This window comes from Dasypus novemcinctus, chromosome 23 (genome assembly GCF_030445035.2).
Source record: "Dasypus novemcinctus isolate mDasNov1 chromosome 23, mDasNov1.1.hap2, whole genome shotgun sequence".
Classification (NCBI taxonomy): Eukaryota; Metazoa; Chordata; class Mammalia; order Cingulata; family Dasypodidae; genus Dasypus; species Dasypus novemcinctus.
Genome location: NC_080695.1, coordinates 1,814,458 through 1,955,171, shown reverse-complemented (window position 1 = coordinate 1,955,171; position 140,714 = coordinate 1,814,458). Strand labels below are relative to the sequence as shown.

Sequence of the window (140,714 nt, the reverse complement as noted above, 5' to 3'; positions counted from 1 at the left end):
TGTAAGGAGAGCCACCCAGCGCACAAAAAGTGCAGCCTTCCCAGGGATGGCACCACACACAAGGAGAGCTGATGCAGCAAGATGATGCAACAAAAAGAGACACAGATTCCAGGTGCCACTGACAAGAATACAGGCACACACAAAAGAACACACAGTGAATGGACACAGATAGCAGACAACTGGAGGGGGGAAGGGGAGAGAAATTAATTAAAAACAAGCAAACATTGGAATCATATAATAGCAGATTTAAGGAGGCAGAAGGATTGGTGAGCTAAAAAAGAATGGAAAAAATTAAACAAGGTCTCAGGGAACTAAATGACAGCCAGAGATGTGCAAACATACATGTCATGGGTGTCCCAAAGGAGAAGAGAAGGGAAAAGGGGCAGAAGGAGTATTTGAAGAAACAATGGTAGAAAATTTCCCAACCCTATTGAAGGACATAGATATCCATGTCCAAGAAGCACAACGTACTCCCATCCGAAAAAATTCTAATAGACCAACTCTGAGAATGTCAAGTGCCAAAGACAGAGAAAACTCTGAGAACGGCAAGAGAAAAGCAATGCATAACATATAAGGGATATCCAGTAAGATTAAGTGCTGATTTCTCACCAGAAACCATGGAGGCAAGAAGACAGTGGTCTGATATATTGAAGACACTACGAGAGAAAAACTTCCAGCCAAGAATTTTATATCCAGCAAGACTGTCTTTCAAAAATGAGGGCAAGATTAGAATATTCACAGATAAACAGAAACTGAGAGAATTTCTAAGTAAGAGACCAGAATTTCAGGAAATACTAAAGGGTATGCTAGAGCCTGAAAAGAAGAGACAGGAGAGAGAGGCCTGGAAGAGAGTCTAGAAATGAAGATTATATCAATAAAAGTAACTTAAAGTATCAAAAGAGTGGTGAAAATAAAATATGACAGATAAAACTCAAGTAGTCAGGAATAAACTTAACCAATGATGTTGTTGGGAGCGATAAAAAGAATGTATGTCGAACTCAGCAAGAATCAGTAGCACGGCTGCCAGAGAAGAGCCAACCCTCTCAATTAAGCAAACTATAATTAGCTCCTCACAATATGTCAGGTCCCACAACATGGCAGAATCCAAATCTGCCCTGTCACTTCCTTATTCTTCTTCCCCTTCAGGCCTTTGTTCTCCGTCTTCCCGCCACTGCCCAGATTGACAAGGCAGTGGGCAGGCGCTAGGCAGGTAAACTGAAACCCACCCTATACATCAGTAGTGATCATAGCCAATCCCTAACTTCCACCCCGCCTATTACCCCTCCCCTTCCCAAGAGTATATATCCTTTGTTCCCCTCAATAAAATTTGCAGCTTGATCCTCACCCTGTCTCGCTGTCATTCCTCTCGTCTCCTGTCTCATCATTCTCCTCCACGCAAGCCACGAGCCCCAGTTCGCAGCCCCGCTGGCCGGGGCATTCACACGATGTAAAGCACTTGTATTCAGAAAACTGCAACCCAATGTTAAAAGTAATCAAAAAAGTCCTAACTAACTGGAAGAACACACCATGCTCATGGGTTGGAAGACTAAATATCATTAAGATGTCAGTTCTCCTCAAATTGATATACAGATTTAATGCAACCCTGATAAAAATTCCACCAGCATTTAAAAAATTCAAAAACACAATTATCAAATTTATTTGGAAGGGCAAGGGGTCCTGAATAGCCAGAAACATCATAAAAGGAAAAGCGAACCTTCATCTCTGAACTTTAAATCATACTACCAAGCTATAGTGGTAAAAACAGCATGACACTGGCATAAAGACAGATACATAGACCAATGGAACCAAATTGATGGCTCAGAAACAGACCAGCACAGGTATGGTCAAGTGATTGTTGACTAGCCTGTCAAACGCACACAGCTCAGGCAGAACAGTCCATTCAGCAAAATGGTGCTGCAAGAACTGGATATCTAAAGGAGAGAGGACCTCTATCTCACACCTTATCCAAAAATTAACTCAAAATAGATCAAAAACCTAAAAATAAAAGCAAGAACCATAAAACTTCTAGAAGAAATTGTAGGGAAATATCTTCAAGACCTGGTGGTAGGTGGTGGATTCTTAATGGAGATAAGAGAAGGACTGAATGGACTACTGATGTTTAATGTATGTAGAAGTTTTAATTAACTTTACTGTAAAAGTATGGAAATGTATAGAATGGATGGTAAAAATAGTATATAGCTAGTGTATAAATAGGGATGTGGCTGAAAATGGTAGTCTAGGAATGTAAATTCCAATTTACAGAATGCTAGAGAATAATCTAGGAACTAAATAGCACAGTGAACCAAGATGTGGTTGATGGTACAGATGCAAGACTGTCCTTTGTGAGTTAGAGCAAATGTACATCACTACTGCAGGGTGTTGGGAACGCATGGGAAAAAATACAACTGGAATGATCTATGGATTGTGGTTAGCAGTTATAATATAATATTCTTGCATCTATGCCAAAGATATACTGTGTTGATAATGGGGCAGTATGGAAAATGTGAGCCAAATGTATACTATGGACATGGTAACAATCAGATGATATTATCTGTATCAAATGTTCCTCCACAATGTGGTGTGTTGATAGAGGAGTGTTGCTTGGGAATTCTGCATATGTACAGTATTGTTTTATAATTTTACAACTTCTGTCATAAAAATATATATATTAAAAAAAAATAATAAGGTGTGTTGGGGGAAAAAAACACCAAATGTAAGATAAGGACTATCATTAGTAGTAAGATTTTGACAATATTCTTTTGTAATTTGTAACAAATATCTCATGACAATGCAAGGTGTTGGTGGAGGGTTGATGTATGGGACCCCTGTATGATGTTGTGCATGTTTGCTTTGTAAGTTTACAACTTTTACTATACACTTAAATTGTTTATGTGTGTTCATATATAAATGATATAAAGATAATAATAATAGGGAGGGTTGGGGGAAAATACTTTGGTTAGTAGTAATATTTTGACACTGCTTTTTAATCATTAGTTAAAAAGGTTTGACAACAGTGTAAGGTGTTGGTGATAGGGTGAGTTATTTATTTATTTATTTGTTTATTTAATTTATTTATTATTTCTCCCCCCCCCCCCCCATTGTCTGCTCTCTGTGTCCATTCACTGTGTGTTCTTCTGTGTCTGCTTGTATTCTTGTCAGCAGCACTGGGAATCTGTGTCTCCTTTTGTTGCGTCATCTTGCTGCATCAGCTCTCCGTGTGTGCAGCGCCACTCCTGGGCAGGCTGCGCTTTTTTCCACGTGGGGCGGCTCTCCTTACAGATTGCACTCCTTGCGCGTACGCGGGGGACACCCTGCTGGCACGGCACTCCTTTGCACACATCAGCACTGCGCATGGGCCAGCTCACCACACAGGTCAGGAAGCCTTGGGTTTGAACCCTGGATTTCCCCTGTGGTAGGTGGATGCTCTCTCCATTGAGCCAAATTCACTTCCCAAGGGTGAGTTATAAGAGTCCTATATGATGTTATATATGTTTGTTTTATAAGTTCACAACTATTACTATGCACTTACTGTTTATGTATGTTTGTGTGTGGGTGATGTATTTCAATAAATTTTAAAAAATTAAAAAATTTATGGGGTATTGCCATAGTGGGTGGAGATCTACACAATAACAGAAAGAACATAAAATTCCCATCCTGGGGAGTTAAGGTACATTTTCTAATGGGACAGCAAGAATCCCCCAAATACAGGGGCAGCACCTAGAGAAAGAGGACAGATCATTGTGCAAATCTTTGATATTGATGACTGGGCTTATGAACCTTTTCTTGTGAAATTGAACCTTAGCTTAGTATTATATGTTGCCTAAGCATTACCTCCTGAGGGCCTCCTTGTTGCTCAAATGTGGCCTCTCTCCAAGCCAAACTCAGCATATAAACGCACAGCCTCCCTCCTAGGGTGGGACAGGACTCTTGGGTATAAGCCTCCTTGACACCAAGGGATTACTACCAAGAACCAAGTAGCAGTGCACCTGCAAAAAGACCTGGACTGTAAGGTGGAAATGGTAGATACAAATGAGATTTTATGTCTAAGAGAAGTCAGAGAGTTGGGAGGTCATTCCAGAGGTTATGCTTATGCATGTCTCAGCAGGAGCTCATTACATGCCCAGCAAATATTGCCTCACCTAGCAGAGCTCCTGGGGCCCTAGAGACACCCCGGCAGGAAAGGCAGGGCAGACAGCGCAGGAGCTGGGCGCCCTGCAGGCGGGCCTTTCCTTGGAACTTACGCTCCCCAGTGTGACAGCTGGACTCACTCGTGGCTTCCCTGCACGTGGTTCTTCTGCCTCTTCTACTTGAATCCATTGTTAGTAATGTAAGTTATGAGTGTATGTCCAAGAGACTTAAACCTTTGGTCCATGCATGTGACAGTTGGGCTCTGAACCTCAGCAGAGTTGCAACACCCGCTCTCCAGTACTTTGGACTCACCCTGGACAACAAAAAAGGTGGTGATGGTGGACAACACCCATCCTAAGGAACAGAGAGAGTATCTGCAACTGCAAGCAAGAGGCTTCCATCCATCTGCCCCATGGGATCCAAGCCCTCTCTCAGTTACAGGCAGGGTGGGCATCACCATCCCCAAATCCTCAAGATTTGGGAATGAACAATGGAATAAAGCAGATTCACTATTAAAACAAAACAAACAAACAAAAAAAACAAGCCAGTATGGCTGCTGGAAGACCCTCCCCGAGACGCTGGCATTTAGAACAAAGACGTCCTCGGAAGCCAGGAGAAGCCCGGGTGTTCCCCGAGGACCTTATCACTGGGCCCTGCCAGGGGATCGATGGGGGGAGGGTAATCAATCAAAACAGCAGCAGCTGGAACCCCTCCTCTGCCTTTAGCAAAGGCGTGGAATAATTAACAGTTCAAAAGCAGGCGCCAGGCCTGAATTCGCGCTCTCTGGCCTTTGGGCCCCTGTTCCTGCCCTCTGCGCCCTGCTCTCACCGTTTTCCTCTGCCACGTGGCCACGCAAGTAAAACCTGGGCATTTGTAATCGACAGTGGGGGATTGCAGTCTGTGAATCAGCCTGCTCTATCACTTTCAGCCCCTTCCTCTTCACCTGGGAACCATGGTCTATTGTTTTCTCCCATTTCTCATCCCTCCATGCCTGAATAAATTCCTGGCCTAACTCACCCAATGTGCTCTTGAAATTCATTTCTGTAGCATAGCCAAGAACCTAGACAAAATCCAGTAAGAATTCCACCCAGCTAGGAAGTCTGAGGCGCTCGACCCTGTAAGCAAAGTGGCTAATGGGGACTCGAACCACTGGGGTGCGTGCCCCTTGCCTATGGCCAAACTGGCACAGCGCAAGGAGTGAGGACAGCACTCTGGACCCCGCCAGCTTTACCAGGGGCTCCAGCACCTACAGTGCTCTTTAACTAATGTGGGCTGACATGCACATATCCTTTCAACTTGCTGCACCCCAGGAGGAAAGATTCCACCGCACCTGGACGGAGGCACAAGGTCGTGCCCATGGACGGCTGCCCCGTGGACGAGCCTGTATGCAGCGCGGGCAGCAGCAGCTCCCACACAGACCCCAGGTGGAGCTGTCGAAGGGGACAGGCAGAGACGAGGGCCAGGGCCGCACGGCCGCGCGGTCCCTCAGGGTGAGGAGGTGAGTGACCACGGGTCGGTCAGGTGCACTCAGGGGTGTGGAGGTGAGTGACCACGGGTCGGTCAGGTGCGCTCAGGGGTGAGGAGGTGAGTGACCACGGGTCAGTCAGGTGCAATCAGGGGTAAGGAGGAGGGTGACCACGGGTCGGTCAGGTGCGCTCAGGGGTGTGGAGGTGAGTGACCACGGGTCAGTCAGGTGCGCTCAGGGGTGAGGAGGAGGGTGACCACGGGTCAGTCAGGTGCGCTCGGGGGTGAGGAGGTGAGTGACCACGGGTCAGTCAGGTGCGCTCAGGGGTGAGGAGGAGGGTGACCACGGGTCGGTCAGGTGCGCTCAGGGGTGAGGAGGTGAGTCACCACGGGTCAGTCAGGTGCGCTCAGGGGTGAGGAGGAGGGTGACCACGGGTCGGTCAGGTGCGCTCAGGGGCGAGGAGGTGAGTGACCACGGGTCGGTCAGGTGCGCTCAGGGGCGTGGAGGTGAGTGACCACGGGTCGGTCAGGTGCGCTCAGGGGTGTGGAGGTGAGTGACCACGGGTCGGTCAGGTGCGCTCAGGGGTGTGGAGGTGAGTGACCACGGGTCGGTCAGGTGCGCTCAGGGGCGTGGAGGTGAGTGACCACGGGTCGGTCAGGTGCACTCAGGGGCGTGGAGGTGAGTGACCACGGGTCAGTCAGGTGCGCTCAGGGGTGTGGAGGTGAGTGACCACGGGTCAGTCAGGTGCGCTCGGGTGAGGAGGTCAGTCAGGTGCGCTCAGGGGTGTGGTGGTGAGTGACCACGGGTCGGTCAGGTGCGCTCAGGGGTGTGGAGGTGAGTGACCACGGGTCGGTCAGGTGCACTCAGGGGTGTGGAGGTGAGTGACCACGGGTCGGTCAGGTGCACTCAGGGGTGAGGAGGTGAGTGACCACGGGTCGGTCAGGTGCGCTCAGGGGTGTGGAGGTGAGTGACCACGGGTCGGTCAGGTGCACTCAGGGGTGTGGAGGTGAGTGACCACGGGTCGGTCAGGTGCGCTCAGGGGTGAGGAGGTGAGTGACCACGGGTTGGTCAGGTGCGCTCAGGGGTGTGGTGGTGGGTGACCACGGGTCGGTCAGGTGCGCTCAGGGGTGTGGAGGTGAGTGACCACGGGTCGGTCAGGTGCACTCAGGGGTGTGGAGGTGAGTGACCACGGGTCGGTCAGGTGCGCTCAGGGGTGTGGTGTTGGGTGACCACGGGTCGGTCAGGTGCATTCAGTGGTGTGGAGATGAGTGACTACGGGGTCAGCCAGGTGCACTCAGGGGCGTGGAGGTGAGTGACCACAGGTCGGTCAGGTGCGCTCGGGTGAGGAGGTGAGTGACCACGGGTCAGTCAGGTGCACGCAGGGGCGAGGAGGTGAGTGACCACGGGTCGGTCAGGTGCGCTCAGGGGCGTGGAGGTGAGTGACCACGGGTCGGTCAGGTGCGCTCAGGGGTGAGGAGGTGAGTGACCACGGGTCGGTCAGGTGCGCTCAGGGGTGAGGAGGTGAGTGACCACGGGTCGGTCAGGTGCGCTCAGGGGTGTGGAGGTCAGTCAGGTGCGCTCAGGGGTGTGGTGGTGGGTGACCACGGGTCGGTCAGGTGCATTCAGTGGTGTGGAGATGAGTGACTACGGGGTCAGTCAGGTGCACTCAGGGGCGTGGAGGTGAGTGACCACGGGTCGGTCAGGTGCGCTCAGGGGTGAGGAGGAGGGTGACCACGGGTCGGTCAGGTGCGCTCGGGTGAGGAGGTGAGTGACCACGGGTCAGTCAGGTGCGCTCGGGTGAGGAGGTCAGTCAGGTGCGCTCAGGGGTGTGGTGGTGAGTGACCACGGGTCGGTCAGGTGCGCTCGGGTGAGGAGGTCAGTCAGGTGCACTCAGGGGTGTGGAGGTGAGTGACCACGGGTCGGTCAGGTGCGCTCAGGGGTGTGGAGGTGAGTGACCACGGGTCGGTCAGGTGCGCTCAGGGGTGTGGTGGTGAGTGACCACGGGTCGGTCAGGTGCGCTCAGGGGTGTGGAGGTGAGTGACCACGGGTCGGTCAGGTGCGCTCAGGGGTGTGGAGGTGAGTGACCACGGGTCGGTCAGGTGCGCTCAGGGGTGTGGAGGTGAGTGACCACGGGTCGGTCAGGTGCGCTCAGGGGTGAGGAGGTGAGTGACCACGGGTCGGTCAGGTGCGCTCAGGGGTGTGGAGGTCAGTCAGGTGCGCTCAGGGGTGTGGTGGTGGGTGACCACGGGTCGGTCAGGTGCATTCAGTGGTGTGGAGATGAGTGACTACGGGGTCAGTCAGGTGCACTCAGGGGCGTGGAGGTGAGTGACCACGGGTCGGTCAGGTGTGTTCAGTGCAGCCAATAGACCCTGAGGTCTGAGAGGTGGAGGACTGAGGGCCGAGGCCCAGTGCGGGTCCCTGGACGGCTCCGTGACCACAGCCAGGAGGAGCCTCGGTGACCCCTGACGTGGCAGGTTTGACTGTTCATTTCTCAATTGACCGGGGAGCTGCGTGCCTGGCCTACCTGCCCTCCCGGCCTCTTTCTCCTCAGTCGTGCCCCGTGGCAGGAGCTGATGGAAGTCACGGTCTAGGCCGTTTATCGAGCCCCGCGCCTTGGACGAGGAAGCCTCCTCGTGCGCCATCCTTCCTGGTTATTCCAGAAGGCCTGGGCCTTTATGGCGATGAGGCCTTCCCCATTCCCCGGGGGCTAGCGTTCGGCTGGTGGACCCCCGCCTGGGCCCCCAGGTGTATAATGCCTTGGAAACGAGAGCTGGTAGGCCTGGGTTTGAAACCATCAGTCTGGCTGCAGTGTTGGTATCAGACCTGGGGACCCCACTAAGTGAAATTTTCTAAGAAATAGCCGACCGAACAAATCCCTCGGTATGGGATAGGGGAGATGCCCCACATCCGAATTCCCGCAGCGCCCATGGCTTATGGCACTAACCAGCCCTGCCCTCAGAGAAAGCAGGGTTCTCCTAGGGAGAAGTTTTCAAGGCCTCCAGCCAGGTTAAAAGGTTCTTGCAGAACGGCCTCCCATTCCCTGCCAGGGTCCTTTCGACACGCCCGCGCCTCCCGTGAAAAGCGCAGCGACCCTTACCGCCGGCTCAGGACCTAAGGACAGGCTGTAGCTCCGTCTTTGCCGTGCATCCAGGCATGCCCAACCCTGAGGCTCTGCTAAACTGGGTCCCAGAAACCACGGCTTGGTTTACCGTTCTGCCTTGAAGGCCGCCTCGTTCTGCATTCCTCTCCCCTCGGCCTCCCGGTTCCTTTTTGCCTCTGAATGGCAGCAGGACAGCTTTGAACCTCCAGTCCAGCTCCCGTGGGCCGCATAGCCACGGGGCTTCCTAACAGCCCCCACACTGGGGGTTGCCTCAGCTCAGGCCGGGGCTGACCTCCCCTGGCCTCAGAGTGCCCTCCTACAACGTGTGGATGCTCCGTTGCTTTCTAGCCGAACAAAGGAAATTTCTGATGCCAATGCCATTTTAGTCCTAATTTCCTGGCCGATGGGGGCTACAGAGTGTTGGCATCCAAGGCACAGCTCTCCTGGCAGAGAGTCTCCTATCTAGGGTTTCTTTTCACCCCAGGGGAAAGGGCTCTCTCCCAGGAAGAGCGCAAACCACCACTAGTTCTCCTCGGCCCCAGACAAGGACACAGCCGGGGACTTCCGAGGGATGGCAGGTTCCTGTGGACGGGGACCCCAGGCCGGGGAGGTAGTCCAGCCCTGGGCAGTGCTACGCAGGGGCCGACTGCTGCCCCTTAGGACAGGGACAGCCCGGGACGCTGCGGTCGTGCCTTAAGCGGGCCTCATTACCCCCAGCCTCGGGAATTCCTCCCCCACAAGCCTTTCCTTCCATAAGTAACTGAGAGGCAGGGGGTGGCTCTGGGAGGGTTAGTCCAGACACTGGGCGAGATTCTCGACCAGTAGCTTATTTCCCCAAACCCCGGGATAACAGCGCAGGGACGGCCACCTTGCCTGGGAGCCGCGCGGGCCACTGACTTTTTTTAAATTTCTTTCTCTCCCCTCCCACCCCCCGCCCCCAGATGTCTGCTCTCTGTGTCCTTTCATTGTGTATTCTTCTGTGTCTGCCTGTATTCTTGTCAGCGGCACAGGAATCTGTGTCTCTTTTTGTTGCGTCATCCTGCTGTGCCACTCCTGGGCACGCTGCTCTTTTGTCGTGCTGGGCGGCTCTCCTTACGGGGTGCGCTCCTTGCACGTGGGGCTCCCCTGCGGGCGGGACACCCCTGCATGGCACGGCACTCCTTGTGCGCATCAGCACTGCACATGGGCCAGCTCATCACATGGGTCAGGAGACCCGGGGTTTGAACCCTGGACCTCCCATGTGGTAAGCGGACCCCCTATCCGTCGTGCCAAATCCGCTTCCCAGCTACAGATTTTCTGCTTGGGAAAGCCACCAAATTAACTTGGGGGCAACCTTCCGCCGTCTTCACCCCCACCGGTAAAGGACGAGCTTGCGGCAGGGGCCACCGATGGCTCCCAGGTAGCCGGTTAGTTAAATCCAGGCTCAATTGCCAGGGACCCCTGAGGTGCGGCTACGGAGTCAGGCCCCCAGCGCTGCGCCCTGCTCCCCCGGGGGACCCCGCGGCCCCTCCTCCGCTCCGGCCTTGACCGCTCAGCGGCCGAGCCTCGGGCCAAGCCCGCGGCGAGGGGCTCGCGGGGTGGCTCTGGCGGGGAGGGCGCCGAAGGGCAGGCTCCGCGGTGCGCTCGGTTCAGAACGCCAGGAGCCCGAGCGCTTCCCCGGGCCGGCCCAGGCGCACAGCCGAGGGCCCCTAGCGGCCCAGGGCTGGCGGCGGGGAGGAGCGTTCCGTCCTCGGGGGGCTCGCGGGCGCACAGCGGCAGGAGACCCCGGGCCCCGACGCCGCCCAGGCGGGAGCCTCCAGGACGTGAAGACCTGGCCGAGGCCTCGCGAGAGGAGGGCGCAGGAAAGGCGACCCCTGAGAACTGACAGGCGGGGCGGCCAATCAGAGCAGCCGCCAGCCGCGGCCCCGCCCACTGGGCGGGTGCAGTGAGCAAGCGGCCCTCCCAGCCGGAGGGCGCGCTCTGCCCGGAGGAGGCGAGCTGCACCTGGGGGCGTGACTCCGTCCTTGTCTCCCACTCCTCGGTGACCTGCTGGCCTCCCCCGTGGCGCGTTCTGAGTCTTTTTTTTTCTTCATTATTATTTTTAAATGATACATTCAAAAAATATAAGAGGTCCCCATATACCCCCCACCCGCCTCACCCCCTCCTCCCACATCAACAACCTCTTTCATCATTATGGCACGGGCATTGAACTTGGTGAGTACATTTTGGAGCACGGCTGCACCGCATGGATAGTGGTTTACATTGTAGTCCGCACTCTCCCCAGTCCACCCAGTGGGCCTTGGGAGGACATAGAATGTCCTGCATCTGTCCCTGCAGCACCACCCAGGACAGCTCCAAGTCCTGAAAATGCCCCACATCTCACCTCTTCTTCCCTCTCCCTGCCCTCAGCAGCTACCGTGGCCACTTCCTCCACATCAGTGCTACACTTTCTTCCATTACTGAAGACCCTGGAGGAGCCCATCGTCCCCGACTGCCCGACTTCAGTAGCAGTTATGATTGCCAGGGCGGCGAGGACAGACCCTGCTCCAGCCAGGGGGGCGCCCCGCACACGCAGCAGCTGGAGCCGCCTCGCAAGCACCGGTCTCCCGCCCGGCCCTTGTCCCAGCACCTGTCCAGCTACCTGAGGCTCCAGGTGGTACCCAGGACGAGTGGACCAAAGCGGGGAGCCTAGGGTTCACCCCGGAAGCTGCCCAGCTCATAAGGAAGCTCGCGTCTACCTGCTGGGAGCGGTGGCCGGGAAGCCCCTTCCCCGACCCCACCAAGCCTCTCCTCTAGGGAGGGGCCCCTGACCAGCTTAGCTCAATGGGTCTTTGAGGGCCTGGAAAAACCATCAAGGAGGGCACCAGGAGTTGCTCCTCAGGTACAAGTAATGACCCAAACAACAGGAGGCTTAAACGGCCTCCCCCCTAATCCCCCTGTTCAGCTGCGGGGATCATACCTGGGGGGCTGGCAGGTAGGCTCCACCCACATGCCATCCTGCCAGGGCTAGGAGTACCTCTTAGTACTGGTAGATACTTTTGCTGATGGGTGGAAGTGTTTCCCACCAAAAGAGAAATGGCAAATGAGGGCTTTGGCTAAAAGGACTCATCCCCAGGCTCGGGTGGCCTGAATCCCTCCTGAGTGACAGTGGGCCAGCTTTGACTAGCAAAATAGCCCAAGGTCTATTGGCTGCCCTCAGAATTAAATACCATCTTTTTTTTTTTCCATTTATTTCTCTCCCCTTCCCCCCCGCCCCCAGTTGTCTTCTTTCTGTGTCCATTCCCTGTGTGTTCTTCGGTGACCACTTCTATCCTCATCAGTGGCACCAGAAATCTGCTTTCTTTTTTGTTGTGTCATCTTGCTATGTCAGCTCTCCGTGTGTGTGGTGCCATTCCTGGGCAGGCTGCACTTTCTTTTGCCCTGGGTGGCTTTCCTTACGGGGTGCACTCCTTGCATGTGGGGCTCCCCTATGTGGGGGACACCCCTGCGTGGCAGGGCACTCCTTACACGCATCAGGATTGCACATGGGCCAGCTCCACACGGGTCAAGGAGACCCGGGGTTTGAACTGCGGTCCTGCCATGTGGTAGGCAGACGCCCTAACCACTGGGCCAAGTCCACTTCCCTAAATACCATCTTCACAGCTCCTGGAGGCCCTGGTCCTCAGGGAAAGCAGAAAGAGCCAACCACATTCTGAAATAAATTCTGGCAAAACTTTGCCAGGAAACCTCACCTTGGGGCACCAACCTGCTTTGCTGAGGCTGTGCATACCCCAAAGACCCACTGCAGCTTCGCCCCATTGAGATGGTCTATGGGCAACCTTTCCTCACCCAGGACCTCACCAAATATTTTATCAACCTGGGAAAAATTCAAGTTATCCAGGAGCTTGGGAACAAAATCTTCCCTAGCCCCAGCTGTGAGTTACCTTTACCTAAATTAAAAACCTGGCAGAAAAACAGGCCTCACTCCCAAGGAGAGCCAAAATGGAAGTGAACTTACCCTGTGGCTCTGCTCACTCCCACAGCTGTTAAAGGAATCGCCAGCTGGGTACACTTATCCCGAGTGAAGCCAGCTGTCCAAGGAGGTGCCAGCTCACCAGAAGCACCTGATGAGACATTCGAGTGCCAGCCATCAGACGGCCTGAAATGTCTCTTCAAGAGACAACGTTAAGCAGTGTCTTTGTCAGAACCAGTACATAACTCGTACATAACTCCAGCCCAGTGAAGCTTCATGTAGTCTACTGCATCATCCTATGACTGGGGGGACGCTGACCTGACCCAGGACCCATCAGCGCTGCAGGGTCACCAGCACCAGAGACCTTCTCAAGGCTCCGTGGCCGAGGGGAGGACGAGGAAGGGACTGGAACACTGCCCAGTGCTGTTGGGGACACCCAGCTAGCTCTTGAGACTCTACTTCTAAGCACAACTTATGCCGACCAAAACACCCCACCAAAGATGCCGCGGCGTGTCGTAGCGTGACCCCTAGGCCTGGGGGAGAACCTAGTCTTGTCTGGGACACCCAGAGAAGCATCCTCTTTCGTGACCCAGGGCGCAGCAGGTGTTTGTCAGTACTGCCTGCCAGCAGGCTAACCGGGGAGCTGGGAACCATGAGTTCCCAACAGGGCTCCAGCTCACCAATAGCCCATCTCACGTTTGCTGCAACTTTAAACTATCAAGATGGGATTTTCTCTCTTTGAGAAGGCAAGGCCTACCTCTCCTTGCCTCCCCTTTGGCCCGCTTATTCTCACCAGCATATGTCACCTCTTCTACCTACTATGGTCCTGAAAACATCACTGTCTCATTTCCTGTAATTTCTCACCATACAACTAAAAGGGCAGTGCCTCTCCTCATCCCCCTCCTAGCTGTTCCAGGCATAACCACTGCTGTGGGAACTGGGGTTGGCAGTTTATTCCAAACCCAGCAGGTCTACCATGACCTCTCCCTGGAGCTAACCAATAGCATAGAAGAAACTAGCTGCTCCCTAGAAGCCCTTGGAGAGCAAACAGACTCCTTGCCACTGTGGTGCTGCAAAATCGCAGGGCCCTAAACATGCTAACATCAGACCGGGAGGAACCTGCCTGGTCCTCAAGGAGGAATGCTGTTTTTGTGTAAATCGCTCTGGAACAGTCCTGGACGGCACTGGAAACCTACGAGACGAAGCCCACCAACTTCGGGAGGATGCAGTTTCTGGAGGCACCTGGCACCCTCATGCTCATGGTCCAGTATGTCATGGCTGGCACCATTTTTGGGCCCGCTTTCCACCATTTTCTTTATCCTTTTAGTAGGACCATGTAGCTTAAAAATTCTAAGTTTATTTCTTCCAGAATCCATGCCTTCCAGAACAAGGTAATGGTCATGCAGGGGTTTCATCCAGTTCCAGCCACAGTGCCAGACCTCAGCCTCCACCTCAAAAGAAGAGCCAGAGGGTTCACTCCCTGGCAGGCAGGGCCTACTGCCCTAACCGGCCACACAAGAACGGCCATTGCCCTTCAGCTCGCCCTTAAGAATACGGGTGTAAACTCGGGGGATGGTGAGGCAGGCTGGTGGAGGGCAAGGGGGAAAACAGCTATAGCCTGGCAGAAGACATGGCCATGAGACCCCACCGGAAGCCCCCTGAGGGAAGGTTGCTATGCAGAACAGATCTCAAAGACCCCCAGACCCTGGGACCTTCCGGGGGCAAGGGGAAGCCCCATGCATTAATCAGCCAAAGGGGTCCTGATGCAAAACACCAGAAATCTGCTGGGCATTGTAAAGGGATTTATTTAGGGTAGGCATTTACAGATACCAGGCCACAAAGCATAAGTTACTTCCCTCACCAAAGTCCATTTTCACGTGATGGAGCAAGATGGTTGCTGACGTCTGCGAGGGCTCAGGCCTCCTGGTTCCTCTGGGCTCAGCTCCTGTTTCCTCCACAAGGCCAGCTGTAGACTGTTAGGCAGACAGCTCTGTCTCTCTCCTCCCCACCGCCCCCGGGCTCTAGCTTAAGACTTTAGCATCAGAAACCCGCAACTCTGTCCTTTGCCATGCCTTTTATCTGTGAATGCCCTCCCACCCAGGGGCGGGGACTCAGTGCCCTAATGACATGGTCCAATTAAAGCCCTAATCATAACTCAGTCGGGCCCAGGTTCAGATCAGATTACAAACAATCCAGTATCTATTTTTGGGATTCATAACCATATCAAACTGCTACACTCCACCCTCTGAATTCCAAAAAGAGATTACAATATTTTAAAAAACCTTAAATCAGTAACTACGCAAGTACTAAATCATATCACAATCAATTTAAAGAAATACAGGTTGTCTTGGGGCAAAGTCCTGTCTGCTATAGACCTATGAAACTTTACAAAACAATTAATCTGTTTCCAATACACAATTTGACAGACATAGGATAAACATTTTCATTACAATAAGTAGAAATTGGGAGGGAAACATGAGTCATGGGTCCTCTACAGGTCAGTAAACCTGCAGGGCATCCTCCATTTGATTTTTTTTTTTAAGATTTATTTATTTATTTATCCCCCCCCCAGTTGTCTGTTCTCTGTGTCTATTTGCTGCGTCTTCTTTGTCCTCTTCCATTGTTGTCAGTGGCACAGGAATCCGTTTCTCTTTCTTGTGTCATCTTGTTGTGTCAGTTCTCTGTGCTGCACCATTCCTGGGCAGGCTGCACTTTCTTTCGCGCTGGGCAGCTCTCCTTATGGGGTGCACTCCTTGTGAATAGGGCTCCCTTATGCGGGGGACACCCCTGCATGGCACAGCACTCCTTGCGTGCATCTACACTGCACATGGGCCAGCTCCACATGGGTCAAGGAGGCCCGGGGTTTGAACTGCGGACCTCCCATGTGGTAGACGGACGCCCTAACCACTGGGCCAGGTCTGCTGCCCCTCCATTCAATTTTAAAGTCTGAGAGTCATTCTTAAGATGATGGTTTCTTCTCCTTGGGGCCATATGGGGACCCATCCTTTCCACATGCTTGCCCAATGGCCACTTTCTTGGTTCCACCCTCATCAAGCACCTGGGTGCTGACCAAGCTCCAGACCTCACCCTCCAAGAGTGTTGGGGTGATTGCCACACCCTACCCAATCTTTGGGTTAGAGTCTTAACCCCCCTAGTGCAGTGATGTGAAGACAACATTCCCCCTAACCTTTGGCATACGGGCTCAACCCTCTCAGAGCAACAAGCTGACCACCTGGCCTTCCCTAACCTTTGGGGGACAGGTCCACCCCTCTCAGACCTGGGGGTGCTGACCTTAACCACCCTAATACTTAGGGAATGTGCTCCACCCTCTCTGTACCCTGAGGTGGCAAAACTCTCCCAGAACATCTGATGGGAACATCTACCCTCTTCAACTGCTAGGGAAAACTTACCGCCTATGGATACATGGGTGGGGTCCCTCTCTTGGCCCAAGATGTTGTCCTAATTCCAGATCTCAGCTTCCATGGTTTTCCTCTTAAAGCTGTTTCTCCTTCAATCTCTCCTTTCCATGTCCCTTTTATTCCAGGTTGACAGTGGTTTTGTTCATACAGCTCTCTCAAAAAGTCTGTAGGTTTAGCATGAAAAAAGCAAGGGTAGGGAAACGGACTTGGCCCAGTGGTTAGGGCGTCCGTCTACCACATGGGAGGTCTGCGGTTCAAACCCCATGCCTCCTTGACCCGTGTGTAGGTGGCCCATGCACAGTGCTGATGTGAGCAAGGAGTGCCGTGCCACGCAGGGGTGTCCCCCGCGTAGGGGAGCCCCATGCTCAAGGAGTGTGCCCCGTAAGGAGAGTCGCCCAGCGCGAAAGAAAGTGCAGCCTGCCCAGGAATGGCGCTGCCCACATGGAGAGCTGACACAGTAAGATGACGCAACAAAAAGAAACACAGATTCCCGTGCTGCTGACAACAACAGAAGCGGACAAAGAAACAAGACGCAGCAAATAAGACACAGAGAACAGACAAGCGGGGCGGGGGGCGGGGGGAGAGAAATAAATAAATCTTTAAAGAAAAAAAAAGCAAGCTAAGGTACAAGCCATCAGACAGTAAGACTTTCCACAAGTCTTTCCTAGACAACTGCATCTTCAATCTTTTTTTTAAAGATTTATTTATTTATTTCTCTCTCCTTCCCTCCCCCATCCCAGTTGTCTGTTCTCTGTGTCTATTTGCTGCGTCTTCTTTGTCCACTTCTGTTGTCAGCAGCACGGGAATCTGTGTTTCTTTTTGTTGCATCATCTTGTATTGTCAGCTCTCTGTGTGGGCGGCACCATTCCTGGGCAGGCTGCACTTTCTTTCACGCTGGGCAGTTCTCCTTCCAGGGCGCACTCCTTGTGCGTGGGGCTCCCCCGCATGGGGACACCCCTGTGTGGCAGGGCACTCCTTGCGTGCATCAGCACTGCGCATGGGCCAGTTCCACATGGGTCAAGGAGGCCTGGGGTTTGACCTGTGGACCTCGCATGTGGTAGATGGATGCCCTAACCACTGGGCCAAGTCTGCCACCCATGCATCTTCAATCTTGATTTACCAGTTCCAAGTTTAGTTAAGTCCTCCAATGGGGCACTTTCATCTGGGAGATTGATTTCCAGAGGCTTGGGATTTCCAGAATCAGTTTCTGTTTTCTTGGTGCCCAACAGTTCAGTCCTCAGCATATCTTTGTCATCTAGCATTTTGCTATAAACTGCAAGCAGAAGCCAAGCTGCATTCTCTGGGTTTACTTTGGAAAGTTCTTCAGCTAAATACCCAGGCTCATCATTTTCAAATTTTGCCTTCCATACAACATGAGGCATTAATCATGCTAAATTCTCTGCAACTTTAAAACACAGATCGCCTTTCCTCCAGTTTCCAATAATAGTTTCATCATTTACTTCTAAGACATCATAAAAAGTCTCTTTGGCATCCATATCACTATCAACAGTCTCTTCAAAGCACCGTAGGTCTTTTCTTCCAAGCATCTCACAATTCCTCCAAAAAATATCCCTTACCCATTTATAAAACCATTCTAGCATTTCAGTAATTGCAAAAGTACTTCCCCACTCCTCAGTACCAAATTCTGTATTAATCAGCCAAAGGGGTGCTGATGCAAAACACCAGAAATCTGCTGAACGTTATAAAGGGTATTTATTTGGGATTTTTTCTATTTTTGGAATTCATAATCATGTCAAACTGCTACACTCCGGATAACTCCAAACAGGCCTCCCATTGGCCCAGGACACCTCCAAGCAAAACGCCTCCTCGTTGGTCCTCTGAGAGCCAATAGGTGGGGCTGGAAGGCAACCAATCAGGACAGCAGGCAGCTGGGGCCCCGCCCCAACATTAGGAAAGGGGAGGAGCCAAGGACGGCTTTAGGGAAGGCAGCCCCCGCGACCACGTCCCGGGGGTGCTTGTCTCTTCTCATTTCTCCATGGACTCTTCTTACTGGCCTCATTAAACTGGCCGCACGGCCAAGAGCCTAGAGGAGCCAGCCTCTTCCGCCTGCTCTGGGAAGAGCCTGGCCAAGAGGCCGGAGCAGCTGGACCTGCCGTCCTTCCCTCCGGGATCCCCTTATCCAGGGCAGGGGCTCTTTGGTGGCCCCTGCACCTTCCTCGCCCGGGACCCCATCATAGGTCTGTCAGGGGGTTCCTGCTGCTGCTTCCACAGTGGAGTTGAGAAACACCCCCTTGTCCCCCATCGATCGCCAGGACTGTAAGGGCCTCCCCAGACAGGGCGGTAGCCCCTGGCCATCTGCCCCCACAGGTCCTGCACATGCCTGCACTGGATCCTAGACTCGGGGCTCCCTCGAGCACCCACGACCCAGAGGGCCTGCTAGGCTCATTTCCTACCACCTCCCCTGGCCAAAGGACCTGCTGCCCAACACTGATGTGGGCTCACAGCATCACCCCACTTCTGGCATTTCCTCCCTACCCCCCATTAGTTTACACAAATTACATCCAGATACAAAAAAATAAAATAACTGACAGAAGTGCTATCACACATAGGTACGGGGTGGGGGAGAGCAGAGAATGTTGTAAATAGTGCTTGGAAAATGGCTCATTCCTGTGAGAAGAGTGAAGCCGCAGCTCTACCTTGCATCACATAAGGAAAACAAAAACAGAAACAAACCTCCAAATGGACTAAAGCCCTTCTGATGAAAGGGAAAGCTAAAAATACAGGTGGGTGTATTTGGGACTTTGAGTATGGTTTATCTTTTTGTGGTTTTCGTTAACTTTGTAGTCCTCTCTTTTATCTATTCATTTTCATTTAAAAGTGCTTAATTACGAAATCGTGAAAGCTCTAAAGCCTTGACAGTAACAAAAGGAACCCTCCTGTACTCACCACCCAGGTTTAACAGATGTCAACACTTTGTCATTTGTTTCCAATCTCTGCCTTTTAGGAAACAAAACCTTACAGGTCCAGCTAGCCTTTCTGCTCCTTGACATGTGCACGTTCTGGAATTTTTGCCACCAGCGATGTCATTAACTACGTATTTGAAACTTAGCAAAATGGTATCACACTGACCTGACTTCTCTTTAGTGGTGGAAGGGCGAAGCTTTAATGGACTTGTAGTCATCCTTCTTTTCTTCTATGACATAGGATTTTTATGCCTCGTGGTGGTTTGATGCTGGAGGGACCCAGAAGGTCACGTCCTTAGAGCTCATCCATTCCTGGGGGTGTGACCCTACTGTAGGGGACCTTTTGGTTAGGTCACTTCAGGGGGGCGTGGTCTTAATCCTCTTACTGGAGTCCTTTATTGAGGGATGAAGACACAGAGAGAGAGAGAAGACCCAGGAGCTCCCAGAGGAACCCTCAAAAGCTGAGAGAGAGACCCAGGAGAGGGAAGAGCTGAAATCAACAGAACCTGGGAGAGAGAGCACCCCGGAAGGAGCCGCTCGAATGAAAGCAACAGCGCCTGGATGCGCAGGCAGGAGGCAGATGCCACCCGGGGCCCCGCCATGGTGTCGGGGCCCAGGATCACCGGCAGCAGCATCTTTGCGGAGAGAGCATCACCTGATGCCTTGATGTGGACATTTTTCTCAGCCTCAGAACTGTAAGCTTTTAATTTAACAAATCCCCATCGTAAAAGCCAGCCCGTTTCTGGTATATTGCCTTGGCATCCTTTATCAAACTAAAACATTCCTGTTTGAGAAATGTTCCTGCTCTGAATATAAAGATATTTTCCACTGTCTTCTAAGAGATCTAAAGTTTTGCTCTTCACATTTGTGTCTTTGAGTCCTCTGTGTACAGTGTGAGTTAGTGACCTAAGTGCGAGGTTTCCCCTTTCCTTCTGATTAGCAGCACTCCCTTTTCTACATCTCTCACTTGGGGAGGAGTCTCTTAAACAAGACCCCCAAAAGACAAGCAACAGGGTACAAAGGATGGAGCCGACTACTCAAAATAGAAGATTACAGCGAAACGGAGGACCCCCGCCAGCAAAGTTCATGGAGAGGTCATAGGAGGGAGGAGGTATTTGCAACATCTAAGACTGGCTGATGAGGGATTTAAAAATTTTATTTACTTTTTTAAAAGAAGCTTTAGATGACATAAATGTTATATAAAAAATATAAGGGGGAAGCAGCTTGGCCCAGTGGATAGGGCATCTGTCTACCACATGGGAGGTCCGCGGTTCAAACCCCGGGCCTCCTTGACCCGTGTGCAGCTGGCCCATGTGCAGTGCTGATGCACGCAAGGAGTGCCCTGCCACGCAGGGGTGTCCTCGCATAGGGGAGCCCCACACGCAAGGAGTGCACCCCGTAAAGAGAGCCGCTCAGCGCAAAAGGAAGTGCAGCCTCCCCAGGGATGGCACCACACACGGAGAGCTGACACAACAAAGATGATGCAACAAAAAGAAACACAGATTCCCGGTGCTGCTGATAAGGATATAAGTGGTCACAAAAGAACACACAGTGAATGGACACAGAGAGCAGACAACCTGGGGGGGTGGGGAAGGGGAGAGAAATAAATAAAAAAAAAATAAAAAAAAAACACATAAGGGATTCTCATATACCCCACCCCTCCCACTCCCTCCCCACTTTCCCATATTAACATCTTCCATAAGTGTCATTCGTTACAATTGATGAACACATATTGAAGCGTTGCTACTAACCGTGGGCTATAGTTTACATTATAGTTTACACTCTGCCCTGCACAGTTTTATAGGTTATGACAAAATGTATAATGGCCTGTATCTGTCATTGCAATGTCATGCAGGACAATTCCAATGACCTGAAAATGCCCCTGTTCACACCTATTCTTCCCTCTCCTCAGAACTTCTGGTGGCCATTGCCTTTATATCGATGATAAAAGTTCTTCCATTGCTAGAATAACATTAAGTCTCTAATGGACTAACAATAAGTCTACTCTAGCCCATGGTTCATTCCCCAGTCTTGAGGCTTTTGGGATGGTGATGCGCACTCTAATTCTAGCTGAGAAGGGGCTGAGAGCCCATGGGGCAGAGGGATAGAACTATCTTGCTTGCAGTTAGATACTCTTTGTTCCTTGGTCTTGCAGTTTGATATTGTTTATGAATTCCAAAAATAGACATTGGATTATGTTTGTGAACTCGTCTGTTCCTTCGGGCATATTAGATTGGATTGAATTCAGAGGTTTCACTTTTAATTGATTAAATAATGATCAAGGCTTTGATTGGGCCATTCAGTAGGACGCTGAGTCCCTGCCTCCTTGGTGGAAAGGAACTCATAGAGAAAAATGACATGGCAGAAGAGAAAGTTAGAGTTTTGATTTGGAGCCTGGGAAGTAAGCACACTGAGAAGCAGATATGTGAGGAAAGAAAGAATCCCCTTCGACATGCGCCAGGAAGAGAGACGAGCCATTTGCCTCACAGTTTACAACCGGCCTTGTGGAGAGAGCGGAGCAGCTGAGCCCAGAGAGAAATAAGCCCTGGGAGAGAGAAAAGACTTGTCTCAGCCTGTGGCTGAGATTGGGAAAAGTCAGGCCCACAGACCCCTGGGGGGGGGGACTGAACCTGCACAGGGTTGCCCGCCATATTTGTCAACACGTGGCAACAGAGTTTGGGTGAGAAAGTACCTCTTACGGTACCTTGACTTGGACTCTTTAGGGCCTTGTGAGTGTAAGCTTCTACCCCAGATAAATACCCTTTATAAACACCAGCCAGTTTCTGGTATTTGGCATCAGCAGCCCTTTGGCTGACTCAGACCCTTGGGATGGACATTATCCGTCATCATCTTCTTGGTAGTTGTCCTGGGTGAGTTCAGTGAACTGGAGAGGAGGTATTGCAACTCTGCTGCAATTCAGGCTCCATTGGCACATGAGTGGACCAAAGATTCACGTCTCTGGGACACATATTTACCAACTAAAATGTGAAATACAGGTTCAAATAAAAGGGGCAGAAGAGCCTTGTATAGGGAAACTATAAATGGGTCTAACTCTGTTACACTGGGGAGCACAAATTCCAAAGTGAGGCCCACTGACAGGGTGTGGAATTCCTGAGCTTATCCGCCCTGCCCTGCTTATAGTGTCTAGATGTCTCTAGAGCCCTCAGGAGCCTCACTGTTTGAGGCACTGTTTACTGTGGCGGTCAGTGAGATCCTGCTGAGACATGCATAGGCTAAGTTTCAATTGTCACAAGAAAAGGTTCATAAGTACAGTCATCAGTATCAAGGGCCAGAGTAATGGTCTATCTTCCTTCTCGAGGCACTGCCCCTGTACTGAGGGATTCTTCCATCGTATTAGAGAATGTAGCAGGGCTCCCCAGGACGGGAATGCAGTATTCTTTGGTTATTGTGTGGGTTGCCACCAACTGAGACTTGAATACATTGTATGCCTGAGAGGCGTGCCCCAGGTGCACCCCTCCCCACACATTGGTGAGGGATTTTATCTAAAGAGAAAGTCGGAGCACCCAAGAGAAGATCAAGCAGGGGATGCAATTGGACAGTGTGCAAAGGGGGAATCCCAGCTGGCTCATAAACATGGAAAGAAACGCTAGCCACACTAGTATCAAGATAAGTGTGAATAAAACAATGATGAGAGGTCATTTCGTTTTCATTGGCAGAGCAAAAATGGTGTGAAATCATATATAAGGAATGCTATAATTTTGATGTATTTCCTCCCAGTTTTAAAAATAAATATGCATTTAAAAATAAAGACTTGTGGCGGAATTGAGCCTTGCCTGTGACCCTCACCCTCTCCTGGACACATGCTGTTTTTTTAGGAGGTACCTTGTACTTGGGAGGCAGGCACTCAACCACCGAGCCACACCCACTCTCCCCCGTGCTGTTGTGGTTCTCCCCTCTGCTGTCTGCTGGGGGATCTCACCGAGGCAGCGGAGCTGCCCTACCTGGGAGAGACGAGCCGCCCTGAGGCTCTGTCCCCGCGGCCTCTGCCCTGGCCAGAACCTGGCGAGTGGCCTTGTCTCCTCCTCCCCACCCTTCCCCCCAGGTCAAAGGTCACCCAGCAAAAAGGGATGAGGATGTTCGCCTACTAGGATGTTCCAAAGGAAGGGTCTTTCCAAAACACCTTTCACGGGGAAAGGCTCACAGAGGTCGCTTTCCACACAGAGCCACCCAGGCCCTCGAGCCAGCAGCGTGGGCCGCCCACGTGCGGGAGGGGCTGTGTCTCAGCGGCCGCTGCTCCCCCTCCACTGGCTGTCCACGCCTGGGTCGATAAGGGTGGACAACGACCCTCGACTGCAAGCCCCTCGGGCCGACGCCCAGGCGGGAGCGCGACCTCTGGAAGGGGCCCAAGAGGGAGGTGCTCACGCTGCTTTCTCGTGGGACACGCAGTCAGCCGAGCCAGAGGCACTTGTCCTCTTCCGTGGGCTGGCAGGTGCGGGCCGGCCTGCCCTGGACCGGGCGGCGGGCTCGCCCGCCCCATGCCAGTGGCCCTGCTCACAGGGTGCTCATCAGTCCAGCTCGGGTGCCTGCCAGGCTGGAGGCACTTGTCCTGTGGATGCAGCAGCATCTCTTAAAGAAAACCAGGCGATGATTTGTGGGGGAGTGAGGGCTCACTCCCTGTCCTCGCCCAGGGCCACTTGCACAAAATCTGGTGCATTGTGCCCTGGGATTTTTAAATTTTATTTAGAAATTTCTTGGGATTTAAATATATATATATATATAAAATTATTTATTTTTAATTGTTGTGAAATATACATAACATAAAAATCTTCTTAACCAGTTTTTTTTTTTTGGGTGGATTTTATTTTTATTTTTTCATTTTATTTTTATTGCTTGTACTTGTTTAAATTAAAGTTAATAGATTACAAGGAATGTTACATTAAAAAACAAGAAAAAAACAAAAAAACATAAGAGGTTCCCAGATAACCCACTCCCCACCCCCCACCACATCATTTTTGTAAATTATACATTTTTGAAGATATATATATCACGAAAAATATTACATTAAAAAATATAAGAGGTTCCTGTATACACCCACTCCTTTACCAGTTTAAGTGGACAAAAAGTCTTTGGCATTCAGTACATTGACAACATTGTGTAACTTTCACCACTACTCCCAGATCAGTTTCATCATCCCAAACCAAAAACTCATTCTCATTTAGCAGTAACCCCGTCACCCCCATCCCACTGCTATGCTTCCTGTCTCTACGAATTTGCAGATTCCAAGTGTTTCATATAAAAGAAATCATACACTATTTGTCCCTTTGTGCCTGGTTTATTTCACTCAACGCTACCATGTACTGGCACCTCGCTTCTTTTGCCATGAATATTCTGCAGTGTGGATAGATCACATTGTGTTTGGCTGATGGTATGCACGGGGAGTTTTGTCTTGAGATGAAACACTTGGAAGCAGAGCAAGCTTCATTTTCCCTTGGTTCTTGCCAAAGCCGCTTATGAAACCATATCTGGTGCTGATGCCTGCAGCAAAAAAATACTAGTTCACACTTCCCCTGATAAATTACGTTACACACTAAACTTAGCTCCTGGCCAGCTCACCTGCTCCCAACTAGCACGTCTGCAGTCTCAGCTGGCCAAGCGGGTCAAAGAGCCTGCGTGGCTTGCCTGTCTCCACCGGGGACGGCGACATCTCGAGAAACAGATGTCACTTGTCAATGACAATGCTTGCAGCTTGGCTGCAGACAGGCGAGAGTAACACTGACATCACATATTAAAAAACCCTTGTCATAGGTTAAGAAAAAAGGTCTCATGGCCTCACCACGAGTTGCGTGGGTTACTAGCGAGACCGACGGCATTTTCGGGGCAGTTCCCCGTGGGGGAAGGTGACGGAGGGGGGTCAGGCCTGCCTCGGCAGACCCCTCGGCCTCCCCGTGCTGCCGGCAGGGCAGGGCCCCCGGCGCCCACGGCCGGCGGCGGGGCGGGCCAGCGCGTCCGCACCCGCAGCCCCCACGCTGGGGCTACGTGTAGCACTCCCCTGGGGAACTGCTGCCTTCTTACTGGGATTTGGTCCTTTTGTTCTTTGTTTCTCAGCCCCTTTGGGTCACGTGCACATTTTGGGTCGCCCCCTGCCCCTCGGGGGAGCCTATCCGCGGCTGTGCGGGTCGCCGTGAGCCGTCGTGGGCCTACGTGGGCAGCCAGCTCCACCGTCTGGCGCAAGCCGCCGACGACATCACGCCCGCGATACAGCCCCCGCGCGGGGCAGCGCGACACACACGGCCACCCAGCACCCCGCAGAACTGCCGCAGCGCAGCGGCGCGCCTCCAGCGCCCGCCTTTATAGCGGCCGGAGCGGGGCGGGGCCGAGCGACGCAGCAACGTGCCGACGTCACGCCCGGCGGCGGGGGCGGTGCCAGGACAGCGGCGGCGGCGTCCCTCGTCTCCTCAGGCTCCGCATCCTCCTCCCGCGCCTCAGCCGCTTGGTCTCCCGGGCCCGCATCCGCCTCAGACCCCGGCTCCCCCGGCCCCGCATTCTCCCTGCTCCGGCGGCCCCCTCGGCCCCTCGGCCCCGCATCCTCCCGGCTTCCCCGGCCCCTCGGGCCCGCATCCTCCCGGCTCCCCGGGCCCCTCGGGCCCGCATCCTCCCGGCTTCCCCGGCCCCTCGGGCCCGCATCCTCCCGGCTCCCCGGGCCCCTCGGTCCCGCGTCCTCCCGGCGCCCGCGGCCCCTCGGGCCCGCATCCTCCCGGCTTCCCCGGCCCCTCGGGTCCGCGTCCTCCCGGCTCCCCGGGCCCCTCGGGCCCGCGTCCTCCCGGCGCCCGCGGCCCCCCGGCCCCCCGGCCCCGCCGCCATGGGCACGCGCCCGCCGCGCCGCCGGGGCGAGGGCAGCTGAGGCGGCGCTACTATGGGCGAGCGCGGAGCAGGGCCCGAGCAGCCCGAGCAGCCCGGGCGCCCCGCGCGCCCCCGCCCGCCGCCCCCGCGGGGATGCCCGCGCCCGCCGCCGTGCCCTGAGCGCTTTGTCCGCGCGCCGCCGTTCGCCTCGCCATGAAGACGGAGCCGGCGCGGCCCGAGGAGGCCCCGGGGCCCCCCTGCGCCCCGGGCCCCGCGGACGGCGGGCGGGGGCGGGCCGCCGGGGACACCTGCCGCGGGGGGGGCCGCGCCGAGGCCCCGCGCGAGGGCGTCGCTGCCCGCCCCTCGGGCCCGGCCCCCGAGCCCGGCCCGCCGCCCGCGGAGCCCGCGGAGCCCGGCCGGGGCTGGTCCCGGGCCGCGGGGCCGGACGGTTGCGCGCCGCTCGGCGAGGAGGAGCTCGGCGGCGGCCACCGGGCGGGGGCCGGGGTCGCCCTCCTCCCCCGCTTCATGGACCCGTCGTCGGGCGAGCTGGCCCTGGAGCAGCCCTCGGGCTGCGGCCCGACCCCCGCCGCCCCGGGCGAGCCCGCCGGCTGCGAGGAGGAGGCCCCGCGCCTCCGCGCCGTCTTCGACGCCCTGGACAGCGACGGGGACGGCTTCGTCCGCATCGAGGACTTCGTCCAGTTCGCCACCGTCTACGGGGCCGAGCAGGTAACCCCGGGGGGCTCCGGGCTCTGCACACCCTCGCGTCCCTGCCTCGAGGGCCGCGCCCCGGGGGGGCCTCGCCTGTCCTCTCGGCTCGCCTCTGCCCGCCGCAGCCTGAGCGTCTCGGAAGCCCAGGCCCCCCGCCCCCCGAGAACGAGGTTCCGCCTCAGGGAGCCCCCGGCCGCGCGAGCGGGGAGCCCTCGGCGGTCCAGGGCCGGCTTGGCCCAAGGGGTCCTTCAGCGAGGAGCCCGGGGCCCCGCGCGGCTGGCGTGTGCCCCCCCGAGGCCGGCCGGCCGTCCTGGCTCGGGAGACGGAGCGCCTGGGGAAGGCGGCTGGAGTTTCACGTTCTCACTGACGAACTTGGTGCGGAAGAGCAGGGGGCGCGTGTCCGAGCCCCCGGGAACAGCGCGGGGCGGCAGCAGCGGGGCCGTGGGCAGGGCTCGAGCCCTTCCGGAAGGCCAGGTGAAGACAGGCAGGGCTGTGCTCTCCTGCTAACCTGGGGGTCACAGGCAAGGTTACCAGTGTTCACTTTTAAATTCTAGATCTGTAGGCAATCCCTGACGTGCTGAGAGGAGACTTTTCCACACGCAGACCTTTAAGCGGGTGTGGAGGTACGTGTGCGTGTTTGAGCCAAGATGGTCCTTAGGAAAAGGTAAAATGGACACGCTGCTCTTTAAGGCGTCAACCATCACAGCCTTCGCGAGGAATCCGTGTGCTCGCAGAGTACTTCCTGTAGCAGTCGGGGCTCCAGGCCCGGTCCCGGCGGCCTGAGCCTGGTCCTCGTGTCTGCGGAGTGACTGGAAGATGTTGCTCAGGAAGGCCCTCCTTCCTCTTAGTCTGGTGGATGAAGAGATGTGCCACCACCAGTTTCCTGTACGTCTTTAATGGATTGTGGTTCCTAGCGTGGCTCCTTCCAGGCTTTTCCTTCTTGCCTTTGGTCCCAAGAACATCTTGGGTATCCTTGGGTGTTGTTTGCTCATGTGATTTTATCTCTTTCTCTCCAAACATATCCTCTTGCTTAATTAAACCCATCAAAGGTTTTGGGCAAGTCCTAAGTCTGCTAGAGCCCTGTGCCTTTATTTTTTCATGGTGTCATTCCCACAGTTGTCTGAGGTGTTAAGCCCAGTCCTAGAACAAGGACTAGAACTACGTCTTTTCACGCTTAATCCTTCTTAGATGGTTTCTGCTTGTATTTATGTGGTGGCTCAAAAATATCCCTACAAAGCCTTTTTTATTGACTTCCATAAAATTCTTTTAATTTGAGAAGCATTTCTTGTCATATCTTTCCTTTTTGATCACATTGGGAAAAACTTTGGGTTACTGTTTGGGACTGAGTTTTCTTGTGATCACAAAGCAGAAATTAGTGGAATTCTTTGCTTCTCTACCCTGACAGCGCCTGGTGGAATCTGAAGTTGAGGGGTGCGGCCTGGATAACTCAGGGTGTGCGTGAAGGTGGAAGAGGGAAGGGGGTCTCTTGTGGCCTTCTCCCCTTGTCCTTTCTCCTGGATTGCTCAGGAAGGAGGGAGGTTGGAAGTACTGTCATGTCTGGACTTGGGCTGGATTCCTGGGACGGTGGTAGATAACTCTTGTTTTCTTTGAGCTTGTCTAGGTTGCTATTTTGGAGCTGATAATTTATAGGGTGGCAAAAGTTGATTTTTGTGTCTATTTAAGTTTGCTTGTATTGTGACTCAGACTTGTTCTTTTCTAGGCTCATGTCAGAATACACCTTAAAGGAGCAAAGAGAAATATTCTCTTGAAATAGTTTAGAGAAAAATGAAGAATTCTACCTCATCATGATGATTTTTTAAAAAAGATTTATATATCTTCCCTCCCATGTCTCTGTCTGTTTTACTCGTTTTTTCTTTTTTTCCCCTCGAATTGTATGCTCTTTGTTTTTTCTTCAGGAGACACTGGGAACTGAACCTGGGACCTCCCATGTGGGAGGTGGATGCTTAACTGCTTGAGCCACATCTGCTTCTATCATGATATAACTTTTAAATGAAAATTCTTAATCATACCCAAGAGTAGAGAGAATAGTTAAATGAACCCCTGCAACCATCACTCAGCTTCAGTTATTTTCAGCAGTCTTGTTTCATTTTGTCTAAACCACTCCCTACCTCTAGGTTATTTTTGAAGCAGATTCCTGACTGTATATCATTTCATCCATAAATATTTCAGTATATAGCTTCCAAAGATAAGGATTCTTTTTTAAACATGACTCATGATTTTTCAAACTAAATCAGGGCAATAAAGATCATAGGTTTTTTTTCTTTTAAAGATTTATTTTATTTATTGATTCCCCCCCCACCCCTTGCCACTTGCTTGCTATCTGCTCTCTATGTCCATCCGTTGTGCGTTCTTCTGTGTCTGCGTGTCTCCCTTTGTTGTGTCATCTTGCTGTGCCAGCTCTCCGCGGGCATGGGCCGTCAGCTCTCCACGGAGCGGGCCAGCTTGCCTTCACCAGGAGGCCCTGGAATGTGAATCCACGGCCTCCCAAGTGGTAGACAGGAGCCCAGTTGATCTGAGTTACATCCGCTTCCCTAGACCATAGGTTTTTGTACTTTTTGTACTTGAGATTTCAAGACACTGAGCACATGAGTCCCTTAGGCCAGTTCGGTCACATTACTGCCCTTCATAGTACCAACTAGATGTTTTGATGATTGTCAAAGTTTCAGAGGTGGCACGTTCAGCACCTTTTACGTAATCTGTTTATGAAGGTAGCATTTAAATTATTTAAATGGAGTATCTGAATTTTTAATGGAATCAGCTCCCATTCATAATACAAATGGTTCTTGTGTCCCTCTTTCTTTAGCAATGTCATGGTATGTTTGGATTTCATTACATCATCTGGTGATAGATCAGGTGTGGTGCAATATAATGCGTGTTAGAAGGAGTTGGAAGGTGAAAGGAGAAAGAAAAGGACTATTGTGGAATTATTGGCTGTATCTTCTTTTTTTTTTTTCTGAGGCATTACCAGGGATTGAATCTGGGCCCTGGTATGTAGGAGGCGGTGCTCAGCCACTGAGCTACATTCAGTCCTTTGGCTGAATCTTCTTGAAGGAAGAATTTATGGTTAGGTACATCAAGGCATTAGGTGTGAAGTTGGGATAGGTTATTTTTAAGGCCTGACCATCTCTGGAGATACTTCATTGACATGACCCCTTCATACTGGGAGGACTGAGGTTTTGTAGGCACTGCCAGTGGATTAGAAAGCAGAAATGGTAAAACAAATTGTGAGAGTGTCAAGAGAAAGGATTGGTTTCTTTTTGTTTTATTTTTTAAAGGAATTAATCCTAATCTTAAAGATTGCCCTCACAGTCACTTAAGCATTTGCATTTTAATAGGCGCTTTGGTTCTTTTCAGATACCCTCTACTTTGGAGCCTGTGATGCCCTTCAGTAACCTTGGTAGGAGCCGCTGGTCCTGTTTGGCGCTTGTAGAGTGGCTGCTCAAGTTAGTGTTGTGCTCAGGAGGTCTCCCTTTTCTTTCCTGCACCTCATCTGGTGGGCAGGTGGAAGTCCCTAGGGACGTTTGACTGTACCTTCTAGTTGTACTGTCCTTCCCGGTCTCTGTCCTTGGTCTAGAACAGGGGGTCTTAACAAGGGGTCTGTGAGCTTGGATTGAAATTCAAAAAAACATTATTCTTGTGGGGATATGTTGCTGTGGGTGTGATATTTATTAAGTAATACACAGTATATTATAGACTTAGTAAGGGGTTTATGGTTTCCAACTGACTGGCAAATGGGTCTGTGGAACAAAAAAAGTTGAGAACCCCTGGTCCAGAATTTGTGTGTGTGTGTATGTGTGTGTATGTGTGAGAGAGAGCACGTGCTGGTATTTGTGTTGTGTGTGTTTACCTCTGGGTCTTTGTGTACAGGTTCAGTGCTTGGTCACAGGCAGTCTTTTTAGCGTTTAAAAAGGGCTTTTTTCATACTATAAAAGTAACACATGCTTATTATTTAAAAAAAAAAGACAAACCAGAAAAGACTGATTTGTGTGCATGTATATATTTATATATACACACATATTAAAAATGACTGATAATCCCCACACTTCTGAGAAAAATGCCATTAGCATTTCAGTGTATTTCCTTGGATTTTTTTGTGCATGCACGTACTCGACTATGTATAAAATTACACAGTTGAGATCATATTGGGTAGAAGCTTAATTATTTATTTTTTTAAAGATTTATTTATTTCTCTCCCCCCGCAGTTGTCTGCTCTCTGTGTCCATTCGATGTGTTCTTCTGTGACCGTTTCTATGCTTATCAGCGGCACCGAGAAACCATGTTTCTTTTTATTGTGTCATCTTGCTGTGTCAGCTCTCCATGTGTGCGGCACCATTCTTGGGCAGGCTTCACTTTCTTTTGCCCTGGGTGGCTCTCCTTATGGGGCGCACTCCTTGTGCGTGGGGCTCCCCCACACGGGGGACACCCCTGCATGGCACAGCACTCCTTGCATGCATCAGCACTGCGCATGGGCCAGCTCCACACGGGTCAGGGAGGCCGGGGGTTTGAACCGCGGACCTCCCATGTGATAGGCAGATGCCCTATCCATTGGGCCAAGTCTGCTTCCTGCTTAATTATTTTTATACTAGATGTTCAGTGCTTTAGAAAACAAAACTAAATTATAGCAGTAAAGAGAAGAGAGAAAAACAAGAATCACCTCTAATCCCACCAGCCAGTGAAAACTACTGTAAGCATTTCATTGTTTTTCAACAGGATATATGTATGTATATCAAAATATATGTACGGTTTACTTCCTTGTACAACAATGGTATAGTTAAATGTTTTGCTTTGAAGCTCTTTTTTGAGCCAAGATTTTTGAAATTGAAAGTCTCAGGCATCAGGTGTATACTTTAATGGAATTGCTAGTGGTGATTCCAGTTTAAGATCTAACTTACTGGAAGAATTTAATTCCATGTAGACTACACAGGAAAGGTGGTAAAGGCCACCGAGTTTATGGAGTGCTTCCCTTTCAAACACTTATTTTGTTTAAATTCTGGAAACAGTCTAAATATTAGTTTCTAATATTCTAATCAGATATCAGATAAAAGGCATAAGTATCCACCTAATACTATTATGTAACCCTTAAAAATGGTAATTACAAAGGATCCAAAGTAATTTAGATTAGCACTTAGGGTATAAGTGAATAGAGTGGTATACTAAGTGTTATGTATACCACAATTATAACTATGTGAAAGTTATGCATTTGAAAAAAGACTTGAAATATGTATAAAAAATTAGTTGTATAAGTGTGTATGGGGAAACGGACTTTGGCCCAGCGGTTAGGGCGTCCGTCTACCACATGGGAGGTCCGCGGTTCAAACCCCGGGCCTCCTTGACCCGTGTGGAGCTGGCCCATGCACAGTGCTGATGCGCGCAAGGAGTGCCGTGCTACACAGGGGTGTCCCCCGCGTAGGGGAGCCCCACGCGCAAGGAGTGCACCCATAAGGAGAGCCGCCCAGCACGAAGGAGGGAGCAGCCTGCCAAGGAATGGCGCCGCCCACACTTCCCGTGCCGCTGACGACAACAGAAGCGGACAAAGAAACAAGACACAGCAAAAAGACACAGAAAACAGACAACCGGGGAAGGGGAGGGGAATTAAATAAATAAAAATAAATCTTTAAAAAAAAAAAAAGTGTGTGTGTGTGTGTGTGTGTGTGTGTGTGTGTGTGTGTTGGGCGTTACTTATGTAGGAGTAGAGTCTGGTGGGAATAGGGTCAATTTTATTTGGAGTATTTGTCAAATTTTCTGTTACTGATTTTATTTAAACTATTTTTAAAATAATTATTTTGAAAACTAATACCTATACAAACATATAGCACAAATTTCAAACAGTGCAATAGGGAATCCAGTAAAAACTTTCATTACAATCTTTAGGAAAAGACCCGAGTAAGTCCTAAATGTAAAATGTTCATGTTTTATGTTGACTCAGAGTTTTTGGGTTTTATGTGAATATGCCTATATTAGTCAGCCAAAGGGGTGCTGATGCAAAATACCAGAAATTGGTTGGTTTTTATAAAAGGTATTTATTTGAGGTAGGTGCTTACGGATACCAGGCCACAAAGCATAATTTACTTCCCTCACCCAAGTCTACTTGGAGCAAGATGGCTGCTGATGTCTGCGAGGGCTCAGGCTTCCTGGGTTCCTCCCTTCCAGGGACTTGCTTCTCTCTGGGTTCAGGATTCCTCTCTTCCCAGGGCTTGCTTCTTCCTGAGCTCAGGGTTCCTCTCTTCCTGGGGCTGGCTTCTTTTTCCTCTGTGAGCTTGCTTCCTGGGGTTTCAGCTTAAGTCTTCAGCATCAAACTCCAACATCAAAAACCTCAGCTCTGTCCTTTGCCATGCCTATTATCTGTGAGTCCGCCCCTTGGTGGGTGGGACTCAAAGCCCTAAGAACGTGGCCCAATCAAAACCCTAATCAAAGCTTAATCACGCCCAGGTACAGACCAATTACAAACATAATCCTTAACTATATCAAACTGCTACAAGGCCACATACATCTGAAGAAACTCAGATTTTCTAGTAAATTACAGAACTTTATAAAACGTTGAATTAACCTGTGCAGATAGTTATTTTTTATGGATTTTTGGAAAACTCCATCTTAGAAAGTGCCTCTAATTCTTGAAGCTTAGCTTCCATGTAGACATTGTGTTTTCATCAGTATCTAACTTAAGTGAATCTAAGGTATTTCATACTTGTTTTTAGACAAATGACATTACTCTTGTTACAATTTTCTGAGTCCTTTGTTTTTCATAATTTTCAAAATCAGAGCTAACTTTGAGTGTCCTGGCTTTGTCGCTGAATCAGGTGTCCCAGCGCCTCAGTCGTTAAGTGTCCAGCTGCAGGTCCCGCCAGCGGAGTGGTGCTGCCCTTCTGCAGGGCACCGTGTGCAGCTCGTGCAGAGAGGGAGCTTGCAGAGTGGAGAGTTATTTAATATCAGGCAGACGAAGGGCCAGGCAGCCTTTCAGCATTAGCTGTAAATAGAGTATGCGCTGCTACTCTGTTCATCTAAGGCCTTTTGGCACACAGCCTGAGTATGGATAACTTGAAATTCTAGCTGTTTGTGACATGTCTTTTGAAGGCATATATCATCAATGATATATATTTCCCGGGATTCTAGTTTGTTAAATGCTCTGTTTTACTTTTTCTCTTACCGGGGAATTTTTAAAAAACATTTACGAAGTTTCTAAAGGTGCCTAGAAACATTGGTGTCTAGGATAAATACTACCACTGTAGTCAAAGTGAACTTACCTGTTAATATTCTTGTTTTGAGCTAAGGCTCCATGGTATTGGGACTTTATTGGTGTTTTGTTGATATCAGAAACTTTTATGATTCTTTGTTCTTTTCGCATATCCTGATTTCTCATTAAGCAAGTTTATCCACCTTAAAGCCTAAAACTCAGGTTTTAAGATATGTAGTATCTGTTGACTAAGTCTGTTTGTAGGTGATTTGTCTGTTAAGATGAGAAGAATTTTATTTAGAAATAAATCATTGAGAAATCTGTCAGCAGAACGGTGTGCTTAGAGTTTTACTGTCAGAAGTGGTCCAGTGGCTTATAAGCTGCTCCCTGCCACTGTATTGATTAAACATGTTTTTAAGCTCCATGATAATTTTTATTTTATTAAGAGATTGGTTGAACCACAGTGAAAGTAAGGGGAAATCCACATTGATTATAGAGATTAACATTTCCTCTAAAAGCTTACTAAAGTAATTTATTATTATTTTTATTTATTTACTTTAAAAAGTTAATTTGTGGTAAAAGGTACATAACAGTTCATTTTAACCAATTAAAGTATACAATTCTTTTTTTAAAAATCAATTTTATTGAAATGTATCCATAAACCATACAGTCCATTTAAAGGGTACAATCAGTGGCATTTGATAAAATCACAGAGTTGTGCATTCATCACTGCAGTCAATATTAGAGCATTTTCATTACTTCTAAAAGAAAAACCCCTTCCCCTTAGTAGTCACCTCCCAGGCCCTCTGTCCTTCCCCTCCCATACATAACTACTAACCTATTTTCATCTCTATAAATATATTTATATTTACTATTGTATGGGAGGAGTCTAACAATATGTAGTACTTTGTGTCTAGTTTCTTTCACTTAGCATTGAAGTATACAATTCTTTTCATTAAGTACATTGACAATACTGTGTGACTTTGAGCACTGTCTACTTCCAGACTATTTTCATCATGCCAAACCAGAACTATGGTCACTTAGTAATTATTCCTGATTGTCCCCACCCCGCCCTGGTAACCACTAATCTCCTTTCTGTTGTCTGAATTTACTTATTCAAAGTATTTCATAAAAGTGAGATCCTACAATATTTGTCCTTTCATATCTGGCATATTTCACTCAACCTGATATCTTCAGGGTTCATCCATCTGTGTTGGCACATCATGTACCAGCACTTCGCTTCTTTGTGTGGCTGAATCATATTCCATCATATGGCTAGACCACATTTTGTTTATCCGTTTCTCTCTTGATGGACACGTGAGTTGCTTCCACCTTTTGGTTATTGTGAATAATGCTGTGATGGACATTAGTGTACAAATATTTGTTTGAGTCCCTGCTTTCAGTTCTTTGGGGGTACATATCTATGAGTGGAATTGTCAGGTTATATGATAATTCTTTTTTTAAAATTCTATTATATACTTTTTTTTCTTTTTCTTTTTTTATTAAACTGTTTTTTTTTAAAAGATACATAGATCAGTAAAAAAGGTTATATGATAATTCTGTTTAACTTTCTGAGGAACCGCGAAACTGCTTTCCACAGCAGTTGCGCCATTTCCACCAACAATATGGAGGGTTCCTATTCCCCGGAATCCTTGCCAACACTTGTGGATATAAAGTGGTATCTCTTTGTAGTTTTAATTTGCATTTCTTTAAGGGCTGCTGATGTTGAGCATGCTTTCATATCCTTATTGTCCATTTGAATATCTTCTGTGGAGAAACATCTATTCATTTCCTTGGCCCATTTGTTTTTTTAAAGATTTATTTTATTTGTTTATGTCTCCCCACCCCCTTATTGTTTTTCACTTGCTGTGTCTATATGTCTTCCTTGTTTCTTTTGGAGGCACTGGGAGCTGAACCCATGACCTCCGATGTGGGAGGGAGGTGCGTAATTGCTTGAGCCACCTCCATGCCCTGCTTTGTTGTGTCTTTCATTAGGTTTTTCCCTCCCATGTCTCCTGTTGCATCAGCTCGCCACATCAGCCCTTCGCATCAGCTTGCTGTCTTCTTTTAGGAGGCACCAGGAACTTATGCTCCCTGCTTTGTTGAGTCTCTCAGTATGTTTTTTCTTCTTGTGTCTCTTGTTGTGTGCTAGCTCACTGTCTTGTTTAGGAGGCACCAGGATCTGAACCAGCGACCTTCCATGTGGTAGGCAGGATCCCAGTCACTTAAGCCACATCCACCTCCCCTTGGCCCACTTTTTAATGGGGTTGTTTGTCTTTTTGTTGTTGAGTTATATGAGTTCTCTGTATATTCTGGGTGTTAAACTCTTACCAATTATATAGTTCCCATATATTTTCTCCCATTCTGTATGTTGTCTTTTCACTTTCTTGATGGTGTCTTTTTTTTTTTAACAAATCAATTTTACTGACACATATTAAAAAAGATACAGTTCTTCCAAAATGTACAATCAAAAGTATTTGGTTTAATCACATAGTTGTGCATTCATCACTTAATTATAACTGGAGTATTTTCATTATTTCAATAATAATAATTTAAAAAAAACAGACACAATTCTTCACCTCTCAGTCTCTCTCAGTTTCCCCTGCTATACATAGCCATTATTTCTGGCTATTTTTGCACAAATATTTATCTATTAAGCAGTTTTATTGAGATATATTCACATACTATATGATCTATCCAAAGTGTGTAAACTTTTTTTTTAAGTTAGCTGTTTTTTTCTTTAATTACATGTTTTCCCCTCCCCCTTCCCCACCCTGCTGTTTTTGCTGTCTGTGTCCATTCACTGTGTGATCTTCTGTATCTATTTTTTTGTCTTCTCATCTTTCTCCTCTAGGATTCACCAGGATTCGATCCTGGGGACTTGTGACGTGGAGAGAGGTTCCCTATCAGTTGCACCACCTCAGTTCCTGGTCTCTGCTGCACTTCACCTTGGCTCTCCCCTTCGTTTCTTTTGTTGCGTCATCATCTTGCTACATGACTCACTTCTGTGGGCACTGGCTCACCGCACGGGCACTTGCCTTGCTGCATGGGCACTGGCTCACCGCGTAGGCGCCCGGTTTGCTGTGCAGGCACTTGGCTCACCACACAGGCATGGCTCGCCATGCAGGCACACTCTCTCATTGTCTTTTTCACCAGGAAGCCCCAGGAATCAAACCCAGGTGGAGGCCTTATCACTTGAGCCACATCTACTTCCCTATAATCTTTTTTTATAGTTTGAATCTGAGATACCTTTTTTATTTTTTGAAACTCATAAAAATCATTTTAACTATTTTCAAGTGAACAAGTAAGTGCATTAAATACATTGTAAGTGTTGTGCAACTTTCACCACAATCCGTATCCAGAACATTTTCATCATCCAAATTAAACTTCACTTCATGCCCACCAAGGGTGCAAGCGGACACAGAGAGCAGACAGCGCGGGGGGGGGGGGGGGGGGGGAGGGGAGGGAGGAAAGGGAGAGAAATAAATAAAATAAATCTTAAAAAAAAAATTTATAATTTCCTTTTGATATTTTTAAAAAGATTTATTTATTTTTTATTTCTCTCCCCTTCCCCCCTCCCCAGTTGTCTGCTCTCTGTGTCCATTCGCTGTGTGTTCTTCTGTGTCTGCTTCTATTCTTGTCAGCGGCACCCAGAATCTGTGTCTCTTTTTGTTGTGTCATCTTGTTGTGTCAGCTCTCCGTGTGTGTGGCACCATTCCTGGTCAGGGTGCACTTTTTTCGCGCTGGGTGGCTCTCCTTACAGGGCGCACTCCTTGCACGTGGGGCTCCCCTATGCAGGGGACACCCCTGCGTGGCAGGGCACTCCTTGCGCGCATCAGCACTGCACGTGGGCCAGCTCATCACTCGGGTCAAGGAGGCCCTGGGTTTGAACCTTGGACCTCCTATGTGGTAGGTGGACGTCCAATCCATTGGGCCAAATCTGCTTCCCCCTTTGATTTCTTGTTTGACCCATTGGGTTGTTTAATACTGTGGTAGTTTGGAGGTATATGGAATCCACAAAAAGTAGGTTCTTAAAACTGAATTCATTCCTGTGAGTGTCAATGCGTTGTAAATAGGCACTTTTGATGAGGTTACTTCAGTTAAGGTGTGGCCCGGAATGGGTCTTAATCCTATTACTGGAGTCCTTAACTATCAGAATCAAACCCCAACAGAGAGACAGAAAATTATGGGAAGAAGAAGCTGAAATTCAGTGGAAAAGAACAGAGAGGCCAGGAGAGGCTGCCATGTGCATTGCCTTGTAACAGAGGAGCCAAGGACCAAGAGTGGCTGGCAGGCAGACTCAGAATGCTTGTCGTTGGAAGAAAGCATCTCTTTGATGATGCCTTGATTTGGACTTATTTTAGCCTCAAAACCATGAGCTAATAATTTCCCATTGTTTAAATCAACCCATTGCATGGTATTTGCTTGAGTAGCCCAAAAATTTCCAGTTTTCCTTCTGTTGTTGATTTCTAGCTTTAGTTCATTGTGGACCAAAAAGATATTTGGTATAGTTTCAGTATTTTTCAATTTATTAGGATTTCATCTGTGGCCTAATATATGGTCTGTCCTTGCAAATGTTCCATGTGGGGGAAGAGGATGTGGCTCAAGCAATTGGGCTCCTGTCTACCATATGGGAGATCCAGAGTTCTATTCCCGGGGCCTCCTGGTGAAGGCAAACTGGCCTGAGTGGAGAGCTGGCCCACACGGAGTGCTGGTTTGAGTGGAATGCTTGCCTGCACAGGAGTGCTGGCCCACATAGAAGTGCTGGCCTGCATGGCAAGCTGGCCCTAGCAGAGAGCTGATGCAGCAAGGTGACACAACAAAAAGATACACAGGGGAGAGACAATACGAGACACAGCAGGCCACAGAGCTGAGGTGGCACAAAAGAATGAGCACCTCTCTCCCACTCTGGAAGGTCCCAGGATCAGTTCCCAGTGCCACCTAAAGAGAAGACAAGCAGACACAGAAGAATATACAGCAAATGGACACACAGAGCAGACAATAATAAGGGGAGGGAGGGAAATAAATAAATAAATCTTAAAAAAAAAGTTCCGTGTGTACTTTAGAAGAATGTGTATTGTGCTGTTGTTGGGTGGAGTGTTCTATATTTGTCCGTAGTTTTGACTGGTTAATAGTGCTTAAGTCCTCTGTTTCCATGTTGATCTTTTGCTTAGATGTTCCATCAGTTATTGAAAGTGGTATATTGATGCCTGCAGCTATTACTGTAGATCTGTGTCACCCTTCAAGTCTGTCAAAATTTTTTTTCATGTATTTTGAGTCTCTACTGTGAGATGCATATGTTTATAATCATTATATCTTCTTAATGGATTGAACCTTTTATGAATTTATAATATTCCCCTTTTTTGATTTAAAGGCTATTCTGTCTGACAATAATATAGTCCCTCCACCTCTCTTTTGATTACTCTTTGCATGGAATATCTTTTTCCACCCTTTTACTTTCAGTCTCTTTGTGTCTTTGTACCTAAAGTGAGTCTCTTTTAGACTCCTTATAGGTGGATCATGCTTTTTCATCCAATTAACCAATCTCTGCCTTTTAATGGGAAAATATAATCCATTGACATTTACAGTAATAACTGAGAAGGAAGGATTTATGCCTGCCATTTAGCTATTCATTTTCTGTATGCTTTGTATGTTTTTTTTTGGTTCCTCAGTTACTCCATTACTGCCTTTTTTTGATATTTAGTTGTTTTTCTGTAGTGTACCATTGATTCCTTTCTTTCCTTTTCTCACTAGTATCAACACAATTTCAATAGTTTACAAATACTTCTATATATCTCCATCCCATCTCTTTTATATTGTTATCATTTCAGATTACGGTATGCCCATTAACATGATTTATAATGTTACTTTACACATTTACCTGTTAAGTCATATGGAACGGGGGGGAAGCAGTTACAGACCCAAAGTACAGTAATATAGGATTTTATACTTATTTGTGTAATTACCTTTACCAGTGTTCTTCATTTCTTCTTTTTTGTTTTTAATTTTACTTTTTAAAATTTATTTTCCTTCCCTTCCCCCAGTTGTCTGCTCTCTGTGTCCATTCACTGTGTGTTCTTTTGTGTCTGCTTGCATTCTTGGTGGCACTGGGAATCTGTGTCTTTTTTTGTTGCATCATCTTGCTACGTCAGCTCTCCGTGTGTACGGTGCCACTCTGGGGCTGTGAATTTTTCGCATGGGCGAATCTCCTTATGGGGAGCACACCTTGTACATGGGGCACCCCTAAGTGGGGAATACCCCTGCATGGCATGGCACCCCTTGCGTGCATCAGTACTGCGTGTGGGCCAGCTCACTACATGGATCAGGAGGCCCTGGATTTGAACCATGGATCTCCCACTTGGTAGGTGGACACTCTATCAGTTGAGCCAAATCCGCTTCCCTATATATATTTTTTTAAGATACCAGGGCTAGGGATTGAACCCAGGCCTCGTATGGGGGAAGCTGGCACTTAACCACTGATCCACATCATCTCCCCTGAGTTGGCTTTTTCATTTGTGTACTTTTTGATCATGTTTTCTTGTTTTTAAGAGGCACTGAACCTGGGACCTCCCATGTGGGGAGCAGGTGCTCAAGTGCCTGAGCCACATCTGCTCCCCTGTTGCTGCCTCTCGCCACCCCTCCTCCCCTTTCCAGCCGTCGCTATCTTTCCCGCCAGTCCCGCCCATATTGCCAACGTACAATCTGCCCTCTTCCCCGGTAACTGCTTACCTCGGGGCTGTCCATCAGCTTCAGCCTGTCCACTACTGCCCCGTAGCTAGCCCTCCCTCCATCTTACTCCTCCCTCTCAACCCTATATAACCTAGTGCACTTCCATAATAAAGCAGACCTGTTCTTGCGCTCAAGCGGTCTCCGTGGTTTTTTCCCAAACCGCGCGTCCCCCACGCCTGGAGAACCGGTGCTCCCTTCAGGAGTACTCCCCGCCGGCGGTTCGGCAGGAGCGAGCCCCCCCCCCTGACTCTTGGGCCTGAGCGAGGCTAAGCCCTCCAGCCCGACGGCACTCCCCAACTAGGTTTTTTTGTTGTTGTTTTTGATAGCTGGAATTGTATGTGTTTTTGCTTCCAAATGGGGAATGGAAAAAGACAAGAGAAAAAATAATAGGTACTGGGAAGCGACTGTGGCTCAGTCATTTGGGCTCCCGTCTGTCATATGGGAGGCCCTGGGTTCATGTCCCTGGGTTTCCTTATGAAGGCAGGCTTGCCCGCACCTTGCGTAGAGCTGACTCAGCAAGGTGATGCAACAAAAAAGGGAGACAAGCAAAAAACCCCCAAAAACATGGAAGAGCACATAGCGAATGGACAGAGAGAGGAGACAGCAGGCAAGCCACAAGAGGGGAGGGAAAAAAAATTGATTCTGCCTGGTTAAGACTTCGCTGCTGCTTTTGTCTGAGGGGGTTGGAACACTGGTTCTGTAGCCAGTCCCCCAGCGACCTGAAGTTGTTCATCAAAAGCAATCAGATCACACGCACCTGGATTTTGGAGGCCTATGTCCTTAAAACTCACCCTAGCTACCCTCAAGCTGTGCCAGGAGCCCAGGATGCGGTCCCCACTGCTGCCTGCCATACAGCTGCTGCATGGGGCATGGGAGCTGCTGATTGGGGTTAATTTCATCCCAGATTTTCTCAACCTTTTCCCTCAAAGCTGTAAGTGTTCCACTAGACTTCAGAGTTCTGAAATAATTGATTCAGACATTTCCTACCAGTTCAGTAGTTGTTACGGTGGAGGGATTGATTCCTGGAGTTGCTACTCCACCATCTTCCCACAGTCCTCAGTTCTGTGTTGTTTTTTTGTTTGTTTATTTTGTTTTTTTCTCTATTCATCAGTAATTCTTCCCAGACTTTCCACTGTGGTCTCGTTCAGTATGCACTTTTGGAATTCCACTTTTGTTTGTATCGGCTCCTTCTCTTATGCAGGGGCTTGCCCCCACCCTCCTCTGGGCCTGCTCCCCACTTTGGGAATATCTCTGGATGTTTCTCCCAAGTTGGCTTTCCTCTGGGAGGTGGAGTGAGTTGGAGTCCCCTGTCTGGAAGGGTGGAAGAGCATCTATTTCTATATTCAGACACTGAAGCAGGCATTTCTTTCACACTCACCCCTACCCCGTTCCCATTCCTGAGCTTCTCTGGGTCTGCAGGATGGTCTGTCCTGTTCTTGTTGGCACTTTGTAACCCTTAAGTTTCCTTGTTCTCTGCTCTGTAACCATCTACTGTGCATCTTCCAGGATGTTGGTCTCTCTCCTCTGGATTGTTTCTCTCCAGTGGACTGTTAGGAGGGAGAGGGGGTATAGTCATGCATTGTTCACCACAGGTCATCACATTTTGGATCTCTCTTCTTTAACGAGCATTTGTGTATGTTTTTTCTTAATGAATCCTGTGAAATAAGTAGAGTAGAAATCATATATACTATAAAGCTGGGGAGTAGCCAGGCCAGGATGCAAACTCTTCTGCCTTTCTTGTCTCACAGATGTTTTCTATGCTCACATGTAATCGATGTGAAAGCTATACAGACAAATGATTTGTCCTCCACAAAAGGCAGTTCTCGCCCAAACCCCTGGTCCTGTGGGTGTGAACCCATTTGTAAATAGGATCTTTGAACGTGTTATTAGCTAAGGTGTGTGCAAACTGAATGAGGCCAAGCCTTAATCCAGTATGGCTGAAGTCTTTGTAAGCAAAGGAAATTGGACAGAGTGGAGCCAAGAGAAGCAGCCAGAAGCTGGAAGTCAGTGGAACCCAGAAGAGAAAGATGTTACCATGTGCATCACCCTGTGACAGAAAAGCCCAGGAGCCCCGGAGATTGCAGCCAGCCAGGAGCTACCGACCCTGGGAAGAAGCAAGCCTTCCAGGCTCTGAAACTAATTCATTCCTGTTGTTGAGCCAACCCGTTGTATGGTATTTGTTTTAGCAGCTAGAATCTAAAGCAGTCATCCTGTGTGTGTGTGTGTGTGTTTGCATGTGAAAGTTTTCACATTTTGACAAACTGCACATATGTAATTAGGCTTTTATGACTGTTTTAGTTTTCTTAGCTGCTCAGGTAAGTACCATGGAGTGGGTTGGCTTCAACCATAGGAATTAAACGACTTACAGTTTTGAGGTTAGGAAAAATTCCAGATCAAGACATCATCAAGGCAATGCTTTCTTGCGGAAGACTGGCTTTCTGGGCTGGCTGCTGGGGTCCTGGGTCCTGGCTACTCTGCCACATGCAATGCATGTGCGGCCTCTCCTGGCCTCTCCCTTCCTTCATGCTTCTGTTGGTGTTAGCCCCTGGCTGCTGCTGCTCCCTCTTGGGCTTTCTCTCTCTGCCTCTCTTTTTTTTCCCCAAAGATTTATTTTATTTATCCCCCGCCCCCAAGTTGTCTGTTCTCTGTGTCCATTTGCTGCATGTTCTTATTTGTCCGCTTCTCTTGTTTTCAGCAGCATGGGAATCTGTGTTTCTTTTTGTTGTGTCGTCTTGCTGCATCAGCTCTCCGTGTGTGCTGCGCCATTCCTGAACTTTCTTTCGCACTGGGTGGCTTTCCTTACAGGGTGCACTCGTTGAGCATGGGGCACCCCTACATGGGGGACACCCCTGTTTGGCACAGTACTCCTTGCACGCATCAGCACTGCTCCTGGGCCAGCTCCACACAGGTCAAGGTGGCCCGGGGTTCTCTCTCTGACTTTCATTTCACTTATAAAGGACTCCAGGAATATGATTAAGTCCCATCCTGGGCCACACCTTAAATGAAATAACTTCACCAAAAGGACCTCTTTACTGTGCAGTCAAACTGGAAAGGATAAGTTTAAGCACATGTTTTTCTGGGGTACAAACAGCTCCAAACCACCGCAGCAATCATGGAATATTCCATCATGTTGATGTATAATTATCACTGGGCATTTATTTTTCCAAGTGAATCTGTTAGCAATAATCCCTCTAACTGTATAAATTACTTTTCATATACCTAACTTCTAGCAAGTCCTGATTTTTGTGTTGGGAAAATTGAATTTATTGTTTTGGGCTTTGGAGTTGCGGATATTTGGATGACCAGTCCGACTTTCTTAGCATTTCAGATCTTTTCTGTGGTATTCAAAATAGGTAAGGAAGGAAGAAGACAAAGTGCTTGGATGTGTTTCTTGGAAATACGTCATTTGTTTCAGGAAAAAATTCCTGTTAGCAGGATCTGAAATAAGGTCCCTGTAACTGCCACCTGAGAAGCTCTGAGCCAAACTGCTGTCCTCTCCTTTTCACTGGGTGTGCCCTGCCTGGCAGGCCGTTAGTCCTAGCATCCTGTTGCCGTGCACAGCCCTGAGCCACCACAGGCTTCTGTAAGGAATTAAGGTGCTATGTAGTTTACAGCATTCTGGCAAAATGGCTTTGGAAGTAGTTTTTTTGTGTGTGTTAGTTATGTAAGATCTGTTTTTCCACCCATAAAATGGATATGTTACTTAAATTTGAGGAAACAATGGTGTCAGGTTGGGCTTTGGAGACCAGCCTGGGTTTCCCTGCTGGCTCAGGTGCTTCTTAACGCCCGTTTTCAGGAAGTCATCTTTACTGAGCATTATATGCCAGGAAGTGTCAGGTTCCTCTCTTAGTTCATAGAACTCAGATAATCACCAATAATTCCAAACAGTTATAAATGCTGTGAGGGAAAAGCAGATTGTTGAGAGGCTGTGTAACAGGGAACCTGACCTAGTTAGGAGAGTGTCCCTGGGGAGGTAACTTGTCTCCCTCCCTCCCTCCTTTCTTCCTTCAGTTTTGAGCTGACATTTTGAAGTTGAGTAGAACTAACGAGGCAAAGGCTGGGAAGGGAGCAGAAGGTGCGCTCCAGGTGGAGGTGCAGTGGGGAGAGCCTGACGGGAGGAAAGAAGCGCTTTGGAGGGCCTAGGGTCATGAGGCCATGGCATGGCTGGGAATGCAGGTTTTTATCCCAGGGCAGTGGGAAGTCACTGGAGTTTTAGGTAGAGAAGGTACATATCAGCATTGGCTTTCAAGAGGTCACTCTTGTTGCTGTTTGGAGGGTTGATTGGAGAGGACAAGAGTGGGTGGGGCAGACTAGGTAAGAGGTGGTGGTCAGGTGCAGGCCCAGCTGGTGGCTGCTCAGAGGAGGTGGTGGTCAGGTGCAGGCCCAGCTGGTGGCTGCTCAGAGGAGGTGGTGGTCAGGTGCAGGCCCAGCTGGTGGCTGCTCAGAGGAGGTGGTGGTCAGGTGCAGGCCCAGCTGGTGGCTGCTCAGAGGAGGTGGTGGTCAGGTGCAGGCCCAGCTGGTGGCTGCTCAGAGGAGGTGGTGGTCAGGTGCAGGCCCAGCTGGTGGCTGCTCAGAGGAGGTGGTGGTCAGGTGCAGGCACAGCTGGCGGCTGCTCAGAGGAGGTGGTGGTCATGTGCAGGCCCAGCTGGTAGCTGCTGGGAGGAGGTGGTGGTCAGGTGCAGACACAGCTGGCAGCTGCTCAGAGGAGGTGGTGGTCAGGTGCAGGCCCAGCTGGCGGCTGCTCAGAGGAGGTGGTGGTCAGGTGCAGGCCCAGCTGGCGGCTGCTCAGAGGAGGTGTTGGTCAGGTGCAGGCCCAGCTGGCGGCTGCTCAGAGGAGGTGGTGGTCAGGTGCAGGCCCAGCTGGCGGCTGCTCAGAGGAGGTGGTGGTCAGGTGCAGGCACAGCTGGCGGCTGCTCAGAGGAGGTGGTGGTCACGTGCAGGCACAGCTGGCGGCTGCTCAGAGGAGGTGGTGGTCAGGTGCAGGCCCAGCTGGCGGCTGCTCAGAGGAGGTGGTGGTCAGGTGCAGGCCCAGCTGGTGGCTGCTCAGAGGAGGTGGTGGTCAGGTGCAGGTACAGCTGGCGGCTGCTCAGAGGAGGTAGTGGTCAGGTGCAGGCACAGCTGGCAGCTGCTCAGAGGAGGTGGTGGTCAGGTGCAGGCACAGCTGGCGGCTGCTCGGAGGAGATGGTGGTCAGGTGCAGGCACAGCCTGGCAGCTGCTCAGAGGAGGTAGTGGTCAGGTTCAGGCACAGCTGGTAGCTGCTCGAAGGAGGTGGTGGTCAGGTGCAGGCACAGCTGGCGGCTGCTCGGAGGAGGTGGTGGTCAGGTGCAGGCACAGCCTGGCAGCTGCTCAGAGGAGGTGGTGGTCAGGTGCAGGCACAGCTGGCGGCTGCTCGGAGGAGGTGGTGGTCAGGTGCAGGCACAGCCTGGCAGCTGCTCAGAGGAGGTGGTGGTCAGGTGCAGGCCCAGCTGGCAGCTGCTCAGAGGAGGTAGGGGTCAGGTGCAGGCACAGCTGGTAGCTGCTCGGAGGAGGTGGTGGTCAGGTGCAGGCACAGCTGGCAGCTGCTCAGAGGAGGTGGTGGTCAGGTGCAGGCACAGCTGGCGGCTGCTCGGAGGAGATGGTGGTCAGGTGCAGGCCCAGCTGGCAGCTGCTCAGAGGAGGTAGTGGTCAGGTGCAGGCCCAGCTGGTAGCTGCTCGGAGGAGGTGGTCAGGTGCAGGCACAGCTGGCAGCTGCTCGGAGGAGGTGGTGGTCAGGTGCAGGTACAGCTGGCGGCTGCTCGGAGGAGATGGTGGTCAGGTGCAGGCACAGCCTGGCAGCTGCTCAGAGGAGGTAGTGGTCAGGTGCAGGCACAGCCTGGCAGCTGCTCAGAGGAGGTGGTGGTCAGGTTCAGGCACAGCTGGCGGCTGCTCGGAGGAGATGGTGGTCAGGTGCAGGCACAGCTGGTAGCTGCTCAGAGGAGGTGGTGGTCAGGTGCAGGCACAGCATGGCGGCTGCTTGGAGGAGGTAGTGGTCAGGAGACTGAGTGAGGGCGAGCGAGGAGAGAACTTTGGAGGCGGTATTGAAATGACGCGCTGGCTGGTGAGGTGTGATGGCTGTACATCCTTCCTGGTGTTCTGTCTTAAACAGCTGCGTGGGTGGGGGCCACCCACTGGGTGGGGCTCCTCCCCAGTCCGTCATCTGCTCCTCCCCCAGTGGCTGTGGTGGGGTTAAGAAGGGGGGACAGACAGCAACATGGAGACCTCCTCCGTCTTCTGCTCCGAGCCTTTCCGAGAAACTTGGGAAAATCAACTTATGTTGCTTTTCTCCAACCATTAAGATCACTGATAACGAGTTGTATTTGTGATGTTGTTTTTGAAAAATCAAGGCAAGGCTACAGAAGCAAGTCACACGGGGTGGAGACTCCCCAGCCCCCCTCAGCGAGGCCGAGTGTGCTCTTGCTTGGGATGAGCCCACCCCTCTCCACCTCCACCGGCCAGTAAGTGTTGCTGAGAAAGTCAGAGGCCCATTGGTGGGCAAGGGATGGAAATAAATTATTTATTTGAAATATCCTGTCGCAGTACCTAGCACACTATGGTTTCCACTGCCAACGATTTCACATCCCTGAACCCTGGGCATGTGCGGAGGAGCGTCATTCATTGGGCAGACGTTTGCATCCCTGTGCCCAGATTCTGTTCTCTCTGGTTTGTAATAAAACCGCCCTTGAGTGACCGGTCCTTTGTTGTGCCTAGTAATTTTTTTTTTTAGGCGGTATTGGGGATTGAACCCAGGACCTTGTGCGTGGTAGTAGGTACTCAACCACTGAGCTCTCCTGCCTAGTGCTTTTGATTTAAGTATTTAAAGGATAAAGAACCCTGTATCCTATGAACTGTGGAGTTCTCTGTTAGATGCTTGCTACTCTTTGAAATGGCAAGTTAGTACCCCACCTATGTCTTGGGAGGTTTGGGGATGGTAGTTGGAATTATAAATTTAAAGGAAGTCTTTGACTCCCCCCCCACCCCGTTCCCTGCCTCACCTTGCCATGTTCTTCCTGGCTGGCCTCTGCTTTCCCGCTAATCTAGAGTTTCTCAAGCTTCAGAGACATCTGAATTCCTGGGAGCCTGGTTTAACAGACTGCTGGGCCTCACCTTAAGTTTCTGCTTTGGCAGGTCTAGGGTGAGACCCAAGAATCTGCATTCCTAATAAGTTGTGGCCCAGGAACCTACTTCGAGAGCACCTTCTCCTAACCATTGTTTCTCAGTGAGTCTGAGCTTGTCAGAATCGAGCAGCCCAACCTGCATCCCAGACCATTTAAACTTGAATATCTGGGGGGTGGGATCAGGCACGAGAGAATTTTAAAACTTCCCAGGTGATTCCATGATGTGGCAAGGTTGAGAGCTTTGCTCCTCCCAAAGCAGGTGGTGGTGGGGGGGCCTGACCTTCACACAGGAGCTCAGTGTCTGCGAGCGATACTGTCTTTTGTGGGTCTTGGTGCAGACCACGAAATGGGGACTGTTCCTTAGACCAGGAAGCTTGTCTGAGGACATGCTTTAAGAGGGTCAGGAAGACAGAGCAGTGGGCAGAGCGACCAAGATTGCGACCAAGAGACACCGATGGGGCCTCTGTCCTGGGCTGGCTGTCAGATAGATGTGGAAAGCCCTTGGTTTCAGAACCAGTTGCTCTTTTTAAGTAATCAGTAAATAAGCAGTGTTTGTGGTCAGCCCTAAAAGTCAGTGCTTTATGGTCCCCCCATTCCCCATATACCCCCTTTGTCAGAAGGGGTTCCTTCCCTGCCCAGACTAGGTGACGGGTACCTGAGGCTATACAAACTCTGAATTTTAGGTCTTTTCCTGTCATCCTGTAGCCTGGAATACTTCTCACGGGGGAAGGAGCTGAGGACTGGTGGCACAGCCCGTCTGCTCGGCCCCTGGGAGGGGACATGGCACTTCCTCCTCCTACTCTTGGTGCTTTTATGGTGTGGACGAGCAGAATTAGATAACCAAGGAGAAGAGTGTTGTTATTCTGTCTCATGATGTGTCTTTCTGTTGGGTGGCCAACTTTTGTGAGCCGTCCAAAGGACAGAAATGTGATCAGCAGATTGTGTTTTGTGTCTGTGCTTGGGTTTCAAGTGCTGTGCCAGGGACAGGGAGTGACCCTTTGAGCGCTGTGTCAGCTAAAACCAGCAGGGGGCTCTTGTTCTATCCAGCTTCCTTGTCAGGTGGTTCAGAATGAAAAAGGGACAGGTGGATAGGTGTGTGTGTATGTGTTCCTCCTGAGAATCAAAAAAGACTCTACTAGAGTAGTCACCTCTGGGAGTGCTTATCCCTCTCCTCTTACTTCACCTGTTCTCTCTAACCCCCTTTTTTTTTTTTTCCACTTGTTTACGAAGTTTTATTACATTACAGCGTTGGGTGGGTTGGTGTTTTAGTTTGCCAAAGGGTGGCCAATGCAAAGTACCAGAAATGGGTTAGCTTTTATAATGGGGAATTATTTTGGGTAAAAGCTTACAGTTACAAGGCTGTGAAATGTCCACACAGGGCATCAAAAGAGATCCTTTCTTAACAAAGTCAGCTGCCATGTGGTGAAGGAAGATGGTCACCAATCTCTGCCAAGGCCCCTGCCTTCCTCTCCAGAATCTGCGGCATCTCCTGGAGCTCAGCTGAGGGCAACCAGGCCTAGGGCTTGTCTCTTCCCAGGCCTGCTCTGTCAGTCTTGGCGGCTCCGCTTTCTTCCTAAGTTCCGCTGTGAGCTCTCAGGCGTAAGGCTTTTTTCTCCCTGGACCTCAACTCTTTGAGCCTCTCGGGGGCTTCTCTCCTTGCCGCTCAGCTCTGGGTGAAACTGGAGTCCTTTTTCTCACATGGCTGGATCAAATACGGCGGCTCCCTTTTCCTGTATGTATCTCTGTCTGTCTCTGTTTATATCAGGCCCAGAAAGAAGGAAGAGACCCAACCTGAGTCATACCTCATTGACGTAGTCCAACTGAAATGGTCTCACACACACAGGAGTGGATTAGTTCACAAACATAATCTTTCTTTTTTTGAAATTCATAAAATAATTTCAAACTGCCACAGTTGGGTTGGTTTACTATATTAAAATCTAAGAAGAATAAGACTTCATTATTTTGCTATTGAAAAGCTCTTTCATTAGAAAATCCATCTCTATCAGTATGATTCACTCTGACTGGTGAGGATGGATGAAGCCACTAAGTAGCAGACATTTTCTTCCTAGTTGTTTACTTCTCAAGAAATGCCTTCAAGGAGTCTGACTTTGGCGCATTAAACAAGAAGTTAGCAGTTAGTGAAGCTTTATTAATACTACTGAGAACATTTTGGTTATATTCTTTTGTGTATCTTCTGTGTTGCAGTGTGGGGTGGCATCTAGCTTAAGGCCTCTATGACTTAACCTGTAAACTGGAGGTCCACTGGGGCCACCCTAAAAACATTTCTGAGTTTTTGTATACTTCCTTTTGTAGTATTGCCATTTCCTACAAGCTTCAGATATATGCTATTATTCTATCTCTCTAAATAAGGAATGAAGGATAAATAAGTGCCTCCTCTTTTCTGTCTTTGCTTTTGGTTTAATATTTTACTTAATAGCCCTATTTAAAGAGCAAAGTGCAGAAAGATTAGGCAGAAAAAAATAGATGATATTGAACATAATGGGAGGCTGAAGAATTTTCATTTTGTGCCACCTTAGAAAGTTTTCTCTTTAGTTGAGTGATCTCTTTAATTAAAAATTTTGTGGTAGTCACAGATATTCTACTGAACTACAGTTAACTTTATTGACCAGCGGTGGTCTGATACTCCAAGGTTTAAGGGTTAGCGTTTTGGAGCTTCTAGAACTCTTTAGTCCTTTTAGGATTGGGTCCTAGGTGCTATCCTAGTCTATTTGAATGAAATCTCCAAAAATTAAAACAATTGTGTAATGGTAAACAAGCACACAGGAGTTGATCCCTCTTCCTCCTCCTGAAGAGAACAACGCTGGCGTGGCATTTGGGCATTTGGGGCTGAGCCTGAGGCTTGAGGAGGCCGAGGCCTCTCCTAGGGAGAGAGGAGCTGCCAGGAAATCCGTGGGAGCCACAGGCAAGGACCTGCCTTCTAGGTGCTGTTCCTTCCTGCCCACTGGGTCCCCACTGGGGGTCCTCTGTGCAGGGAGCCTGCGTCAGGGAGCCTTTGCTGAGGCAGGCAGAACGTTGTGACCACGTACCCAGGAGCCTCCCAAGGAAAGTGTCCTCTGGGTGGAGTCCTGAGGATGGTGGCTCTTTGTGGAGGGGGGCGCAGGTGGGTCAGCCCCTGTTCTGGACTCAGAGACCAGCCTGCAACGCAGACACTGGGTGGAGTGGGTCCTCAGTTATATTGGTTGGGGGTCAGTGACCATGGTCTTGGGGATCCTGGACTTGGAGGAGAGTTTTCACATTTTTGTCACTTATCATCGCTTTGTTTCTTTAATAGATTGCTTCAGGTTCTTTCTAGCCCTTATCAAAAGTTGGTTGTCCAAGGAGAGTAAAAGCCTGGCACCACTCGAGGGCTGGGCATGGAGGTGTGTTTTGTTTTTGGTGTTGACTTTGTGGACTGTCTCTATTGCTTCCAGGTCTTCTCTGCTCTTTTTATTGAGCAAATGTTTATATCCCGCTATGGGCCAGTCACTATTCTTGGCCCTGGGGATTCAGCAAAGAGCAAAATGGACACAATCCCAGGAGAGGGAATAATAAACGTAAGAAATAAGTAAGTTATATTGTATGTTGAAAGGTGATGAGTGCTGTGGGAAAGAAATGCATACAGGCAGGTGTCAGGAATGCCAGGGGGGTTGCTGCAGTTCTAAGGGAGCTGGTCAGGGAGGCCTCCCTGGGCAGATGACCTGAGGTAAGAGGTGAGGGGCTAGCTCTGGGGAGCTGGGGGCTGAGTGTCCCAGGCAGAGGGAACAGCAGTGCAGAGGCTTGAGGAGTGTTCAGGGAGCAGGGGGGATAGGGAGGAGGCAGGGGCCAGAGCAGCATGCCCCGGGGGCTTGTTGGGGCTTGGTGGGCTGTGTATTCTGAGGTGGGGCAGGGGGCCTTAGAGAGATATGAGGCCAGAAGTGATTTGTCTTTTTTTTTTTTTTAAGATGTATTTATTTATTATTTCCCCTTCTTCCCCGCCCCACCCCCCCGCTCTGGTTGTCTGTTCTTTGTGTCCATTTGCTGCGTCGTTTTCTTTGTCCACTTCTGTTGTTCTCAGCAGCACAGGAATCTTGTGTTTCTTTTTGTTGCGTCATCTTGTTGTGTCAGCTCTCCGTGTGTACAGCGCCATTCCTGGGCAGGCTGCACTTTCTTTTGCGCTGGGTGGCTCCCCTTACGGGGTGCACTCCTTGTGCGTGGGGCTCCCCTATGCAGGGACCCCCGTTCGTGGCACAGCACTCCTTGTGCGCATCAGTGCTGTGCATGGGCCAGCTCCACACGGGTCAAGGAGGCCGGGGGTTTAGAACCGCGGACCTCCCATGTGGTAGGCGCATGCCCTAACCACTTGGCCAAGTCCGCTTCCCAGCCGTGATTTGTCTTAAAGTAAGCCTGGGAGGTGAGGTGGGGGCAGTGAGACGATGGTTTGTCCCCTAGGTTATCGGAGAGGTTTGAGAAATCGTGCAATAACAGGATTTCCTGATGGGTCAGTATCAGGTGAGAGAGAACTTTTGGCCTGAGCTAAGGAAAGGGTGGACTTGCTGTTAGCTGACCTGGGGATGGCTTTGGGCAGAACCCCACTTTGGCTGTGAGAATTCAGTTCCACATCCAGGTGAGATGCTGCATGGGTGTATGGGCCCAGATCTGGAGTGGGGTCATCAGCACAGTCTTGTCTAAAGCTGTGAGCCTGGGCGTGCAGATGGAGAAGAGGTGAGAAGACTGCAGGAAGCTGGGGTCTGAGGAGCCTGGAGCCAGCAGAGGAGAGTGAGGAGGAGGAGTCAGGACGGGCGGTGTCCTGGGTGGGCCGGGCCAGTGATGGTGTGTGCGGAGCTGCCGGCCAGGCAGGAGGGGCAGAGCAGGCGTTGTAGGCGACCCTGGCAGAGGGAGGATGCCAAGGCTTTGACACGTCTGTCCAATTTCGGGAGTATGATTGCTTGGTTGGAGTTTTGGCTTTCTGGAGGCTGTTTTTTGTTTTTGTTTTTTTCCCTGGAAGCTTTTAATACCTACTTCTCTTTTACCTTCAAAAAGGTACGGTGGTAGACGCTCCTAAATGCGTTAATCAGTTGTCATGAATGTACCACACCAATGAAGGAGGTTAATGTGGGAAAGTGTGGGAGGTGTAGGGAGTGGGGCATATAGGAATCTCCTCTATTTTTTATGTAACATTTATGTAACCTAAGTATCTTTAAAAAATAAAAATAAAATCCATTTGAATGGGAAAAAAAAGAAAATGTGCAAGCAGTGGGATTAAACCACGGTGTTATTTTAGGGGGTAAATGTTATAGCGCTTCTTAAAAAAAGTGCCTGCATGTGAAATGGTTTCCACACATTTCCAGTCCTCCCCACCCTTCACAGCTGATGAGTGGTAGTTATGAATTTATACCTCCTTCATTTAGTGGCTTAAAACAATGGGGAATTTATTCTCTTGCGGTTTGGAGTCTACGAGTTTGAAGTGAGTCATACGGAGCTTTAAAGTCAAGATGAAAGCAGGCGGTTGCTCCTGGAGGCTCCAGGCGAGCGTCGGTGCCGTGTCTCCAGAGGCTCCACACTCGGCTGCGCTTAGCGAGTCCCGACATCGGTACAGTGAGCAGTGGCAGTGTCCCTGTGTAGAAAGCTGGCAAATGGTTTTTTTAAACAGGAGCCAGGCTGTCAACCCTTCCTTTCATTGATGGCTGATTGGATAAACATCTTAAGCAATTTTTGATAGAAATGTTGTCCTGTGTGAGAATATGTGCATGAAGTAGCACTGTAGTTTCCCCTCACCAGTGACATCACAGCGCCCAGCTGAACATGATGGCACAAGGATGGGTTTTTGCTCATCTTGAGTGAAGTCAGTACTGTGCTCAACACCCGTGGTGGCAAGGCAATTCCCAGCAGCTCCCAGGAGTTAAATTAGGTCACACGCGGAACCCCTGGCGATTGAAGGCCCTCAGACTGCGTCGCAGCCCCGAGGGCTGCGCGGTGGCGGGCAGCAGCCTGCAGCATAGGGCACTCGGGTCTAGCCTGAGCCACACGTGGGCACCGCTGTCTGGGAAGGGAGGCCAGAGGCGTTTTCAGCTGAGAGCACGCTGTCCGTGTATGCTGTGGTCCTTTCTCAGGAGGCTGCTCGTCACTACTGCAAAAGGAGGCAGGGCGGAGGCAGCTGCGGCCCTATGGCCGGTGCAGCCAGGGCACAAGGCGGTGTGGAGGCTGTGGGTCACCAGGAAAACGGTCTGGAGAGGCTGCCCAGTTCTGTGGAGAGATGACGTGGCAGTAGCAGTAGGCATGTAGGATATTAAGGCAATGAGAAGACAGGGGAATTGCTCAGCCTAGGAAAGAAACCACGTGATGAAGATAGTGCTATGTGAAGTTCAAATGTGGCTCATCAGCAAAAGATATTTATGAAGTCAGTGTTAGAAGGCCGCAGAAGGTTTAATGGAAAATTGGGAAGATGGGCTAAATTCTCATCTTTCACCTTAGGAGGCCAAAATACAACATACAAATTGTAAAAATCAAGACAGCACCAGGACCAGACACAGCTAAAGAGCAAGAAGGGGGCTTCTCCAGAGCGGGAGTGAGGGCCGCCATTTTGTTACTAGCTTTGGAACACTGGTTGTGTTTATACCTGTTTCTGATAACTTTTTAGGTTATTTTTCATTTTCCCTTTCGCTAGCCCTTGGGGGTGTTGGTTTGAGCCAGGATTTAGGTAGGGGTGTCCTGTATGGGTCGGTGCCTCCCATGGTGCTTGACTGGCTGGCAGGGGGAGCCTTTGCCCAGGCTGCAGGGAGGCAGCACCCACAGTGCTGAAGACACCGCTTGATTGGGGGGCTGCCCCACAGACACCAAGCCTGGGGCGGAAGCTGGAGTTGAAAAGTCCAGCAAGTTCCAGTCGGCCAGCATCGCAGAGGAGAGCCCTGGGGGTGACATTTTCACTACCCTGTGGGGCCTGCGTGGGCTAGAGGCTCCCTGTCCCGGTGGATGCTCACGTTCCTTTCTGCTTGGCTCCTGCAGCAGCCCTCAAGTGCTGGAAGGCAGGGAGCCCTACAGACTCCTGCCTCCTTTCGATTTCTGCTTTCCTGCAGCACCACCCAGATGATTTGGGCCCCTCGGTACCTAGCTTGGGTGGTGTGCATATCGCTGTGTGGAACGTACATGTTTTTCCGTTTCACATCTCAGCATGTGTGCACAAGGCCTAAAGTATATTCCCTTTGCTGTTTTTCCTGTTATCCTCATGTGCATTTTAAGGTCTTTCTCTCTTTGACATAGAGATAACTCTGCAAATATACTAAAAAGTCTGCTTAATTGTACACTTTAGGTAGGTGAATTGTATGGTATATGAAGTCTATCTTGATAAAACTGTTAAAACAATAGCAGGGAGTCGGAAACTGCTGTATCCCTGGAAGCAGCTGGAGTTGTCCCAGCCCCCAGCCCCTCTGCAGCCCCCACCCCTCTTCGCCCCACCCTACCCCTCCTGCACTGAGGAGGACAACTTCCAGGAGTGAGCATTGAACTTATTAGAGAGCCACATTGGACCATGATCCTGGTGATGACAGGAGGACATTTGGGTTGGAGAGAAGCAGCTTCCTGTGTTGGGTGTGACCCACTGGGCCTGGCCTTGCGCACAGAGGGAGCTGGGGCCCTTGGGCTGCAGCAGCTGCCTTCTGAAGGAGGTGCAAGTGGCTGGGCCCGGGTCCTTCCCACCCAAATTTCTGAATGATGAAATGCATTCCTGAATGTGGTAGATGTCTTACAGGAAACCATGATGCTTTTATTCTAGAAATTTCTAAATGCTTCTTCAGGGGACAATTTTTGAATTAGAAGCAGAAAAAAAATGAATTCCAAATGAGCACGTGCAGTGCTGGGAAGCTCTTATTTCACCTACTCACCTTATTTTCAAATTCAAGCTTAGAAATAAACATGCCTTTTAGTTGCCAAAAAACAGACTGAAGACTTAAACTTTAATGGCTTTTTTCCCCCAGCAGGATCCAGTAATTCCATCGTGACTGAAGGCCTTCAGGAAGGTAATAGGTCTATCTCTTACATGTTCAGAGAGTTGGCTGATTATTTTTTAAATAAACATTTCTGTTCATGTAGAGAACTCTCTGAAAAAGGGTCTTTAAGCTTAAATTGTCAGGCATTATCCCCCCTCCCAAATCGTTTGCTCTGATAATTGGTGTGAAGCTGAGGAAATGGGCCTTGAAAAGACTATGTTGGGGTGCTTGCACTGGAGACCCCTGGGTTTTCTCCCTCCGTTGGGGGATTAATGTATTGGGAACTGTTTTACTTGTTGTCTCTTTGACAGTCACGTTGCTTAAGAGGAATCTTAAATCATTGATCATTTGTGTTCGGCTTCTAAAAGGCTCCAGCCCTAAGAAGGCAGTATGCCTTTATTTTGGGTTTTTAAAAACTTCTTGTTTTGAAATTTCAAACTTACAGGGAAATTTCAAAATAATGCAGAAGTAATGCATAGATCTCTAGTGCACCCCCATCAGATACACAGATTTACCAACTATTACCTTTTTGCTACATTTGCTATGTCATTTGATCTAATTATATCTAGTTATCTATATTTTTTATCTACCTATATCTCTCTCATATATCATCTATCGATCTCTCTAACTTCTAAACTTTTGAGGATATGTTGCATACATCATTCTCTCTAATACTTAACAGTACTATGTATATTTCCTTAGAAAAGGAACACTCACTCATATAACCAACCACCTTAAGTGTAACTATCAAGTTGAAGAAATTTAACATTGATATAAGGCATACAGTCCATATTCCAGTTTTTGCAGTTGTCCCAGCAATGCCTCTATGGCATTTTCTCCTTTCTTAGTAGATCCAATCCAGAATCATGTATTGCACTTAATTGTTGTTGTCTTTCTGCACCCTCCTTTTTTTTTTTTTTTTAACATCCTAGACTACCCCTTTCAGCCACATTCACATTTGTAAATTGGCAGTGTTAGTTATACACACTGTTATCTGTTACCATCAACTCTATCCATTTCTACACATTCACAGTGCACCTTTATTAAACATTCTACATATATACAGCATCAGATTACCCTTCTCAACCCACCTTCTATCTGCTAGTAACCTATACTCTATAGTTTAACTCCACAAGTTTGCTCATTGTGTTTTGTTCATATTAGTGAGATCACACAATATTTGTCCTTTTGTGCCTGGCTTATTTCACTCCAATATAATATCCTCAAAGTTCATCCATGTCGTCATATGCTTCCTGACTTCATTTCTTCTTAGAGCTGAATAGTATTCCATTATATATATACACACAAGATTTTATTTATCCATTCTTTGATTGGTGGACACTTGAGTTGTTTCTTTTAGCAATTGTGAATAATGTAGCTGTGAATATCGGTGTGTGTATGTCTGTTTGCATCCTTGCTTTCCCTTATTCTGAATATATTCCTAATGGTGGGATTGCTGGATCATGTGACAGGTCTGTACTTAGTTTTTTCAGGAATCACCGAATTGCTTTCCACAGATAACTGCACTATTTTACATTCCCACCGACAGTGAAGAGTGTTCCATTTCTCCCACATCCTCTTGTAGTTTTATTTATTTATTTTAAAAATGTCATTCTGTAAGGTGTGAAGTGATATCTCATTGTAGTTTTTTTAAAAAGATTTATTTATTTATTTCCCTCCCCTTCCCCCCCACCCCAGTTGTCTGTTCTCTGTGTCTATTTGCTGCGTCTTCTTTGTCCACTTCTGTTGTTGTCAGCAGCACAAGAATTTGTGTTTCTTTTGGTTGTGTCATCTTGTTGTGTCAGCTCTCCGTGTGTGTGGTGCCATTCCTGGACAGGCTGAACTTTGTTTCGCGCTGGGTGGCTCTCCTTACGGGGTGCACTCCTTGCACATGGGGCTCCCCCACGCGGGGGACACCCCTGCGTGGCATGGCATTCCTTGCGCACATCAGCGCTGCTCATGGGCCAGCTCCACACGGGTCAAGAAGGCCCGAGGTTTGAATAGTGGACCTCCCATGTGGTAGGCGGATGCCCTATCCACTGGGCCAAGTCTGCTTCTCTTCAGTGTCTTCTTAATATCCTTAATCTCTTTAGCCATCTCATTGAATTTATTAAGGAGATTTGTTTGAATGTCTATTATTAGTTGTCTCAACTCCTTTATGTCATCTGGAGGCTTACCTTGTTCCTTTAACTGGGCCATATCTTCCTGTGTCTTGGTGTGGATTGTAATTTTTGGTTGGTGTCTTGGCATCTGTATTACTAGAGTATCTTTTCTGGGTGCAGTTTTTCTATTTAGTTTAGGGCTTCCTGTCCTTTCTCCCTTGCTGGTTGTGCAGTAGAAGCCAAGAATGTAATTGGTGTTGTAAACTGTGGAGGCTCAAGGTGCCCTCATTGCCCCAGGGACGGATGAAGCTTCTCCCAACTTTCTCCTTTCCCAGAGGTAGGGACAGAGTCACAGCTGTGTGGAATAATCCAAGTCCTGCAGGCCTAGACTGTGGTTGCCCAAAGAGACTGATAAAGTTTCCTGCCCTTTTCTCCCCTGCCTGGGGCATGGATAGATCTGGAGGTATGGGCAGCAGTCTATGCAGTGCAGGTCCAAGATGACTGCAGTTGTTGCCCCTGTAGACTTCAGATTATTCAGTTTGTAGCAGCCAAAGGTACCCTCAGTTACCTGGATAGGCTGGTGCAGAGCTAGCCAGCCTCCTCCCCGCCAGAGGTGGGGCTGAAGCCTAGGCTAGGGCTGCGGGCCGATCTGGGTGAAAGAAACTGGTTCCTATCGTCACTGAAATTTGGTCAGCACGGCCTCCCCTCAGGCTGGGGGTGGAGTCAAAATGCGACCACCAACCTCTTTCCTTTCCAACTTGGACAGATTCACACCCTAGTTGTTCCTTGGGTTATTCCTTAGACATCCGATTGTACAAATCAATCGCCGAAATCAGCAGCCAACCGTCTCCTCCTCTTCTGTTTTTGGGAATGGATCTTCCAGTTCCCGTCACAGAACAGCTAGCTCCTGGGGTGGCTTGTGCCACTAGAGTAGGACAATCACCACTTTCTGCAGCTTGGCCGGCAGTTTCCCAGAGAGGCTGGTGCAGATCCCTGCAGCCTCCTCCCTGTCGGAAGTGGCACTGAGGCTTAGGCTAGAGCTGCAGTCTGACCTGGATGGAAAGAAGGCAGTCCCCACCAGCACTGGGATTCTCAGTGCACCACACTTCCCCTCGTGCCAGGCGCAGAGTTAAGATGACAGCTCCCGGCCTCTTTCTGCTTGGACAGGCTCAGACTTTAGCTGTTCTTGGGATTATACTGTAGCCCACTGAATTTCCTCATCATAGTTGAAATTGGTGCCCAACTGTCTCTTCCTCCCCTGTTTTTGGAAAATAGAGCTTTCAATTCCAGCCGCGGAACAGCTCCGAGGCGGCTTATGCCTCCAGTGGAGGATGGGCACCAGCCTCTGGGGCGTGGAGCCTGTACTTACGAGTCTTCTCTGCAGATGGGTAGCCTCCTTCTTCCATTCCTTCAAGGATGTGGCAGGATGCCCTTCTGGCCTCCTGAAGCCCCCAAACAGGTGCTTCAGCCAGCTCAGAGAGCCCTGGGTGTTTATTAACTGCCCTGTAGCAGGAGCTGACTCTAGGAGATCCTTACTCCACTGCCATCTTGCTGGTGGCTTATTTTTTAAAATCCGTTCTGTCAGCCTTTTTTTTTTTAAGATTTATTTTTTTATTTATCCCCCCTCCCTCATCTGTTCTCTGTGTCCATTCACTGTGTGATCTTCTGTGTCTGCTTGTATTCTCATTAGATGGCTCCAGACGCTGATCCTGGGACCTTCCGGAGTAGGAGAGAAGTGATCACTCTCTTGTGCCACCTCAGCTCCCTCATTTTCTGCTAAGTCCCTTATTGTCTCTCTTCTGAGTCCCTTTCTGTTGTGTCAGCGCTCTGCATTGGCTGGCACTCCTACACGGAGCAGCACCCCACATGGGCCAGCATTCCGTGTGGGCCAGCTCGCCATGCAGGCCAGCTTGCCTTCACCAGGAGGCCCTGGGCATTGAACCCTCGACCTTCTATATGGTAGACAGGAGCTCATTTGCTTGAGCCACATCTTCTTTCTGGTTTGTGTCTTTTGATTGGAAAGTTTAATCCATTCACATTCAGTGATTTCACTGTAAATGTGTTATTTACTTCCACCATTTTATTCTTTGGTTTTCTTATGTTGTATTATATTTTTGTCTGTCTTTTTACTCTTTTGGTTATCCTTTCTGGTATTCTTTTTAATATACACCCCTTCAAGCCTTTCTCTCCTGTCTTTTTCTTTCATGTTCTAAGGCTTTCTTTAATATTTCCTGCAAAGGTGCATTCTTTTTTGCAAACTCTCTTAGTTTGTTTGTTTGTGAATATTTTAGACTCACCTACATATTTGAAGGACAATTTTGCTGGATAAAGAATTCTTGGCTAGCAGTTTTTCTCTTCCATTATCCTAATTGTATCGTACCACTGTCTTCTTGCCTTCATGATTTCTGGAGGAACTCAATAGTGATTCTTACTGGACATCTCTTTTATGTGGTAATTTGCTCCTCCCTTGCTGCTCTGAGAATTTTCTCTTTATCTTTGACATTTGACATTCTGAGTAGTGTGTGTCTTGGAGTAGGTTTATTCAGGTTTATTCTGATTGGGGTACAGTATGCTTCTTGGACATATAAGTTCACTTCTTTTGTGAATGTTGGGAAATTTTCAGCTCTTATATCCTCAGATATTCTTTTTGCCCCTTTTCCCTTCTCCTTCTGGAAGTCTCATGACACATATGTTGTAGCATTTCATGTTGTCATTCAACCCTTGGAGTCCCTGCTCAATTTTTTTCATTCTTTTCTCCCTCTATTCTCCAATTTTAGCTGTTCTTTGTTATTGCTTATTCTTTCTTCTATTGTTTTGATTCTGCTGTTGTGTGCCTCTAATGTGTTTTTTATTTTGCCTGTTGTGCCTTTCATTCCCATGTGCTCTGTTACTTTTCTGTTCCGGATTTCATATTCTTCTTTGTGCTTGCTCAATGTCTTTTTTTTAACCCCCCTTGTGACTTTTTGCGTGCCATCTGCTCTCTGTTTCCATTTGCTGTGCATTCTTCTGTGTCTGTATTTATTTTATTATTCCCCTCCCCTTGCAGCTTGCTTGCTGTCTGCTCTCTGTGTCCACTCACTGTGCGCTCTTCTGTGTTTTTCGCTTGTCTCCCTTTTTGTTGCATCACCCTGCTGAGTCGGCTCTCCACGGTGTCTGTGGGCCGGGCAGTGCTCCGTGGCACTTGTGGGCTGGGCGGCTCTCTACAGTGTGCAGGTGAGCCTGCCTTCACAGAGAGGCCCCAGGATGTGAACCCAGGGCCCCCATATGGTAGGCGGGAGCCCAGCTGATTGAGCCACATCCACTTCCCGTTCAATGTCTTCTTTTTTTTTTTAAAGATTTATTTTTTGTTTATTTCTCTCCCCTCCCCCCCCAGTTGTCTGCTCTCTGTGTCCATTCACTGCGTGTTCTTCTGTGTCTGCTTGTATTCTTGTCAGCAGCTCCCAGAATCTGTGTCCCGTTTTGTTGTATCGTCTTGCTGCATCAGCTCTCCATGTGTGCGGTGCCATTCCTTGGCAGGCTGCACTTTATTTCACGCTGGGCAGCTCTCCTTATGGGGCACACTCCTTGTGTGTGGGGCTCCCCTACGTGGGGGACACCCTGTGTGGCACAGCATTCCTTGTTGTGTAAGCACTGTGTCAGCACTGTGTCAGCGCTGTGTCAGCACTGTGCATGGGCCAGTTTACCACATGGGTCAGGAGGCCCTGGGTTTGAACCCTGGACCTCCCATGTGGTAGGCAGATGCCTTATCCGTTGGGCCAAATCTGCTTCGCTGTTCAATATTTTCTTCATATCAGTTATCTCTTTACCCATATTGTCTTTCAATTCATTAATTTGAATTAGAAAATTTATGTGCATCTTGCTGATTCGTTCTCTCAAATGTCCCTTCTGGGACTTTGATATATTCCTTTTCTTGGGCCATGTCTTCTATTTTCTTTGTATGGCTTGTAATTTTTTGCTGATGTCTAGGTGTCTCATTGGGGTGTAGTTTACTCAGATGTTCAATTTCTTTCTCTTTTATAGTAATTTAGTGGCAGGAGGCCATGTGTTACCACTTTCTTTGATTCTTGGCTTGACCTGGATTGTTAGGATTGTCCTGCTGATTGCTCAAAACTGGGCACTGGACCTAGTAATTGGTTGTAGAGTTGCTTCCTAGGGCCTTGGAGAGGGAGGCTTTAGAGGCCGGAAAAAGCCTCTTACTCTTTATTTTCTTGTGTGCACTTCCCGGGTCTGCCAGCGGATGGTGCTCTTTGGCAGCTCTCAGTTCAGTGCCTGGTTGGAGTGTATTTGTTGCAACACAGACTGGAACAATGTGATGTTTCCTGCCAGGAGGCCAAGAGCCTCATAGTTCAAACTTTCTCAGAGACAGTTCTCCAGCCTTCTCTGGCAGCCCCCGCCCTTTTCCTGGCTAGCAAATATTTCCATTCCCCTCTGTGTCCTCAACAATCAGTTCCAGTTAGTAGAGAAAGAGATTGGGAGTAGAGAAGGGATCTTTTTAGTCCCTGTTGGCTCTCTAGGCAAACAATCGCATGGCCATGTTCAGCCAGGAAGGGTTCCTGGAACACAGCAGACCAAATTTGTGAGTCAAAAGCTTAGTTAGTCTTAGGCTGTGTCCCTCACTCTCCCCTTTCCTGGGCCACCCTCAACAATCAGTCCCAGCTAGAAGAGAGGGAAATTACGAGAGTCAGATTTCTCCAGTCTTTTGCTAGCTTCCAGGGCAAGCCATCATGTGGTCCTACCCGGCCTGGAAGGACTGGTGGGACGTAGCAGACCAAACTTGTGGGTCAGAAGCTGGGTCAGCCATAGGCTGTGTCCTTCTCTCTCCCCTTTCCTGGGGTGGTGGATCCCAGGAGCCCCCTTTGTCTGGAGCTGTAGGTCCAGAGGCCTGAAAATTCTGAATTGTCTTCTCTGTGGGGTTGGTGCTGACAGTAGCACCCACTCAACTCACAGTTCTGTCGTTGTGATTTCCCTCCTTTGTCTCTCTCTCCTCTGGGCAGTGTCCAGCCTTCCCCTGGTGTCCTAAGCCCTAGAAGATCTTTTTATAGGCTGTTTCACCCTGTCCTCTAGCTATTTTTCTGGAGAAGAGAGTCTCATATATTTCTAGTCTACCATCTTCCCAGAAGTTCTAATGTATTTTTAATCTTATCCATTGTGTCTTTCTTTCTCATAAGCTTTGTTACTTTTCTTTGCAGACTTTCATATTGTTCTTTATGATCACCCAGTGTCATCTTAATATTGTTTATCTCTTTAGCCATATTTTCTTTCAACTCCTTGAAGTGATTTAGGGGACTTATATGAACATCATTGATTGGTTGTCTTAAATCCTTTGTCTTGTCAGAACTTTTCATTTGTTGCCTTGACTGGGCCTTCTCTTCCTGTTTCTTAGTATGGCTTGTAATTTTACTGATGTCTAGGCATCTGATTATGTTGGTGAATTTATTCTGATGGTCAGCTTCTCTCTCTTGCTTGGTGGTTTTATTTCTCAGCCCTTCTTTGGTTTTTGGTTCAACTTATTCTAAGTCTTTAAAATTGTCCATTTTGGGAAATGGATGTGGCTCAACTAGTTGGGCTCACGTCTACCATACAGGAGGTCCAGGGTTTGATGCCCAGGACCTCCTGGTGAGAGCAAGCTGGCCTCTGTGGCAAGCTGGCCCATACAGAGTGCCACCCCGCGCAGGAATGCCACCCTGCATGGGAGTGCTACCCCATGCAGGAATGCTGCTCCATGCAGGAGTGCCAGCCGACGTGGAGAGCTGGTGCAGCAGGATGACACAACACGAGACCAGGAGAGAAAAATAAGAAAATGTAGCAGAAAAGGGAGCTGAGGTGGCACAAGAGAGTAATATCACCTCTCTCCCACTCTGGAAGGTCCCAGAATCAGTTCCCAGAGCCATCTAATGAGAATACAAGCAGACACAGAGGAACACACAGTGAATGGAAACAGAGAGCAGACAATGGGGGGGGGGGGGCGGGATAAATAAGTAAATCTTTTTTTAAAAATTGTCTATTTTAACTTATCAAAACAGACCTATTAATGGCATGCAGAACAGATCCAAGGGTCCTGGGACATGAGAGACTCCAAAGAGCTTTTTTTCTTCTTGCAGTTTCCCTCTGGGCAGCAGATGCAGGTCTTTGGTGAATCTTTCCACAGAGGTGTCTCTTTTTTTTTTTTTTTTTTTAAGATTTATTTTATTTCTCTCCCTTCCCTCCCTCCCCGTTGTCTGCTCTCTTGTGTCCATTCGCTGTGTTGTTCTGTGTCCCCTCGCAGTCTCAGCGATACCGCGAATCTGTGTCTCTTTTTGTTGCGTCATCTTGCTGTGTCAGCTCTCTGTGTGTGGCACCATTCCTGAGCAGGCTAGACTTTCTTTCGTGCGGGGTGGCTCTCCTTATGGGGTGCTACTCCTTTCGTGTGGGGCTCCCCTATGCAGGGGACACCCCTGCGTGGCATGGCACTGCTTGCGCATGGCAGTACTGCATGTGGGCCAGCTCACCACACGGGCCAGGAGGCCCTGGGTTTGAACCCTGAACCTCCCATGTGGTAGGCAGACGCTCTGTCAGTTGAGCCACATCTGCTTCCCCAGAAGTTTCTCTTTCAACCTCCACTTGCCTGTGATTTTGGTCTGTTCAAAGCTGAGATTCAACGTGGGCTCTGCTGGCCAAGAGAAACCATTCTCTCCCCTCCACTACACCCTCCCTCTTCCCAGGGAGGTAGACATCTGTTCCCCTCTCATTTGGCTACAGTCAGCCATGAGTTTTTTCCAGACTCCTTGCCTTGATTGAGCGGGATGGGTGCTGTCCCAGCCGTGGGGACTAGTAACTCACAGTTTTCGTTTCGGCCTCTTTGTCTCTTCCGTCTCCCTCCTGGATGATGTACAGCTTTCTCCTGGTCTGCAGCTCCACAAAGCAGCTCTCTTGGTCAGCTTCTTGCCCTTCCTCCATTATTTATAAGAGAGTTGAGCCCTGCTTGCCTACTCTGGTGCCATCTTTCTGGGAGTTCTGATTTTTTCTGATTTAAGAACTCAAACCTGGGCCTGCTCTGATAAATACACAAGCAGCTGTGTTAGTGTCATTCTTTTTTATTTTTGCTTATTGTTTTGCTCATTGTTTCCTTGTTGTTTGCTCGTTATTTGCTCATTGTTTTTGCTTTTTGCTCCTTGTTTTTGCTCATCAATTTGCTCCTTGTTTTCTCATTGTTTTTCTTTAGAAGGCGCTGGGATCCCGGGACCTCCATATGGCAGGGGGACGCTCAACTGCTTGAGCCATATCTGCTCCCAGCTTCATTTTTTTTCAAGGATTTTATTTATTCTTTTATTCCACCCCACTTGCCACTTGTGTGCGCTCTCTGCTCCCTGTGCTCATTTGCTGTGTGTTTTTCTGTGTCTGCTTGTCTTCCTTTGTTGCGTCATCTTGCTGCACCAGCTTTCTGCACGTGCGAGCCATCAGCTCTCATAGGCGTGGGCTGTCAGCTCTGTGCAGGCACAGGTACGGGCCGTTAGCTCTCTGCGGGCACAGGCCTGCTTGCCTTCACCAGGATGCCCTGAGGATTGATCTCGGGGCCTCCCTTATGGTAGACGGGAGCCCCATCTCTTGAGCCACAGCCTCTTCCCCCAGCTTCATTCTTAAAACAGTGGTAGGAAGTACAGGATGTGAAAAATTTGAAGCATTAAAATTTACATGTACTCCCTTTACCTTTGGCTTAAATCTATAGTTTGACTTTGGTTTTATGTTAAGTATGTGTGTGACAGTGTGTTAGTCAGCCAAAGGGGTGCTGATGCAAAGTACCAAAAGTCTGTTGGGTTTTATAAAAGGTATTTATTTGGGAAGCTTACAGCTACCAGGCCCTAAAGAATCCAACTCAAGGTCATAAGAGGTACTTCCTGCCCCAGAGTCATTTGCCATGTGTTGAGCAAGATGGCTGCAGCTATCTGCCAGGGTTCAGGCTTCCTCTTCCTCTTAAGCTTCTTCCAATATCAGCTGTAGGCCGTGGTAAGTCTTGTCTCTTTCCTGGGGCTTGTTTTTCTCTGGGCTTAGCTGCAGCTATAGGCTATCAGGCTTATTGTCTTCTGGGGCCTCTTCTGTGTCTATCGAGCAGTTTCTATTTCTCTGTGTTCTTCTCCTGTGTATTTACTTCCTGGGGCTCCAGCATCAAAATCCAACTTTCTCCTCTGCCATGTCATTTTCTCTGTGACTCCTCACCCCCTTGGTCCTACTGATGCGGCTGAATCAAAGCCTTAATCATAATTTAATCAAGTAAAGCGAAATCTCTGAATCTAATACAACCTAACATGGCCAGAGGAGCAGACCAGTTTACAAACATAATCCAGTGTCTATTTTTGGAATTCAGAAACAATATCAAACTGATTTAGACAGTTTGAATTTATTTTATGAGTCCAGAAAAGAAAAAGATTATGTTCTTGAACTAATCCATTCCTTTAGGTGTGGGGCCCTTTTGATTGGACTACGTCAGTGAGACATGACTCATACTGGGTCTCTGCCTTCTTCTGGAGCTGTATATAAAGGGAGACGTAGAGACACACAGGGAAAGGAAGCTACCATATTGATCCTGCCATGTGAGTGAGGGGACTGCAGGAAAACAGGAGCCCTGCGAGTCTGAGAGAGGTCCCTGAGTCTGGAGCCAGTAGAGCACTTAAGCATGGAAAGAGACCCCCCAGGGCCTGGGCCCACAGAACTGCTCAAGGTTGCTATCAGGAGACCAGCAGTGCCACATGCCTGATAGCCACAGCTGAACTTGGGCAGGAAGCTGAGCAGCTGAGAGTGAGACAGGAGGCCTGGAAAGAGACAAACCCTATGCCTGGTCACCCACAGCTGAGCTCCAGGAGATGGCCCAGAGGCGAAGGCAGGCCATCATCGTGCTTCACCACGTGGCTGGATACCAGGCTTATCAGTAGCTGACTTTGGTGACAAAGCGTCTCTGATGGTGCCTTGAATTGGACGTTTTTTAACCTCAGAACTGTAAGGTTTTACCCTGAATAAAATCCCTATTATAATAGCCATCTCATTTCTGATACTTCGCATTGGCAGCCCTGTAGCAAAAATTTAGACAGAAATTGGTACCAGAAAGGTGGGGTTTGTGTAGCAACCAAAAACATTGGAATGGTTTTATAAATGGGTGAAGGGTATTTTGGGGAAGAATTGTGAGATGCTTGATAGAAAAGGTCTAGATTGTTTTGAAGAGACTGTTGGTAAAAATATGGATGCTAAAGAAAGTTCTGAAAAGGCCTTAGATGGAAATGATGATTGTGATATTGGAAACTAGAGGAAAGATTTTTTTTTAGGAGGTACTAGAGATTGAACCAAGGACTTCGCATGGGAAGCAGGCGCTCAACCACTGAGCTACATCCTCTCCTCAATGAGAGCTGGTTTTTTACTTTGTTTTTAGGAGGTGCTACGGATCGAGCACAGGGAAGCAAGTACTCAACCGCTTGAGCTACATATGCTCCCTTGGTCTTTGTTTAAAAGTGGCAGGTAACTGCAAAATTGACGCCTGATGCTAGGCGGAAGGCAGAATTTAAAAATGAAGAGCGTGAACATTTAGCTGAGATTTCCAAATTAAATGTGGAAAATGTGGCCTGGCTTCTTTCATCTTACAGCAAAATGTGAGAGGAAAGAGATAAAAACTGAGAACTGTACTCCTGCACAAAAACACCCTAAATTGATAGTTTGGGAAATCCCAAGCTTCCGGAAAACAGCAGAAGATATTGCCCCATATGAGGGCTTAACTAAACTTGGAACCAGCTAGTCATTTCCTTGCCATGCAGTTATCCAGAAGGGACTTGTGGAAAGTTTTACTGTCTGACCTCTTGGACCCCTGTGAACTGCATGTAGAACCAGCAAGCTCTTTGTGAGATCTGTGTGAATGAAGCCACTGTCAGCCTAGACTGAAAAGTACAGAAAAGGGAGAAATTGAAGGAGAAAGCACTTCAAGAGAAAAATCATGGAAGCTGCGGTCTGGACTTAAGACATCTTCTTGGAACAATAGAGAGACCTCACCCGTGTGTGCAGAAAGGGTGAGTTTGCCTTAGGATTGGAAGAGGGTGGATCTTCCAGGCCTTTGTTCAGGGAGAGCTTGGCTGCCCCGGGCTACAGAGAGGATGGAGTGCGTTCTGCGAAGATGAAAGAGAGTTAGGTCACCACCCCGCTGTCCTGAGAGGGGTGGGCCTACGTGCCAGAGATTAGGGAGAATGTTGCTGCCACCCCACTGTACTGAGGAGGTTGAGACTCCCTCCAGAGTTTGGGGAAAGTGTGGCTGTCACCCCGGGGTTCTTGGAGGTGAGGTCTGGAGCTTGGCCACCAGCCGGGTGCTTGACGAGGGTGGAACTGAGAAGAGGGCCACCAGACAAGCCCTCGAAGAGGGGCCCCGAGGAGAAGACATGGTCTGGAGGTGACTATAAGCTGTGAAGTCTAGTGGAGTGGGCCCTGCGGGTTTTCGGAACTGTCTGGAACCTGTGACTCCCATTTTCCTTCCAATTCCTCCCTATGGCAATGCAAATGCTTATCCTGTGACTGCTCCTCCATTATATATTGGAAGCAGATAACTTGTTTCTAAGTTTCACAGGTCTGCAGCCAGAGCAGAAATTCTGCCCCAAGACAAACTGTATGTCCATAATTGATTTTTATGAGATTTTGTACTTAGCATTGCTACTGAAATGATTTAAGGATTTTGAAATTTTGTGATGGAATAAATGTATTTTGCATATGGAAAGAACATGTGTTTTTGGGATTCAGAGGGCAAAGTGTCACTAAAATATTTTATTAAACCTTCTCCCATTTCCAAGACTACTTCAGTTATGTCTGTTAAATGGACCTGACCAGCAGAGCTTCCCCTCAGGTCCTTGCTATGTGTGAACAGCCTGATCTGTTAGTAGAAGGTATTTCCTGTAACGGAGGGAAAAGCGATGCCAGTGTGTGTGGACATTCTTTAAACCGGTGCAGGGGTGTGGTAGTGCAGGTGCAGGCGTGCACTCGTTCTCCTTCATGCGTGTGTCCATACTGCCGACTCAGAACGTGTGCATCTTATTGTGTAATCTCACATTATATGCATCTTTGCAGTTAGCCTGTTGTCTGACATTCTTATAATTACTGTGTGATCAGTAAGATTCCTCTAAGAGGGAAGTGGATGTGGCTTAAGTGATAGGGCCTCTGCCTACCATATGGGAGGACCCACGTTTGATCCCTGGGGCCTCCTGTGTGAAAAAGAAGAGAAAGCGTGCCTGCGTGGCGAGCCACGAACCCGCACGGTGAGCCAGTGCCCACGCAAGTGAGTCAGGCAGCAAGATGACGATGCAACAAAAGAGAGACGAAGGGGAGAATCAAGGTGAAGTGCAGCAGAGACCAGGAACTGAGGTGGTGCAATTGACAGGGAAGCTCTCTCCCCCTCAGAGGTCCCCAGGATCGAATCCCGTGAATCCTAGAGGAGAAAAATGAGAAGGGAAGACAAAAAGAGAAATTGATACAGAAGATCACACAGCGAATGGACACAGACAGCAAAAACAGCAGGATGGGGAGGGAAAGGGGGAGGGAAAAAAAGCAATAAAGTAGAAATCTTAAAAAAAAAAAAAAAAAAAAAGATCCTGTAAGAAATATGGCTTTAAAAAAAGAGTACTATGGTGCTAAAAGGTTTGGATCCCTCTGCCGTGGCCCGCCCGGGAATATTAGTATAGTGTTTTTCTATGAGATGTTTATGACCTCTGCCTGTCATGTCAGCTCCCTCAAGTGTGTGGAGAGATATCCTGGAGAGGAAATGCTGCGTGGGGACCTCAGCGGAGCCAGAGTGCAGGGCAGAGTTCAAGTGAAGCTAAGAATCAGTGACCCTTTTCTCCAGGGCGGGGCTTCTCAACATTGGAGTAAGTCCTGGAACATAGGAAAACGGAAATACTCCATCCATTTTTTCCTGTTTCCTGCCTGAATTTGATAAAAGGTTTTTATGCCTCATCAGAGAGTCTTTCCTTTATCATAATCGAGTTTTTATTCTGCTGAAAATAATAAAAATAAATTGAGGGGGTTGGAAACATCATAGTAATACAGAAGATTTTATATTATTTGATGGTAATCAGAAAGGATTTAGATAGCTTAGATTTTTTCAAACAACGTGTATGTATGCTCTCATTCTAATTTTTTATAACATGAAACTGATACTGAGCATTTATGTCATTTTTATAACCTCAGAGGAGTATGATAATATGAAAAATAATTCCACAGCCCATGTTTTGTTTTCCCGTCCCACTTTGCTTTGTTTGTTTATTGAGGTATAAACTTTCTACTTTGAAAAATTTAAAATGAATGTAGAGACAACAGTTTAGCAAAACCCTTGTGTTGTGGCATCATTCCTTAAAAATTTCCAACTCTTAGCCAATCTTGTTCTCTTACCAGTTTTTTTAAGCGAATTTCAGGCATGTCATTTGATCCATAAATATTACAGTATGTAGCTATAAAATATAAGGATTCTTTTTTTAAAAAATCACATCTTAAAATAATTTCTCAATATTTACTATCTTATGAGCACCCCCCCCCAGTGTTAGTAGATGTGTTTTTTTTTTGTTTTTTTGTTTTTTTAAAGATTTATTTTTATTTACTTAATTCCCCTCCCCCAGTTGTCTGTTTTCTGTGTCTTTTTCTTGCTGCGTCTTGTTTCTTTGTCTGCTTCCGTTGTCATCAGCGGCACAGGAAGTGTGGGCGGCGCCATTCCTTGGCAGGCTGCTCCCTCCTTCGCGCAGGGTGGCTCTCCTTACTGGGTGCACTCCTTGCGCATGGGGCTTCCCTACGCGGGGGACACCCCTGTGTGGCAGGGCACTCCTTGCGCGCATCAGCACTGCGCATGGGCCAGCTCCACACGGTCAAGGAGGCCCGGGGCTTGAACCGCAGACCTCCCATGTGGTAGACGGACGCCCTAACCACTGGGCCAAAGTCCGTTTCCCAGTAGATGTTAATCATCTTGCTGTATTTGTTTCCATTCTTTTTAAGAAATGAAACTTTACAAATACAGTTGAAGCCTCTTCTGTACGCTTTGTCTTCCTTACTTTTTCTCTCCTTCCCCCTGCCTCCAAAAGTAACACACTCTTAAAGTTGTACAGAAATCATTCCTCTATCCATTTAAAATATTCCAGGCTGGTTTCCACAGGTGTCACTAAAGAAACAGAACATACATATCCTTCCTATCTCCCAACTGTTTATTAATTTTGAATTTGATTTTATCAAAACAATTTTTCTTCTCTAAGTACAAGGATGTAGGAAACGGTGTCTTGCGGGTTGGCACTGACTGGCACACACCTCTCAGGCTGACAGCAGGTGCAGCTGTCTGTGTCTGGAGAGTGCTGGGCGCCAGGGCCTGGGAGCTGGGTGACCCCATCAGGTGTCAGGTGCAAAGGCCTCCTCAGTGCAGGCTTCTGAGAATTTCCGGTTTACTGTACCACTGAGAAATTAAAATCCACTTCTGGGAGTCGTTCCTCTGCTTACCCCCTCCTCGCCCACTCGCTGTGGCTGTCACTACCAGATCTAATGTAAAGTTCATGAATAGCTAAAGAGTGCTCCTAGGAACAGTTTGCTTATTATCACATGGTTTCTGATCAAATTAGCTTTGTTGAAGATGTTAAAATGCAAATATAGTTGTAACAACAACCTGCAGAGGTGGGGTAGTTTCTCCCTGTGAAAGAGACTTGGTTACAAAGTGTTCTGTGACGACCATAAGGTCATGTTTCCCCCAGGCTTTCTGTGAGAGGTGATTCTGGAATTCTGGCTAAGTCTAACCAGATAACTGATTCTGTTTTCTCCTCTTTTGGATTACTGGGTTATGTCTCTACATCTGTAGAATAAAAAATACAATTTTTAAATTTTTTATTTATAAAATTTTTTTATTAGAGATACTGAGAACCTACAAAACAATCATGCACAATGTGCAGAACTCTCCCGCACAACACTCCTCTGCTGACATCTGCCACAGGCCACCACCTGTGGTCCACAGTTACACTCGTACATTGCCATCAACACCATGTATCAGCATTGCACCTTCAGAAACAGCCCACTCTGTACCTAGTTAGTGAGGTTAGCTGTCTTGTTTATGTCTCGGCATAATTTCTTGGCTCTACTAGGTTTGTAGGAAAGAGTGGGTTGTCTCATTTTTCACAGTTGTGACATTTTTGTTGTTTAAAAGGCCTCTCAATGGAGTAGCCTAGGGTTGGAGAATTAGAACCGTTCTCAAATCATTAGCTACATTGGAGTTGATTTATTCTTCCAATTATAAAGAAAATATATTTAAAACGGACTTATTTTAAAGACGTGTATACTTTGATTCATCCTTGAAAAACAGCACTGGTTTGAGTCTTGTCATTCTAACATAGTAACACAGCAGGCTTACTGCTGGTTAATGAGTTGTTTAAAAAGGGTTTGATTAATGTTTCATACTGAACAACTTGATACTTTGTGTTCAGTTAATTTCCGTGTTGAAGCTTCTAAGAGTCCTAAGAAGGATTGGCCAATGTGGATTCTGAATTAGGTCTCTAATTTAGAGTCTCTCTAGACATCACATGCTTTGGGAATGAAGTTTTTGTGAGGTCAGAAGGCTGGCATTTTATAAAGAATTCCTACTTACTTGTTTCCAAGAAATCAGCAGATGAGTGGACTTTGGACCAGCGCTGCGCTCTCAGGCCAGGGGCCCACGGTTGGGAGCCACAGCCAGCTGAGCAGACTCAGTTTCTGGCTCTTGAGCTGGTCCCATTCTTCTGTTGTACATTAACAAATGCAGGTATGAGAACTGGGTATGGGGCTTTATGGGCGCCATGTCTACCCCAGCAAAGACCGAAATTTCCCTACAGCTCCTTGGGGCTCGGCTTCCTGCGTCTCCATGCCGTGCCTGGCTTTGCTGAACGCCCTCCTTAGGAATTCTCTCTTCTTGAGCCTTGAGACATGGGGCACCTGTGTCGCTGGCTATTTCCTAGCTTCTCTTTATGCTCCCCCACTAATGCGGCTGCTCGTTAGGGTTCTTCTCTGTCCCTGCCATCTCCTGCATCCGTGGGCCTTGCTCTTGGCTGTGACCTGGCCGCCCTGCTTCAGGGCGTCATCTGTGGTGTGGCTCTAGGTGCTCCATTCGCTCGCGCCCGGTGCCTCGCCTCACGAGGTGCACCACTTTGGCCTGCCACGGCGCCTGGGCAGTCTCCTCAGCCCTCCTCTTCCACCCCAGCCGCCTGTCCCTGCCGCACTGAGATGGCGCTCTGGCCCACCCCTCCCCTTGGTTTCCGTTGAGGCCTCGTGACCTGGTCGTGGATGCTGCTGTGCAGGGAGGCAGAGCTGAGGCCCCTGGGGATGCCCCGCAGGGGCTCAGCAGCTCCGACCACCCCCACGGAGAGCTCCCCGCCACTGTGGTCAGCCCCTCCGCCTGGCCCTGGTGCTCACAGCGGCTGCCTCCCTCCAGAGGAGGGATTACTGCTGTGCTGGCGTCAGCCAGCAGCCATGACTTAGGAGGCTCTCAGCGAGTATTTGTTGGCTGCGTGAATTAATGGATGCTTAGTTTGCTAAAGCTACTCAAAGCATATACCATAAAATAGGTTGACTTTTAGCAATGGAATTTATTAAATTACAGTCTTACAGTTTTGAGGCTGGGAAAAATGTCCGAATCAGGGCACCATCAGGCAATGCGTTCTCCCCAAAGACCTGCTGCTGGTGATCTTGGTCACATGGCCAGGCACATGGCAGTGTCTGCTGGGCTCTCCCCTCTCTTCTGGCTTTCCTTGCTTTCAGCTTCTTGTTTCCATGGCTTTCTCTCTTTTTGTCTGAATTTCATTCTCTTATAAAGAACTCCAGTAAGAGGATTCACACCCACCTGGATGAGGTGGGTCACATCTTAAGATCCTATTTGAGTGCTCACTTCGGCAGCACATATAATAAAATTGGAACAATACAGAGAAGATTAGCATGGCCCCTGTGCAAGGATGACATGCAAATTCGTGAAGCGTTCCATATTTTTAGTGGACACAACCATTCTGAGGTCCACAGGATGGAGGAATAGAGTATGGATTAGAGTGGACTTACCGGTGTTCTATTCATGAACTATTGTGATTAGTAATCGAAGAAAATGTGGCATTGGTGTGGAGAAAGTGGCCATAGTGGCTGCTGAGGGTAGGGAGTGGGAAGAAGAGATGTGATGTGGGGGCATTTTTGGGGGTTGGAGTTGTTCTGGGTGGTGCTGTGGGGACAGTTACTGGACACTGTATGTCCTCCCATGGCCCCCTGGGTGGACTGTGGGAGAGTGTGGGCTATGGTGTGGACCATTGACCATGAGGTGCAGCGGTGCTCAGAGATGTATTCACCAAGTGCAGTGAATGTCTCATGATGATGGAGGAGGTTGTTGTTATGGGGGGAGGAGTGGGGTGATGGGGGTGGGGGGTATATGGGGGACTCATTTTCTGAATGTAACATTAAAAAAATAAAGACCAAAAAAAAAAAAAAAAAAAAAAAAGCAAGTTCTCAGCTGAATGACTCTAAAAAAAGATCCTATTTGAGGGAAGTGATTGTGGCTCAAGCAGTTGGGTGCTCGCCTACCACATGGAGGTCCCGGATCAGTTCCTGGTGCCTCCTAGAGAAGACGAACAAGATAGTGAGTGGATGTGACAGGTTGGCGCAACAAGATGATGCAATGAGATGACACAATGAGGAGACACAACAAGACACAACAAGCAGAGAGCAGAGATGGCTCCAGCTATTGGGTGCCTCCCTCCCACGTGGGAGGTACCAGGTTCAGTTCCCAGCAACTCCTGAGAAGAAAAAAAAGGAGCAGACAGGGAGTGCAAATGTGGGCGGGGGGGGATAAATAAATAAAATGAGTCTTAAAAAAAGATCCTACTCAACAAAAGATCCTGCTTACAGTGGGTCCACACCCACAGAGATGGATTAACTTTAAGGACATACTTTTCTGGGATACATATAGTTTCAAACTGTTACAATGGGGAAGCAGACTTGGCCCAATGGATACGGCGTCCACCTACCACATGGGAGGTCCGCGGTTCAAACCCCGGGCCTCCTTGACCTGTGTGGAACTTGCCCATGCAGTGCTGATGTGCGCAAGGAGTGCTGTGCCGCGCAGGGGTGCCCCCTGCGTAGGGGAGCCCCACGCGCAAGGAGTGCGCCCCATAAGGAGAGCCGCCCAGCGCAAAAGAAAGTGCAGCCTGCCCAGGAATGGCGCCACACACAGAGAGCTGACACAGCAAGATGACGCAACAAAAAGAAACACAGATTCCTGTGCCGCTGATAAGGATAGAAGCGGTCACAGAAGAACACACAGCGAATGGACACACAGCAGACAACGGGGGGGGGGGGGGGGGGTAAAGGGAGAGAAAGAAAGAAATAAATAAATCTTAAAAACAAAAACAAAACTGTCACAATGGAATATAAGATTTTCCTCAGCCTGGGGTCTCTACCTGTGAGGTGTCCTGTTGCAGCCCCCGCCCTACACTCATCACACGCCCTGCTCTTCTCATGTGGCAGGGCTTCTCTCCATGGCCCTTTTCTGGCTGAGCACCTCGTCCTTCTTTTTTGCCCTCCCCTTTTTCTTTCTGTCCTCCTCTCTCCCTTGCTTTCCCTTTCCCTCTCTTTTTCCTACCTTCCTTCCTCCCTGTCTTTCTTGCTATCTCTCCCCCTCCCCCTCTCTTTATGCTTTTATTATTATGGAAAAGCTCAAACACATACAAAGGTTTGATCCCCAAATACCCATCATCCAGCCTCAGCTGCTTTCAGTTCATGGCCCCCACCCCCTATTTCAAGGTATCTGTTAATATTTTAGTAAGTATATCTAAAACTCAGTGCTCTTTGAAAAATTACTAAAGTATCATCATGGCTATAAAAATGAACAGTTCCTTAATATCAAGAATTCAGTCAGTATTGAAATTTCTGACTTATAAGTGTGATTTTTTTTAGACATTTTGAGTCAAGATCCAAAAAAGTCATTACATGGCGATAGGTTGACATGTCTCTTAAGTCTCCCTTAATGTAAGATTTCCTGTCCGATTTTTTTTCCTTGAGAAAGCAGGTCAGTAATCTGCTGTCATGTGTGGTATAGACTGGATTTTGTGCCCTGGTGTTGCTGAGACACATCCTTGATCTCTGTATTCCTCCGAGCTGGTCTTTAGATCCAGAGACTTGATTGGATTCAGGTTTGATTTGGGTTGTGTCCTGTGCGTCCAAACAGGAGTCATGTGATATCTGGTTGCCACTGGTGATGGGTGACTAGGGCCATTATTTCAAGTCGGGATTGCAAGATGGTGATGTTCTAATTCCATCCTTCATTTATTAGCTGGGATGCTTCTGTGAAGACACATCTTCTCTCACTGCTACTTGGTTGCCCAGTGATACAGTTTGTATAGGAAAGTAGGGATAAATGCTTGAATCTTTACCTTTATTTGATAGTTTAATAAGTGGTTTCACTGGTATCCTCCAATGATGGCCAATGAAAAAAATTAAACACATTGGACATGTTTCAATTCATTTCAGTTATTCTTATCAGTGCTCATATATTTCATTTTTGGCTGATGGAAGGAAGGCTCTGTAAGTTGGCTTCTGAGTCCTTTTTTTTTTAAGATTTTTTTCATTTATTTATTTCTCTCCCCTTCTCTCCCCTGTCATGTGCTCTCTCTGTCCATTTGCTGTGTGTTCTTCTGTGTCTGCTTTCACCCTCAGTGGCACCGGGAAACTGCATCTCTTTTTTTGTTGTTGTTGCGTCATCTTGCTGTGTCAGTTCTCTCTGTGTGCAGCACTACTCCTGGGCGGGCTGTGCTTTTTTCACGCAGGGTGGCTCTCTTTGCAGGGCACACTCCTTGCGCATGGGGCAGCCCCACGCAGGGGCACCCTTGCATGGCATGGCACTCCTTGCATGTGGCAGCTCTGCGCGTGGGCCAGCTCCACACAGGCCAGGAGGCCCTGGGATTGAACCCTGGACTCTCCCATTTGGTAGGTGAGACTCTATCAGTTGAGCCACATTCGCTTCCCTCTGAGTCCTTTTGATATGACCTAGTAATAGTCTTTGATAGTTTCTTTGCTTTCAGGTATGTAAGAGACTGAAGGCTCAACTTTCCCACTTTCTGCCATTTCTCTAAAGGTCCTGCTTCCTGTTTAGTGGGAAATGGAATTTAAAGACCATGATCTAGTTACTAGAAGAGTTCATTGTTACTAGGCTGTCTCAAGTGGACAGAGCTAGAGAAGTTTCGTTAGGCTTTGTTTTTGTTTTTTTTTAAGATTTTTAAAAAAATTTCTTCCCTCTCCTCATTGTCTGTGCTTGCTGTCCGCTCTCAGTGTTTGTTCCTTGTGTGCTTGTCTTTTAATTTTTAGAAGGCACTGGGAACTGAACCTGGGACCTCCCATGTGGGAGGGTGGAGCCCATTTGCTTGAGCCACTTTTGCTTCCTGCTTGTTGTGTCTCATACTTTGTTCCTCATTGTGTCTCCTTGTTGCATTATCTTGTTGTGCCATTTTGTTGCGTCTGGTTGCTGTCTTGTTCATCTTCTTTAGGAGACACCAGGAACCGAACTAGGACCTCCTGTGTGGTAGGCAGGCATCCAACTGCTTGAGCCACATCTGCCTCCCTCCTTTTTTTTTTTTAAGATTTATTTTAGTTATCTCCTCACCGCTGCTGCCCGTACTGTCTGCTCTCTGTATCCGTTCACTGTGTGTTCTTCTGTGTCTGCTTGTTTTCACATCTTCTCTTTAGGAGGCACCAGGAACTGATCTAGGATTCGAACATGGGAGAGAGGCATCTAGTTGTTGAGCTACCTTAGCTGACTGGTTTGTCATGTCTCTCATTGTCTTTCCTTTGTGTCTCTTTTCTGTCGCGTCATCTTGTTGCATCAGTTTGCAGCGCAGGTCAGCTCTGCCTTCACCAGGAGTCCCCGGGACCTGAACCCGGGACCCCTTGTATGGTAGGTGGAAGCCCAGTCGACTGAGCCACACCCCTCTGCTTTGTTTTGGATGCATCATGAGTTCATAGTGATATTCGAGACTCAAGATGGGGATTATAGGGTGTTTGCCTGACAGCTTCACTCTTTTTTTTTTAATCGTCCTTTCCAACAGCGTTGAAAGTCCCAGTTCTCAGCACCACTTGGAATGGTGGAATTAGAGTGTTCCTGGTTCCCCGCTTGTTTTCCCCACAGCACTGCAGCAGCTCCAGTAACAGCAGCACCACCACCGGAAATACGATCGCTGAATGAGTGCGAGGTGTTCTTTTTTGTCCCAGTTCCTTTTGTCTTTAGGATCTATCACACTTGTTTCAGTCATTTGGAATAGTTCCTGTTTATGTGATGATTCCACCAACTAGGTGTACATTTAGGTTCATTTGTTTCATTTTAATCTTGAGTTTTAGGGAGTATTTTAAAATTTTACTGTGTTTATAATTAAGGAAAGTATTTCCCAAAGTCAAATCATACAACAAGGTTATTCAGAGAAGCTCAGCTTCAGTCTTATCCCCTCTACCTTATTCTTCCTCCCATAGGAACCCATTTTTTGTTTGTTTCATGGTTTAGCCTTTTATCGTTTATTTAGTCTTATATACAAGCAGATGTGTGTATGTGTGCATTTATGTGGATGTATATGTATATATGTGGGGGTATAAAATATACAAGATAAAATTGGCGTTTTTTACCATTTTAAAGTGTATGTTTCAGTGCAATAAGCACACCCACAGTGTACAACCATCATCAGTACCTACTTTCAGAACATTTTCATCACCCCAGACAGAATCTCGTCCCCATGAAGAGTCACTCCCCATTCTTCCTTCCTCAGCCCCAGCAACCACAGCTGTGCTTTCTGTCTCTGGATTTGCCTGTTCTGGATGGCCTACGTAGTTAGAATCGTACACCACGTGGCCGTGTTGCTTTCTCTTATCGTGAGGTTTTGGTTTGCCCGCGTGGTAGCATGTATCAGTGCCTCCTTCCTGTTTATGGCTGGACAGTGCTCCATTGTGTGGACTGACAGCGTTGTGTTGATCCGTCAGGGGCTTTGGGGTGGTTACTTCCTTTGACTTATGTGTCAGTGTTCTGTGAACATTTGTGTACAAGTTTTTATTTGAACACTTGTTTTCACTTCTTTTGGGTATGTACCTAGAAGTGGATTTGTCAGGACATAGTAATTCTCTGCTTAACGTATTGAAGAACTTATAAATTTCTCTGTGTCTGCACCTTTTTACTTTCCTATCAGCAGTGTATGAGGGTTCCAGATTCTTCACATCTTCTCCAACACTTATTATTTTCTGGATTTTAAAATTATTATGGCTATTGTATTGGGTGTGATGTGGCCTCTCTTTCTGATTGGCTTGTTTCACCTAGCATAATGCATTTGAAGGTCACTGTGCTGCAGCATAGATCAGCACTTCATTCCTTTTTAAGGCTGAATAGAATTCTGTTGTGTGCACGGACCCCGTTCTGCTGTTGGTTCCCCAGGTGTGTGGACATTCACATGCCTGCCCTTGTGTGGACCTGTGTCCTCAGTCCTCCTGAGTAACTCTGTTGTGTGGTCAGCTTATGCTTACCTTTTTTTTTTAAAGATTTATTTTATTTCTTTCTCTCCTCCCTCATCATTTGCACTTGCTGTCTGCTCTTTGTGCCTGTTCTTGTGTGCTTTCTGTGTCTGTTCGTCTTCTTTTTAGGAGGCACTGGGAACCAAACCTGGAACCTCCTGTGAGGGAGGAAGGCACCCAATTGCTTGAGCCACATCCACTCCATGCTCGTTTCCTCTCAGTATGTGTCCTCATTGCATCATCTTTTTGACAGCATCTTCTTGCATTAGTTCGCTGTCTTGCTCATCTTCTTTAAGAGGCTCTGGGAACCAAATGTGGGACCTCTCATGTGGTAGGTGGCCACTCAACTGCTTGAGCCACATCTGCTTCCATATGTGTAACTTTTTAAGAAACTGCCAAATGTTTTCCTAATTGGAGACCTTTGTATCTTTTGACAGCTAGATACAAGGGTTCCAATTTCTCCACATCCTTGCCAACATTTGTTATGATCAGTTATTTTGATTTTAGCCAATCCAGTTAGTAATAGTTCATTGTGGTTTTAATTTGCAATTCCCTGAGGACTAATGATGTTGAATATCTCTTCATGTACTTTTTAGCCATTTCTATATATTTTTTGTTGAGATGCCTTGAGTCTTTGCCCATTTTTTAAAAATTGTGTTTTTGTCTTCTTGTTGAGTTGTAAGAGTTCTTTTTTTCCAAGTGTGCTTTTATTTATCTTTATTAATAATGAATAAGCAGATCGATATCTCAGTCCTTAGCATAGCAAATAACATTCATAAATATAAATACAAACACAAAATATAAAAATAGTTGTACAAAACTGAATATCATGATTTAAAATTTGAAAAACATTATCAGATAAAAAGCAGACTCTTATACTTAATTAAGAGTTCATTCAGTCACTAACGTGGTAAAGCTGACCGATTCCTAAGATTGAGGTGGAATGGAATAACTTCTAAACTTGTGGAGAGAAACAAGAAATCAAGGTACATAGTTCAAGCCTGACAAAAATATCCCAAAATGGTCAATATCAGCACCCAAGCAAAGCCCTTCTTCCCTTAAAACATTCACTCTTAAGTACACTGTAGCTCATTTAAGCAGCCACTTCTTTAAGGAGTACTTGTTTAAACAGATCCCTCTGAGAGGAAAAAAAAAAGCAAAACAAAACAAAAGAATGAGCTATTTACCTTGTACTCAGTAAAAGCCAAAAATTTAAGGTTGTAAGAGTTCTTTATGTATGCTGTATATAAGTCCTTTATCAGATATATGATTCACAAATATTTTTCCCAGTCTTTGTCTTGACCTTTGATTCTGTTAATCGTGTCTTTAAAAGCTCAAAAGTTGTGTTTGTTTTTTTAAAACTTTTTATTCACCCCCCCCTTGTTGGTGTTTTGCACTTGCTGTCTGCTCTCTGTGTCCATTCATGTGCGTTCTTCCGTGTCTGCTTATCTTTTTTCTTCTCATCTTTCTCTTTAGGAAGCACCGGGAACTGATCCCGAGACCTTTCCATGTGGGAGGGAGGCTCTCGGTTGCTTGAGCCACTCAGCTCCCTGGTCTGCTGTGTCTCTCACTGTCTCCTCTTTGTGTCCCCTTTGCTGCGTCAGCTCTCGGTGGTGCGGGCCGCCAGCTCTCGGCGGCACAGGCCAGTTCGCCTTCATCAGGAGGCTCTGGGCATTGAACCCGGGGTCTCCCATATGGTAGACAGGAGTCCAGTCGCTTGAGTCACATCTTTTCCCCAAAAGTTTAAATTTTTATGAAATCCAGTTTATCCTTGGATAATCTACTTTCTGAAGAATTTCATTATTTGTAGCAGCCATGTGTGAATTATCATATTTGCTTTTTTATGATTTATGATGTCAAGGGTTCCCTTGCTTAAGTAATTTCTCACAGGGGTTCCACACAGCTGGGAAAGCCTACCTGGATGGTTGGAGTGGATTTGTGCTGTGTGTAAATATTCCTAGACACTTGCCAGGATATATGTATATATAAATATAGATATGCATATATATATACCTAAAACTTTAAAAATTCTGATCCACTCAAGAAGAGTTGCTGTCGGGAGTGGAGGTGACTCAATCCATTGGGTGCCTCCCTCTCACGTGGGAGGTCCTGCGTTCAGTCCCCAGTGCCTCCTAAAGAAGATGAACAGACAGTGAACAGACACAGAGAGCAGACAGCAAGTGCAATCCAACAAGGGTTGGGGAGAGAAATAAGTAAATAAGCCTTAAAAAAAAAAAACCCGAGAATTGCTGTTGATTTGTAAGAGCCAGAATCTTTTTTCCATGATTCGTGATCCTGGGATTTGTTGGCAGCTTCTTCCCAGGGCACCACCTGTCCCCTGGCTAGAACCGTTTGTGGTGACCATTGGCTGCTGGCTCTGCCTCCTAGCACAGAGAAATGGCAGGGCTCACGTTCAGTGCTGCGCCTCCAAGGAGCCACTTCTCTGTACATGGCATAAGGGCCAAGTGAATGGTACACCCAGCCCAGTTTTTGAAAGGCTTTTGGGTAACATATTCTCATTTGGCAATTGCAGGTGAAGGACTTAACTAAATACTTGGATCCCAGTGGGCTCGGTGTGATCAGCTTCGAAGACTTCTACAGAGGGATCACTGCTATCAGAAGTGGAGGTCAGTTGTGTTGCCATCCGTCCGTGCTCAGCTCTGCTGCTCGCAGCCCCGTCTGAACCACCCCGTGCCTCCACGCTTCTTTTGCCAAGCTTTACATCTCTTCTCTTTGTTTCTCACACAACTTGCCATCCAAATTGACTGACTCAGTTGTTTATGCCTAATGTTAGAAAGTTCCTGTTTTTGCAAGTATTTTATTATGAAATTTTTCATGTATACAAAGATGTTGAAAGAATTTTACCATAAATATCCATATATATTTACCACCTATATTCTGCAATCAACATTTTGCTATATTTGCTTGGTTACACATATATCCATCCTTTTATCTATCTACCAAATCCATCCTTTATTTTTTGGTGATATACTTCAGTACACTTTACCCTAAATATTTCGGCATGCATATTGCTAACTAGAGTTCAGTTTTTGTTGTTGTTTTTTTAGTACACATTTACCACCAGTGAAATGCATGCATCTCGAGTATACCATTCTTTTTTTTTTTTTTTAAGATTTATTTATTTAAATTCCCCTCCCTCCCTCGGTTGTCTGTTCTCTGTGTCTGTTTGCTGCGTCTTGTTTCTTTGTCTGCTTCTGTTGTCGTCATCGGCACGGGAAGTGTGGGCGGCGCCATTCCTGGGCAGGCTGCACTTTCTTTCGCGCTGGGTGGCTCTCCTTACGGGGCACACTCCTTGCGCGGGGGACACCTCTGCGTGGCAGGGCACTCCTTGCGCGCATCAGCACTGCGCATGGGCCAGCTCCACACGGGTCAAGGAGGCCCAAGGTTTGAACCACAGACCTCCCATGTGGTAGACGGACGCCCTAACCACTGGGCCAAGTCCGTTTCCCTCGAGTATACTATTCTTTGAGTTGTTTTTTGTTTGTTTGTTTTTTCCATTTATAATGGGAATTTTATTTAGGGTAAAAGCTTACAGTTCTGAGGCCTTGAAATGTCCAAATCAAGGCAATCGCAGAGATGCTTTCTCACCAAAGTCAGCTGCGGCTGGCCCTCAGGCCCTGCCACGTGGGAAGCAAGATGGCGGCCGCTCTCTGCCCGGCCCTGCCTTCATGTCCAGAGTCTGCCGCCCCCCGGAGCGCGGCTGTGTGCAGCCAGGCATAGGGCTGTCTCTTCAGCTTGTGCTGCTCCTTGGGCCCAGCCCCTTGAGGTCCTCTTCTCGTGCCTCTGTGCCCTGCTGGTTCCAGATGCAGGCACCTCTCTCAGCCTCTCAGGCCTCCCTGCTTTCCTCTCTTTCTCTCCCATGGCAGGATCATTACGGCAGCTTCCTTTCTCTACCATTCTTTGAGTTTTGACACATTCCTACCCTTGGTAATGCCAGTCTCCATCCAGAATATACCATCACTGGACAGCACCCCTGCACCCCTCCCAGGAAATCCCTTTCTTCCCACAGGAACTTGCGTGCTGTTCTGTCACCACAGGGTAGTTTAGCCTCTCCTGGGCTTCACACGGAAATTGTCAGTGTGCTGGCTTATGCTGCCTCTTCTTCTCAGCAAATACCTCTGACACTTGTGCATTAGTCCTCGGCTCCTGTTTGTGGGGAGCAGTGCCCTGAGTGTGGATGGATCGCCAGGCCTTCACCCCTTCTCTCGTCCATGCACACCTGGGCTCTTTATAGCTTTGGGCTATCAGAATAAAACTTCTCAGAACATTTGTGTACGAGTCTCTCTTTGTGAGCATTTGGTTTCATTCCTTGGAGGCAATTCCTGGGGGTTGCGGTAGCTGGGCCATGCAGTTGGTGCATGTCCAGTTTTACGAGGAAATGCCCTCTTACACCCTCCGCCCTTCCTGGTGGAAGGCTGATGCTCACACGACTCTTCTCTACCCCCTTTGGAGGGAGGTGTGGGGTGAGATGGGCAGGAAGCCACCAGCTCCCTGGCTCCTGCCCGCCTTCCTCTACCTTGTGCCTTCAGGGTAAAGCAGTCTTGGGCAACCCACGGACCCGTGGGCACTGTTGGGGGTCGGGGTCAGGAGTGCCCATAAGCCTCAGGTCTCTGGCAGTTGTTGGTGGGGCTGCGAGCCACTGCTCTTGTCCCGACCTACCTTTGCGTCGTGTCGCGTCGCGTCAGGGTGGGGTTCCTAACATGTCAAGCCCTCAGGCTGCTCCGGGCATCCCGAGTCACTTTCCTTTCTGTCCATCAGTCCATCCACAGGTGCGCAGCAAGCAGCGGCCCTGGGGCATCCATGGTGAGAGGACGTGGACTCTGCCTGTCAGAGTGCACATCCTAGGGGGCTGGTACCTGTGGTCAGTACTGCGAGGGCAGCAGTTCAGGGCTGCCGTGGCCGGCTCTGGATGGAGCCCTCTCTGTGGAGGGACCGAGAGCAGTGGTGACAGGAGCAATGGGTGAGGCCTGGTCCAGGCATGGGGGAGCCCCAGACGAGATCGGGGCAGGGCACGGTGAGCGTGGGTGGCCTCTGCAGAGGCACAGCCCGCGGGGAGGTGGGCAGGGAAGCCTCGAGGGACGGCATGGCCCTGGCCGAAATTTTGGCAGGGGGATGGGAGAGGAGTGCAGCCGTGTGCGAGCGTGGTTGAGGACAGCCCTCCTTCCTTCAGGCCTGGGCACCTGCAGTGGACTGGGGGCTGGGCTCGGCGGCCTGGCCAATGAGGGGCAGTCCTTAGGTAGGTTTGGAGGGCAGACAACGAGAAAGGTTGTTCACACCTTCACCCCTGCACAGATGTCTGCGCGGCCTTGTGCCAGTTGTCCTCTCACTTCCAGTGCCCATGGGTGGCTTCCAAAATGTGATGTGTCTGTGAGGCTGGGAGAGTCCGGCTCTCCTGTGGTCACCCTGGACTGTTGCAGAGCTGTGCTTCTGGTCCTGGAGAGGCTGCTGTGTCCACTGGCAGATTCTCCTAGTCAGCTTTCAGGACATTGTACCTCTAGGCTTTTTTCTCTCAGTTTAGAATATTTCTTATTTCCATGATGATTTCTTTTTTAACCCATCAATTATTTAAAACTGCACTTAATTTCTAAATGTAATTTTTAAATCTTGCCGTTTATTTCAAACCCAGGGATCATTGGAGAATGCGATCTTTATGCATCGAGTTTTTTATATTTGTTGTTTGTTTTGTGGACTGTTATATGGTCAGCTTTTACCGATATTATGTATGTGCTTGAAAGAGTGTTTGCTTCCTAACTCTTGGATACACGGGTTCCTGCGGGCAGTAGCCCAGGACGTTCGTGACTGTTGGTCACATCTTCTGTGGCCTCCTGTTTGTCTGCTTGCTCTTTCGTGAGGGTGGTGGTGGTGTCTGATTGAAAGTCCACAGCTAATGGGAAATGGAGTAAAGACGCTCTGGAGGGGCTGAAAGGTCCCAGCTCTCTTGGAGTCAGACTTTGTGCCCAGAATACTCAGACCTGCCCGCCATCAGCCTGTCTTGGCAGAGAGAAGAGTAGGACACCAGAGCCTGTGAATGAGAAGTCTGATAATTTTCTGTCAGCAGGAGGCGCTTGTTACCTGCCAGCCCTCGTGGCCGTCTCGAGGGTTATGCGCCTTTTGAAGTTAAGCACAGACTCGGTCAGTCCCGGGTGAGAGCCATGGTTCGCGCCGCAGTGGTTCTGTCCTGCACACGCCACTCTTCTCCCCTCTTCTTTGCCATTGCCAGGCCCCCAGTGCCAGGAGGGCCCTTTTGGCTTCCTTGCCGTTTGCTGACACCCCCAACCCCTGCCCCAGGCTCTGCTGCGCCTCCCGCTTTCTGGGTCTCCCTTCCCTCTTCGAGTCTGTGCCTTGGGGGGCTCTTGGTCAGTGGTAAGGAAGTGAACACGGCTTTAGGAAGGGTTGGCTCCTGAGTCGGCACGGTCTTTATCGTGGTGGCTGATGATCTCTCAGAGGTGAACTGGGAGGGGTCTGGTGGCCGGTCCCTTGCGAGGATGGGGAGCTGGCCCAAGTTGCAGCGGCCAGATCTCTTCCTCCCATGACAAAGGCGCGTTTCCCCCTGCTCTCCTGCTTGGACCTGGGCCCCTCCTGGGCTCCCTCGGAACCATAGCCTCTCTGTTGCTGTCCCTCCACCGCCTCCCCATGGCACCCAGCTCTGCTCTTTTTAGGGCGCTTTTCCTGCTTGTACAGTGCTGCAGCACGCATTTGGTCATCTCACAGCACCCACAAGCGGCAGACATCACATGGTACTAAAGTCCTGTGAGAAAGACTGATGAAGTCCTGGCTGGTGGACTCTCACCACGTCATAGGCAGTTTGCTCTGGAATCTGGAAGAGTTGCCCTTTTCTGCTTTGCTCTGGGGTGGTCACTTTCTGCTTCTTGAACTGTCCCTTAGCGTGGCCTTTTCCTTGATGCATGGTGGACGTGTGGGTCCAGCCCAGCTCCCAGGTGGATGCTGGGATGAGCGGCCTTGGCTGGGGTATGTGTGGGGTGAGGGCCAGTGTCCAGCTCCCTTTCTGGTCACTTCCCAGTAGGACATCAGGGGCTCCAGGCGTGGGGCCTGCGTGAAGTTCTCTGGGTTCTGGAGTTTGGTACCTCCACCTCTTATCTGTCTATTCTGTTTCTTCCAAGTGGTTACTCTTCCCAAAAGGGGAGGGGGGCAGAAAAAGGAGGACCCTGGGGGAGGGGCAGAGCAAAGGAAGGTTGGTATGCAGGGCCAGGCACTTGGAGAACGTGGGCGCTGGCCTCGGTCAGGGAATGCTGGGCGACGACGGGCTCTGGGGCAGCAGGACTGGGGGTCGTCGCTCTGCCACATGGGCTGGGACTCAAGGCAGAAGCTGGAGCCCTGAGGACGGAGGTGTGAGGGAGAGCCGTCGGGGGAGGCAGAGGGAAAGCCAGTGGAGTCGTTGATTTTGAAGTGTTATTTTTGTTCAGATAAATTGGCCAACTGCTCCTTTGTCCGAGATTATTTTAGAACAGTTTGAAAATCACTTAGTTGTGGTAAAATTTTCAGGGAGAGCCACACAGTCATCTGAAGTGCAGCCGAGCAGCGGGTGGACCTGAGCGCTCGAGGACACCCAGACAGGCCCGTGCCAGGTGCTGTGAGACCGCCCACGTCTGAGTTGCAGCATTCTTTAAAGAAAGCCTTTCTGGTAGAAACAGTTATTTTCATTATAAAAACATTAAAAAACTACAGCCAGGCAAGAAAGACGGTAGAAGAGCTCATCAACACACATGCTTTGCTGTGGCGCCTTTTACTCTGTTTTCAGCATGAGTATAGCACTTCTCCCCAATTGAAATAGTGTTGTGACATGTATCATCTGTTACTTTGTTTTTGCTTGATGCTGAATTGAGATCATACATTTTTAAAAAAATTTTTCTAATTTTTAAATATTTCAAATGGGTGGAAATGTATAGAGATCAGCTGAGCACACGCTCACATTCCCAGTGTTAGGCTCTCTCGCCCCGTGCTGCAGGCCCTGCTGAGGGCCTCTGTTGGCTCCTTTCCAGCACAGGAGGGGGAAGGGAGGGCTGGTGTGTGCTGCTGTGTGGGTCCCCTCCCCTGACACGGGCTCACTCAGCCACCCACTGTTCTGGCGCCCCCTGAGATTCTTTTTTTTTAAGATTTATTTTCCCCCTTCCCCTCCTCCCGCCCTGCTGATTTTGCTCGCTGTGTTGTCTTCTCTTCTCATCTTTGTCCTCTAGGATTCACTGGGGGTCTGTGTGGAGTCCCATCGGTTCGATAGCGAGTGCCAGCTGGGCACACTGGACTGTTGAAGTGGCTTTGTGTGGCCAGGCTGGGCCTGCAACCTCCAGAGAGTGGTGCAGCAGTCTGGTTCACCGCCCGCCCTGGGCTTCCCTTGCGTCGAGGCATAGACAGTCCTTCAGCCTCTGTTTCCTCATTTGCAAGGTGGGATGGTGGGGATTCCCGGCTTATGGGTGTGAGCCCACTGGCCAGCATGCTGAGAGTGGCCACGTGTCAGCTAGCGGGACAAGTGTCTTCCAGTGATAAGGCATCTGCATGGAGAGCGCGGGTGTGGGCAGCAGGTCCTGCTGCTGCAGACTCGTGGGCTGCGGTCTGGACTGACAGGCTTGTAGGGTGAGACCATTGGCCTGGGCAGTGCTGGGGGCTGGTTCCGAGGACTCCACATGTAGCTTGCCCCTCAGTTGTCCTTCTGGAAACCGGAATCACGGTGGACCCAGGTTAGTCTGATGAGACCCAGATGCGGCTGGATGGTGGAGCTGGAAGGCTCTTTCTCAGTGAAGCTGAATGTTGTATCTTTTCAGCTTGGAATATCAACTGCTTTACTGCCTTCTGATAATTTAAAAGCCAAGTACGAGCATTTCCCAAAAAGTGTAAGTAAGGATGCACGGTAGGTCTGTGGTGGACTTGGAGATGCTCATCAGGTGCGGCTGTCAAGTTTCCTGAGCGCAAACCTGGAATGTTCTCTGCCTCCTGGCGGTGCCCCCTCTGTGGGCGCCTGATCCCTTCAGTGTGTTCACTCTCTGGTTAAGCTCTTGGCTCTCCCTTGTCACTTCACCTTAAGTTCTGAAACCCCATAGTCTCGCCCATGTTGCAGCGTTTGTTGGAAAGAGGTGGGGCAGACACCACATCGAGAGGTCACTCCACATGAGGGCAGAGGTGCCAGTGAGGTGCTGCTTAGACGGTGAGTGTGCGTGGGAGGAGCAGGGGCAGGCGCCAGGCCGCTGCTGGCATCAGGCGCAGGCGCAGATGCAGAGGGTGCCAGTGCCGGCCTGTGGGCCATGCTTGGCCTGCGCAGGACACACTGGTTCCCTCAGATCCTGCATGCTGGTCTGCTCCTGCGGCACCTGCAGAACCAGTTCAGCTGATAGCACTGTGCTTCTTCAGTCGGGCCTTGGCAGAGGGGCGCGGTGGCCTCCCTGGGGCCTGGAGCACAGGCCAGCGGCTTCCCATCTGCCCTTGGTGGTGGGCGCTAACCTCGCTGTGATTGCCGCCTTCTTTCTGGTATTTCCACTCAAGTTTAATTAAGAACAAAATCCTCTCCCCTGGTCCCAGAGTAAATGCAGATGTTCTGGCAAGTGGTGTCTGTGTCTTCATTGCCACCTGTGCTCCTGGGCAGTGACAAGACTGTTCTGGAACAGGAGCATCCAGTCGGAGGGGCGGTTGCTGCAGAAGGCACCGGACATCAACCCCTATTCCTGACCTGAGCCTGGGGAGTCACACGGGCCTCTACAGGGCCATGTCCTGGACCCTGGAAGGACATTGGCCAGTAGGGGATGTGGACCAGGGTGCAGAGAATGGGTGGGGGAGCCATGGGGATGTGGGGGTGCTGGTCTGGGACATATTGTGGGCACAGTGGCCTGGACAGCAGATGGGGCAGAGCTGGGCCTTCCCGGAAGTGTCCTTGGGGGGCTGTGGGATATAGGGAGGGGGCACTGATGGGGAACTCCAATCAGATGGGATAGGGGGTGTCTGCAGCCCGCCTTGCAGGGGGTGAGGGGCGCTGTGGAGAGGGCACAGCTGAGACCCTTAGGAGCATGGAGTGTTCTTAGGAGCTGGCCACAGAGAGTGAGGAAGTGACAGGCGAGGGAGGAAGGTAGAGCAGGGGCCGGGCAGGACAGGCCTCCAGGAGAAGGAATGTAGAGCGGGCCACAGTCCCCAAGGCAGAGCTGCAGCTAGAGTGGCAGCGGCAGTCGCCTGGGGGCGGGGGGCAGGCGTGGTGCTGAGAGGTACTGGGGTTACCACGGGGCCTTGGGAGGGCCTGGCCCCACCCCTACCCCCCAGCGCACACGCAGGTCCTGTGCCTGCCTCCACCCTCCCAGAGGCTGTACGCCTCCCTGTCCAGGGCCCCTGGTAGCTCCGAGGCTCCCAGTCAGTAGGCTGCCCTGGTGGGATCAGCCTTGGTCTGAGCACCAGGTGAAAGGAGGGTGGGGCCTGAGGGTCTCCCCAAGCTGGGCAGGGACCCCTGCCCGGCGGATTCTGCTTTTCTTGTGTTTGTGATTTGATGTCATTGCTTAAATTCCAGTAGGAGAGGAGAGCGAAAGCAACACTGGAGGGAAAGCAAGTTGGGCTCCTTGGGGTTGGAGTTAGTTTGCGGAAACATGGCGAAATGCACCAGGAAGGTCGGATTGTTGTAAGTATGGGACCCATTGTGGCGCCTCCCTCAGGAAAATGGAGAAGAAAATTGAAGTCAGCCAGCTTCCCAAGTACACTTGCTCTTTTTGCGGCAAGACCAAAATGGAGAGGAGAGCTGTGGGGACGTGGCAGTGAGGTTCCTGCATGAAAGCAGGGGCTGGGGGTGCTGGACCTACACCACCACCTCTGCAGTCACAGTGACTCGGCCATTGGGACTGAAGGAACGGAGAGGCCAGGAGGAGCGCCACCATGGGAAACACCCCTAGCCTGTCATAAATGCTTTGATTTATGTAAAAAAAAATGCAAGTCAGAGACGATTTTGAAATTGGGAAGAAAGGCAAGTGGGAACCCCAAATTACATTTCAGACCAAGTCCAGGGCCACTGCAGGAAAACCGTCGCACCTGACAGATGCAGTCTGCATTTGCCGGGAACAGCAGGTGACACGGAACATTGACCCAGTTTGACGGGAAGTGAAGAATTAACTGTGAGAGCCGCAGGCTTTATTTCAGGAATAGAATAAGGTAGAGAGGGAATCGTTACAAATAGGCCATCACCACCCCCCACTCCTGGCTGAAAGAATTGGTGAATGTACACTAAAAACTTCCACTTAATTGAGAAGCGTTCAGTTCTTACGGAGAAGGTTGACCTGAGAATTATATTTAGTTCCCATCAAGAACATGACGACGCTCGTTGTGTTGCGGTCTTCCTCGTGCTGTCTGCTGTGGCCTCGGATCGCCCCACCACCCCCAGCTGGGCTGGCTGCCGAGTGGAGACCAGGAGCTGTGCTGCGAGAAGGCTGAGTTCAGATGGGCAAGGGAAACGGCATTTGATAGTGGGAAAATAGGCCAAGGACGGTCTTGCCTTCTGCAAAATATACATGTTGTGGCCGCTTGAGATTATTTTATGAATCCCAAAAAGAGATTAAGTTTGTAAACTATTCCTCTAGATGCAATACCAGTGAGTGCATTGAATTCAATTGAGGGGACTTTGATCGAATTACTTGGTAAGATCTCGGTGGCGCTTTGGTTTGGACTAAGTCGGTGAGGTGTGACTCATGTTAAGTCCACGCCCCTGGGCTGGGTCTGATGTAACTGGACTCACGTGGACAGACACAGAGAATAGGAAGCTGCCACTTTGATCCTGCATGTAAGAGAGGATTGCTTACACGCGAAGCCCCGAGAGGCTGGGCCCTAGAGCGCTCAAGAGGAGATGGCGACCTGGCGGGAGGCAGAGGCCAGGCCGAGACCAGGCCTCTTCACCACGTGGCAGCACTCCGTGATCAACAGGAGCTGAATTCTGTGAGAAAGCTCTCTGATGCCTCAGTGTGGGCTTTTCACAGCTGTGGAACTGTAAGCTCTTATCCCAAATAAATCTCCATTATAAAAGCCAACAGATTCCTGGCACTTTGCATTGGCCTCCCTTTGGCAAACTTAAGCCTAGTTCTCCCTCAAGCTGCACTGGAGTGATCAGTCCTCCATCCCTCCACCCCAGAAACCAGTCGCTGTAACTTCTGTTCCTTGCACCTCCATTAAAAAAAACACATGGAGGTCTGCTGTGGTTCTCCTGAACATAAGACCAAAACCACCAGCCGTGACTCCTGGGTGCCCTTAGGCCCTGCTGGCGAGGGCGAGAGGCCGGTGAGAAGCCAGTGCTGTTCCTGGTGGGCTGTCTGGGTTTCCCCAGGGCCGTGCTCCTCCCCTCACCTCTCCCCATCAGCTTTCCTTCCGCCTTCGCCCCAGCCTTGCCCAGTCCATGGCCCTCTTCACCAGGCTCCAGGGAGAGCAAGGCACCAGCAGAGCAGCCACAGAACCACCCCAGTTCTTAAGGCAGACGCCCCACAAGGGTGTTTGGCCAAGGGTCTCAGAAGCGCAAGGCGGTACTGGACTGGCCGAGAGCCTCTTGTCCTGACTGAGGTGCGACTGTTTGAACTCTTCGGGTGTTGAGGGAAAGCATTACCATTCTGTTTAAACAGATGGCTTAGCAGCATGCCCTGCAACCGTGGCCGTGTGGGCTGTTGAGCACACATTCCCCTGCCGCCCAGCGCCCTGGGCTGCCGGGGTGGCCCCGGCTACTGCCTTTCTGACCCCGACTGGGTCCTTGGCAGCGGAGACAAGACTTTTCTCCAGGAAAGCCCAGGCACACGAGGCAGAGCCAGGGGAGCTCCCTGACTCCTGCTGGCCCGGGCTGGCGCCTCGAAGTGCTTTCCCAGGAGGGAAGGCCTTGCTGCTCCAGGGGGCCGTCAGAGGACGCCCCTCGGCTTTGCCAGTAAGTGACTCTTTTAGATAAGTTCTCGACATTAACAAACGGCGCGGAGCATCGCGCCCTGCCTCTCCGGCTCTCTGGTTGTGCCTGCTCCCCTCTGAGGGGGTGGGAGGCGGTCCCTTTCCTTGCAGAGCTGGAGAGGCACGGGGCCTTGGGGATGTGATGTCTCCAATGCTAACTCTGGTTAGTCTGTGCTCCGTGAGAAGCATAAGCCTTAAAAACTTTCCTTGTTATAGAGAAAACGGGAGTTATCAAAAAGAAAGATTTCATCTCTAGAATGAGACGTTGCTGTGATGTTTTATCATCCTACCTCTCCCCAAACATTGTTTTTTTCAAAAATCCAGTGTGATTGATACCTGACTGACTGATGCCTAACACTTGTTGAAAGAAAGGCTTGAAGTCATTTTACAGGGGTTGATATTTTCCTGTTTTTCCTTTATGATGCTGTCCAGTTCTTTTGCTCGACCTATGCACCGCCTCCTTAGCATTCTAGCAAGCAGCATTGTTTTCATGGGGATAGACTCATGGCCTGGGTTTCTGGCGGGGGGGGGGGGTCTGGGCCTGCTTTTGTCTCCTGGCCCCTGGCCTTGGGGCCCACCTGCGTGCTGCGTCCTCAGCTCTCTCAGGCCCCTTGACTGCCCTTAGCCCTCCCAAAACGACTCCAGGTACATTGCTGAACGCTGGCTCTTCTCTCCCGCAGATTCTGAGAGCCAGCTGTGTGGCGACATGCCGGCCCAGGAAGAGGAGCCCCTGCCCTGCCCTGATGAGTTTGATGACTTTGTTACCTTTGAGGCAAGTTTTTTTTTTTTTTTTTTTTAACCAGAGCTAAGAAATAATTTGACATTTTACCTCTTTCTTTCATACAATAGAAATGCTCCTTTATTTTGTGGTCCCAGGGGTGTTTTCTGTAGGATATGAGTGTGAGAAGAAGTGGGAGGGTTACTCTTAAGCCAAGGCCAGGGGGCTCTGGGTCCTGCCCATGCCTGGGCAGGAGGGTGACATGCACCTGCTCCATGGGGCCCTCGGCAGGGCCTCCCGGGACCTGCTGTCGAACACGAGGACAGGGCAGGCCATGAGGGTGCCGTGGTGCCGCTCCTGCCAGGCCCCTGGCAAGCCCAGAACAGGGGAGGTGAGCAGTTGCATCTTGTCCACTTTAAAACCGTTTCCTTTTGCCTGGGGACAGCTGACTAGCCTGCCTGCTGCTCTGCTACCTTCATCTGCCCCCAGGTGTAGCCAGAGCTGTGGTGGTGACTCTCCTCCCGTAGTTGCGGGTCTTGTTCTCTACCATGACTGGGAAGGACAGCCTGAGAGTGAGCAGGTGTTGTTACTGTCGTTGCTTCCTGCCAGTCTGTGTTCTGATTCCAGACAGGGCTGAGGAGCGGGGGAGAGAGAGGGACTCAGAGGGTGTGAGGGAGGGAGGGGTGATGAGGAAGGGGGGGAGAGACGGAGGGAGGGGGTGGGAGGGCAGGAGGGCAAGCAGACACAGGGGAGTCCACCTGTGGCAGGGTCGAAGGCTTCTCTTTGTTAAAAAGTGCATTAAGGAACCTCCCGAGGCCTTGAGGAGTGTGGGAAGGCAGCGGTGGCAGCCACATGGGTGGGCGCCAGGAGAGCAGGCTGTGGCCTAGGGGGAGACTGAGACGCCTCACTTCAGATCCCTGAGCCTCAGGTTCTGTCTTTGTATAAAAGGAGGGGATACCTGCTGGAAATCCCTGTGAACCCTAATGTACTGCAGTGACCCCATCCCTCACCTTCCATGCCTCGTGCTTCCTGCCCAAGACAAGCACCCCAGGCAAGGGTCGCCCCTGGTCTCCTCGGATCGCGCCCCCTTGGCTGTCTTGCCATGAGATGCCTCGGGACCCTGTGCTCGTCTGCACCTGTGTGCGTTTGTCAAGCACCTGGGGGATGCCGAGCCTGGCCTGGACAGAGGCGAGGTGCCCGGTGAACTCTGCTGCGGGCCGCGAGACACAGGCAGGGGAGGCTCGTGGCGCACCCTTGAGCAGCCGTGAGTGGATGCTCGGGGGAGTGGTGCGGCTCAGCTTCCTAATGCAGCCCTGCTTGTGTCCCACGCTTCCCTTATGAGGAGATGGGGATATTTTCTGCACAGTGTTAGCATGTGTTGAGTTTTCCAGGAATGCACCTGAGTCAAGGGAAGGTTACTCTGTTTTGCTGCTGTCTGGAGAAATTGCGTGCCCAGTGGCAGGGCAGGACTCCTGTGGCTGCAGTCTGCACATCGGCCCGTTGGCATGAGTGCCCCTGGGGCAAGGCCTGGGGTCTGCACCCATGCATTTCCTCATTAGCACCTGCTGTCATCCCCACTGTGCTTCTGTGGGGACTTCTTGAACGGAGCTTCTGTTTTACGTGCTGGTGGGTGCAGTGGGTTGGAGAGTGGCCCCAGAGGATATGTCCACCTGGAACCTGAAAAAAAGTCTTTGCAGCAGTAATTAAGAAGGATCCCAAAATGAGACCCTCCTGAACTGGGATGGGCCCTAAATGCAGTAGCAGGTATCCTTGTAAGTGGAAAGAAGGCCGAAGCCACATAAGACGGCTGTGTGGGCTGGAGGCAGAGAGTGCAGCGGGGCTGTGACAAGCCACGGAGCACCAGGGATTGCTGAGCGAGTCCAGGGTCCAGAGGAACTGACCCGACAGCACCTGGACTCAAACATCTCCCTCCAGAGTGGTGAGAGGAGAAACTCCCACTGCTACAAGCTGCCCAGTCTGTGGTGCTTTGCTACTGGGAGCACTGGGAGACGAAGACAGGTTTTGATACCTGAAAGTGGGTGCTGCTGTAACAAATACATAAAAACGTGGCTTGAGGATTGAAAGAGTTTTGAGGCATGTGATAGGAAGAGCTTAGATTGCTTGAACAGACTGATGGAATTTTGGATGCTAGAGATGCTGCTGGTGGGGCCTCAGGAGGAAATGAGGGCACTTCGTTGGGAGCTGGGAGGAAGGCGACAACGTGGCTGAACTGTGTTCTACTATAGGGTAAAAAGCATAACTTGTACACAGGGACCTTGGATATTTAACAGAGGAGATTTCCAAGCAAAATGTTGAAAGTGCAGCCTGGTTTCTCCTTATTCCTTATAATAAAATTCAAGAGGAAGGAGATAAATTGAGTCAGGAAGTGGTTAAGCAAAAAAGAATCAGAACGTGATGATTTGGGAGGTTCTCAGACTATCCAAATAGCAAAGCGTGCTAGAATTAGTCCGTTCACTGTTGGAAGTGTGTTCTAGAGAGAAGGTAAAGGGTGTGGCTGGACAGACCTTTGCTGGAGAGGTCAGTTGTGTGATCCGTGATCCCCGGCAGAAGCTCGGAGTAGAGATGGGCTGTCCAGGGGCAGGCCAGGGGAGCCTCGTGGCCCGCAGTGTGGATCCCTGTGGCATGCCTAGGAGACCCGTGAGGTTTTTGAGAAAGGTACTTGACAGAAACTGAGGTTGCACTGAAGGGGACAGAGAGAGGAGAAAGTAAAAGAGGAGTGCAGGACTTCCACAATTCTATAAGCAGGAAATGGGCTTATAGAGTTGCTCAGCTGCAAAATATGTGCTGTCCTTCAAGAAAAGGGAAGACAGCTCCACAGACACAAAGTGAGACTAAGCCGCAACCATGGGCGAAGCCATGAGCCGCCATGGGTTATTCCCAGGCCCTGAAGCTAAGTGGACTTTGCCCTGTTGGATTTCAGACTTGCTTGGGACAACTGGCCCCTTCTTTCCTTCCAGCCTGTCTCTTCTGGAATGGAAATGCACAGCTTGTGTTTGTCCCCCTGTTGTGTTGGGAGCAGACCCACAGATTGGCCACACCTGAGTCTCACCCACACCTGACTGAAGTTATCTGGATGACAAAATTCAGGACTTTTGAGCTGATGGTATTTAGATGCTATTTTGGACTTAGGGCTGTTGGGATAGGGCGAATGTATTGTGCACTGGGATGGATGTGAATTTGGGGGCAGAGGGTGGATTGAGGTGGGTTGACGGGTGACCCATCCCAAAAGAGATGTCTGCCTAGAGCCCGTGAGCGTGGCCCTCCTGGATAAAGGTCTTTGCAGATACCCTGATTTTGGGCTTCTGGCCTGAAGAACTGTGAGAGATTAAATTTCTATTCTCTAAGTCACTTAGTTGGTGGAAATTTGTTCAGGCAGCCCCAGGAGGGTAAGACAGCGGGTAATGCCACTCAGAATAATAAAAGGGCGTTAACACATTTTGAATACAAAGGGCCTGTTTGGTCTGAAAGCGCTGACAACCCCTGACGCCAGGGCTGCCTCTGGAAGCCTGGACTGGGGACAGCACGAGTGCTGCCAGAGCCTGGCCCCATGCGCACCCTGGCCAGGCACACGCTGATGCCTCGTGCTTGTCTCTTTCGGAAGGCCTGGTAGGAATCCGAATTTTCAAAGACTGCACAAAAAGAGTATGTTTTAGTTTCCTGTTCGCTAAGTCAAATACCATGCAATGGGTTGGTTGCTAAGCAACCAGACCTCGGCTCATGCTTGGAGGCTGGCTTCCTCCCGCGACCAGTACCTTCTGGCTGTCCCGTGGTCTTCGGGGTCCCCCGGCTTTCCCATCTTCAGCGTCCTCCCCTTGCCTTCCAGCTCTGGCTGCTCCCTGTGCTTCCTCTGTCCCGTCTCCTCTGCTGTAAGGACTCCAGCATGTTGGATACGGTGCCCCCCCTCAGTGGGGGCCCCTTGACCAGCAGTGTCTTCGGAGGCCATATTTACAGAGGGGCTCACCCCACAGGGCCGGGGCTGGGACCTGACGTGCCTTTGGTGGGGGCACGACTCAGTCCCCAACAGAGTGTTTCTTGAATTTTTACATATTTTTTCCCCGCAACAAAGGAACATTTCTTTTTAGGGTTTTTGGATGTAAATTTTAAGGGAGGTGAAGCCAGACATTGTGAAACTTGGAGAAAGAATTTTTTTTTTTTAAAAGTCCTACATCATGTAATCTTAAAACTGCCCAGGAATCTGAATGGAGAGTGTGTCCGTTACCTCACATGTCAGATTTAATGTTCCCAATGTCAGATTTAATGTTCCCACGGGTAACCCGGAATAAGTAAGCCTTTAATTGATTTTCTGAAAATGATTCCAGTTTCAGAAGCCATTTTTGATGGGGACACTATATTGTTCAAAATGTTGGTCTGGGGTAGTGTGGCCAGCTCTTCAGAGCCTGCCTTCCTGCCATGAAAGCTCGATGGGTTCTAGTAGGTCCCGTGTTTTCCCGAGGTTTCCTTTTGGATGGCAGCTTGTAGCAGAATTCCTGGAAGAAAGTTAGCACCATGGTGACTCGGAGGAAGAGGAGGAGCTGGAGGGGAGTGAAGAGCTGCCCTCAACTTCATGGACATGGGAGGGGAGAAAGCGCTTTGTCTTGGAATCTGGAAGACCGCGGGGGAAAGCACCAGCTTATCAGGATTTCTGGAAAAGCAGTGGAAAGACACAGGAAGAACCCGGCACAAACTGAAACACAGGGTGATAGCACAAAAGAATTGTTTGTATTGTGCTTTTTCTTCTCCTCCCTCTCCCACTACTGGCTTCTGGAGAGAGGCGCTGCCTTAGTACAATGGCAGAGAAGTATGTCTTTGGTACAAATTGTTATCAGAAAGGTTAGAAAGTCAAAAACAAAAGCCACTCTGTTCTTAGACCTGAAGTGAGTTTGTTGAAAACCCAGGCAAGGATACTTCCTGAACTTTGCTTCCCCCGCCCTGGCCAGCACCAGCAGGGAGTTTAATTGAGCGTGTCTGGAAGCAGTTAAACTTTGTCCAAGGTGGCGATGTTCCTGCAGGTGAAAGCACAGGTTCTGCAGAATCCCCAGCATGGCTAGCAGGTAGGAAGGCCACGTCTTGGCCGGCTCAGGGGAACCAGCGACACGGTCCAGACCGAGGTCCCTGGGTGCTGCCGGTAGGACGGGAAGGTGGTCTCCAGCAGCAGACCTGTCTTGGAGTCGGTGGGCGCAGCCTGGCCTGGCCACCAGGGTAAGAAGAGACTGACTGTGGCAGGAAGTGGGCACTGCGCCTGGACGAGCAAAGTACCAGGAACGAGGAACAGTGGCATGGACGGTCAGGAGCCACCAGGAGGGGCTGGCCACGCTTGAATGATTGACAGCTCTGAACATGGCAGCTTAGATGACTTTAAACAGTGAATGTGACCCTGAGGCATAGTGTAGTTTTCCGAGATGCTAAGATTTGTAATTCGTAAAGGTTTTAGAAGTCGGTAGCATAGACTTGTGAGCTTCTGGGCAAAGCTAGGTGCTCTCTGGGTGGCAAATAATAATTGATAGGGACATATCTGTGAGCAGTATTTATCCAGTGTACTCTGAACCAAACGCACAATGCGCTTTAAGATTATGTTTGCCTCTCTTCAAAGGCAGATGTTTGCCCCATTTCCCTGGAAAACTACCTGGCTTGCTGACATTTCTACAGCATGCACTTTACTAGTAGAAGCAAACCTGTGGCCCAGACCGTGAGGGCGTGTGTAGGTCGGGGGCTCAGCGCAGGGAAGGGCAAGACCGCACTGGGGAAGCTGCCTGGGGCACCAACTGGCCTGTGGCTCCAGCTCGCTTGGCTCCTCAGTGCGGCCTCGGCACCCGCACGGAGCTGCCTGGCCTCCTGGCCTCTGGGGATTTAGGTCCCGTCAGGCTGAAAAGGGCAGGCCAGTGGAGCAGTCCTCTACTGCCCAGCAGCCCACAGGGCGTCTGTGAATGTGGATGGAAGTGCTGCTGGATCAGGCCTCTGTGATCTCTTATATTTTGGGGCAAATTCAGGGTAAATGCAAAAACAAAATCTTTGGAAAGTAGAAACAGTTTCATCTGTGTATAATTTACATGTGCCAGGAGGAATGAGGCTTACTTTAGGAAACAAGGAGTTGAAGGTGGGCAGTGAGGTGTGGCCCTCCTTTACCTGTCTAACAGGTAAGGTAAGTACGTTGTTGAGCATGGAGCATGTGCACGGTGGGGATGGTGAGGCCATGGCCGCTTCTGATTCTGGGGGAACTGGAATATGCATAATGTTTACCTCCTCGTTCCTGTGCCCCTGGGGAGTTATTTTGGCCGTGAACTGTTTTCTTTAAGCTCCGAGGAAGATTTTGGTGGTAGGCACCCCAGGCTTTTAGCCCAAGAAGGTTGCAAATTTTGATGTGAATCCTTGGCATAATGAAAGAGCCAGGCTTAAGTGCTGGGGCAACCTCCTTTCCTTCCTTGGTGGGAGAAACACTCAGCCTGGTGCTGTGTGAGCTACACTTGATAGAAAGTAAGTAAGTGGCCGAGCTGTCTATTGGGGTACAGGCCGTGCAGGCCAGGAAAGACTGTTGTGCCTCTGCCAAAAAGGAATAGTTGGTCGCTAAAATCTGACCTTAAGAGTGAAGCTCTAGTGGGCATCAGATGCCATTCTCTGAAAGTCTCAACACCAGTTAATCTTCGGCAGTCTTTGCTGGCTTTGCTTTGGGGAGCAACGGGGGCTAGGGCTCAGTCTTGCCTCCCTTGCCTGGGGACTGAACGTCTGTCCCGGGGAAGGTGTCCATGTGGCCCCGTCACAGACCAGGAGCAAAGCTGTCCTTCTGTAGCTTTTGGCAGGGTATTGTTCAGCCAACTCTGGTCTTTCATTGACATTGCTAATAACTGCACTTTTTAGAAGTCTGGGATGGACCTTCCTGGCACCCATTGGGCTGAGTCTTTGCAATGAAAATTAAAGACGGCACTTGTGGTTTGCTGCGTGGGATTGTCGGTGAGAGGCAGTAACAATTCTTCTTCGGATTGTTTCCTTAGATCTGCTTTGGATCTTGTGCCCTGCTTTCCACTGTACTTTCTCCCGCTGCCTGGGCTCTGACATGCAGGCCCCACCTGCTTTGCTCACCATTTGGCTTTTCCTTGCTGACTCTGGCCCCTTCCCCCCATTTCTGCTCCTGTCCCCACTCCCTGCACAGCCAATGCAGAGACTGTCCTGTATCGACACTTACTGGCAGGCGTGCTGGAGTGGTTGAAGCTGGTGGTTGAGGAGGGGTCTGGGCCTTCCTTACAGAAGACAGAACAGCTCAATGACATGAGAAAAACTAGAGCTGGTGGCCTCTGAAAGGTTTCAGATAGTAAATGGGGTGCTTTTGATGAATTTCTTACATGCCTTAGATTCCAAGGAAGATCAGAATTTTGGAAATTATGGAAATGTAAGTAGAAGAATTGAGCATTCCATTAGAAAGGAACATAAACCTGTTCTAGCTTCATTCCCTGTTTTACTCTCTGGTCTCACAAGCAAATAGCAGGGATTTTCCACCTCCAGTGACATGTTTGTCCCACAGTCCTCCAGGTAACTGTTTTAAATGCCACGTGCTTTGAAGAGCTCCTGCCTGTGTTGTCTTTTAATTTCATAAGGTTTTTACCTTATGAGATCAGTATTTATAACTACCACATTACAAATGAGCACAGTGGGCTCGGAGTGGTTAAGGCACGCGTCCAGGATCGCAGCTAGTGGGTGGCAGACTGAGGGCTGGGCCCCGGGGGTCTCAGTAGCCACAAGGCTCCTGCCAGTCGGCTCAGCCCCAGGGTCCCTGAGGGTGTGGCCCTCTGGTTGACCCTTGCCATTGGCCGAGGGCTGGTGCCTGTTAGGACAGCACGTCCAGCACGCCCTGTTGCACTTGTTAGGATACCAGAAGCAGTACAAAGTGCTCTTTCCAGCTAACACTGTAACTTTCCTGAAACTTTTTTGTTTGCAAATTGTTAACCTCAATCTTTTGAGCACCAAATGTTGGCTACCTCTCCTAACCTGCAATTGCATTTTAATTAAAGTTGAGATTATAAATTGAATATGGACTGTTTAATGCTTCTTCAGTTTTATATCGATTTGTACAATCCACAGATATTTCTTGTCTACTTTATGGCAGGCCCTGTGCTAGGAACTGGTGTATAGTTATGTCAGTGAGAAAATATTAATAGATGTTTCACTTATCAATACATGAAGAAACCTATAATTTACATTTTAGTATTTTAAAGTTAGACTAGATTGAATTCAAAGCAGTAGCCTGAACGTACGTAACAGATATTGATGGTGACTTTTAAATTAAAAAATGCATATGCCCATGCCTACCATCCAAAATTCCAGTAGCCTTCTTTACAGGTTTGGAAGAGCCAATCATCAAATTTATGTGGGACAAAAAGGGACCCTGAATAGCCAAAACAATCATGGGCCAGCTCCACACGGTCAAGAAGGCTCAGGGTTTGAACCGCGGACCTCCCATGTGGTAGGACAAAGAAAGAAGGTGGGGCTTGGGTTTGAAACAGAAAGCTCCTGAGTCCGGCCAGCCATCAATAAACCATTTTTCCTTCTCAAAATTAAAAAAAAAAAAAAAAAAAAATGAAGGTGGACCTACCTCACACCATATGGCTCAAGCTGTTGGGCTCCCGTCTACCATATAGGAGGTCCAGGGTTTGATGCCCAGGGCCTCCTGGTGAGGGCAAGTTGGCCTGCACGGCGAGCTGGCCCACACAGAGTGCCGCCCTGCGCGGGAGTGCCAGCCAACACGGAGAGCTGGCACAGCAAGATGACGCAACAAAAAGAGACACAGAGGGAAGTGGGCTTGGCCCAATGGACAGGGCGTCCACCTACCACATGGGAGGTCCACGGTTCAAACCCCGGGCCTCCTTGACCCGTGTGGAGCTGGCCCATGCGCAGTGCTGATGCGCGCAAGGAGTGCTGTGCCACGCAGGGGTGTCCCCTGCGTAGCGGAGCCCCACACACAAGGAGCGTGCCCCGTAAGGGCAAGCTGCCCAGCACAAAAGAAAGTTCAGCCTGCCCAGGAATGGCACCACACACACGGAGAGCTGACACAGCAAGATGACGCAACAAAAAAGAAACAGATTCCCGGTGCCGCTGATAAGGATAGAAATGGTCCCAGAAGAACACAGCAGATAGACAGAGAGCAGACAACTGGGTGGTGGGGAGGATAAATAAATAAATAAATCTTTAAAATAAAAAGAGACACAGAGGACAGACAATAAGAGACATAGCAGAACAAGGAGCTGAGGTGGCGCGAGAGAATGATCGCCTCTCTCCTACCCTGGAAGGTCCCAGGATCGGGTCCTGGAGCAACCTAACGAGAAGACAAGCAGACACAGAAGAGCACCCAGAGAATGGACATAGAGCGCAGATGACGGGGAAATAAATAAAATCTTAAAAAAAAACCAACCAGAGTGAGATGCCACTTCACACCCACTAGGATGGCTGCTATTCAAAAACAACAGCAACAGCAACAAACAGAAAATAGCAAGTGCTGGAGAGGATGGAGAGGAATAGGAACGTTCATTTATTGCTGGTGGAAATGTAAACTGGTACAGCTGCTGTGGAAAACAGCTTGGCAGTTCTTCAGAAAGTTAAGTACAGAATTACCAAGTGACCCAGCAGTCCCTCTTCTAGTTGTATACCCTGAAAAACTGAAACTAGGGACTCGAGCAGCTATGCACACACTAATAATATTCATAGAGGCATCATTCAGTTCTCAAAACTGTGAGCAACTCAAGTGTCCACCAGCAGATGGCTGGATAAACAAAATACCGTCTAGCCATACAGTGAAGTATTATTGGGCTGTAGAATAAAAAGAAGTAAAGGGCTGGTACATGCTACAGCATGGATGAACTTTGAAGACAAATTGAGTGAAATAAGCCAGATATAAAAGTTCAAGTATTTTATGATCTCACGAATGTGAAGTAATTAGGATAAGCAAATTTATAGCATCAGAAACTAGAATTGAGGTTACCAGGAGCTGGGGTGGGAGCAGGGTGGGAAGTTAAGGCTTGTTGGTGCACTTTCTGTTTGGGGTATGGGAAGAGTGTTGGTTGTGGGTGACGGTGATGGCAGGGCAGCGTTGTGGACGTATTTAACATTTCTGCACTGAAGTGTGTCCTGGAATGTGGTTAAAGGGAAATGTAGGTTTAAGTGTACGTTACTAGAACAAAACAACGCGCAACACAGTGAACCCTATTGTAAAATATGAACTGCAGTTAATATAGTTATAATATTCTTTCATTAATTGTAACATAGGTACCACACTAATGTTAATAAGAGGGAAAACTGTATGTGGGGGGGCGGCGTTATATGGGAACTCTGTGCTTTCTGCATGATTTTTTTGTAAACCTACAATTTCTCTAAAAAAATGGAGCATGAAAAATGCTTATGCCTACCTTATTGAATTTTAAGTTCCTTAGTAATAATTCTGTGCTGGAAGCCACAGAATGAGCTTGGGTCTACTGGGGTTATGATGTGATCTTGTGATGCTTTGCATCTGTTTTAAGTAGATTCTATACCTAACTTGAAAGATTATTCAAATCATTTTTTCTTTTGTTGAGTATGTTCCAGTTTTTGATTTTTAACAAACATTGCATCATGTTTTGTCAGGTAATGTTCTTGCTTCGTGGTCAGCAAGGACTTCGCCCCATGCCTCAATCTCTCTCTCCGGCCTTGTGGTTTCCAGGCTGGGCCGCGGCAAGTGCAGACTGACTCTGGCACCCTCTCTCCTAGGCTGCCGAGGTGAGCGACAGTGCGTACATGGGCTCCGAGGGCACCTACAGCGAGTGCGAGACCTTCACGGATGAGGACACAAGCACCCTGGTGCACGCTGAGCTGCAGCACGAGGGCGACGTGGACAGCGCGGGGGGCTCGGCCGTGCCCTCTGAGTGCCTGGATGCTGCCGAGGAGTCCGAGCCCGACCCCGGTGCGCTGCTGCTGCTTGCAGGCAGGTCCGTGATTGCTGTGTCCTGGCTGCCCCACGTGGTGCGCAGTGCCCAGCTAACCTCGGTCCTCAGAGCAGTCCTCAGTTAAGGCTATGTGGCAGAGATGCCTTTTAGAGTCAGATACCCAGCCTGCGGGAGCACATGGCTGATGGTCTTAGAGCCAGGTTCACATCCACTTCACCTCCCTACGCCCATCTGCCCCGAGAGACCTCCTTTTTCCAGCTGGCTTCTGCTAGGAGAAATTGTCCCTTCTGCTGACACCAAATGACCCTTGTTTTAGAAGGTGCATGACTTCTTTGGCTGTGAGATAGAGAAACCGTAGCAGAGAACCTTTAACTCTCTCATGGACCGGGGCACGGCCTAGACACAGTGTGCGGTGTTTGTGCTGGTAGGGTCTTAGCACCCTCCATCCTCCCAGCGTCTCCCCACCCCACCCCAGGTTCCCCATTCTCCTTCCCACCCCAGGAATGTGTTCCGGCTCCTGTCTGTGAGCACCAGCATGGAGCTCGTTGTGGTTGGAGGGTAGGGTCAGGAAGGTGCCTGGGGTGGGGACTTAGGCCTGAGTGAGAGCTCAAGATGCAGAAAACCTTCCCTCCATCACTTGAGTAGGTGTGGAAGTGCTTGCTTTGTTTGTTTAGCTTAGTTTATTTCGTTCCACTTTTTGGTTTGACCCTCACAGAGTTTTTGTTTCCTCACTCTTTAGCTGAGGCGTAATACGCCTACAGGTGCGTGCACACGTCCTGAGTGCATAGCTGCGGGTGGGGCAGGTGGAGCTCCCGGCAGTGGCTCTCCTGGTGTACCTGATGGCAGGGCGCCGCGCAGTCTATGTCCGTCTGTGTCCTTCCCACCTCCAGCTTCTTCCACTTAATGTGGTTGTGGATTCATCCATATTCTTTTTTTTTTTTTAATTCTTTGATTTTTTTTCATCCATATTCTTGTGTATGGTTGTAAATCATTTGTTTTTGTTTTTATTAGAGTATTCCTTTGTGTAAATATGCCATAACTTTTTAATTCAATCTACTGTTGATGGGCACTTATGTAGTTTGCAGATCTTGGTTTTAGGAATGAAGCTGCTATAAAAGTATATGTCTTCTGGGGCCTCGTATATACCTGGGAGTAGAGTAATTGGGTCTTTGGGTGCCCGTGTTCGGTGTTAGAATCCACTGCCGAGAACTTTTCCCAGGAAGTGACACCGGGCCACATCCCCACTCGTGGGGTCCCGCGCCCTCCTCAGCACTGGGCAGTTTCCTTTCCCACACGCACGTCTGGTGGGTGGTGGTGGCTTTGCCCCCCGTGGCACACGAGGTCAAGCACCTCTGCTTATGTTGATTGCCCATTTGGAGATCCTGTTTTGTGACATTCCTGTTCAAGGCTCTTGCCCATTTCTTTATTGCAGGGGTCTGTCAACTTTATCTGTAAATGGCCAGATAGTAAATAGTTTTTGCTCTGCAGGAACACTCGGCTCTGCTGCTTCTGTGCAAAAGCAGCCCGTCAGCGCAAGAGCAGCGAGCAGGCTGTGCGCATTGACACGTGGGGCTAAGCCTCCGCAGGGCTCTTTTTATGTTTCAGAGATGTGTATTGCAAACATCTTTTCTTACTCTGTGGGTTGCCTTTTCACTTTCCTGTTTTTGAGAAACAGATGAGTATTTTGTTTTTTCAGTCTTCATTTTCTTTTATGGTCCGCACCTTCTATGAGCTGTCTACAGAACTTGGCTTGTTTTACCATCACTATGACGTTTGCTTCAGCTTTCCTAAAAGCTTTTTGGTTTTACCTTCTGCAATCTCTCTGGAACTGTTTTTTTTGTGGGTGTGGGTGTGGGGTAGGGCTCATTTTCCCTGTGTGGACATCAGCTGACAGCCTCACTCACTGCAGAGTCCTTTCTTCACCATCCTGTGGGGTCACCTTTGTCTGAGGTCGCTGTACAGGAGTGTGTATATTTCTGGACTCTTCCATTCCAGGTTGTTTGTCCATTCTTGAATCAAGGCCACACTGTCTTTGTATCCAGCTTGATAACAGATCATGGTGTCTGGTGTACATCCTCCAGTTCTGCCTCTCTTGTAGATTGCTCTACTGTCCATTGTGGGAAGAGTGTAGGAGAATGTGGATTTCCCCAAGCCCTGCTCTGTAGTCAAACGTGAGGCATGTAGCTGCCATTGGTTGGTTCCCTGCCGGACATGAGACCCCTTTCCTTTGGACACCCCTGGCCTATGGGGTCACTTGTCCATTGGAGACCCCTGTCCCTTTGGAGCAATGTCTAAAGGCAGAAAGTGACAGGTTTTAAGCCCATCATTGTCGTTTCTGAAAGAAGAGTGGTTCTGTGCATGTGTCTACATGCTGAGCTGCTCCCCGGCTCAAGGAGCCCCATGGCCTCTGCTCTGTGCTGGGCCGGGGCGCCTTCGCTGAGCTGCTGAAGAGCACTCTCCCTAGGGGTCAGGTCTGGCTCTCCTTGAAGACAGTGGGCCTGTGGATAAAGTAAACCACTGTTGTTAAAATAAATTGCAACCTAGTATGGTATCTTGTAGTCCAGGCTATTTTAAAATGGTGGGTATTCTTCTGTTACCATGTATCGGCAGATGAGACCTGTTTGCAGCCAGGTAGTAACACTTGCGCTGGGAAACAGTGTCAAGAAAACAGTAAGAAGTAAGGAAACTTCAGTTTGTCGAGTGGAGTTAGGAAGGGGCACCGAGCCAGTGGAACCTGCGTTTTCTTTTCACTAAGGCGTGTGGGGTCATCGCACGTCCGTGGGCCTGGCAGGTCCTATGGGTGTGGGGCTGGAATGTGTTCCACGGGGCTGCACTCAGGTCTTCCACGCCGGGGTCTGCTCCTGGCTCTGCCCCCTCCCTTGGGTGGGTGGGAGTCGCTTTGCTCTCTGAGGGGCAGCCCGTAAGGCCTGCCTTCAGTTCCCCGGGGATCGGTGGTCAAGTATTTTAGTCCAGTCCTGGCGTGGCACTCCGGGTGGGCCACGGAGCCCCAGGTTGGTTCAGCTCATGCGGCCATCCCCGTCCAGCCGTGCACTCTGCCCTAGCTCATCAGGCCTCGGGAGCTTGCCCCTCTGCTCTGGAAGAGGAGAGGAATATCCACTTCCAGAAGGAGGGCTGGTGCTTGGAAACCCCCCGCGCTCCCTGGCTGGGATCTGCTGCTCCCATCTTCCATGAAAGCATAAGTGTGAGCTCACACGCATCAGGGGCATGTGAGCGACAGCCTCTCCTATCAAGAAGCGGTTTGGGCACTTCTACCCTAGACACAGGGTCTGTGGCTACCCCTGCACTGTCCAGTGCAGTGGCCACTAGCCACGGGGCTGTCAGGCACTCGCATTGTGGTTAGTGGAAAGTCTAAAATGCAGACCACATTTCACAGGCTTACCAGGAAAAAGAAGGTAAACCTCAAGTGTTTGAAATGGTAGCATTCTAGATATACTGGGTCAAGTCAAACACACTGTTAGAACGTGTCCTGCCCGTCTCTCTCCCTTTACCTGGCTGTGTCTTGTCCCCACAGGCCCCACCTGCATGGCCAGCCCATTGTCACGGTGATCAGAGGTGAGGAGCATTTCGAGGACTACGGAGAGGGCAGTGAGGGGGAGCCATCCCCGGAAACCCCGCCCCTCTGCAATGGCGGAGATGGATATGGAGGCCCTGCTTTTCTTTCCCCCAGGTAAGGCAGTCCCGGCGCTGTGCTCATTTCCCTCCCTTTGTCTTCATGATTTCAGTTGTGAGGAGAGTTTCCCCTCTAAGTTCATAAATTGGTAAGAGAAAACTTGCTTGATCTGATGATGTAATAGAATTAAATCACATGAACATGTTTAAATGCATCTTGAACAAAGCTTGGCTGAGGTGCCAGTTGTCCAGCTGCAATCCCAGATGGCGCTGGGTTGGTGAGGCCTTGGCTTGCGTTCAGAAACTGGGCTTTACAGCGTCCTTGACCGACCTGGACAGAAGCTTTAAAATCACCCATGGTTCTTTGGATTGATCTCCAAACTGTCTAGAAAGTTGACTGAGTACACTGAGCTGTTATATCTAAAGGACAAGACCCCCCCTCAGGGAGAGCTAGTTATTCCCAGGTCGGTTTCCTCCTAGTATGGGGAGGTTTATCGGAGAAAGCAGAGTCCATTTTATTTTTGTTCAAAACAAGCGATCTTAAAATACTGTGTCTCTGGACCTGGGTGTGCCTGCTGGTGATCTCCGCTTCCCCAGGTGAGACCCTCGCTGCCAGCACAGCTTGTCCACATCAGCCACCCCTGTGCTCTGCTCCCAGTGCTTGAAATTCTCTGGCTTTGACAACAGCAGAACCTGGGACTCTTTAAATCAGTGACTGTGAGGCTCTTCCTCTGCTTGGTTGTTCACCGGGAGGACCGTGGTGGGAGGGGCTGTCCAGCCGAGACAGCCGGCCCTGCCTGCTGGGTGAACGTCCCTCCTCCTCCAGGCCCCGGGCCCTCCTGGCAGCTGCTGCCAGTCATGTCCTGGGAGGGGCCCCTCACGTGTTGCCTGCTGAGCCTCGAGGGCCGTTGTTGAGGGCAGGGTGGTGCAGGCTGGTCCACGCTGGGAGAGGCCGACTTCGAGCAGTTTTCCTTGGTTTTGGTAAAAGGCTAAAGGACTGGAAATATTTTTAAAAATCTCTTCCTGTCTGTTTAGTTTGTGCCGTTTCTTTTCCAGTACTTTCACTGCGCAACCTCTGTGCCACCTTTTGTGTCTCACTTTTCACCTTCGTTTAAATGTAACTCCCAAGTTGACTCCCCACAGCTTTTGGGTCCTCATGTCCCCTTGCCTGGGTGCAGATGCGTGACTGCTCAGTGCTCCCGGAAGCAGGGAGCGGTCAGCCGCATCACTAAAAACTGGGTACCTGAGCTGGAAGTATTCTGACTTTTTAACAAAGGTCTTAAAAATGGCAAAATTATTGGTGATTCATGATCCACATGTTTTTTTTTTATCCTAGTGGTTTTTATTTTATTTTATTTTATTTTTTTAAGATTTATTTTTATTTATTTAATTCCCCTCCCCTCCCCTGGTTGTCTGTTCTCTGTGTCTATTTTGCTGCGTCTTGGTTCTTTGTCCGCTTCTGTTGTCGTCAGCAGCACGGGAAGTGTGGGCGGCGCCATTCCTGGGCAAGCTGCACTTTCTTTCGCGCTGGGTGGCTCTCCTTACGGGGTGCACTCCTTGCGCGTGGGGCTCCCCTACGTGGGGAACACCCCTGCGTGGCAGGGCATTCCTTGCGCACATCAGCACTGCGCACGGGCCAGCTCCACACGGGTCAAGGAGGCCTGGGGTTTGAACCGCGGACCTCCCATGTGGTAGACGGACGCCCTAACCACTGGGCCAATTCCGCTTCCCCCTAATGGTTTTTAAAGCAGTTACTAAAACTGTTCTAAAACACTAAGTAAAAATTCACCTGGAGGCGTCCTTTGGCATCACCTTTATGTTTTTGGCAAAGTAGAAATCAGTGTTCAGTTGTTTACCTTCTGGCTGAAGAGGGTTTGAGCTTGTTTTCCAGTGGACCCGCTGGGCCTCACCGGCGTTTCTGAGCAGGAAGGGCAGGCGCCCACAGGGGCCGCTGCTGCTCATGCGGGCGGGCTCGCCTGCCGCGGTGGTTCGGGCTCCGAGGTGGGCCCAGCAGTGCAGACGTGAGCCAGGGTCTTCCCCAGTAGGCTCTCCAGCTGCCCTCGCTGGCCCCTCTGCATCCTGCCATGCCGTGGCTCCGCTGGGAGTTGCAGGTGGCCTGCCTGGGCCTGCTCTCTGCTCACCCGACCCCTCTCCTCTCTCCAGCACCGACCAGCTTGCTGCCAAGCTGCACAGCCTCCTCACTGATGAGGTCTTTGAGTTTTACTGTAGCCAGTGCCACAAACAAATCAGCCGCCTCGAGGACCTCTCTGCACGCCTCAACGATCTTGAAATGCATAGGTAACTGCTGTGTGCTGCCTGATCCTCGCTCCCAGGGCGAGGGGACCCTCTGCTGTGGTCCCCACCTTGCTGGGCTGGCCAGCTGTGAGCCAGCCGAGGCACATGGGGCAGGCAGGGGAGTCCCCGGGCCCTGGCTCCTCCCTGCATGCGGCCGAGCCTGTGCTCTCAGCACTCCCGGCTCCTCCCTGCATGCTGCAGCCTCGTCTCGGAGGGAGGAGGTGGTCTCCAGAGGGCCATGCTGTTCTGCGTGTACAGACATCTGGACTTAAAAGATGGTTTATTTTACCAAAAGAGTTATTCAGTTGTGAGTCGTGAGGCAGCACTGGGAAGCTTAAAACGCGTTTGGTCTTTACAGATGCAGAGAAGTTAGTTGGCGTCAGGGCTTGTCTGTACTCAGGAGGGCTCCTTCCCTGAATTTGTTCTTGTAGGGCTGTCTGAGGCTCAGTGACCGGAAGAAATCCAGCTCTAAAGCAGGCACCAGGGGCCCAGGACGTGCCTTTGCCCCTGCTCTCCCTCCCTTTGTTTCTCTTCTCCCTCTCCTGGTTCCAGTTTCTGCAAAGCTTTCCCTCCCCTCTGCATCCTGGTACAGAGCTCAGGACAGAGTTCCCTAGGAGACAGTCCCTTTCACTCGTTCCTCCTAGCTCCACAGACTCAGGCATGGGAACACCTGGGGGTTGTGTGCACGTAGTGACATGCCCATCATCACGCATGGTCAACTGAGCCTGTGTCACGTCCCAGTCCCTGGGTTGGCTGCTTTTGGGGAGGGTCACCTGTGGGTCTTACCGTCCAACAGCCACAGCCCAGCAGAGAAGAGGTGGCTAAGAGCCACTCCTGTGCAGCATAGGAAGTGTTGGGCTCCAGTGCCCAAGCCAGGATGACTGCATGGAAGACTGCTTTGGATTGGGTGGGAGGTCAGCCCTGGTGTGTAAAAGGAGGCAGGACGATGAGCCATGTGTGATGCTGCAGTGTGTGTTGGAGTCTTTTCCGAGCTGCTTACCTGCCTCGAGCCTGCCTCCACATCTGCCCCGTGCCCCTGTAGGGGCCTCAGGCAAGGCCTGGTGGCGCTGCACTGCAGACAGCTATTCCTGCTGTCTTCTCTCCAGTTCTGATGCCAGCATTTTTCCCAATTGGCTTTCTTAATCTTTTTTCTGAGTAGCTAGGTTTAAGCTCCATGCAACATTGCAAAACAGAGGCCTCAAACAAATGCCCCAGTTCAGGTGGAAAAAATGGGGTGAGCCTTCCTCCCATATGGCTAGTGGGGGCCCCCACGCACCCCTCGGCGAGGAGCGGTTGGGCCCTGTGGGATCGATGGGTCTTTGTGCAGATTTCAGGAAATCTGGCAGCTGGTGATTCCAAAGATCCTCTGGTCCCTCTTAAGGAAATTGGTTCCCACCTCTGGTGCATGTTTAGCTGGGCCCTGCCTGGTTGGGAGCTGCCCTACGGCAGACAGACAGGTTGAGGTCAGGCATGTCACCTCTGTATTTGAAAGTGGATGTGAAGATGCGCATCTCATCTCTCATTCTCTAAAGATTGTGACCTAGAAGTGACCTTTTCCCACCTTGAGGTCCTGCCTAAGACAGCCATGCTCACCTCTGCCAGGCTTTGTGGGGCCAAGAACAGACCAAGTGCAGCCCTTGGTCGGGTGGGATCTCCGTCCAGGCTCAGCCGCCCCTTTCCACTATAATCAGGACACACGGCTGTCACACAGAAAGTTCCCCCAAAGTGCTCACTTACAGAGATCTGAATCTATTGACTGCCATGAAATTGCCTCAAAATAAATGTATTTGATTATAGTTTGTGGGTAAGTCAGTTTGGTTAAAACCATATTCTGGAAGCTTTGGCATCAGATACAGTCATGCCTTCCCAGTGAGCCTCAGAACATGGCTGCAGCGTAGTATTTTCCAGACAGCTGGGAGCTCCTGTAAAAACGATTCTTTTGTAAAAATGGAGAAGTCTGTTTTACCTAGAGATGTAGTTTCAGCTGACAAAGCTGCCCCTGGATAGCCAGCCCAGCCCAGCCCCTGAGGTAAGCTAGACAGTGGCATTGTGGCATTATGCCTGAACTTTTAGTTTTGGGGAGTCTTGATATTAGGATGAAATGAGGTTTGTCTTACAATGCACAGGGTCAGCAAAGGCCCAGTCAGAAAAGGGGAAGCTCAGGGAGAGTTTACCGTAAAGGATTCCTAAGCACCCCGCACTGGAAAGGCAAGGCCGCCCAGACGAACCGCCCTGGGGCTGAGATCCGGCTCTTGGAGAGGGATGGCCGTGGCCCCCTAGATGCAGAGAAGCCACTGCGCCCCAGCCTCGGAACTTGCCAGAAAACCACTCCTCGGCGGCCAGGACGGCCTTTCACTGGGCAGCAAGTAGCAGAGGTGCACTCCTAAAGGCTGCCCAAAGAGACATCAGGGGCGCTGCTGGCCGCTGGATGGAGCCGGGCATGGCGAAGCCGGACAGGGCAGCTGCTCATGCTACCACGCGCACCTCCACATGCCCCGCCACACACAGCACCACACGCACCGCCACACATCTCCACACGCACCGCCACACATCTCCACACCACCACACGCACCACCACACGCACCACCACACACCACCACACGCACCACCACACATCTCCACACGCACCGCCACACATCTCCACACGCACCGCCACACATCTCCACACGCACCGCCACACATCTCCACACCACCACACGCACCACCACACACCACCACACGCACCACCACACATCTCCACACGCACCGCCACACATCTCCACACGCACCGCCACACATCTCCACACGCACCGCCACACATCTCCACACCACCACACGCACCACCACACATCTCCACATGCACCGCCACACATCTCCACACGCACCGCCACACATCTCCACATGCACCGCCACACATCTCCACACCACCACACGCACCACCACACACCACCACACGCACCGCCACACATCTCCACACCACCACACACACGACCACACACCACCACGCACCCCCACACATCTCCACACATCTCCACACGCACCACAACACATCTCCACAGGCACCGCCACACATCTCCACACGCACCGCCACACATCTCCACACACACCGCCACACATCTCCACACCACCACACGCACCGCCACATATCTCCACACGCACCGCCACACATCTCCACACGCACCGCCACGCACCACCACACACCACCACACGCACCGCCACACACCGCCACACACCTCCACACGCACCGCCACACACCTCCACACGCACCGCCACACACCACCACATGCACCGCCACACACCACCACATGCACCGCCACACATCTCCACACGCACCGCCACACATCTCCACACCACCACACGCACCGCCACACATCTCCACACGCACCGCCACACATCTCCACACGCACCGCCACACATCTCCACACCACCACACACACCACCACACACACCACCACGCACCACCACACATCTCCACACGCACCACAACACATCTCCACAGGCACCGCCACACATCTCCACACGCACCGCCACACATCTCCACACCACCACACGCACCACCACACATCTCCACACACACCGCCACACATTTCCACACCACCACACGCACCACCACACATCTCCACACACACCGCCACACATCTCCACACCACCACACGCACCGCCACACATCTCCACACGCACCACCACACACCACCACACGCACCACCACACATCTCCACACGCACCGCCACACATCTCCACACCACCACACGCACCGCCACACATCTCCACACGCACCGCCACACACCTCCACACGCACCACCACGCACCTCCACACGCACCTCCACACACCTCCACACGCACCTCCACGCACCTCCACACGCACCTCCACATGCACCACCACGCACCTCCACACGCATCAGCACACACACCTCCACGCACCTCCACACGCACCTCCACGCACCTCCACACGCACCACCACGCACCTCCACACGCACCTCCACACGCACCTCCATGCACCTCCACGCGCACCTCCACGCGCACCTCCACGCGCACCCCCACGCGCACCTCCACACGCACCTCCACACGCACCTCTGCGCACCTCCACACGCACCACCATGCACCTCCACACATCTCCACACACACCTCTACACGACCCCCCACACCACCACATGCACCACCACACATTTCCACACTGCCACACGCACTCTGCACACCTCTACATGCTGCCACACACCTCCACTCGCACCACCACACACCTCCACACGCACCACCACACACCTCCACACGCACCTCCACGCGCACCGCCACACATCTCCACACACACTGCCACACACCTCCACACGCACCTCCACACACCCCACCATATGCCTCCACACTCACTGCCACATACACCACCACATGCACCTCCACACACCCCACACGCACCTCCACACGCCCCCACACATCACATGCACCTCCACATGCCCCCCACACGCCCCCACATACCACGCACCACCACGTGCGCCTCCACACTTGCCACCAGCCACCTCCACGCGCCGCAGGAGCCTCTGGGCCAGGGTCTCTGCAGGGCCCTCTCCTGACGGCTCAGCTCTGCGTGGGAACGGGCCCCGGGGCCCAGGTCCCTCCACAGGGAGCAGGCGGAAAGGGCGAATGTGCAGCTGGGAGAAAATAATAACTGTAACGGCAGCTGTTCCCCCACGAGGCTGGTTCTGCTCAGCTCTCAGAGGACAGTCACAGATGCGTTTGAGCACGCTGGAGAGGGATGGGGCCTGTTTGGCTCCATACGATCCTTCGCTCGGCTGGGACTAATAGTTTAGTGACTTACTTGGGGAATACAGCATTGGACTCCAGAAATGAAGGTGAGGTAAGTGTGGCCCCTTTGGCCACTGCTGATGGTTAAATTAGGAGGGTGATGTGTAATTGACTGAGCTACTGCCCTGAAATGGCAACAGAAAATGTTTTCAGATCGCTGTCCAGGTGGGTTTTGGAGTGTGGAATATCAGTGCCTAAGGTGAAGCCGGCGACAAACGTTCCTGTTGGAAACAAGCCCAGGTTGCTTTTCGTGTAGCTACTGCCCGCCAAGCCTCTGGAGGTGGCGGCCAGCCCTCAGGAGCATTCAGGACAGGGCCTGGCCCGTGGCTTGGACCCGCGTGTCTGACGGGCCCAGGCAGCGGGGGCACCACGAGGCCTGCTTGTCGTTCCTTCTGAGAATTGCGCTTGGGTGGGAATGGCGACACTTGCCAGGAGGGCATGCGTACCCCTGCGATGGCGTGCGTGTCTGTGGCCGTCTTGCCTGGTGGGGTTTCTCTGCGTGGAATTCACCTCGGGGGAGGGCGCTGCATGCCTGTGCCTTGACAAGGCCGTGCCCGTCCCCGTGTCAGCCTGAATTTCCTGTTTCCTCCTGTTCTTCTCTGCTGTTCTCTGACTCTATTTTCCTGTTTATTTTTATTTTTGCACAGTCCAACAAAACGGCTTTCCAGCAAGAAGGTTGCGAGGTAGGCAAATGCTTCATTATTTATTGAAAAGTATACTTTTGAAATGTACGATTATAGTTTTTAAGAAAATGGTTTTTAAAAATACTTAAAGGTAACTTTTAAAAGTTACTTTTCCTGGTTGTGAAGGAAAATAATTTGAGGGAATGCGTTATAAAAAGTCTTTCTAAGGGGAAGATTTGGATTTGGACCTGGATTTGCGGCCAGCAGTTTATGTTGACAGAGTCCACTGCTGCCACCGCCTCGCCGGACTTTGTGGCATGGTCTGGAAGGGGACTGGCATCCCTGAGCTGTGCTGCGGGCCAGCCCGTGGCAGAGCCTTAGCCAGGGGATTGATCCCCGCTGCGACGGGCCAGAGCCAGGTCTGGTCTGCGCCCTCCGTGCCCACCCTCATGGCGTCTCGCGTGGAGGAGGTATGCCATGTGGCCGTGTCTTCATTTCAGTTTTAGGTGTTACCTGCTGGCTTGTTGTTCACAGGAAGCCATGTATTGTACCATTACTACTTTTGCTTTCTAAGACAAGCTGTTTTTTTCCTGGAACTAACGATTGCCTTCCTATTCTTATTTGCTTCCTTTCTTTACTGCTGACCCCTAACAGCCGCGAGCTCCCCTCCCACTGTCTTGAGCACCCCTTGGGCCCTCAGCCCACCCATCTCCGCACAGCACCCTGGTTGGCGGAGGCCTGGGTCTCTCCCCTGTTGCGGTGTCCAGTTACCTGAACCCCACCTTCCTCCTCATTTTCTCTCTCTGCTTTCTGGACAGCACATCTTCCAGTAGCTTCCTAAGAAAAGAGATGTGTAGGAGATGCGTTTTTGAGACTGCTTGTCTGCAAATGCAGTTTCCCTCTTGCACGTTGGCTTGGTGCAGAAGTCTAGATTGGAGATAATTTCCCTTTAGATTTTTGAAGGCATTGCTCTTTGCCTTCTAGGGTGGCTACCAAGAGGCTCAGTGCTTTCTAGTTTGTTTGTTTGTGACTGTTCATCCCTCTGGAAGCTTTTAGAATGTTTGTTTTATCCTGGAATTCAGAAATGAAGTTTTATGATGAGTCTTGTGAGTCTTTTTTCAGTCCTCATCCTGCTGGGTTCAGTGACACGTCACCATCTCTGCTTTCTGCCCTGCCATGGGAATGCTGGAAGCCCTCCCCCCTGGGCTCCTCGTTTAGTGTGTGCTTGTTTGGGCCTCTTCTTTCTTGTTGGAGACTCTGCCTCAGAAGTCCGGTGAGGTTGCCTGTTCATGGTAGGAGTGGGTTGTCAGCTGACAGCCCTGTCCACGACTGAGGCAGGTCTCAGTCCAGGCCTGTCCCACCTGCCTCCAGAGCCCTCCTCCTCCAGGCGGGGTAGCTTGACGCTCCTTGCGCGGCACCGCCTGGCCTCGCCTGCCACCCTGATTCTCAGCTTGTCTCCTCTGGGCCTGGCTCGTGCGTCTGCTCCCAGCAGCCAGGTGTCTGTCCTTGTGCTCTCTCTGCTTCCGTGCTCCTTGAAGACATCAGCCTTCTGTTTCTTTTCCCATCACGCTAAGGGGGCTGGAGAGGATGCAGACCTCCGGAGCTCATCAGTCCATGCCCCCGTCTTCCTCGCTCATCCCGTCTGCGCAGAAGCACCAGGGCAAACGCGGTGTTGATGCCGGCGTGTCTTAGAACAGCTGCAGAGTGTTCTCCTCTCACCCCCCTCAGGCCAGTTAGTGATACTAAAGAAAGGTGAACCCCCTGCCAAGGCCCCAGTCTCTCCCCCCGGCTGTGGCTGCGCCGAGAGAGGTCCCCTGTCGGCCTCTGCCAAACCCCCTGCAGTGCCCGTTTTTCTCCGTGGGTGCTCTTTGATGTGCAGACACCCAGTCTGCAGGTGTTCATAGGTAGTTCGCAGGACAGAGACACCTCCCATCAGTGCTGTTTTTAATCTGCTGCTATTATGCCCTTAAATCTGCCCCCAGAAGTCTATGGAAATTCCTAGCTCTTGTGGTTTCCCTTCTTCCACTGTTTTTCGGCGTTTGTCCTCTGGCGTGGGGGTGAGGCTGGGTGTCGAGCGCCCTGCTCTGCCCTCGGGAGTCTGGGCGGTGAGGCTTCCTTCCCTGGGCTTCCCTCTGCTCGCAGGCTGGGCCTTGTGGGCCGCCTGTGGGGTGGAGCCCTTGGAGAGGGTGGAAGCCCCTGCGAGGGAGGCCCAGGCCCCCTGTCACGTCCTGTGGTGGGAGGCACCTGCCGCCGCACCCCCTCTGAGTTCGTCCACAGAGGCTGGGGGGGCAGCTTCCCACCCCCCGCATCTGGTCAGGAGTTCATGCCTGGGCCAAGGTTGTAGGGTATTTTAAGAACGTGACTGGAAGAGAACAGTTGCCAGTTAGTCTCACCTTTTTGGTTAGCACCCTTTTGAAAATCAGCGAAACCTACAGGTGGAGTCCCGAAAATGTGCTCGAGTGCCCATAGAGTGCACGATCAAGGGAGCAAGGCCCCGGGGTGCTTGCTGGCCAGTTCTCCCTTAGGCCATTTCTGGGGCAGGTGGGAATCAAATTTAGGAAGTATCCAAGCTCAGTCAGTACCAAAGGAAACCCAATTTCGTAAACTTGACAAAGGTAATGTAAGAACTGCAGTTCCTTCGGCATCGTATTTAACTCTTCCTCTGCGCTAGGTCCTTAGCAGCCCTGTCTGTGCACAGCTCACTGGACCTTGTGCTGGCCTGTCTGGGAGGCATGTGAGGCTCAGGCTAGGGATGGCTTGCTCCAGGCCTTGGGGCTCAGAGCCGGGACAGGGCTGAGGCTCCTGCATGTGCTGTTTGCGTTCTGCAGAGTCCAGGTAAACACAGGGCCAGGTGAGAAAGGCCACTTGAGCATGTCCTCAGAGGACCACTGAGGTGCCAGCAGCGAGGGCATGCGGAGACCTGGCTGCGGCGGAGGACGCAGGGCGAGCGGCCCCGCCCCTGCCTCCCTGGGCCGCTTCCTGCAGCTGCCGCAGTGGAGGCTGGCACGCTAGGGAGCCTGTTCCTGCCCCGCTGGGTGTGTCCCTGCGCCGGGGCTGGTCACGCTGGGAGGGCACCGCACACCCCAAAGCCCTGGAGGGGCCTGTGCTTTCATAGTGCCGAGGACAGAGGCCCAGCCAGGAGGGAGGCGGGCTGTGCTCCAGAGAGCACCCAGCGGACCTTGCCGCCTCTGAGCTGCCCTGCACCCTCCTCCCTGCCCGCCCCCCAGCCTGGGTGCGGGCCGTGCCCCCTCAGAAGCCCACGCTGAGGGTGCGTGCTGCGGGGTCTCGGTGCTGATGAGGGGCCTCGGTGGGGTGGGGCTGCTCTTCCTCTGCAGGCACCTGCACCAGTCGGGCGCCCTGAGCATGGAGGCCCTGGCGGACCCTCCGCGGGACCCCACGGAGGGCGCAGAGGAGGACATTGCTGGGAAGGTGAGGTCCCGGGCGGGAGGGGGGTTGCAGTGCATACATCGGGATGGACGTGGCCCTGCGAGGGGTCTGCCTCCTCTGCCCGGCGTGCTCGGTGGCTGCTGCTGAGTCTCTCCAGGGATGGGCGCCCCGTGCTCGTCCCAGTCCCATCCTAGAGCACGGCTCCTCGGGACCTCGGCCATGGGGTAGTGAGGGGCAGGGCTGCGGGAACAGCTGCACAGCCAGCACCTCGCGTTTGGTGCATGCGTGTACACTGTTGGGTCCAGGGAAGGCTTGTTGATGGCAGCCTTGCACCTGAGCCCCTCAGACTCAGTCCACAGGGGCCCGTGGAGGCAGGATCTCAGTGCAGAGGCCATGACTCGCAGTCTTCTCAGGACAGCGGCGTGTGAAGTGGGTGGTCTCTTGAGCGGGAGGCTTCTTGGTGCTTGGTGAGCAATGCCTTAGAGCAGGACAACCTTGCAGGCTGGCGGACTGGGGAGCGGGGAGGGCAGCAGTGCGGAAGACCCTCCCCCACTGCCACACCCCTCCGGCAGGCAGTGCGCCCTGCAGAGCCCCCTGGCGCCCAGGCTTCCTGAGGCCAAGCGCTTCCTCTGCGCCCTCCTTCCTCTCCCACCCCTGCAGGTGTCAGCCTCACATCCCCTGGCACCTGGGCACCTCCTGGGCTGCATCTGGCAGAGTAGTGGCCCCTGTCGGGGGTGGCAGTTGAGCCTCACTGTTCCACCTGCCCCTGGGGCTGCTGGTTGGAAAGGAAGGCGCCCAGCCCAGGCCTCCAGCCCCAGTCCCCTGTGCACTTTGGCCTCTGAGGCCACAGAGAGCCTCCCAAGCCTCATCAGCCTCTGCACCCCAAGACACCCACCCAAGCCCCATAGGTGCTCAGGGACAAGTTCCTAAGAACATGTTGGATCCAGTCTGGCATCATGCGTGTCGAATTGTTTGCAAAGAAAAGAAGCGGTGCAGCCTCCTGAGCAGCTTGCTCGGGCACAGGCTCTTGGCCCCCTCTGCTCGCCCCTGAAGCCAGTGTCGTGTTACCAAGGTCGTCTTCCTGGAGAGGCGGGTGTCGGAGCTGGAGAAGGACACCGCTGCCAGTGGAGAGCAGCACAGCCGGCTGAGGCAGGAGAACCTCCAGCTCGTGCACAGGTGAGTGTGGGGGGAGGGCCGAGCACAGGTGAGTGTGGGGGTGACTGCACAGGTGAGCGTGGGGAGAGGGCCGAGCACAGGTGAGTGTGGGGGGTGACTGCACAGGTGAGTGTGGGGGTGACTGCACAGGTGGGGGGGGGGCCGAGCACAGGTGAGCGTGGGGAGAGGGCTGAGCACAGGTGAGTGTGGGGGTGACTGCTCATTGGGGTTCCCTTGGACAAACCCACCCCTTCTGCATAGTGGGGTGGGGGTCAGCCACGTGGGCATCAGCCTTGGCTTAGTGTGGTGCATTCCATACTTGTCCTTGTCAAGAGAAATCTGGATGCGCCAACCAGCCTTCTTTGAGCTGAGCAGGAAGCTTCAGCCACTTGTTGCGCACTGCATTATCCCTCATCTGGAGTGTGCAGTCCACGGCGCACCCCAGCTCCTGTCCCCAGGGCCTGCCTTCCGGCGTGCACCTCGGTGTTCCTGCAGCCACGTGTTTATTCCTCTGTTCCTTGCCGTTTCTGTGTAGACTTCCGTCTGCCCACTCTGGGCTGGTGGCGCTCTAGCCTATGCCTCAGGACCCTCTGCCCGTCGTCTGAGAAGCTCTTACATTTTCCTTCCATGTTTGACCCTAACTCCCTGAGCCCCATATTCTCTTCCTTCTCTGCCTACTCCCTGCGACGGTTGCCTGGATGGATTCTTTGAGACCTGGCGTGTCTGAGCATTTATCCCCCAGTTCCCCGACTGGTGGTTTAGCTGGGCTCAGAGTCGTAGGTTGGAATGGGGCTCCTTGGGGCTGCCGGCCCGGGCCTGCCTGCGGCGGGCCTGCTGCGGGCTGCGCTGTGCAGCGGGCTTCTCCCTCGGGCGCTTGGAGGCTCCTCCTCCGCACTGTCGGTCGGCTTTCAGCCTGGAGTCTCGACACACATCTTTCAGTTTCAGGAACATTTCTGGAATTATTCTGAAATTATTTCCCTATACAGTGTTTTCACTTTCTCATGTGTCTGAACTTTCTTAAATGAAATCTTAGAATTTCTGGACCTTTCTTCTTGTTTTCTTTTCTTTCCTATTTTCTGTCTCTTGGGTTTATTTTTCTGTGTAATCTCTTCCGTTTTCTTCAGCTTCTCTACTGAACCTTTTTTCTTCTGATATTTTTCATGTCTAAGTGTTCCTTTTGTTATCTGTTCCTTTGGCAACATCCCACCTTCCGCTCTCCGAGGACGGTAGTGCTCTCCCCTGCTGCTCCCTGTGTGACGTGCTTCCCTCGAGGCCTTGCTTTTCTGTCTGCTTGGTCCACTCCGTGCACCGTGCGCAGAGAGTTCCTTGGGTGGCTGGGGATCCTGGCGCTCGGGTCTGAGTGCGCACCCAGGGCTGGGGAGGGACTTCGCCGTGCTCTGTGGGTGGGTGGTTCATGCCTTCTGCTGGGGCGGGGGCGCAGGGCTCCCCAGGTTCTCGTTCATGCCTCTCCTTGGCTCTGCTGTGAGCAGACCTGGATGGGGCTGGTGCGGCCCAGCTGTGCCGCAGCGATGCTGGGTCCGTGTGTCCTTCCCTAAAGGCTTGTTGGGAACTGGGTTGTCCCCGGGAGGTCCTGGTGCTCTGTCCCACAGATGGTGGGTGCCACGCCCAGCTCGTACACCCGGCAGCCCTAAGGGCAGCAGCCTCTGTGCTCAGGGTGTGGGCTCCCTGGCTGTGTGCCTCCACGGGCAGCGAGTGGGGCAGTGCCTGTGGGCATAGGCTGGGTGGGCACGCTTAGCACGGTGGAGCAGGCGCCATGAGCCGGCACATCCCTGCTTCAGAACCCCGAGGACCCGTGCTCCAGCAGAAGTGTCCCCGCTCTTCCTGTGCTCCCCTGGTGCCGCTCCAGGAGCCAGCAGAGAAGCCTGAGAGCTGAGGGGCTCCCTGACGGCTCGTCTCCCCTGCAGAGCCAATGCCCTGGAGGAGCAGCTGAAGGAACAGGAGCTGCGGGCCAGCTCCAGGGCGCTGGAGGAGGCCCGGAGGCAGAAGGAGCTCCTGTGCAGGCTGGAGCGGGAGAGGAGCATCGAGGTGGAGAACCTGCAGGCCAGGTAGGGGCAGCCGAGGCAGCGGACACTCCATTCCCAGCAGCCTGGCCCACCCCAGGAAAGTGCATAGCTAGCAACAGAGTTAGTTTTAGGAAGAGTAGGAAACCTGTGTGAAGGGAACTTTCAGACTCTCCTGAAGGCCACTGAAGACCTGAATCCAGGGGCTGAATCTGAATCACTATCAGTTTCTCTAAATCTCTCTCTAGTTGATTTATCCCAACCAAAATATCGATCTCTTTTTTCAGGGGAGTGTGACAAAATTATTTTTGGGTTTATCTAGAGACGTAAACCTTAAATGAGAAAAAAAACTAAAAAAAAAAAAAAAAGATTGACCCTATTCTATATCAAAATATCTTAGAAAAAATTAAAAACTAAGGCAGGAAGCTCCATCCTGGGCAGCCTGCGGCCCCACCTGGGGGACCTGCTGAGGTTCATGCCAGGCCGTAACACCGGGGGCCTGCAGGCCCAGCAGAGGCGTCCGCGGTCCGGGGGCCTACAGTGACGCTTGCAGGAAGCCCGGGAAGGCGTGTTAATTTAAACACAACCCTCTGCGTACCCCTCCTTCCCCAGCACTCCTCCTCGGTGCAGGGCAGGGTCTGGGCTTATTTTATATAGTATTTTAAACTGAACTTTTGTAATTCCAAGTATGGTATTTAAAACTATTCCTAAAAAAGAGTTCTAGGTCCTTTTGCTCGCATTCCTTTGCTGCTCCCAAAGCTGTGAAGATGCGTTTTATGACCGTATCTGAAAAGAGCTCCCAGGTGGTTTCCAAGGTGTGCTGGGGAGTGGTAGGAAGGGGCTGCAGGTTCTGTCCCCAGCAGCACTGCCGTGGAGCACGGCACTTCTTGTACAGCAGCCTCCGCCTCTGAGCCCTTCCGTGGGCTGGGGCCTGCTGGGGCCACTGAGGTGGGGGCCAGGATGTGGGGTCGTCCCTGTACCTTCTGTGCCTCAGCCCAAGCCAGCTGTAGGCTGTGCAGGGAGAAGCAGTGTGGGGCTGTGGGCAGAGCCAGCAGCTGCAGCCCCAGAGTGGACAGTGGCCTGGAGGGGCTTGAGGCTCACAGGGTCTCAGGAGACCTTCATGGAGTGAGGTGGAACCAGGCATTGATGCTGCTTCTGAGAGACTCCCTGCCCACCCCTACACCTGGAGCCAGCTGCACCCGGACCGGGTGGCACCTGTGTCTGAGGCTGAGCCGAGTGGCCCTGGCGCCCAGCACACCCTGCACCCAGGCAGCAGGGGTGCACAGGACACTGCTTCCTACAACTCCGTCCCTTCGTGCCCACCAGCCCCTCAGGTGGCCAGTGTCGGCCCAGTGGCTTGTCTGTGCTCAGGTGAGGCAGGTGTGGCCACGCCACCCAGAATACATCTGGGATTTATGAGACAAGAGCTCATGCTAGCAGAGTGTGGGGTGGAGGGAAGAACGAGAGAGTTGGAGCCTGGGGATGTGGCTTTCACGAGGGAGGGAAAGAGGATGCGCATCCAGGTGTACGAGTTGTTGATGTCAAGGCAGGTGGAGAGTAGCATGGGATGTGCAGAGAATCAAGCAGTTCTGAGAGGGGAGCAGGTGTGGCTTAGTTGTTGAGCTACTGCTGCACATGTACAAGGTCCCGGGTTCAAACTCCACTGCCTCCTAAAAAAGCAACAGGTTCTAAGAAAGAGCAGTCTGTGAGAGTGGGGTCCCTAGTGAGCCCCTTGGGCATCTGCCAGCAGGTAGGTGCAGGGTTGCAGAGAGCTGTGGAGGGAGAAGAGGGAGAGGATGTGGCGGCACCACTGGAGACTGCTGGACCCTCCGGGCTGCATGAGGGGTGGCCCGTGTCAGCCTCGGGCTCCACCCTGTGTGAGCCAGGAGCCTTTCCACAGCTCCACCCAGCATGTGCCATCCTTCTCTAGGTTTTCTCCCTAGTATTTGAGGATGCAGGAGGGAGAGAGAAGGCAGAGGATGGAGCCGTGGCTAGCAGTCAGCCGGGAGCACTGTGGGTACAGGGAGCTGGATGTGACTGAACGGATGAGGAGTTCCCAGAGAGAAGGAAAAATGGAGCTTCGGGCAGATGGATGGTCAGTGGAGCAGGATGAGACGGGGCCAGGCCCCAGGGAGGGACGCCATCACCGGAAGTGAAGGGATTCCCTTGTCTTTGATTCTGTCCACTATTGAAATTCAGTGCAATTAAAATCAGACTTGGCCCAGTGGATGGGGCGTCGCCTACCATATGGGAGGTCCGTGGTTCAAACCCTGGGCCTTCTTGACCCAGGTGGAGCTGGCCCATGCGCAGCACTGATGAGCGCAAGGAGTGCCGCGCCACGCAGGGGTGTCCCCTGCGTAGGGGAGCCCCACGCGCAAGGAGTGCACCCGTAAGGAGAGCCGCCCAGCACGAAAGAAAGTGCAGCCTGCCCAGGAATGGCACTGCACACAAGGAGAGCCGTCACAACAAGATGATGACACAACAAAAAGAAACACAGATTCCCGGTGCCGCTGATAAGGATAGAAGCGGTCACAGAAGAGCACACAGTGAATGGACACAGAGAGCAGACAATGGGGGAGGGGGGAAGGGGAGAGAAATAAATAAAAAATAATCTTTTATAAAAAAACCACATCATGTGCTTCGCGATGATGAAGAAGTAAAGCCAATGTGGTTTTAAAAGGGACAAGTAACGGAGTAGAACTGTCAGGACTTGCGGAGTGGACAGGCTGAGCGTGTCCTGTCTGTGCCGCGAGCCAAGCAGTGGGAAAGCAGCTGTCCCAAGGCAGCACCCCTGCAGCCCTTCTGAAGGGGCAGCAGCCACAGAAACCCAGGCCAGCCAGTGCATCTCAGGACACAGGCTCGGAGGGAGTTAGGCCAAGGCGAGGCTAAAGTGAGGCGAGTCGTGTTCACACCCCACCGTGGGATGAGGGCCCCTGGACTCACCCTGCATAGTGAGGCTGCAGGTCTGCTTGGGCCCACCTTGCCAATAGCACACCCGTGGTCCAAGAGAAGTCCTGGGCACCTGGCACAGTCCCTGGGGGCTGCGTGGGGTCACAGGGCGCCCTTGGGTGTAGAGCTTCACCTTGTTACTGTGAGGACAGTCCTGGGCCCTCCTGGGCAGATGGCCCTGCCGGCAGGCACCCTGTGTAGTCCCCGACCCACTCTCACCCAGGTACACGCTCTGGGACTAAATTAGAAGGGATGGTGCACAGCTGGATTGTGGAAGGGCACCAGGGCTCCTTGGAGAGATGGGCAGGGAACATACAAGGGGAGCCTCAAGCACCCCTTAGTGCCAGGAAGTAAGGAGGTGCCCCAAACTGAAAGGACAGGGCCCATGACAGGTTCCCAGGAGCCAAGCTGAGGGAGTTCCAGTGACCAGAGCTGCAACAATGAGCATGACAGAAGATGGAGCCCAGCATAGACGCTTAGGGTAACGTGGGAGACCCTGTAAATACAAGCACAGAGCAAATAAACGGGCAGAAGACACACCCTCCCTGCAGAGAGCTCCAGGGGACTGTGCTCCAGGAGTTGGCACCGAGCCATCCCCACCTCTCAGAGCAGGCTGGACTTAGAACTCACTGCCGCTGGAGAGATAAGCGGGGAGTTCCTCCTCGCCCAGTGACTTGAGCAGCCAGAGGCCCTCCCCTCCCAAGGTGCGGGATTTAAATGTGCCTCCAAGCCCCATGATCCCCGTCTGGCTAGGAATGTCAGACAAGCCCAGGTGAGGGGCGTCTGCCAGGTACCTCCCAGCCCTGCTCACCAAGGCACGGAAAGCGTGAAAAACAGGAATGGTCAGAGCAACGGCCGGAGGAGACAGGACGACTGGAAGCCCCGAGTCCTGTGTGGGAGCAGGGCCGACCAGCAGAACAAGGGCTGAGGCTAGCCCGGAGCTCGGCTCGCTGTCTGTACCACAGTGCAGGCATCTCCACTTCGGGTGCCCCAAGCCAGGAGGCACCCACGGGCTCTGCACTGTCCTGGCAGCTTTTTTGTTATAATACTAATCATCTAGCATTATTCAAAACCAAATGCCCTGGATTTGGGGACAGCCTCGGCTTAGGCACTGGGGTGGGGTCCCAGGGCAGCTCCTCTGGGCAGGTCACAACCTTGTTCCTGTGTCCCAGGCTGCAGCAGCTGGACGAGGAGAACGGCGAGCTGAGGTCCTGCACACCTTGCCTCAAGGCCAGCATCGAGCGCCTGGAGGAGGTGAGGCTGCCGTGGGGCCTGCGCAGTGCTGGCTCTTCCCTCGGGGGCCAGGTGTGGAGGTGGGCGCACGCCACACAGGGCAGGGCGTCGGGCCAGGCCACCCAGGGGTCTGAATCCAGGGAACGGTGCTTTCTGGGGTCGCCCTCTGGTGGCAGACCCAGCACCCTGCCCTCCAGGTGTCCCCTGGGAGGCCCTGGCACCTGCAGGCCTACTGTACCCCACGCTGCACCCCTTGTCCCTCCTGCCCCCAGGAACAGCCCTTGTGGCTATGGAGAGGCCCGAAAGCAGGCCTGGGGCAGGACGACCATGGGCTGCGAGCAAATCGCAGCTCATGTCTGCCCTGGCGAGTACTCCAGACTTGAAAGCAATTCTTCCTGCAGGAAAAGCAGAGGTTGCTGGATGAGATCGAGGACTTGTCGCTGCGGCTGAGCCAGGAGCAGGAGAGCAGGAGGCAGGCGGGCGACCGGCTGAGCCACGAGAGGCACCGGTTCCAGAGGGACAGAGAGGCAACCCAGGAGGTACGTGGCCCTGGGAGGGTGCAGGGGCCACAGGGACACTGGGGCTCCCCTCCTGGCGGAGGCTGGGGGCAGGCAGGAGTAGCACCAGCCACGGCCTGATGCAGCAAGGGGCCGCCTGGCCTTGCCTCTGCCCACGTGGTGCCACGCAGCTCTGACAACCAAAAGTGTCTCCCCACATCCCACAGTCGGCCCAGGCAGGCCCTGCTCCAGAGCCATGACGGGCTTCTGCTTTTGGCGGCTATGTGCCATCTTTGTTTTCCTTACACTTTTTTTGGAACCTTCTATTTTGAGCTACCTTCAAACATAGGAAGAAACAGCAAGAGCACAGGCAGCCTGTCCCTTGGCCTGTGTGCTGAGCATCCAGGTCACCCCCGGCCGTTTCTCTGTAAACGCCCAGATGTGTCCACACTCTGTGCTGCCCACGTGATGGGAAGTCACTGGACCGGACTGTCTGTGTGGAGGGCAGGAATGTGGACCCAGCAACTGCTGCCTTCCCCTGGCGTGTGCCCGGAGCCCCCACGCACCCAATCCCCCCTGTGGTTTTAGCTGATCGAGGACCTCCGCAAGCAGCTGGAGCAGCTACAGCTATTCAAGCTGGAGGCTGAGCAGAGGAGGGGCCGCAGCAGCAGCGCAGGCCTGCAGGAGTACAACAGCCGGACCAGGGAGAGCGAGCTGGAGCAGGAGGTCCGCAGGCTGAAGCAGGTACGGGCGGCACCGGGCAGGGTGGACTCGAGAGCTGCAGGGGCGCAGCGCCGACAGACGGGGCCACTCGCACCCCTGCAGAAGCTACAGGAAGGCCCATCCGTGCTCCTCCTGAGAGCTAGGCCTGGGCGCGTGGAGGGCTGGGCCCTATGGCAGCAGCAAGACACCATGTCCCCCGCAGGACAATCGCAGCCTGAAGGAACAGAACGATGAGCTCAACGGACAGATCATCAACCTGAGCATCCAGGGTGCCAAGAACCTCTTCTCCACGTCCTTCTCAGAGTCCCTGGCTGCGGAGATCAGCTCGGTGTCCCGCGACGAGGTAACGCCCTGGCCGCGGGCCCTGGTCTGCACAGGGCTTGCCCGGCACTCATGCCCTGCTCTTCCCACAGCTGATGGAAGCCATCCAAAAGCAGGAAGAGATCAACTTGCGCCTGCAGGACTACATCGACAGGATCGTCGTGGCCATCATGGAGACCAACCCTTCCATCCTGGAGGTGAAGTAGGGCAGCCAGGCCCAGGGCCGCACAGCCGAGACCAGCAAGCCCAGCAGGACGCACCGGCGCCAGGGCGGGTGGAGGAGGAGAGGGCGACAGGAAGCTCCAGACCTAGAGCCCGCGGTGGGTGGGCTGGGCAGTTTCTTGGCTGGGGGCTCCTGCACGCGTCGCCAGCCATCCAGCCCTGTCAGGAGGAAAGGATGGGGAGCAGACCCCTCCCTGCTGAGGTCCTGCCCTCATCCACGTGCTGCTCCAGGGTGGGCTTCGAGGCCTTGGACCCCCGCGCTGGACGTGGTGGTGAGGGGCTGGAGGACGCTGGAAAGGGAAGGACAGGCCGGCATGCCGGTGCCCGGCCCGGGCGGCCAGGAGCATCCGTGCGGGTGTGGCAGGCCCTGGCCTGCCTCGGCCACCGTACCGGGGCTGCGTCTTCTCCCTGGAGCTACCGCTCACCCCCAAACAGCCAGGAGAGGTGCGGCACCAGAAACTCTCAGGCCACCCTCCTGCAGGGCCCAGGGGCCTCCAGACCCCACGACAGTCCAGGGGCTGACCTCTTCGCTGCAGTAACCCGCAGAGGCTCCGCCTGTGGGCGGGGGCTGGGGCAGGAGCCCGCGTCGGACTCTTGGCTCTGGATCCATGACTTAAGGTTCTGGCGTGTGGACCCCCCACGGGTGGCAGGCGAAACAGGTGCTGCTGCCAGTGGGCTTGTCCTTCCCTGGCCCCGAGAGCCCACGCCCACTCGTGCAGACCCTCCCGGCTGCCCCGTGAAGAGCCCCGCCCCTGTTGTCCTTGTCCAAGGAGCCCCTAGCGGGAGGGCTAAGGGCCGGGCCCTGCAGCGTGCAGCGCGAGGGGGGAGCAAGGCCTTCCCGGCGTGGGCGAGTGCTCTAATGCCTGCCGGGCGCTGCGGCCGCCGCTGCTGACCCACGCACCCCAGCTCCCCGCAACATCCAGGAGCACAGTGGTCCCTCCGAGGCTGCTGCGGCCCCGGGCCTGAGCACTGGCAGAGACCCCGTCACACGGGTGGCAGCCCCGTGCTGGGCGCGTCTCCCTGCGTCCGCCCTCCACTGGAGCCCACTGCCATGCTGGGCTCTAGACACCGCCTCGTACTGTATATTTTGGGAAAAGCCTTGGGTGTAAATCAGTGTAAACTGGGAGGAGAGATTTTTCTATCATGTAGAGTAGGTATTTTTTATAGATTGGAGGTTGATCAATTTTTTTAATACTTTCAAGAGAGAAAGCTATCTGTGTACACATGAAATATATATATATGTAAGATATATAAATACTGGAGCTCTGCCTTCCTCACCGGGCCCCGCAGCCCCGGGACAGCGTTTTCGCTGACCACTGAGCTGTCCTGAAGTCAAGGACGAAACGCTGGTCTGAGTCGCCGCAGGAGGACTTGCACGCCAACCACGCTTAGTCCCTAGAGAGTGTCCTCTGCCAGGCCGGGCGGCGGGCCTGAGAGGACGTCCCTGAGAGGACGTCCCGATGATTAAAGCTGTTACTGCACACGCAGAGGCCGGCTCCTTCCTCCGGGCGAGGGCGGGGCGGGGTGTGCTACCGCCCTGGGGGGCCTGGACCCTGGGCCTGCGCCGTCTGCGGGCAGCCCTGTGGGCGGCACACTCCTGGGCGTGGGGCCGGCAGGAGCCCTGCTCACCCAGCGCAGGAGGGCGCGGTTCCCAGCACACCCCTGGGCTGCGGGGCTCACCCTGCTGCAAGTCCGTGGGGTGGGCCGTGAGGCCGGTTGGGGAGGAAGGGGCTGCTCGGGGTGCGGGGCGGGGTCAGAGCGAGGGCTGGGTGGCTGGGGCAGGGGGCGCAGCCATGGCCGGAGGTCACCAGAGCTGCTCCCAGGAGCCAGGGGCGTGGGGAGGGCCCAGGAGGGACCCTGTGGGTGCAGCCACCTCCCTGCCGCTGTGGCCCTTTGTCACCCCCACCAGGAGGACCCACCCAGGCTGGACCCCCAGAGGTGGGGGGCGCGCCCAGAGCTGCCCTCTTCCAGCTCCCTTCTCTCCTCGTGTGCCGTGGGCAGGATTTCACCCCTGCACCCTGAGGTTCCATGCTGGGTGGGCTCCCAGGCAGGGCTGAGCAGGGGCCTGGAGTGCAGACTCCAGACCCAGCAGGGTCGTGTGGCCGGGAGCACCAGGACCCCACTCCCCAGAGCCCTGCAGCCCCAGCCCGTCTGCACCGAGGGGAGCCCCCCAGCCTCCCCTGCCCCACTCCCCAGCATCTGTCCAGGAATGGCAGCACCTGCAGGGTCCCCTCTGCAGGGGACTAGGGGATGGAGACAGGCAGAGGCGTCACCCTCAGATGTGAGCATAAAGAAGCCCCCACAGTCCCCCAGCATGCAGGCCCAGCACCGTGCACCCCTCATGCACAGCGCCAGGTGCCGAAGCCAGGGAATGAGGAAGGGGAAGCAGCTCATCCCTCCATACCTGCCCCGGAGCCATGGGCGCCCTTTCCACTTTCTCAGTGTTTACTCAGCCACAGGTCTGGGGTCTTTCCCGTCAGATGATGCCAAGATCGGCCAAAGGGAGCCAGTCCCCAGTCTGGGGCAAGGTGAGGCAGGCAGGAGAACACAGGGTGGACATCCATTCTACATGGAGCCAGGGTGCGGCCGGCATCTCCACAGGGGACCCTCACCCTGGCCCGGCAGCTGCCTGGCCCCCAGTCCCTGTCCTCCCAGGGGCCCTAATGCTGCACTTCTGTCCCCAGCCCCTGGCCAGTCCTCCTGAGGGAAGAGTGCAGAGAGGCCTGCCGAGATCCCCGCCCTGGGCCCCTCCCCTCCAAGCCTGTGCCCATCCTTCCCGTCTCCCTAAAGAACTGTCTGCCCAGGCGCTGTGGACTTCCACAGCTGCTGGCTAGACCCCAGCCTTGCCCACCAGCCCATGCAGAAGCCCCCCAGCAGCCTCCCAGCTCCTTGCCCCCTGGCTGCCGCCTCTGTCTACTGGGAGGTGGTGGCTCAGAGAAGGCACAGGAATTTCAGGAAGGAACCTCAATGATGCACTTAAAAAACACACAAGATTTTATCGTTTAGAACATATGTGGTGATCGCAAGGGCATGTACTGCATTACAAAAGGGACAAGTAGGGCCCAACAATGAAATGAAGAGGTGCCATCCACACGGAGTTCTGCCTACCACATGGGAGTTCCCATGTTCAGTGACCCGAGAAGACGGGCAGGCATGGTGAGCTGACCCAACAGAGAACAAACCAGGGAGTGATGTGGCCAAGCAATTGAGCTCCTCTCTCCCACATGGGAGGTCCCAGGTTCAGTTCCTGGTGCCTCCTAAAGAGAAGACAAGCAGACAAAGCAGACAGCGACCTCAAACCACGGGGCAGGGAGCATAAAATCTTGAAAAAAATTTGTTAGTGAGGCCAAGAGAGCAATACTTTCCTAAAATACTTGTCTATGAAAAAGAAAAGTTGGCAATCTATCTGCATCCTGCTTTAAATGACAGCAGGCTGCAGGCGACATTCCACAGGAGCCTGTGAGCCCTGCCTGGAAGCTTGGAATCAGGTGACGGGAATGAGGGGTCCACGTTCCACCGACACTGTGGACTCGGGCACCCGCAGGCAGAATGCCTTCTAGTTCATCATCCCACAAGGCCAGGGATTAACTTCCATTTCACAAAAGGTCAACAGCCGTAGCCCCTCCTGGACCCTTCTCCATCACTCCAGGTTCCCTGCTGCGCTTATTTTGCTGGAATCCTGGCCCTGTAAGGGCAAGAGTTTGGGATGCCTGGAGGACACGAGTAGTCCCTGTTCAAGGGCGCTTGACCAAGGCGCCCTGCCCTTGCCTGGGCCCCGTCCCCTCCCTGCTCTCTGTCCTGGCCTTCCAGCGGTCTCCCCAGCCCATAGCACACCATCCCGTGGTTGGCAGTATTGTCTGTCTCTGGCCAGTGCTGCCCCCGACACGGACCAGGGTTTGGTCAGTGATACAGAATATCCCAAGATCACTTCTCTGCTGCCTTCTTTTGTTACTTAAAACTTATTTCTGTACACCTGGTGTTCTGGCAAGTCAGGATAGTTTTAGTGGTCAAAAGTCAACTCCACAGGAAGTTGCAGAACAGACTTCTCCGTCCCTTCTCTTGCTGCCCCCATCCCTTTCAGCTCTATCCTTGGACTGTCTTGGCGACTCCCACTGAAGCCTTTTCTGGGGAGGCCAGGGCGCGCTGACCCCCCTCGCCCCTTGCAGATCCCGCTCAGCACATTGCCCTGCTGTCCTCGGGCCAGTAGGCCCACTCCCAGCCTGGGTGGAGGTGGGAGGTTACGGGGTGACTCCCATGAACCCTTGGGCATGCAGGTCACCCTCTGACTAGGGATACTCTGGACCGACTCGGGGCAACGCCAGCTACCACCCTGCGGGGAGGGCAGGCGACCTAGGGTTTCTGAGCATACACCGATGATGGCCCCAAGCCATCCTCGGAGGTGTGGGCCCGCTGCCCGCTCCGCACGGGCGAGGACGCTGAGGGCAGAAGGCAGCGGGGACGGAACAGCCCCCGACGGGCGCGGGGGTGCGCATACACCTGCCCTGGAACCCCGAATGCAGGGGAGGGCCCGGTCCAGGGACGTGGGCTCACGCCCGGCCGAGGAGAGGTGAGCCCGACAGGGGGACGGGTCTCCTTGCCAACAGGCCCCCAGGACCGAGCTGAACCGCCCCCGCGGGCTCACGAAGCTACCCAGGGCGCGGGCCCCTCTGTCGCGGCCGCAGGTGAAGCAGGCTGGCCTGGGCCGCGCGCCCCGCCGCTCCCGCCTGGGCGCTCTGGGCCGTGGCGCAAATCCCCCAAAGCCCCGAGACGGCCCGCAGCCGAGGGGCCCGCAGCCGCCCACCCGCCCGGACCCTCGGGCCCCGAGCAGCGCCCTCCCGGGCCACCCAGCCGGAGGAGGGAGGGCCCTGCGCGGGCGCTGGGGACGCCACCTCCCGGAAGCCGCACGCACGTGGAAGGCGGCGTCCGGGGCCCAGGTGGGTTCCACTCAAATTCCTGACCATGAAGCCACTGAAGGGGGCACTGAGGCAGCGGAAGAGGCCTGAGGAGCCGGAGACGGGAAGCGGCGAGGGTAAAGCCGCGCTGAGCAGGGAACGCGGCGCCGAGGGGCGCGGGGAGAGGGGTTCGAGGGGGTGTCGAGGGACGCGGGGAGGGGGCGCCGTGGGGGGGGCCGAGGGGCGCGGGGAGGGGCGTCGAGAGGGCCGAGGGGCGCGGGGAGGGGGCGCCGAGACGCGCGGGCACGTCGAGGCGCGCGGCGGAAGCTCCGCCCTGGGCTCGCGGGGCGTTCTGGGAGCTGTAGTCCTGGCCCGGCCGCGAAAGGCCGTCCCCGGGACTCCACCTCCCGGCATGCCCCGCGCTTCCGCCGGCGCCGCGCGGGCTTGTGGGCGGGAGGCCGGGCGCGTCCCCAGCGCCGCGTGCGCCCCGGGCGGGCCGAAGCCGCGGGCCCGGCGGACGTCGGAAGCGCGGGCGGGGCGCGAGCGGGGCCTGGCGGCGGCCGCCTCGGACCGAGGTTGCGGGGCGAGCGGGCACGGGCCTCGGGGCCCGGGCACTGCGGAGGTGAGTGCTGCGGGGCGGGGCGGGGGGCGCGGGCCTCTCCCTGCGGAGCTGCCGGGGCCGCCGCGTCGGGGCCGGGGCCGCGCGCGGGGGCAGCTCGGCCCGCCTGCCCTTGAGTGCCCTTATTCCTCGGCGGGGCTTTCGCGCCGCCGTGTCCCTGCCCGTCGCGGGGGCCGCCACCGGCCCGCGCGCCCGGGCCCGCACTCCGCCTCTTCCCTCTTCCGCCCGCCTGACCCTTGCTGTGTGCGAAGGGCCAGGCGGCCCCGGGCCGGGCCGGCTCTTGTGGACCCCGTGCAGAGTGCAGGGGCAACGACCCGGGGAGTGCGGGTCGACCCAGGCTAACGCGGGGCCTGGGTATTTGGGGTCCGGCCTCTGGAGCAGCCGGTCGCTTGGGACTAGTCTGGGCAGAGGCTTGCGTCTGCCTCTTCCCGGAGAATCTCCCCTTTGGGCCCCGAGACCAGGTGTTGGGGGCAGGTGTGAGTCACAGCTGGGCGCGAGGAATGCCCGCAGGCCACCTCCTGCAGAAATTCCATCCTTTCGGTTCTGAGAGACTTGGGGATCGTGTTTCCCCAACCCAGGTCAGCAAAAAGAAGGCCGGGGTGGACGGGGGCCAGAGGAGCCGCTGCCGGCGGGCTGCTGGTGCGAGGAACCTCACCGGCAGGCGCCCTGCCTGGAGTCCGGCCTGAGCGCCTTTCCTCCTTGGCCCTCCTGCTCTCCGGGAGGGCACCCGTCTGGAACCCGGGAGGGCCAGGTTTAACTGCTGGGCCCAGGGAGGGAGGCCGGGACCCTCGCCGCATCGCCAGAGCAGCCAGGTTCCGATGGCGACTGGGAGCCCAGCCCTGCGCCCGGCTCCAGGCGCCTTGCCTCGTTTCACCCTTCCCCTGGCCCCACTGCACGATGCGCGCTCAACGCTGAGGGACAGCAGCTGGCCCGGGGGGTGGGGGGCTTGCTGTTGCGCGTCCAGGGCTTCAACTTCTTTCTTTCCACACTTTTCTACCCTACCGCCTGCCCGTGGGGCTTACGCACAGCAGTTGGAAAAAAGAATCCTACTGCCCTAAAATCCCTGGCCAGAGCTGGTTGGCGAGGAGCCGGTGGCGGAGGGGGGGGCGGTCTTGCACAGCCCCGGCCCTTGGTGAGCCGCCCTGCCCACCGCGCCAGCCTGTCCTAACAGGACGGTTAGGGGAGTCGTCACGTAGAGACTCCTTGACCTTTGAAACAAGCCTCAGGACCACAGAACGTGGTGGCGACAGGTCGTGTCCACAGCGGTATCAGGCAGCGGCAAGAGCCGCTGCTGGTCATCGTGGGGTGTGCCCGACCAGGAGGGCCGTGCTCCCCACTCGGACTCCACCAGCTGCCCCTGCGTGTGCGCCTGCCCTAGCCCACTGCTGGGCCCCCAAGCGTCCTGCACACCAGGGGTCTCGCGGGCCCTGGCTGGAAGGCCCTCTGCGCCTGCGTGCAGGGCCTGCAGGACCAGCCTACAGGCCGCGCGAATCGCGCCACCCGCGCTCTGTCCCGGCGACGTCCCCTCGCCGCCGCAGCTGTGCCAGGCCCGCTGTCTCTGCGTCCCGTGGCCGCAGCTGGCTGGGAGGTGGCCCCAGCAAGACTGTCTTGGACTCCTGCCCGCGTCCTCGCCACAGTCCCACATGGCCTGCCCTTTGGACCCAAGTCGCCCAGGCAGGTGCGGCCTTCGGCGCCTCGCCTGATGCTGAAACCCCCATCCCGGGAGGCGCTGGCTCACACCGTGGCACCCGCTGAGCACCCGGTGGCCTCTTGGCAGCCGTGGAGCAAAGCTCCAAGGAGCTGGAGTGGCCTCCCGGCACTTCCTTTTCCCTTTGAAAGTAGTGCTTCCAGCAGCATTGACCGCAGACAGGACCAGAACCTCGGGCACCTCCCTGTTCTCCCCGACAGCTCCCAGCACTCAATTCCTAAATAACTTATGTTTAGTTCTGGTAGCGAAACGACGATAATGTGAAAACTGCTTTCAGCGTTGTCAGCGGACGGTTGTTGGACTTCGTGTGCATTGGCGATACCGTAAGACTTTCAAGACCGTTCCTAGAACGCGTCTGTCATCCCAAGTTCAAGCACGCGCTTATTTAGCGATACCCCCCCGCCCCCCCCCCTGAGGACCACGACTGCTCTGTCTCTAAACCAGCTGATTCTAAGTATTCCGTGCCAGCGAGATCAGATGCTTTCTGTCCTTCTGCATCTGGCTCTGCCGTCCCCAAGGCTTACTTGTGTGTCCCATGTGCCACCTCTCCAGTTGGCGGGGCGGCACTCATTGTGTGGCCAGAGCACGTCTTGTTCACCCTCTCTGTCGTGGGCGCTTGGGTCGCCCCTGCGTTCGGGCGGCTGTGGCTAACGGGGCTGGTCTGCCCGAGCCCCCGCGCTCAGTCCCTCGGGTCTGTACCTGGTAGAGCGGTTGCCGGGTGGTGTGGGAACGCTGTGTGTGCTTCCTGAGGAAGTGCCAGGGTGGCTGCGCCGTTTCACAGTCCCAGCAGCGTGTGAGGCTCCCAGGCTGTCCTCGCCAGCGGTTCTGTTGGGATTTTTAGCATCAGCCGCCTTGGGGGGCATGAGGCGGCATCTCTTTTACCCTGGGCTTCTGCGGGCTAGCGACGGCTGTCCTTCCTGCCAGGCCACCCCAGCACGGTTCTGGAGGGCCTGCGCATTACCAGGCGTAGGTGGGAGGGGCTGCAGCACGGAGCTCCGCGCCGTGGGCATCCGGGAGGCGGCCCTGCGAGAGTCCTGGACTCCTGGGGCCTCTCTGCTCCTCGAGCTTGGCCCCTGCGGCCCAGCACAGCCCTGCCGGCCACCGCCCTCAGACCTCGGCGCACCCTGGCCGGCCCACGCCCTGCCACCTGCCCTGGGCTCCCGGCAGGAGGGAGGACGGCGGGCGGGCAAGGGTCCGCTGCGGGGGAGCAGGGCCGGCTGCCAAGCGGCAGGCTCTGGGGCTGTGGCCCGCCTTGTGCTGTGAGTGTCCTGGGGGGCTCCCGCCTGCTTGTGGCACTGCTGGCCGATGAGAGCCGCTGGGCAAGCGGGGAAGTAGATGGGGCCGCAGTGGGGGCTTCGCTGGCCAGCCCTCCTAGGCGCTTCTGGGCAAGCACACTCCAGCTGGCCCCAGCCTCTCGCTCCCTCCAGCCGTGGCCTCCTGAGGCGGCCGCCAGGATGGCCTGGACGTGTCCCTGCGGCTGCAGAGAGCGGTCGGGGCAGTGGGCAGCTCTGCCAGACGTGGGTCGTTTTGATGAGAGGCTCCTCGGGTGCTGGGAGGGGGTGGTGTGGATGCAGGCTGCCCCAGGGTTCAGGGGGCCCTCGGGGTCTCAGCTGCCGGGAGCTCGTGCCTGACAGCGCACGGGGCTGGTGTGGGGAGGGCGCAGGGTGGGGGCTGGACGCTGCACACGGGGCCATGCTGGGTTCCAGCCGTGCCGCTGGCCCCTGCTGCGTCCTTGCTCGCCGCCCTGGCGGCCGGGGGCGCGATGCCAGCAGCCCTAGGCCACTGGCCGCCTCGGTGAGGCCGGCAGGGCACTCAGGGGCCGAGCCCAAGCCCCGCTGCCGGCTCCTGCGCGTGGGGTGGGCCTCCCGAGCCGGCGGGCGGCGGTCTGCCTGGCTGGTCTGCCTGGCGGTGAGGGGTGGGCGGGGCCTGGCTGGAGCAGGCCTCCGCTGTGGGTGCTGCCTCGGGCCAGTGCCCCCGCCACAGCCTCGGGGGACAGCACGAGGGGCCGGTGCCCGCGTCCCCTCGCCTCCCTCCCTGCCCGGAGTGTGCACAGAAGGGGGTGTGGGAGTGGCTGCCCCTTTTCCCTCGGGAAGCCCGTGGGCAGGGCCGCTCGCCCGGCGCGAGTGTCATGGCTGCGCTCTCGGGGCTCACAGAGGAGGTGGCACCTTGACCGGCCCAGGCTTTCTGGCACAGCAGCCGCTAGCCTGGACTCACGCTGTCGTCCGGCCTGGCAGCGCGTCCTACAAGCCGAAAGGCAAGGTCCAACACACAGGGTCAAAGACTCGACCGAGAGCATGGCGCGGCACCACGTCCCTCGGGCTTTCCTCTCCGTCGCCCTCCCTCATATCTGAAGACGGGGAGGTTAGTGATTCCGCGTCTCCCCGAGGGGCCGGGACTGCCCCTCGGGCCGGCGGCACAGTGGCCTCACCCCCGGGGTTGCCGCTTACGAGGTGCACGAGACGCACCTCGCCTGCTTTTCTGCACCTTTCCCACGCGCTGCCGGGCACCGCGCCGTGGTGCCTGGGCTCGCGCTCTGCTGCTTGGGGCAGCGTCTCCGAGGTCTGGGTGGGCTGCTGCGAGGGGGCGCTTCCTTGTGAGCCGCCACGGGCTCCGCTGGACGGCTGCCTGCCGGGCGCGTGGGCGTCCCTCGTGGGCCCCCTGTGGACTCGAGCCGGGTCTCGGCCCACGACCTGCTGGTGTGGATCGCCTCCAGGTGCTGCCTCAGCCGCGGCCCGGCCGGACGGGTGGAGCCCTTGCCCGCAGGACGGATTTCAGGCGCAGGGAGGGAAGCTGCGGGGTAGCCGAAGCCGGAGTCCCCAGGACCCGCAGGGGAGGGGAGCTGCTGCCACGTGCTGGGAGGCCACGGAACCACGGCGTGGCCAGGAGGGGGCGGCCCTCCAGCACGAGGCCGGAGCCGCCAGGTCCCGTTGCCACGCCAGCTGCCCTGCAGGGGGGTGGACGCTGAAGCTCGAGACCCTAGTGGTTCTTCCTGCCCCACCGTTTAGAAACTCCTGAGCCTTCCTGCGCTGGCAGGTCAGGCCCCGCCGCAGAGGGCAGCGCTGGGGTGTGCGATGCTTCTTCCACGGTGGGGCCCAGGCCCCTGAATAGGGCCGGCTGCTCCTGGAGACCCCGAGGTTCACGCGGGCCTGCCGACGCGTGAGCTCCTGACAGCAGGACAGCCCCACGTTGGGCCGGGGTCCCCGAGGGACCGGCAGTGCAGACCCCGCCCCGCCCTGGGCAGGAGCGGCCTGGGCCGCCTGGAAGGTTCCAGAAGGGCCGCCTGCTGCACGTGCTGCGCGGCCCGGCTCACGGGATCTGGCCTGACGCTGGTGCTGGCCCCACCTCCACGCCGTGCCGCATCCCTCCTTTGTCCCCGCGTGACCTCACCCGTGGCCCCTGCGGTCAAGCCAGCCATGTGGGCAGAGGAGGGACGCCTCCTCAGGAGGTGCTGGGAAGGGCTCAGGGTTCTGAGTGGGCGGCCCGGGCCCGAGGACGCCGTGCTGCGGTGGCCCGCACTGGGTCCGCGCCGCGGAGTCACGCTCTCCTCTCTCGTTTCTCTCTGTGTGTGTCGTCTTCCTGCCTCGGCGTCCCCGCCCGCCTGGCGTCCCCACCCTCCCTGTGCCGCTTGCCCCGGCCGCCCCGCAGGCGCCGCCGCCAGCCGGATGTGACCAGGGAGAGCATGGGGAGCTCCGCCTCCTCGCTGGCCGCCGAGACCGAGTCGGACCACGGCTTCCCTGGGGGCCCGCCCTGCCCGGGGCCCCCCGCAGCGGCCGGCTGGTGTCGGGGCCCCGGGGGTCCTGTCTGGGCAGCTGCCCTGGTCACCCGGCCCCGGGCCCGGAGGTAAGAAGGCAGGGCCCGAGGCCTCAGTGCCGGGGTCCTCCTCGGGGGGAGGTGGGTCCCCGCGTCTCGGGGCTCCCTCCGTGGCTCCCCAGTGGGCAAGAGCCGAGGGTCCTGCGCAGTTGAGGAGCCCGGACCTCGCTGGAGAGCAGCCTGTCCGCGCCCAGCACTGGCTGTGCAGCTGGCCCTCCCCTCCGGGGCGTGCAGGGCCCCCTCACTGGCCATCATCCTTGCTGCCCACAGGGGCGGCCGCTGCTCGCCGGACGGTCGGGGTTGGGCCAGGGCAGTGCCTCTCCCAGGCCCCAGGCCCGGGCTCGGCGGGTGCTCTGTGAGCGCGCCCGCGCTGCCCCCAAGGGTGTGGCTTGCGTGTGCCCTGGAGCCGGCCAGCCTGGCGTCTGCAGGGCCACCGCGCAGGGCGAGCCTCCGAGCATCCAGGGTTGGTGGGGTGGGCGTGGCCGCAGGCTGTTGAGGTCCCGCAGCTCAATGGCGGGGCTGCGCGGTTGCACCTGTGAACTCACCCCCGGTGGGGCCTGCGTTTGGCGTGGCCTCCGAGATCCTCTGCTGACCGAGTCTGCCGCTGCGGGCCAGCTGGGCGGCAGACCCGTTCGCCCCAGCCCCTACTCACGGACCATCCGCCTCTCCCAGGAGCGCTGCGGGGCGGCTCGGCGCGGCGCGGGGGCCTTGTGACCCGCCGCTGGCGCCGTGAGGGTCTTTGTGGTGCCGCATGCCTCAGCCGCGCCCGCTATGCGTTCCACCCTGCCGCGCGGACGCCTGGTTTTCTCCGCTCTGCGACTGTCGGAGGCAGCGCTGCTGCCAATGCCGTGCGTGGAGGGCGGCTCGATCCTCCCGGGTCGGGGCCCAGCAACGGGACCCCTGGGCCGGGGCGCAGGCTGACTTTAAAGAAACCCGCGCACTGCCCCACCCCGGCTGCTTGTAGGAGGCACCCAGGAGGAGCCTGGGAGCTCGCAGGCGGGAGGCTGGCGCTCCACTCTGGGCCGCGCCCACCCCTCGTCCACCCTGGTCCTCACCTGACCGACACTCCCGCTCGACGCCGGGCCCCCTTGCGCGTCCATGTCATCTCGTGGATTCCAGTGTGCAGCCTCCGCCCCCGCAGACGCACATTTCCTGGGCCCTGCACGGGGCGCCGTGCCAGGAGTGGCTCCGTGGCCTCCGCTCAAGCGGGCGGCCCCAGCGGGGCTGAGCAGGCACTTGGTGCGAGTCCTGGCCCCTCCTGCGCTGCCACCTAACGGGGCCCTCCGCTGTGCGGACCGACCCCGTCGCCCGCGCCGAGCAAGCCCTCCCTCCAAGGGACCCCTGCCCGAGCCGGGTGGGCGCCCGGGCGCGTCTGCTGCCGTCAGAGGCCGGGCAGGGGGCCCGGCCCCTCTCCTTGGCCCCGCGCCCAGGGAGGCGTGAGCTTGGGGGGCTGTGGCACCCTTGTCCTGGGGGCCCGTCTCAGTGGGCTCGGCAGCCCCCACGCCTCACCCCGCTGCACCCCCACCCGGCTCCTGGGGCTCGGGGCAGGGGTGGCCTCGGGTTTCAGCCCCCGCTTGCCTGGGTGCCGCCAGGCTCGCCTGAGACTGCTCACAGAGCCGCCAGCACGGCGCGGGGGGCGCGGGTGCCTGCGCGGGGGGCGGGAGTTGCTGGGTGGTTTCTGGCAGACGTGGTCTCTGCGCGCCCAGGCTAGCTGCGTGGCCACAGCTGCCCGACCTGCCGGGTGGGGCAGCGGACACCCGCCCAGCACCGCGCTGGGCCAGGGCCGCCCCATGCCCGCCGCGCCGTGCCCCGGGGCTCCTGCCTTGCTCTCCCTCCGCCTCTCTGCGAGGGACTCCCTGAACTGAGGATCTGGGCTGGAGAGTGCCGCAGCCCGGGCAGCTCCTGGAAACTCCCGATCTCCTGCTCGGAGGAGCCGCGGTGGCCCTGCAGGCTGCTCCAGGGTGCACGGCCCGCGCCCGCTCAGCATGCGGGGCCCGGGTCGAGGGGCTGCCGGGGGCCCTGCTGCGCACCCCGGGGCCCCTGCTCGGGGCTCGGCTGGTCCCCGGGGACGCCGCACGCTGTGCTGACGCCGCCCTCACCCCTCCCTTGCAGCCGCACGCTCGCGCCCGGGCCGATGGCCGCGGATGGGGGGTGGGCCTGCGCCCCGCTGCACCTTCCTGAACCTGGCCGGCCAGCGCCATTGCGCC

The 140,714-nt window shown here is 52.5% G+C and overlaps 2 protein-coding genes and 1 non-coding gene across 6 annotated transcripts in view; all 3 read left to right on the top strand.

The window, feature by feature from the left end:
• Nucleotides 1-25,353: 25,353 nt before the first annotated feature.
• Nucleotides 25,354-128,965, top strand: RAB11FIP3 (RAB11 family interacting protein 3). Of its 4 annotated transcripts, XM_071211103.1 has the most exons (16): nucleotides 25,354-26,494; nucleotides 81,631-81,724; nucleotides 92,690-92,781; nucleotides 103,474-103,691; nucleotides 107,182-107,222; nucleotides 107,338-107,428; nucleotides 109,443-109,577; nucleotides 114,995-115,030; nucleotides 118,306-118,399; nucleotides 119,430-119,533; nucleotides 121,438-121,578; nucleotides 125,655-125,736; nucleotides 126,117-126,254; nucleotides 126,801-126,956; nucleotides 127,138-127,278; nucleotides 127,349-128,965. In XM_071211103.1, the coding sequence occupies exons 1-16, from the start codon at nucleotides 25,982-25,984 to the stop codon at nucleotides 127,460-127,462; spliced, it is 2,190 nt and encodes a 729-aa protein (XP_071067204.1). In that variant the 5' UTR covers nucleotides 25,354-25,981; the 3' UTR covers nucleotides 127,463-128,965. The 4 variants fall into 4 exon arrangements, with proteins under 4 accessions (XP_071067204.1, XP_058141559.1, XP_058141560.1 ...); XM_058285576.2 differs by lacking the exon at nucleotides 107,338-107,428 and having other exon boundaries at nucleotides 107,182-107,337; XM_071211104.1 differs by lacking the exons at nucleotides 25,354-26,494; nucleotides 107,338-107,428 and adding an exon at nucleotides 72,273-72,348 and having other exon boundaries at nucleotides 107,182-107,337.
• Nucleotides 73,460-73,566, top strand: LOC111765057 (U6 spliceosomal RNA). Its single transcript, XR_002797516.1, has one exon. It is a non-coding gene; the product is annotated as a U6 spliceosomal RNA (small nuclear RNA).
• Nucleotides 128,966-140,623: 11,658 nt separating the features above from the next.
• The window catches only part of CAPN15 (calpain 15), a 4,551-nt gene continuing 4,460 nt past the window's right edge, over nucleotides 140,624-140,714 (top strand). Inside the window, 2 exon segments of the mRNA XM_058285569.2 lie at nucleotides 140,624-140,671; nucleotides 140,673-140,714. The exon segment at nucleotides 140,673-140,714 is cut by the window's right edge and continues 519 nt beyond it. Coding sequence (XP_058141552.1) covers nucleotides 140,642-140,671; nucleotides 140,673-140,714 — 72 coding nt within the window. The 5' untranslated portion in view covers nucleotides 140,624-140,641.

Bases quoted from the DNA above. Each gene is read 5' to 3' on its own strand.
- RAB11FIP3 (XM_058285576.2), top strand. From the start codon at position 25,982: ATGAAGACGGAGCCGGCGCGGCCCGAGGAGGCCCCGGGGCCCCCCTGC. The intron at 126,255-126,800 runs GTACGTGGCCCT...CTGTGGTTTTAG, and splicing joins ACAGAGAGGCAACCCAGGAG to CTGATCGAGGACCTCCGCAA. The intron at 127,279-127,348 runs GTAACGCCCTGG...CTCTTCCCACAG, and splicing joins GCTCGGTGTCCCGCGACGAG to CTGATGGAAGCCATCCAAAA.